This window comes from Bos indicus x Bos taurus, chromosome 12 (assembly GCF_003369695.1).
Source record: "Bos indicus x Bos taurus breed Angus x Brahman F1 hybrid chromosome 12, Bos_hybrid_MaternalHap_v2.0, whole genome shotgun sequence".
NCBI classification, from domain to species: Eukaryota; Metazoa; Chordata; class Mammalia; order Artiodactyla; family Bovidae; genus Bos; species Bos indicus x Bos taurus.
Window position 1 is genome coordinate 32,593,197 of NC_040087.1, and position 144,179 is coordinate 32,737,375.

The window sequence follows — 144,179 nt, forward strand, 5'->3', positions numbered from 1 at the left end:
GCTTTCCAGGTCTCAAAACTGCATAAACCTGCACATCTCTGCCATCCATCTATTACCCTTTCTCTTCTCAATCTTCCATTCTTTATTTTAATTTATTTAAAAGCTTTTTATCTTCGTTGTTGTTGTTGCACCACATGGCATCCTGGATCCTAGTTCCCCCACCAGGAACCAAACCCACATCCGCTGCATTGGGAGCGTGGAGTCTTAACCACTGGACTGCCAGGGAAGTCCTGCAAGCCTCCATTCTTTTTTCTTATTTCCTAAACACATTAAAGAGGGCATGAAATCCCACGGCTGTAAGCCCTGTAGGTCAGGGCCAGACTCTGTATTATTGATGAGAGCAGTGGCTGGCTGGTGCTGTCACTCACTTTCCCTAAAGCGCTCTGCTGAAGCGAGGCTCCTGAAATGTTGGCAGGTGGTTTGAACTGTGTCATACTGAAACAGCTATCTGTATGTTTAAGTGACTGTTCCTTGCCTTTTTCTAAAAACGCGTTGATTCACCGCCTAACAGTTGAGAGGAAGATGCATATCCCTACATTACCACATTTGCTACCTGGTATTACTTCTGCTTTTTATGAGTCCATCACCACCAGACTGTACCTGCCTGTGAGCAGAGACCACGGCTTACTGGATTTGCATGCCCAGCCCTCATCGTGCTTCTCCATGAGGTACAAGCCATTCTTAAAATGCCATAGAACCTTGCTTCTTGGTCCATTGGCCAGCAGCATCCGGATCACTGGGAAGGAGGACTGCCAATGCAGAATCTGGGCTCCGCCCCAGAACCACTGGTTTGCAGTTGAGACCTAGGGTGCAGAGAGAGCTGGGGTGATCTTGCAGAGGCAGGGGTTGATTGACAGGAGAGGGGAGGAGCGGGGAGAAGGGGGAATCCTGGCGGGTGAGCCTGAAGGGCAGGAGTAAGGAATGACAGTGAGTTCAGAGGGCAGATGGGGCGGCTAGAGGAGGATGCATCTGCAGGAAGGAGTTAGTTCTAGGGTCCTATGCCCTGAAGACCACCTTTATTCACACAGAAACTATTCCCCCCACCTCAGGGTAGAGAAAGGTATCTGGGGAAACCTTCACTGCTGATAGGGAAAGATCAGAGTATCATGCCTTTTCCTTCTCCCATTTTGAAAGAGAGACCATCTTTAAACTTAGGATCTCCCAGGTGCTCTGAATTTTGCATCCAGAGGAGACAGGCTCATAAAAGCAGATAGCCATCAGGTTTTCAATCTTAGAAACTATTGAATGTGTTCAAATGAAAAGATAAACTAACATTGCCACTTCGGTGCATCAATGATTTGGGTTTTGGCCAGCATCTGCTTCTGCAGGAAGTCTGTAAATGATTTCCATTGGAAAACACAGCTCGGGGAACACTTAATAAGTGCAATTTGATGATAATGACGATGATTCGCGTAGCAGCACCCTATATCCAGTGAAGCAAATATTCCCAAGGAATAGTGATTTAAGAAAAAAAAAAAGCTAGGTCCAGGACGCACCTAAGGAAGGGGGTCTCTTGGGGATCAGAACTGCAGTGTGGTCAACTGCAATTCCGAAAACAGCTGGCTGGATCAAAGACCCTGCTTCCCTAAACCTGCTCACCCCCGCCCCATCCCACCTGAACATCCTGAGTACCACCCTAGGCAGTTCTTTTGGGCGTGAAGGTAGCAGTTTAGGGAAAGGCTTGGAGAAGCGGGCCCTGGAGACCGGGACGCCCCAGGGGGACCTCGGGAACGAAATGGGTCACGGGGCTCCGGGGCGGCGCTGTCCCGCCCCCGCGCCGTGCGAGCCCCGAGTGGGATGCGGGGCGGCGGCGGCCACCGTGACGCTGCAGTTCCTGGCGTCCGGCTCCTCTCGCTCGCACCGGGCGGTGGGGGGCTCTCCCCGCCCGCGCGCCCAGCGCAGCCCCGACCCGTGGGGCGCGCGCCGGCCTCCAGGGGCTTCGGCGGCGGCGCGCGCGGGGGCGGTGGCGCGCGCGGGCGGGGAGAGCGAGCGGCCGGGCGGGGAGAGCCGGGCGCGCGAGCCGAGCCCGTCGCTCACCTGCCGCCGCTGCTCACCTGGCGCGGAGCGCGCCCCCGCCCTCCCGGCCAGGCCCAGCGAGCGGCCGCCGCCCCTCGCCCCGCGGGTCCGGCGCCGACATGCGACCCGGGTAGCGCTTTGGGAGCAGCGGAGGAGCCCTCCCCCCCGGCCTGGGCGCACCAAGGTGACCCCCGCGATGTACCCGCGCCCTGTGGGTCCCCTCGCGTCCCCTCGCGTCCGCCGCGGTGCCTGGGCATCTGTCTGTCCGTCCGTGTCCACACCTCCATCGCGCGCGCCCTCCTTTCGTGGCTCTGCGGCGACTGCCCCGTGCGCACGGGGCGGCGGGGCGGGGTGAGGGGGAGCGGCCGGGACCCCCTTTGTTCTGGCTGGGGTGTGAATGTGCGCGCGCACCGGGCGCCTGGAGGGTGGGAGTTTTGAACGTTCCAGCGAGGATGGCAGCCCGACCCGGCTGGAGAGCTGTCGCCGCGGCGCGGTCCCCCCCACCCCCCGCGGCAGCCCCGGTGCCAGGCGGCCGCTCGTTGGCGGCACGCGAGACACATTTTCACGTGTGTCCTCAGCACTTGAGCGAACAGACCGCCGCTGTCCCGCGTGTGCCTGCCCCGCTCGCGCACCTGTGTGCAAGTCCCATCCCGGGTGTCCCCCAGCGCCAAAACGGCATTTTTGTTGTGGTGGTGATGGTTTTAAGCCACGGAGACTTTGGCTTTTGTCGTATTTCTTACCAGATTGTGATTTGGGAAGCTTGTGGCATTTGGGGGCAGTGTCTAAGTAGGGCTGGCTCGCTGTTGGTGTGGTTTTTGCATGATGTGGGATTGTCGCCCTGCCCTATCTCAACACTAAACAGCCTGTCTTTTCGTTGAAGAGGACAGGGGTTAAAATGAATGAAGACCCGAAAGTCAATGTAAGCGGGCTGCCTCCGGAGTTTGTAGATGCCGGTGCCTCCGGGAACATCTCGGCGGAGGTCTCCTCCCAGGTCCCTGTCCTGCAGCCGGAGCCGGAGCTGGTGGTTAACCCCTGGGACATTGTCTTATGTACCTCGGGAACCCTCATCTCCTGCGAAAATGCCATCGTGGTCCTTATCATCTTCCATAACCCCAGCCTGCGGGCACCCATGTTTCTGCTGATAGGCAGCCTGGCGCTTGCAGACCTGCTGGCCGGCATCGGACTCATTGTCAATTTCGTGTTTGCCTACCTGCTTCAGTCAGAGGCCACCAAGCTGGTCACCATCGGACTCATCGTGGCCTCTTTCTCTGCCTCCGTCTGCAGCTTGCTGGCCATCACGGTTGACCGCTACCTCTCCCTGTATTACGCCCTGACCTACCACTCAGAGAGGACGGTCACGTTTACCTACGTCATGCTCTTCATGCTCTGGGGGACCTCCATCTGCCTGGGCCTGCTGCCGGTCCTGGGCTGGAACTGCCTGCGGGACGAGTCCACCTGCAGCGTGGTCAGGCCTCTCACCAAGAACAACGCTGCCATCCTGTCTGTCTCCTTCCTCTTCACCTTCGCACTCATGCTGCAGCTCTACATCCAGATCTGTAAGATCGTCATGCGGCACGCCCATCAGATCGCCCTGCAGCACCACTTCCTGGCCACCTCACACTACGTGACCACCCGGAAGGGGATCTCCACCCTGGCCATCATCCTGGGGACCTTCGCTGCTTGCTGGATGCCTTTCACCCTCTACTCCTTGATCGCTGATTACACGTACCCCTCCATCTACACCTACGCCACCCTCCTGCCCGCCACCTACAACTCCATCATCAACCCCGTCATATATGCTTTCAGAAACCAGGAGATCCAGAAGGCCCTCTGCCTCGTGTGCTGTGGCTGCGTCCCACCCAGCCTGTCCCAGAGAGCGCGGTCGCCCAGCGACGTGTAGCGGGCTCTCCACCTAGGAGGAGCCTTCGGGAATTTACCAAGCACTCCCACTGCCTGGCCGGTCCGTTGAGATGCACTCCTTCCATCCTTTCTGCTGGAGTCTCTCTAGAGCCACAGGAGCACTTTGAAGCATTCACTTAGATGAGTTAAGTGATTGAAGTGAAAATAATGTCACCAGTGTTTTCACCTTTTTAAAAGCAATTGAGTTCTTTGCTCAATATTATTTTGTTTTATTTGGGATGGGTTTTTTTTTTTTTTAAGTATTTTATTTGAAGGCGGGGCTTATGCTTTTTTATTGTTTGGAGGATTGATATTGTCAGGGGAAAGGAAGGGGTGTAACATGGCCATGAAATTATAAAAGGTAAACTGGTCCCAGAGTTTTTACCTGGACTTTAAAATAAAACTGAATTATTGAGGAAATTGGAGAAAGTACTTTTTCCAGACCTTCTTTTTTAAAATGTCAAGGTAGATTTTTTTTAATGCTGCATGTATCTAACAGAATACAATCACTCTGAAGCCAATACTCTATGTGATTATGTTATGGATTTTATTAACACGAACTGATTTTATTCACGTGAACTCAGTAGTGAATTACCAACACTGAAACGATAAACTCATTTTTACTCATTCTTTCTTTACTTTCAGCAGTTGCTGTTCACAAGAGTTATTTTGGTATTTCTATGCCTGTTGTTAACTCTTTCTGCATGGTTCCCTATGTCAGCTAGACCACTAGTTTTAAATGTTGCCATGTAAATCCAGAACCAGATGAGTCACTTTTCAATACAGTTTTTCAATATGACCTTCTAAAATGAAATATGAAATGTGTTGTGGTTTACGTACAAAGTAGGATTGATTAGGTATAACATGGTGGTTTCCTAAGCTACAGTCTGTGTTCAGGAAACAAAAGAAAAAAATTAGCATGTTCAAATTAGATTAAATTGATTTTAGTATATTCTGAAAAAATGAATCAATGTGAAGCTATCACAAAATATAAAAAGCATCACTTTTCCTATCTAAGAATGTATTAATAGTTTTTCTCGGTTGAACCAAATAGAATGAAATACTGTAGGCCAAGTATTTCTGATTCATACACTGTCTGTGGTGTCAGTGCATTTGAAACAGGTGGTCTTCTATTTTACCAATTAAGCTTGTGAATAAATAACATACATATCTGATTGTGATGTGTATCAGCTATATTCTGTACGTTTACAAGCAGAATGACCACGTGGCTGTTTATGAAAAGCTGAATTTGAATTCCTTTTCTTTTCACCAAAAAACAACTTAAATTCAATAAAAACTGTATTTCCTGTTTTAAGAGAGTCAGGATTTAGTCCTGGAAATGACACAGAAAGATTCATTTTAAATATATCGTAAAACCATTGTGTTTGACTGTCTTGTGTTAGCTCAGAGGATACTTTGGACACAGAAAACCTTGCCTCCAGTTGCAGTGTGTTTGTAGTTGTGGCTGTACAACCAGTGGGAGAATTTCTGGACAGCCCATCAATGTAGCCCATTCAGATGGTGGAAGACCAGTATTTCAGGGTCCCTGGGGAATCATTTGGAGAAGGCAATGGCACCCCACTCCAGTACTCTTGCCTGGAATATCCTACGGACAGAGGAGCCTGGTAGGCTGCAGTCCATGGGGTCGCTGGGAGTCGGACACAACTGAGCAACTTCACTTTCACTTTTCACTTTCATGCATTGGAGAAGGAAATGGCAACCCACTCCAGTGTTCTTGCCTGGAGAATCCCAGGGACGGGGGAGCCTGGTGGGCTGCAGTCTATGGGGTCGCACAGAGTCAGAAAGGACTGAAGTGACTTAGCAGCAGTAGCAGCAGCAGGGGAATCATTTGTAGTAAATTAACCTCTTTCGTCTGTCCCAAATGTTATGTTCACAGTGGTCTGAGGCCCTTCTAGCAGCCTGCAGGGCTGATACCATCTCTCCAGGGCCCCTTCTAATGCAGCCCAGGTGTGGATCAATCCTGCCTGAGTCCATGTAAAGGAGAGGGGTGGAAACATTGCAGAAATGGGAAAGGATTTTCAATACACATCGCTGGATGACGCATTTTAGCCTTTAAAAATCCATCAACACGTGACAGAGTTGGTAGGTTGAATGTGATGAGTCTGTTTTTCGTCACTTGAAAGTTAATCTCATCTCCATGGGAGAAGTGACTAAGGTAAGTTGGTTTCGACGTGGGCTGGGAAATATCCATAAAGAGATTTGAAAGCAAAAAATGGTGTTTTTGTAGAAATAGTGTTTGCCGTTTTCATATCTCTAAGAGTAATTATAACGATCGTAATAAGTATTGTTTTTCACCACATTAAAATGTGCCGGGCTTCATGCTGGGTGCTTTACCTGCTCTGCTAGCTTCACAAAAACACACATTTACAGTTAAGAAAATAGAGGCTCAGACAGGCGAAGAAATTTGTCTAAGGCCACAGAGCTTCAAGGGTAAAGCTGGGATCTGAATCCAGGTTTTCCAGAGTCCATGCCTGTCTCCCTTCCGCACGGGGCTGCTCTGATGCTGCCCTGAATACGAGGGAAATGATTTACAACATGTGTTATTGTTTAGTTGCTCAGTTGTGTCTAACTCTTTGCAACCCCATGGACTGTAGCCTGCCAGGCTGCTCTCTCCATGGGGATTCTCCAGGCAAGAACACTGGAGTGGGTTGTCATGCCCTTCTTCAGGGGATCTTCCTGACCCAGGGATCGAACCTGGGTCTCCTGCATTGCAGCTGGATTCTTTACCATCTGAGCCACCAAGGGAGCCACCTATGTTACTGTCACTAAAGTTTTAGTTCTATAGTTAAGACATAAAGCTTCCCTTTTAAAATTACATGGGATGGACTATCAATGTGGTCCTACCTAGGTGAAAGAGGCCTGTTTTTCTTTAGGTCTCTTCTTTCCTGAGCTTTTTCCCCATTTAGAGCCAAGCCCCCCACCTCCCCAGCCCCACCCCTTGCCCAGAGGCACACTGCAATGTTTTAATGCAAAGAGATGAGGGTACTCTTATTATACAGAGATTTCCCCTTCATTTACTATTTTAATCCTCCTATTATACCCTTACATCAGTATGTAATGGTCTTCTAAACACTAGTTAAGTGGCTGTTTTTGCCTCCTGTTTTTAAAACACCTGATTTCAGCTGAGATTTTTTTCAATCAACTGTAATATGTTCTTATGATTTATTTTCAGTTGTGAAGATTTCTGGATGTTTATGTGGGGGGCTGTCTTCCCTCCTGGTACCTGGAGGCAGGGGGTTGGGTGATGCGGAGAGCACCTTTTTCAGAAACCTAAATGAAACAGCCGCATTTACGAAGGGAAAATTCCTCTGCTGACTTGGCAGGCAGGATTGATCTTGGAGTCCTGCAAAATTTAAAGCAGGATTTAAATATGTTTAAAAGAGAAAATGTCCCTCATAGCTCAGTTGGTAAAGAATCTGCCTGCAATGCAGGAGACCCTTGTTCAATCCCTGGGTTGGGAAGATCTGCTGGAGAAGGGATAGGCTACCCACTTCAGTATTCTTAGGCTTCCCCTGAGGCTCAGCGGGTAAAGAATCTGCCTGCAATACGGGAGACCTGGTTTCAATCCCTGGGTTGGGAAGATCCCCTGGAGAAGAGAAAGGCTACCCACCCCAGTACTCTAGCCTGCAGAATTCTGCAGAGTTGGGCATGACTTTCACTTTCAGTGCCAATAAAAGTATTTTGGAGCCATAGTAAACTTTTTGTTTTTAGAGAATTGCTGAATTCATTATTAAAATAATGATTGATTTTATTTCTTGATAGCATATAGATCATTTATTAGGACAACTTACGATTTCAAATTTAAAATACATATTAAATAAGTGACTATGATGGTATTGTATTGACCATTTATGTTTCCACTTTGATCAAAGCCCAGTGTAATAAAGGGACAGATGGCCTTCTTGTCCCATTTGAAGAATGGGATGATTATCAGATGGTTTTGCTATCTGATTGGAATCTTAAAATCTGATTAGAACTTTTAGAATCATCAAATTTAGTTTATATACATCAAGAAAGTAAAAACATAGCTTGAATTAGCAGACAGATATACTGTCCTCTGGCAGACAATGCAGAAAAAATCCTGATAATTTTGACTAGGGTGGCGCTAGTGGTAAAGAAGCCACCTGCCAATTCAGGGGACATAAGAGACGTGGGTTCAATCCCTGAGTAAGGGAGATGCCCTGGAGGAGGGCATGGCAACCCACTCCGGTATTCTTGCCTGGAGAATCCCATGGACAGAGGAGCCTGGAGGGCTACGACCCATAGGGTCTTAAAGAGTCAGACACTACTGAAGCGACTTAGCACGCTCGAAATTTTGACTAGGGATCTTCAAATTTTAAATATTTGAAAGATATACAAATTACCTGAGACTTGTTAAAATGCAACTTCTCCTTCAATAGGTCTGGGCCATCACCCAATTTCCAGCAAGTTCCCAGGTGATACTGATGGTGATGCTGATGGTCTGCAGTCAATGCTTTGAGTCACAAGGATAACTGTCCCATCTCTAGCATCCTTTCAAAAAGTCTATAAACTTCTGATAAGAATGAATGCTTTAAAATATACATCAGTTCAGTTCAGTTCAGTCATTCAGTCGTATCCGAATCTTTGCGACCCCATGAACCATGGCATGCCAGGCCTCTCTGTCCATCACCAACTCCTGGAGTCCACCCAAACCCATGTCCATCGCGTCGGTGATGCCATCCAGCCATCTCATTCTCTGTCGTCCCCTTCTCCTCCTGCCCTCAATCTTTCCCAGCATCAGTGTCTTTTCCAAGGAGTCAGCTCTTAGCATCAGGTGGCCAAAGTATTGGAGTTTCAGCCTCAGCATCAGTCCTTCCAATGAACACCCAGGACTGATATCCTTTAGAATGGACTGGTTGGATCTCCTTGCAGTCCAAGGGACTCTCAAGAGTCTTCTCCAACACCACAGTTCAAAAGCATAAAATATACATATTTAAATATAATATATATATATATAATTTATACAAATGTATATAATAAAATATAAATATTAAATATAAATACATAATATATTTTAATATTATCAGAAGTTAATAATTAAGTAGTCTTGTTTAATGCATATGAACTTTGAACTTTTTTCTAGAATTTTCAGTTCCTAGTAAAGAAGATCTATAAGTGTTTTTTCCATTCTAATGTTCTCACTTTTTAAAATTCAGATTATCATTACCTTAAGGTAATTCTTTCACAATCCTTATATAACAATGCAATGTGTGTGTGTACATATATGTGTGTGTGTGTGTATATATATATATATGATTATATACACCACAACCAAGGTTGTCACTGCCATTTATCCAAGGACAGCTTTCCCCATGATGCATGTGATTTGTGTTTGGGGGGCTGTGGGTGCTTGCATGATTTCATTTTGAAATAACTGAGATGAAAACTTTTGTCCTCTGGGTTCTAAAATTCAACCAAACTCATCCTAAGGCATCCCTTTTCCAGCCAAGATAAATCAGAGAAATTGAAAAATATCTCACCGTGATTTTTGACATTTATCTGTAATCTTTTGTATCAAAAATGCTATTAATGTTATTAGTGACGATGGTCCTTACATCCACTGTGCTACATTTCTGCCCAAGGAGGTAAGAACATTTTTTTTTAATCCAACAGAAGTATGTTAAAGTACAAAGTTGAAGTGGAATTTAATGTATAACTTAAATATCTCCATTGTATTACATACTTACAGAATAAACCTAAGAATTTTTTACTCATAAAAGTTCGAATAATAGCATCAAAACACCAGTGAACAAACTTTGCATTGAAAGTAAGTTTGGAGCAGAAATGAAAACCCTAGTGCACAGAGTCCCTGGTAATTGACTGTCTGAACGGACAACTACAAGGAGTATATTTTAAAAGGAAAAAGAACATCTTAACGGCATCCTCTGAAAGGTACCAGAAGTCAAGGTTACTGACTTAGGAAACTGAAAGGAAAAAACCTAAGGGAAAATTGGTTTATTCCAACTACATCCTTACTCCTTCCAGAATCCTTTTGAAATAGGAACACATTTATTCTTGGGTACTATAGAGTCTAACAGCTGGAAGGAAATTTACAGAGTGGAATTTTCTATATGGAGTTTAAACCATCTAAGTCAAGGTAGCTTTGGAAACTGAAGTGCCACACTTTTCGCTCAAAGCTTAGTGTGTTTTAGTATTCCTAATCACAGTCTGCCTTATGATGCTGTAATTCTGTTTACCATGGCCCAGCCCTGGAGACATAGAGAACGCCTTCGTCACAGTCAACATTTATATATTGAAAATATTGATTAAACAGTATTCTCTTCTTCAAATGACGTTATCCCAAAGAATTAAATCATTTTTCCTGGTTGATTTTATTTTATACCCTTTGATCATTTTCCTGATCCTTTCCCCCACATCATCTACCATTTCTCTGCAGCCTCTTGTAGTCATCAAAACTGGGCTCCAGTGTCCCACTAAATTTGGAACTTCCTGGGGCAGAGTGATTAATTACCCTCTGCATCTGCTGGCCCTGTAGCTGTGGGCTTTCAAGCATAGACCCCAGCCAGCAGCCTCAGCGTCTCCTGGGAACCTGTTAAAAACGCAGAGTCTCAGGCCTCACCCCAGACCTACTGACTCAGACACTTAGGGCATGAGACCCTGCAGTCGGACCTTTAACAAGCCCCCGCCCCCGCCCCCGCCCCCACCTGGTGCACGTGACTAGAGTTAACTGAAAACACTAGTTTTGCAGTCCAGGTGCTACTCTAGGCACCCAGGGGCCTCCCTCCCTCTGGATGTCCTCCCCCACCCCACAGGGGCTTCCTCTCTGCCCTACCACCCATCCCTCTCCCCGCAGCCCCCAGCAAACTCAGCCTTGTAAACAGGTACCATGCATGCTTGGCGCGTGCCTGACAAGTCGCTTCAGTCGTGTCCGACTCTGTGACCCCATGGACTGTAGCCCGCCAGGCTCCTCTGTCCATGGGATTCTCCAGGCAAGAAGACTGGAGTGGGTTGCCATTTCCTTCTCCAGGGGGTCTTCCCAACCCAGGGATCAAACCTGCATCTCCTGCTTTGCAGGCAGATTCTTTACCAGTGAAACACCTGGGAAGACCAAAGGAGCTATACTCCTTTGGTTAAGTTAAAAAAAAAAAAGAAAAAAAACTGCCAAACTCCTCATTAGGTAATTGCTTTAGTTCTGGAACAGGTGACAAATGCTGAGGAATCTCACACAGTACAGAAATAAGCTTCAGAAAAGCTTATTTCACTGTACCCAGCCCTTCTGTTTGTGTGAAGATGGTTTCTTCCATCTCTCAGACTAGGTTTCTCCTCTAGTTACCAGCAGGCTCCTACTGATTTCCTCCAGGAAGCTCCCCTGGGTTGCAGAGGTTTGGGAAAGAAAACCTACCACTCAGGGTGCCCGCCTCTACCTGCAGACCTGCCAGAGTGACAGGGCTTGAGTCGGCAACACTGATCATAGATGTCGTTTCTATTGGAGTAAAAATAGGTGTATGATTGTAAGAGGGAAAGATGTCAATCAATGGTTATGTAGTCTTCCTGAATAAAATGATTGGGAACACGGGCTCTGAACACATGCCACCTGGGTTCACATCACTTCCGATTACTGGCTTTGGGGTGTGTTGCTTAACCTCCCTGAACCTCCATCTCCTGGTTTTATGAAATGAGCATGACCCAAGGACCCACCACGCAGCGCTACGGGAGATGGGACACTGGAAGGGTCTAGCATACAGCGCTTTGCACAGACCTACTTGGGTGTTACTTTGCCTTAGTGTTTTTATTAGCACTGCTGCTAATAAAATGAGACTCACTCATTTTTCATCCCTTGAAGGTAGTATTTGAAAACTAGCCTAAAGCGGGGGTGGGGGGCTCTTTGCACCGGCAGATTCAGAGCCAGTCCTACAAGCCTCCTTCTTCCATAGCCCCCGGTGCTCTACTCTGCACGTCTGGGAGTTCAACACACTTCTGAGCTCAAATCGTCTGATGATTTACTGGCTTAATAAGCAACATTGCATTTCAGAAGTCATTGTGTTTTCAACACAGGTTATATGATGTTTGCATGCCCCAGATATGAGCACAAAACAACTGGGCAATGCGGTGCTTTGTCACAACAGGGCCGGCAAGCTCAGAAGAAGGATTTGCAAATTGGAAATTGCAGAAATACAGTTAAATTGAAGAAACCTTCAAAATAAGCTAGCCAATAAAAACAGGATTTTTTTTTTTTTTTTTAAACTGGGACAGCTGCTTTCTTAGTTCTCCTGAGGGAGAAAAGCACAGACTGGCTATTTTCCAGTCTGCAAAGTTTACAGGCTTTCTAAGAAGATGGTCTATATATTGGATAAGAGATTTCACTGAAAATGATGGATTTGGCAGTTCATTTCAGGATAGCAATCAGCTGCCTCACAGAACTTGAGACCCAAGAATAATAATCTTTGCCTCAACCAACATTGGGCTTCCTGGTGGCTCAGGGGTAAATAATCTGCCTGCAATGCAAGAGATGTAGGAAATAGTCACTGGGTTGGGAAGATCCCCTGGAGGAGGAAATGGCAGCCCACTCCAGTATTCTTCCTGGGATAATCCCATGGACAGAGGAGCCTGACGGGCTACAGTCCATAGAGACACAAAGAATCGGACTCAACTGAGCACACCCCAGCAAGCAACATCTAATAGAAGTATATTCAGTGGAGTGTGTGTTTGTGCATTAGGATGGACTGTAACCTATGTATTCTCATTTTAGGTTTTGAAACAGTTTGAAAAACAGTTGAGGATATATAAAACCAAGCTTGATTTTTCTGCATGAAATATGAAATAAAAAGGGATAGGACAAAGCTGAAGCCTTCAACACATACTCAGTTTTTCCAAACATGTTTTTATATACTTTTAAAAGCATACAATTCAGTCATTAGTGAGTTATTCTTAATGTTTAATGTCAGTGGTATGTATTTTGGATTGTATAATTTTGTTTGGTAAATATTTAGTATGAAACTATCAAATCTAAACAGTTACTATTAAAAGCTGTGTCAATGGTTACTTAAGAAAAGTGAAATAAGATAACCACCAGCTCTACTCATGTTTATTTCTATGTGAATCTATTTTGATAGAAAAACTCTGGAGCAGGGCTGTCTGAGGGAAGTTTCTGTGATGATGGGAAAGTTGTGTGTGTGCTATTATTTGATACAGGAACTTGCAGCCTTGTGTGGCAACTGGGATTGGAAATGTGGCTAGTGAGACTGAGGAACTGATTTTTTTTTTTATTTCATTTCAATTGATTTAAATTTTAAAAGCCATTTATTGCTGCTAGCTACTGCACTGCACAGCAAATATATAGGTATGCACTGCTTTTGTCATGGAGACAACTACAATAAAGACTGGCTCCTGTGGGTCTGTGTGATTAAGGACTCAGGGTAGGAGATGCCCTGGATCCCAGGATGGAAGTGGAGAAGAGTCACCTGGAAAGCTTCCTAGAGCAGTTGGTGTCGGGGGCATGGGGTCGGCTTTACTGAGAACCATTTCCTATGGGTCAGTCCCAAGGAGACTGATCGCATCTCACAGAGCCCAGACACACACCCCACACCAGCCCCAGACCACCAAGCCCAGCTTCCTGCCCCATGTGATCCAGTTGCTGTACACAGCAGCATTGCAGACCCTCTGTGTGGGGCCATCCTCCCGCCTCACCCCTTTGCAGGTGTGGATGCTGTGGTCTGGGTCAGAACTGAGCCCCCAGGTTTGCCAGCTGCCACCCCGTCTCAGGCCACAGCCCGGGTCCACCACCCCACCCCATCCTCAGCTTTCTCTTTAGACCGTGGTGGTGGATGTCAGGACCTTGAGCTAGTTGCTGGAAACACCACCCGGGGCCAGGGGTCCTGTACGAAGGTGGTGGGCTGGTGCCTGCAGTTGGGGACGTGTGACCGTGTCCTGGGGCTCCCACCTTGGGTGAGTCACTTCACTTCTCCAAGCCCAAATGTCCTCTGTGAGAAGCTGTCCATTAGATCATGGGTGTAGAGCCATGTCCCTATGGACTCACAAAGGGAGCTGTCTTTATTATTCTGCATGAAAATTCTGCTGAGCATCCGCATAAGCAAGTACCCTCTAACCTAATAAAAGTCAGATATTATTTCCCAAACAGGTAAACCAAGTCTAGCGAGGGGAGGGGAGGGGTCCATGATCACAGGACATGGAGTGGGCTGGTCCAGTCCTGCTCTATTTTCCTCCATTATTCATGAATGCTTGTCTAAGGCCCCGCTCATATTGCTAACGGTGATGGTTGCCAACACTTACAGACCCAGCATGGTGCTAAGAGCTTCGCCTGCATTCTGTCTGACACCATGATTTTTTAATGTGCTGTTTTGTCACTTCATGTATGGCAAACACATTTCCTCAGGCAGGGCCTGGTCTATGACCATGTACATACTCTTTAATGACTATAGGTTTATATCAGATGAAAATACAGTTGTTATTTAAGCAATCCTCTTTATATTGATTATCTGGCCAATTTCCAATTTTGTTACCGGAAACATGCTGCAAGGATTAGCCCTGAATGCACATTTGCCCACACCTACGATTTTTCTCTAAAAATCCTAGAAGATAGGTGTTCCCTCCTGGCCCAGTGGTTAGGCCTTGGTGCTTTCACTACCATGACCCGGGTTCAATCCCTGGCTGGGAAGCTGAGATCCCACAGCCACATGGCACGGCCAGAAATAAATAAATGAATAAAAATAACCACTGCCTGGACTGGGAGAAACACAAGTTGGAATCAAGATTGCCGGGAGAAATATCAATAACCTCAGATATGCAGATGACACCACCCTTATGGCAGAAAGTGAAGAGGAACTCAAAAGCCTCTTGATGAAAGTGAAAGTGGAAAGTGAAAAAATTGGCTTAAAGCTCAACATTCAGAAAACGAAGATCATGGCATCCGGTCCCACCACTTCATGGGAAATAGATGGGGAAACAGTGGAAACAGTGTCAGACTTTATTTTTCTGGGCTCCAAAATCACTGCAGATGGTGACTGCAGCCATGAAATTAAAAGACGCTTACTCCTTGGAAGGAAAGTTATGACCAACCTAGATAGCATATTCAAAAGCAGAGACATTACTTTGCCAACAAAGGTTCGTCTAGTCAAGGCTATGGTTTTTCCTGTGGTCATATATGGATGTGAGAGTTGGACTGTGAAGAAGGCTGAGCGCTGAAGAATTGATACTTTTGAACTGTGGTGTTGGAGAAGACTCTTGAGAGTCCCTTGCACTGCAAGGAGATCCAACCAGTCCATTCTGAAGGAGATCAGCCCTGGGATTTCTTTGGAAGGACTGATGCTAAAGCTGAAACTCCAGTACTTTGGCCACCTCTTGTGAAGAGTTGACTCATTGGAAAAGACTCTGATGCTGGGAGGGATTGGGGCAGGAGGAGAAGGGGACGACAGAGGATGAGATGGCTGGATGGCATCACTGACTCGATGGACGTGAGTCTGGGTGAACTCCGGGAGTTGGTGATGGACAGGGAGGCCTGGCGTGCTGCGATTCATGGGGTCGCAAAGAGTCGGACACGACTGAGCGACTGATCTGATCTGATCTGAACTTAGTATTGTTTTCCTTTCATTTGTATAAAATATGGTATGATGCTATTTGCATCCTTAAATTAAAAATAAAAACTCTAGAAGAGGAATTACCGCATCAAAGTTCCAAACTGCCCTCCAGGTGAAAGTGTTAGCTGTTTAGTGGTGTCCGACTCTTTGCAACCCCATAGATAGTAGCCCGCCAGGCTCCTCTGTCCTTGGGATCCTCCAGGCAAGAATACTGGAGTGGATAGCCATTCTCTTCTCTGGGGGACCTTCCTGACCCAGGGATCGAATCCAGGTCTCCTTGATTGCAGGCAGATTCTTTACTGTCTGAGCCACCAGGGAAGCCCTCAGTAGTGATTCGCAATCCAGCCAGCATCGCATGCAAACATCCTCAGTAGACGTGGTTCTATCCTAGGTGTGTCTGTGCGGACGAGGGAGGGCAGGATGCCTGGATGATTCTGCCCCGTGAGTGACGGCCTTGCAGGTGTGCCCTGATGGCACGATGGGCTCCATCTCAACTCAGAGGCACAGAGAGGAGAGACGTGAGGGAGCAGGCTCCACGCAGCAGGAGGGCTGGGACCACCTCCTCTCCCTTCTGTGCTGGTTGCACTTCTATTAGTCCGTGCGCCCATCCGGGGACATCATCTTTGGAAATGGTTACAGATACAGTGAAATAAATTCAGTTTACAATGTGATTAAAGGGTCAGGAAATGGAGTCAATGAGGAAAGAAGAAAAGAACTGGATTCTCTGTCCTGGAGGAAAGGAGGCCAGTTCATGACCTAATTACTACCTTGAGGTTATAAAGAACTTGAAAGAGAGTGTTTTTTTTTTTTTTTTTTTCAGTATGGGTGGAGTATTGAATAAGGAGAATAGATCACATTGGAGTGGGATATTTTCCAGTTGGATACAACGGAAATGCTTTCCATGCATCATCTCGCTGAATCTGATGATGACCTTTTGCTGAGGGCAAATCTCTACAGGTATCATTGGTGCCTCAAGTCTACATTAAGGTGATTGAAGAAATCACAAAACTTGCTAAAGGCCCACAGGTGCTCTTCCACTCTCCGGTGGATGCCCAAGCCCCTGGCACTATGCCTGGAAAGGGGTTTGTATTTACTGACCGTTGACTTGAGTGCTTGAACGCACTCCTACTGGATTCCTTGTCTGTAACCACTGGGATACAAGGTCCCCGATGCATAGTCAACAGGTGATGCTCTCTAAAGAATCTCTGTAGCGCAGATATCTTGGTCCTGTCATCAGCTCTCTTCTAAGCATTCGCTTTTCCCATCATAAAGAGTGGCATCTCACTGCCAAGTCCCCCTGGGCAGGCCTCTTCTCCAAATCTAAGATCTGTCCTCCCCTGTCCCAACAGAGGGGGCTTCCCCGGCTCCTTCCTCCATAGACGGCCTGCTCTCATCCTCTATCTTGGCAGCTCTCAGCTCTGCCAGTGTGTCTCTGTCACAGGCAGTAGCTGGCACACAGGCCCGGGAGCCCGGTCTGTATCCCAAATCCTGATGAGCTTAAGGAAACTTCCACCCTCCCGCATGCAGGTCTCAGGCAGGGTAAAGTCTCCCAGCGACTGCTGAGACAATGATGTTTACTCCCAGTCATCTCATTTAATCACAGATACTACTTGGTATGAGGCTTCCCAGGCCTAGTGGTAAAGAACCCGCCTGGCAATGCAGGAGACATAATAGACACGGATTCGATCCCTGGGTCAGGAAGATCCCCTGGAGGAGGGCATGGCAACCCACTCCAGCATTCTGGCCTGGAAAATCCCATGGACAGAGGAGCCTGGCAGGCTACAGTCGATGGGGTCACAGAGAGTCTGACATGGCTAACGTGACTTAGCACACACGCATGCACCTGGTATGAAGGTATAAGAACATTTCCTTCCCATGAGCCCACACCAACCTCCTGGCAAAGCTCCTCTGGCCTCCCACAGTTGCGAGGACCCTAGCTCCACACCCCCACCCAGCACAGCTCTAACCACCAGCCCAGCACTGGCCAGTAGGCGCCCTGGACCTCTAGCCTCTGACGATCTGCCAGTTTGTCCAAGAAGCACACGTGGCCTGCCTGGAGCTGGGAGACCCTCCAAGCTCAGGAACCACCTCCTTGGCTAGAAACAGGCCAACGAGCTACAAATAGTTTTGGGAGGAAGCGAAGGACTGGTGGGCAAGCAGCTGTCACATCACAACTTGCCTCTTCATCGGCGAGGACCAGCAGTTCTATGTTCTAAGGCATCTGCTTTGGCTGAAATTCAGGTGCGGGTGCGGGCTAGAACGTGGGCGCACAATAGTGCACGTGGGTGAGTAGTACACAGCATGTCCACCGCCCTCACATCTCCCGGTGGAGATTTCCCTTGGGAGGACACACACTCGGGGAGCTCCCTGCCACCAAATCACACAGGACATGGTTGCACAGGTCCCCAGAGGCCCTCAGCCCACACTTGTTACTGCTTTTCCTTTCTTTAATTTCTCTGGCAAAACCAAGGTTACCTGGGCCGAAGAGTCATGTCTTTTCTATGGTTTCTAAGAAGCGCCATATGAGATATGTCTTGAGATAACAATGGAATAAGGGTGGCTGATACTTGGGGTAGGACATACTCGGGAGCCCTGTCACCCACAGGGAGGCTGCGACTCCTTCCGCGTCCATTTCACTCCAGGAAACACACCAGGATGCGAAGGAGGATGATAGCCACCCTGGAGATAACCTTGACTCTGTTTTAAAAGGGTTTGAAAGAGTAAATAATTCCAGCTGTAGCTCTTTCTTGTCAGTAACACTTGGCTGAGGACACACGGTGGGATGTTATGCTGTGACTAAGGATGTCTGAAAGATTCTCGGCTACTCAGAGGGACAGAATCCACACATCAGTGGGAACGAGACCATTTCAGGATGAAACGTGGGTGGGTGGTAGGCTGAGGCCAGAGGGGTGGGCATCTGCGGGTCAGACCCAGAGGCGGAAAAGCGAGCGGAATTTCGGGAAAGGTGTGGGCTCATCGTGGTGGATGTCGACCCCTGTGCTGTCTCAAGCCCCACGTCCAGGAGGATGGGAGATGACGCTTTGCACTGAGGCGCTGTCGGTGAGAATCTGTGTGTGTGAAGGTAAAACTGCTCGGGATCTGTGACAAGGTTTATCCTCCAGTATCAGTTTTCTCCTTCCCTTAGTATTACACCCAAATTTTGTCTGTGATACAAGCCTGCCCAGAAGAAAAACTATACCTACTTTCCTTGCACCTGGGGTGGCCCCTGGGATAGAAGCAGGATTCGGGTCCACAACTACCTAGAAATGTCCTTAAAAGTAAGAAATACACCTGCCCCACCTTCTCTCTTCTAGCCAGCTGAATGCATATGCGATAGCTGGAGCTACAACAGTTATCTTAGCTGAAATAGGAAATCTTTGTGCTGAGGATCAAGGTGGAAGGATCTGGATCTGCAACATGTGACATCCTATTCCAGTCTGTGCCAACTATACCCATTATACAGATTCCCCAGTTTACTGACAAACCACCCTCTGTTGATGGAGGAGGTGTTCAGGGGCAAGAGGATACACAAAGCCAGATATTTGCAGATGACTTCCAAATAGGAGGTCCTCAATATGGTGCTGCGTTATGTGAATTGGGGGAAAAAAGAACACTGCATAGAATGAGCATTTGGGAAACAGCAAATATCCCTGACTCTTGGACAGATGAAAATAAAAGCTCAGGGCTGTGCAGCCAGACCAACTGTAGCCAAGGTAGGCTGGATGGTCTATTTAGGGGAAAATAAAGCAGAGTCAAAAATAGTCTCCTCCATCAGCAGGTCCCTGGCAGCGCAATCAGCCACCCACCCTTCCTTGACAGCCAGCTCCCCATAGCCCCAGGCGAGTGGTCCCTTGTTCAATCGTAATCGCTCACTGTCCCTTGGAGCTGGGACTGCTTTGAGGTTTGTTTTTGCACAACAGGGAGCAGTCGCTGCCCTGCACATGCCCTCTGGGGAAACACTCTGCAGTGCCTTCACTCTGCCAGCCAGCCTTGCGTGGGGGCCAATAGCCAGTCCCTGGAGCCTTCTGAAGCGCCACGAGGGGCCCTGGCGGGGGCTGTGTGGTCAGCACACAGTCTGGAGGCGCGCAGAGCCCTCAAACAGCTGAAGGGACCAAAGCCAGCCGGTGCCTCCCGGGCAGGCCTTCCCAGTAGCTCAGCCGAGGTGGCTGGCCTGGCCGGGTAAACTGAGGCAGAAGCTGGTGTGGGCAGGATGCATGCAGAGGGACCATGCTCCAGAGCCCCCTTTTGACCACTCAGGAGTGAGGATGCTCCTCCAGCCTTCCAGACTCCCAGGACCCTGTCAGACCGCATCCCTCCAGCCAGCTGGATTTGATACAAAGACTGACCTCTCTAAAGCACTTGGGTCTGGAGTGTAGCCGCAGACCAGCGACCCTCATGGGCAGCACGTCATGGTCTTGGGCTTTAGTAAAGACTGCAAGGCCCATGGCCTGGCTTCAGGACTTGGTCCATTTCACCTGCATTTTCAAATGTGTTGGTGTAATTGCTTATTACCTTTTTGATGATTGGTGGGACTTTTAGAAAAATCCCCTTTGTACATCTTGACGTTGATTTTGTTACTTCCTTTTTCTTTAAACTGGGGTTGTAATTTTTGCCTTCTCAAAGAACCAGCCTTTGGCTTTCTTAGTCCTCTTTTGTATGCTTATTTTTCGAAGTCTTTTCCTTGGCCTTTATCCTTATTATAAATGATACTTTCTTTGGCTTTATTTTCCTGTTCGTTTTCAAACTTGTTGAGATAGACTCTTGGTGCTTTAATTTTTAGCATTTATTCTTGTCTAATAAATTCATTTGGGCTTCGCAGGTATCTCAGTGGTAAAGAATCTGCCTGCCAACTAGGAGATGGGGGTTTGATCCCTGGGTCAGGAAGATCCCCTGGAGGAGGAAGTGGCAATCCACTCCAGTATTCTTGCCTGGAGAATCTCATGGACAGAGGAGCCTGGCCAGCCACAGTCCATGGGGTCGCAAAGAACTGGACACGGGTGAGGGACTAAACTGCAGCAACAGCAACAGAGTCATTGAAGGCCATAAATTTTCCTTCAGCCATGGCTTTAGCTGCATCCCAAATATTTTGATATGTAGTGTTTAAGAATAATTTAATTCAAAAATATTTTCTAATTTTTATTATGATTTCTTCTTTGTCCCATATAGTTCCTTAGAAAAAATACTGCTTAATTACCCATCAAATCCACTTATCTTTTTGTTACTGATTTTTAACCTAGTTGCATTGAAGTGAAAAAATATTCTCATCTTCCTTCTATTTTAGATGTGTCTCTTGTAAACGGCATATCGCTGGGTTGTGTTTATCCCATCTGGCAAACTTTGTATTAATTAGAACATTTATCATGTTTACCATGAATGATGTTGTGTATTATAGATTACTTTTATAATTTCATTCTATTATCTCATTATACAGTTTTTCATATTCTAGTGGTTACCATAGAGATTACAACAACACTCCAGACGTGCCAAAGTCCAGCATGAATTGGTCGTCTGCTTCTTTCTGCTGTGTCCTGCTTTCTGTCCCTTCTTCTGCCTTGGATTGTTGAATGCATTTTTAAAATTAATTTTCATTAGAGTACAGTTGCTTTACAATGTTGAGTCAGTTTCTTCTGTACAGCAAAGTGAATCAGCTATACATGTACATATAATGCCTTTTTCATGGATTTCCTTCCCATTTAGGTCACCACAGAGCACCGAGCAGAGTTCCCTGTGCTCTATGTCAGTTCTCAACAGTTAGCTAATTTATACATAGTATCAATAGAGTATATATGTCCCTCCCAACCTCCCAACCCATCCCACCGCCCTTCCCCTTGGTGTCCATATATTTGTTCTCTACGTCTGCACCGGTGTCCTGGCTGGGCCAGAGCTCAGGCTCAAAACACAGACTCCACTTGTCCAGAAGATGGAGTCTGTGTTTCCTCAAGACTGTATTTGTTTACAATGACACCCGGACGTCTGCAGGCCCATGTGACATGCGTGGTGGGGGTGGCAAGTGGAGGTCAAGGTTCACTGAGCGATATCAAGCCTCCAGAGAGGAAATACACCCCGGGGAGGAGGAGATGGGGCAGAACACAGAGCCCCACTCCAGGTCAGGCCTCTCTAGGGAGCTGACACTTAGACCCCTGTCCTCTGCAAGACACCGGGCCACATGCCTGGCCCCACCTGGGTGGGTGCGCGCTGAAGAGCTGGACTACTGGACTCTCGGATGGGGGTCCCCTCCCCGAGGTGCCACCAGGGTGGTGGGGTCTCTTCTATCTGGATGTCACTGACTGGGGGGAAATTGTAGGACCTGACATGCAGACAGAAGAGAGTCTGACCCACCGGGTGGAACACTGGAGACCCTGCCAGTGCTCCACGGAAGGGGAGCAGCCCCCTGCCTCCTGTGTGCGGTACCAGAATCACCCAGGGCTGCGGCCCGAGGCCTGGAGTCAGCGTTTGTGTGATCGCTTTCCTACTCCCCAGAAGAGACTCCAGATCCCTGGGCAGTCTGTTAAAAAAAAAAAAAAGATCATCATCTAAACTAAAAGAAAAACCCACGTGGGGAGAGCTTGTTCTCTAAGTTTGCAAGATAAGGGCATGGAAACTGCCAAGTCTAAGCTCCTCCACTTGATGCCACAGACATGCGGCAAGGTTCCAGCCAGACCTTCTGGGGAATCTGATCACGACCACGCTGAACACCCTTCGGTCATTTTTCTGAAAGTCTCTGCCTCTTGCTCAGCTGCGACGGCTCTCAATGCGCCTGTGCAGCGGTCGCCCTGGTGAAGCTCGTTTCTGGAGAAGATCCCCCTACGCTGCCCCTAGGTCATCTGCTCCCAGACTCCCCCACAGCTGTCCCTGGAATCTCACTGAGGGACCTGGGGACCCAGGATACGTGTCTGCGGCACCTCAGAGATGCCAGCTCCTCCCAGAGGCCACACCAGCCTGGGGTGAGGGGACAAAGAAGCCTGTGGGTCCGAGCCTAGGTGCTGGGAGGAGAGACCTTCCCCCCGGGGGAGGGGGTGAACGGACCCCAGATGTGGGGCTCGCAGGCTGACCTGGGGCCTCCCCCCAGGCCTCTGTCCAGGGCCGTCTCACCTCTGCTGCCTCTAGGCCTTCAGATCACAGGACCCTCGTCCTGGCCCCCTTCCTGCCCCACTCACCAGCCTCTAGAAGCTCAGGACACTGGTGGGCCTGCCTGCAAAGCCTGCCCACTCTCCCCAGGATGCCGGCTCGTGTGCCTGAAGAACCTTCCCCACTCCCTTGGCCTGTGGGCCCATCGCAGACACCGGAGCTGGGCTTCAGACAAGAAACGTCCAGCAGCTCTTGATTGTTACCTAAATGAAACACAACTGCAACGGGCGCGGAGCTGGGGGGCGCAGGGAGGCCCTCATGGAGTGTGCGTCCCCTGCTCCACGGAGTGAAAGAGTTTGCAGCCAGGCCACCCCGTGCTCTGCAGGGTGTCCATCCTTATCTCTGAGGAGGTCTGACGGGAAGGCCTGCCCTTGGCACTCCCCGGCTCTGCTGGGCACCAGGGGCTCCAGGACGGAGAGAAGACCCCCAGGACCCTCCAAGGAAGCTGCCAGTGTGCAGGCTTCTCCACTGAATCTGACCCCGGCTTTAGGGAACAGCACAGTGGAACTCCAGCTCTGGTCCTGCATGCCTGGCAACTCGGGGCCAGTGGGACCCTAAGGACCTGGAATCCTCCTCCTGCATCTCAGCAGCGATGAGAGCGAGGCTTCCACAGGCTTCTGAACACGACTACGGTAGGAAACGTGACACGCCACCACTCTCCACATGCTAGTTATTCCATTTCTTTTTGCCAGTGCTGTTTATGACCCAGAAAATTGATTTCATGTCTTCGAATTGATTTCCAATGCACATTTTGAAAAGACTAGATTAAGGAACCCATACATCAGGAACCTGTTCATTCTTTCAGTGAATAATTTTGAGTCCCTCCCTGGTGGCATGTGGGCTGGACACCTAATATGTAGTGCTAAGCTAAGGAGATAATGCCTGGCCCGGGGAAGTACACATGTTACAAGACTATGGGTGCTCAGTGCACAAGTACATTTATAACTGTGAATCGTATCAAGGGCTGTAAGAGGAAAGAGCAGGAGGACGGAATGACTTGGATGAAGTGGGCGGTGGGCATGCTCTCCGGGCAGAGGGAGCTCTGTGCACAAAGACCCTAAGAGAGAACTCCAGGAGCTCAAGGCTGAAAACCAAACGCCAGTGGGCCCGAGGGCAGGGAGCCTGGCGGACACTGCAGGTGACCAGTGACCATGGGCAGCAGGGGCACCCCGTCCCCTGAGGGAGCCGCAGTCACGGGTGCCCTCAAGTGCTGGAACGTGTACTGAGATGTGTCCCACGTGGAAAATATACTAGGATTTCTAAGACTTAGGGGGAAATAACCGTGTCAACTAACTCAGCAACTTTTAATTTCATTTTGAAATGATATTATGTTGAATATTCTGTATTAGGTTAACTAAAGTATATTATTCCTGGAGAAGGGAAACGCTACCTACTCCAGTATTCTTGCCTAGAAGATCCCCGTGGACAGAGGAGTTTGGCAGACTTTGGTCTATGGGGTCACAAACAGTCGGACACCACTGAGCAACTAGGCTCGAAATATATTATTAAAATTAATTTCAGTTTTTCAAAATTTGCAGTATGGCTATGAGAAACAGAAAGTTATACCTGTAGTTGACATCTGTGATTTGCATTAGAATCTGCTGGAAGGTGCTGCAAATCACAGAGGTTTAATCAGGACAGTTAGGAAGTTACTTGGTTGCTCTGCGAGAGGCAGATACAGGGCACAGGGTGACAAGGAGAGATGGTGGGAAGGGGTTGTCTCACCTGAGAAAGAAGGAGGGAGAGCATTGACCTGGATAAGGGGGGCGGTCCTGAGGGTGGGCAGAAGGGGATGATGTCACATGTGTTCGCAGGGCCCCCCACCAACCCACATACTCCTGAGCATCGAGAAAGGAGCCTTGGCCCTTTCCTTCATCTTATGTGAAAATAGAGTGAAAGAGTTAGTGCCTCAGGGGTACCCGACTCTTTGTGACCCCATGGACTGAAGCCTGCCAGGCTCCCCTGTCCATGGGATTCTCCAGGCAAGGATACTGGAATGGGTTGCCCTGCCCTCCCCCAGGGGATCTTCCCGACCCAGGGATGGAACCCAGGTCTCCTGCATTGCAGGCGGATTCTTTACCATCCGAGCCACCACGTGTGTTGCACATAAATATTTGCCTACGCCCCTTAGTGGCTTTACTAGCAGCTTCATTGTGTGTGTGTTTAGTTGCTTAGTTACGTCCGATTCTTTGCAAACCCATGAACTCTGACCCCCCAGGCTCCTCTGTCCAGGGGATTCTCCAGGCAAGAATACTGGAGTGGATTACCACTTCCTCCTCCAGGGGATCTGTCTGACCCAGGGATTGAACCTAAATTCAAGCCACCTGTATTGCAGGCGGATTTTTTACCCCACTGAGCCATAGGGGAAGCCCAGCATTATTAGTAGTATTACTTGTGTGTGTGTGATTAAAAGGCTACTTTATTTTCTTTCCCATCACCTCTTTGTGACTTATTTGGTGAACACAAACTTCTCGCCCTTGATAAAAACATTGAAGGCCCATGACTTTTTTGCAAGTACATGGCTGAAATCAAAAGCTGCCACCAATATTACGAGAGGAATACTGTACCAATTTCATTATTTTTTAAAAAAGATTTAAAAATCCAGTAAAGCATTTTAAAGGGGTCCTTAAGGGCTTCCCTGTGGCTCAGCTGGTAAAGAATCTGCCTGTAATGTGGGAGACCTGGGTTCAGTCTCTGGGTTGGGAAGATCCCCTGGAGAAGGGAAAGGCTACCCACTCCAGTATTCTGGCCTGGAAAATTCCATGGGGTCGCCAAGAGTCAGACATGACTGAGCGACTTTCACTAACTGTCCACAAGTTGGTATCATATTAGCAATATGAAGTGGTTTAACACTAGGACATCAAAAGATGTAATTCACCGCACTGATAGAATATGGAGAAAAATGAATGATCAGCCGAACACATGCAGAAAAAGCACTTTTAAGAATTCAGTATTCATTCTTGATAAAACATTTAGGAAACAGGACTACAGGGGATCGTCCTAATCTCACAGGATTTCTTTTGGCCCCCGTGCCAACTAGAGCCAGTGCCTGTAAGATGTGGACAAATCCCTCATTCTAGCATTTTTATCAATAATGGGAACATTTATATTTTGAGCCAGAGGGCCAGGGAATCTAATATCTGATATCTTGATCATTCCTTCCAGAGTTGAGCTCATTGCACATGATCAATATCTAACATAACTTGATCGGTTATTAAAGCTCTGCTTCTTTAAAAGCAACAATTGACCCTCTCCTGCAATGGATTCATGACGCCGGGGCCCTGGGAGCCCTGGGATGCTGGTCATTCTCTGACGATGATGGATTCCCTTCCCCTGCAGGTATATTCTTCTCTCTATGAAATTGCGATTCTTCTCTTTATAAAATGTGATTGGGACAAACACACGGATAATGTTTTGAAAAATGACCAAAGTTCAGCTTTCACAAGAGAATAGATCTCAGTATAGCCAGTCTTTGTAAAGAAGAGACACAGACAGTGGTGTGGCTCAAAAGAACACCAGGGGTTAGGGCCAAGGAGGGGCCAGGCTCCCCGAAGACGAGTCTTGTTCCGCTGACAGTGCTGTTGAGGGGGCCACATTTTCACACGGCCCCAGGAGTCACAACGCTGAGCTTCTCATCCACTTCCCACCCTGTGACACAGGCAGGTGAACTCAGGCCTCAAAACAACGTCCTCTGCCCCGTGCTACAGATGGGAAAACCAAGTCCCCAAGAAGTGGACTCACGCAGAGAACTTAGAAGATGGTTCCATATGCAGAGTCCAGTATAAACGGTAGTTATTCGAAAACTGGCAGCTGTCTAAGGGTGACACTTGAAATTAATTGGGCTGACTTCCGAAACTGTCAGCAACGGTAGCAGGATACAAGGTTAACAGACAAAGTCAACCACCTTCCTATTTACCAGCACAGTCTGGACACTGGGACTTTCAAAATCGCCTCCAGATGGCTCTTACATGCAGCCAGTGTTGGGAAGCCCGGCCCCAGGCCACTGAGGCACCCCCGAGCCACCGACTGAGGCCTGATGAGCAGGCGGCTTTAAATGATCATAGTATCAACTTTGCATGATGCTAAGAACAGTCAGCTCCCTTGCCACGCTGCCATCCTAATCATCATAAAATTGTAGTGCATTGGCATAATTTGGAATCTTAATGAGAACCGCTTTCTTCATCTTAATTGGATTCCAAGTTACATTAATTCTTCATAAAAATCTCTCAATATATTATGCTTACTAAGTCAGAAATATTTTGTTAGCACTGCATTTTAAGCATGAGAGAAAGAGAGGGGGAAAAAAAAAAGAACAGAGCAGATAGCTCATTTTAAAATACTCTAAAAGGCGAAAGCAGTCCTGGCACACACCAGCACTGCAGACGTGAATTCAGCCCCAGCTCGTGTTGTAGAACAGAAACAAGACTTCCACCTGCAGGACACAGCACAGCCACCCAGGAAGCAGCGTGAGTCGGACCACGACCTGCCCCATCAGGAGACACGCTCCTGCCCCGGCCACCTGAGCCCTTTGAGCCTGTGTCCTTGGATTTGAAAGAGAAGAAACCATTCTCACTACCTGTGTGTGGCAAGGAACTGGGTCAGGCGCCTGTGCTTGCAACTTGATGAGATAAATGATGAGACTTTCTTAACTCAGGCAAAACAGAGACCCAAGCACACGCATTGTCCAAAATTATACAACCAGGAGAGGCAGAGACAGGATTCAAAACACTGGGTACCTCTGAGTCCAAAGTCTTCTTTCTTTTTTTTTTTTTAATGTATAGAAACACAATATTTGGGCTTCCCAGGTGGTGCTTAGTAAGCAGTGGTAAAGAACCTGTCTGTCAATGCAGAAGACAGGTTCGATCCCTGGGTTGGGAAGATCCCCTGGAGGAGGGCACAGCAACCCATTTCAGTATTCTTGCCTGGAGAATCCCATGGACAGAGGAGACTGGCGGGTTACAGTCCATGGGGTAGTAAAGAGTCGGACATGACTGAGCGACTGAGCACACACACACAAGCTAATGTAAGCAAAAAAAAAAATTGCATTCTCTAACAATGTAAAACTATCTCGGAATGAAAGAAATGTAGAAACAGACTACATTTGCTTTATTTAATTATCATAAAGATGAGATAAATAACAGTAAAATTTTTAAGTGTATAATACACTATTGACTCTAGGCACAAAGTCTTTCTGTCTACGCCACTCTGGTCTAATAATTCTGACTGAGATAAAAAGCCAGTTTAGACTCGAAGGCATCATGCCAGTTGAAATAGACCTGCCCATAGATTCCACTGATGTGAGGCTCAGGAAGATTATGGTGAATGAAGAGGCTTCTTAGACCTAAATCCATAACACATGAGGGTGGGAACCAATTTCTTATTTTACTCGAACTGCCTTGGGTCACTCAACAGTAGGAGTCTAGGAGAGCCCAGGGGTGCCCTGCTTAGAGTGCCCTCTCTTCCACAGTGTAACCTATCCCCCTGTGCCCCTTCCAGCTCTTCCTCCCACCCTCTCCGGCTCCCAGGAGGGCCTTCAGGGTCTCAGAGCACAAATGCAGTGAAGTGATTTCCATCTCTTGCACCCAGCCTCCAACCCAGCCTGGTCCATGAGCCAAGGCAGCCTGAGCAGGCTGATCCAGCCTCCTCTGGCCTTGGTTTCTCTGTTACAACCGCCTGGCAGCTCCAAACATGGAACTTAGTGTACTTTTTGCAACTTCTTTTTCTGAGTCAGTGGCTCTCCCCCAGCTCCCTGGAGCAGAGAGGGTGCTGAGGAGAAAGCTTCCTGGCCAGAGAGGTGCTCCCCCCAACCCCCGCCCCGGCTGTCTGGTTTGATGTGACAGCCACCTCCACTTACCATGAAGCTAGGTCCAAACCCCACTCCCCACCAGGTCTCCTGAAGGATCCTTCAAGCCTATCAGAGAGCAGACAGGGCCACCTCTTGACTCAGCATCCCGCCTCTGGGGTCCCACCCACGTCCAGGACTGACAGGAGGGGACAACTCAACCCCGGCTTCTTCCAGGAGGAGTGAGGACCTCGGCAGGACGCCCGCACCACCCTCCTCTCCCCGGCTCCATCCAGGGCACTTCCCACGTGGAAGGAAAAACCCCTTTCCAGGCAGAAATAGCCTGGGGAAAGCAAACGTTTTAGGCCGGGTCACCCTGACTACCTGCTCTTAGAAGCTGGGCTGAGGGGCTGGGAAGCCCTGAGCTCTGGGTCCGGGGGTAAGGGGGACCAGCTCTGCAGCAGTGCCCTCCTGGACTGGGCAGCGGATCACCTGAGGGCAAGGGGTGACTAGGCGGGTGGGAGGACTCCCCAGTGCCGAGGGACCCTGCGCCCGGTGACGCCTAATCCTGGTCCCGGAGCCGAGGCAGCACTGCCCTCCTGTGGACATTCCCTGCACTGCAGCCACCTGGCTGCGCAAGGCCCGCGGGGCAGCCGCCTTGGACCCGGCCGCACGGTCGCTGGATTCAGATCCACCGATGCCCCCACTCAGGGCCAGGCACCATTCTCACCACGTTCCGGGCGAGGAATCCAACACTCAGAAGCCACCCGCGACCTAGCCGTGCAGCCCGTGACGGGCCGACAGGGGCCTGGGAGCCCTGTGCCCTGTGGGCTTGCTCCTCCCCGGCCCCACACCGGACTGACCGCTGCAGCTCAAGCAGGATCCTTCAACCTCTGGGCGGCTGTCTCTCGCCTCTCAGACCGCCTCTCGGGCCACTGGCCCATCCACACCCTCCCCCAGACCAGCCCCACCTGTGTCCCAGACTCGGACAGGCCAGGCCCCCAGCCGCTTCCTCCTGGAGCAGTGGTCGCTGTGTAGGCCAGCGCCAGCGCACACTTTGGCAAGGTTTGGTTTTGGTTTTCTTCTGTTTTGGTTTAGTCCGCGGGGGCGGACCTCGGGGAGGGGGTCCCTGTCCTAGACCTGCGCTCCTTCACTGCCCTCTCTCGCCCACCAAGAAGCAGAGGCTGTTTTTTCATACCTCCTCCCTCTTCATTCCCCGGGGTCCTCTGAACCTATGCTAGGAGTAATTATTTTTATCAAAATGCCCTTGTTCAGGGGAAAGTGAAATTGAAGTGGCTCAGTCGTGTCCGACTTTTTGCGACCCCATGTACTGTATGTAGCCTACCATGCTCCTCCGTCCATGGGATTTTCCAGGCAAGAGTACTGGAGTGGGTTGCCATTTCCTTCTCCAGAGGATCTTCCTGATCCAGGGATCGAACCCAGGTCTCCCTCACTGTAGGCAGACGCTTTACTGTCTGAGCCACCAGGGAGGTCACCTGTTCAGGGGAAGGCGGGGTCAATTGAGAAGGCGGGGTCAATTGAGAAGGCGGGGTCAATTGAGAGAGTAGCACTGACGTATATACGCTACCATGTGTGAGAATGCTAGCTTTGGGGAAGCCGCTGTGTAACACGGGGAGCCCCGGCGGGCTCTCTGATGACCTAGAGGGGTGGGGTGTGGGAGGAAGGGAGGGAGGCTCAAGAGGGAGGCCATATATGTATAATTATTTGTTATAATTACTGATTTGTGTTGTTGTGTGCCAGAAACCAATTTAGTAAAATATGTAAACAGAGTACAATGCAACCAATACAGAAAGTTAAAAAAAAAAAAATCGTTAGTCGCTCAGTCATGTCTGACTCTTTGCAACCCCAAGGACTGTAGCCTGCCAGGCTCCTCTGTCCATGGGATTCTGCAGGCAAGAATCCTGGAGTGGGTTGCCATTTCCTCCTCCAGGGGATCTTCTGGAACCAGGGATCAAACCCAGGTCTCCTGCTTTGCAGGCAGATTCTTTGCTGCCTAAGCCACCAAATATCCCTGTTCAAATAACCAGTGTAGTTACTGTTTCCAGTTGAACCCTGATAGCCTGCTGGCAGAGCTCAAGACTCAAGACTGGAGGCAGATCTCTGGCAGAGCCCCCCCCATCCCAGGCCACAAAGGGGAGTGGGAGCAGGGGGGTGCGGTTGGGGGATGCTTGTGAAGATAAGAGTCAATCACTCAACAACTAAACCAAGGGTGAAATAAAGATAATTTCAGATGAAAATAATGAGTTTTTCCATCAGCAAACCCTCACTGAAGAACATTTTTAAGTAATGTACTTCAGGAAAGAATGAAGTGATCCTAAAGGGAAGGTCTGAAATACAGGAAGAAAGGAGGAGCAAAAATAATGATGACTTTTGGGGTAGATCTAAAAAGACATGAAACAATGCTATCTTATGAGGTTGAAAAAAGAATCCATATGTCAGATGGGGATGCTATGGACTGAATTGTGTCCCCAAAATTCACACGGAGAAGCCCTAATCCCACTGTGATGGTGTTCAGATGTGATTAAGTTATAAGAGGAGACCTTCGGGATGGGATGGGTGCTCTTATAAGAAGAGACCCTGGAGAGTTCTCCTCCACCCTGCCCCGTGAGGGCACAGGAGGAAGGCGGCCGTCTGCAAGCCGGGAGGAGGTGCCCCTTGCCCCCCGGCCAGAATCTAGACATACTGGTACCCTGATGTTGGACTTCGAGCCTTTAGAACCGTGAGAAAATACATTTCTGCTGTCTAAACCACCCAGGCTGCGGTACTTCGTTATGGCAGCTGAGCTACACCAGGGAAGTTGTTTTACACTGGAGATGCAGCAAAGCCCTCATCTTGTCCTGAAGGAGTGAGCAGACAGGGCTGGCCGCCAGGCAGCTTGAACTTGCACATCTTCCTGAGTGGACTGGCCACTAGGGTTCTGATTGGCCTGTGTGTGTCATAAAACAAATAAGTTCATTACCTCTGGGAAATTATTGACCATTTTTAGACTTTGATAAATTAAGCTTTCATATTACAATGCTGAGAGTAATGACCCATTAAAAATTTTCCAATTAAAACACAAAAATTGTCAGAAGGAGGGAAAAAAATTCCAAATATTTGCTAACAAGAAGCATATCTAAAACATAAGAATACACAAGATTGAAAGTCAAAGGACAGAAAAAGATACACCAAGAAGATGTTCATTTTAAAAAATGCTACTGGAGCATTATAAATATTAGAACAGATTTAAAGTAAAGACAATCATCAGAAAGAAGCTCGTGTCATAATGACAAAGCTCACTCACTAGAACGATGTATGATCTGGTTAAAAGAACAGATTCCAGGGACAGTCTGTTCAAATCCCAGCATGGCTACTTACGATATGTGGAGTCTACAGCAAATTACTTAGTCTCTGTATTTTTCAGTTTCCATACGTAAGTGGGCTACTAATAGTAACTACCTCATAGGACTGTTGGGCTTCTCTGGTGGCTCAGTGCTATAAAGAATCTGCCTAATAATGTAGGAGACTCAGGTTCTATCCCTGGGTCAGGAAGATCCTTGGAGAAGGAAATGGCACCCCATTCAGTATTCCTGCCTGGGAAATTCCATGTACAGAGGAGCCTGGCAAGCTGCAGTCCATGGGGTCATGGAGTCAGATGCAACTTAGTGGCTAAGCAACACAGAATGGTTGAGAGGATAAACAAGTTAGCATGTATGTAAAGCAATTAGAACAATGCCTGGCATGTATGTATATGGTATGCATTCCATCCATAGGACTTGAAATTACAAACCCTAACAACATGAATCAACATATGTGAAGATAAGTTTACTAGAACTACAAAATGTAAGAGACAACCAGTCCAGATTCTCAGTGGGCTACTCCAGACACATCCTCTCAGTGATTTAAAAAATTCAGTAACAATATGGAAAAGTTGACAGTACAAAAACCTTAAATCAATGAACACATATAAAACACTGCATCCAATAACCTCCTATGAGTTATTTTCCAAAATTTGACATATACTGTGTCATAAAGTAAATGTTAGCAAGTTTCATACAAAGCCTGCATGAAATCATGAAAAACATATTCTAGAACTAGACGCAACAAAGCTAGAAATAAAAAACCAAAAAACCCTAGAAAGTCTTTATGTTTGGAAATTAACATTTCTAAATATTGGATTGGCCAAAAGCTATTTGAGTAACTTGCCCAAGGTCACGGGGCAGAGGCAGGATTGGAATTCCAGAAGCCCAATTCTAGGGCCCCATTCTTTGCTGTTTGCCTTACTTGTAGACAAATAAGGTGAATTTTATGATGAACAGGAGTCTTTCATCTCTATATCACATGTGCAGCATATCGAAAGGACTTTATATATTTAAAAAATAATTGGTCAATGTTTTTAGGCTGGTGAACATTTGTTGTTGTTCAGTTGGCAAGTTGTGTCCAGCTCTTTTGCCACACCATGGACTGTGTAGCCCACCAGCCTCCTCTGTCCATGGGATTTCCCGGGCAAGAATACTGGAGTGGGTTGCCATTTCCTTCTCCAGGGGATCTTCCTGACCCAGGGATCGAATCGTTTCACATTAATGATTTATCTTGAAAATCATATTAATTCATTTAAAACACCCTCATATTTTCTACAGTGGCAGAGTATTCCACTGTGTATACATTAAATTCTACAATTTAATTTGTATTCTGTCGATAGAACAGGAGGCTGTCTCCAATGTTCTGTTATTTCAAACCATGCTGTGGGGAAAGATGTCATTTTGCAGTGTGCAAATAAGCTGGAAACGCCTCTCTGTGCCAGCGACTGGAGTATGTTTCAGTTCCTAAAGGTGTGTAACAAATTACCCCAAATCTGAGTAACCTAAAGGGACATTTATTTTTGCTCACAAATCTGCAATTTCAGCTGGCAGAACTCAGTGGGAATGGATGTCATTGCCCCAGCAATGGTGGGCCATGGGGATCCCAGTCCTCACCAGGGGTCTCTCCCACTCCAGGCCTGGCAGGTGATGCTGGGTGCCAGCTGGGACCAGACCTTAATGTGGCCCCTCTGGTGGGCTTCCTCACAACATGGAGGCTGACCCCAGAGGTGGGTTCTGAGCCAGGCTTCCTTGTCTTTGTGACCTCAGCTGGGAAGTCTGGCCTGCAGAGAAGCAGCCTCCAAAACCCCACCCGGCTCCGAGGGGAGGGAAATAGAATCCACTCCTGACACTGGAAGGGAAGGTGGGCCCAGAAATACTACTTCTGGAAAAGTCCTGCACAGAGATGGACTTGCTGGATCACAGGCATGCGCAGTCTTGATAGATGTTTGCTAATCGCCCTTGGGGGAATATGTCCCAGTTTCCTCCCAACGGTGGTGAGTGAGAAACACACCAGTTTGATGGAGGAATGAGAGATGGAAGCAAAGAAGGGGTGCGGGGAGGGGCCGCAAGAGCGCAGCTGTCCCACCACACAGCCGCTGGGGGGCGGCGCTTCCCCGGAGAAGCACAGGGCGGTGCCCTCCGAAGCCCGGAGGCCCCTGGTGACCGCAACGCGCTCTAAGAGCAGGCCAGACGCTCTCTGCATCCTGTCCACCCTGCGGGCTCACACCGCGTGGGTGCCTCGGTGGACTGAAGAGGAGAGGTGGGTCAGAGCCGTCCGTCTCCCGAGCTCTTTCAGTACAGCGCTGTCTGGTCTCCCTGGAGACCCCATCCAGGGACTCCAGCCCCACCATCCTCCATGGGACTCTGGGGTGATGCAGTTCCATTCAAGGCAGGTTTCCAGACGACCTCAGGGTTAAGTGCCAGCTCCCGGCTCACTCAGTCCCCAGAGGAACAGGAGATGCTGCTGGGGTCAGAGGTTGTGCCGATGCTGAGCCCCAAGCAGTGCTCCTGCCCAGATGACTCCAGGGGTGATTGTCTCTGATTCCACCTTGCTGAACCCTCAGTCACTTCCAGGGACCCCAAGACCACAGCCCTTGGGACTGAGGCTCCTCCATGGCGCTGTGAGGCCCCGGGTATGGCACGGGCGGGGGGTGCTGGTGGCAGCACCCGCTCAGCAGCTCTCTGTGCACGAGGTCTGAGATGCAGGTCCGCCTTGGGGTCATCATTCACACAGACCCACTCCCACCTCCAGCGCCCATGAGTCTGCCCTGAAAATGCCCACCTTCCCATCTTCCTGCCTGGCCTAGAGCACCAAGGGGGCCTGTCCACTGGCTGTGAGCATCTTTCACCAGCTGAAGGCCACCCGTGGGAGGGAGGGGTCAGGCCAGGCACCCTCACCAATCCCCAGGGAGGTCCAGGCCAGCTCCCTGCCTACACACCGCTCCTCAGACATCAGTGGGGCCCAAAGCAGGATGTCTTAACCATGAACCTTTGATGCCAGGATGGTTCCATTGTGCATAAACCTTCCAAACACCAGTGAAATGGGTGCGTGGACCCCCTACTCATCACCCTCCCCTCCACACACCATGTCCCTCTCCACCAGGGCTCTGGGGCTGGTAGAGTCGATTTGCTTGCAGTCCAAGCAGGGGACCAGCAGGTGGACCAGCAGGGCTTCCCAGGTGGCACTAGTAAAAATCTGCCTGTAAATGCAGGAGACGCAAGAGACGCGGGTTCAATCCCTGGGTCAGGAAGATCCCCTGGAGAAGGGCATGGCAACCCACTCCAGCACCATCGCCTGGACAATCCCATGGACAGAGGAGCCTGGTGGGCCACAGTCCACGGGGTCACAAAGAGTTGGACACAACTGAGCGACTAAGCAACAAGGGGACCAGCTGGCCTGCCGCTCACCATGAAGAGGCCGTGTTGTCATTTTGCCTGGGTGGACTCATCTACCTCTGGGGTGCCTTGGGGCCCCGACTTCCACTTTCCACCTTGAAGTCCTGCCTCAGCTTTCTGGCAGAGCAGCGGCAGCAGTGGGGTCTACCAGCTGCCCACCGAGTCCTCTTGCAAATTCCTGCCAGTTCGCCTGGCCAAGAGAGCAGAGTCCCACTGGGACGCCTGGTTTGAACCTCGGTCCTGGGACCCCTGGGGAAAACAGGTGGCCTCACTTTTCTCACCTGTGAAACGGTCACACCCCACTGCAGAGAATTGCCGTGTTCAACCCGACGGCTCACGCAGCTGTCCTAGTGTGGGGCTGGGCACGGGGAAGCTGGGGGTGGGGGGGGCCTGTTCCCATCACCCTGATTCTGTCCTGCTCTTATAGCTCTGGGCCCAGCACCTTCATCCCAGTGGGAGAGGCAGGTGTTCTGGCCACAGTCAGAGCAGAAAGGGGTCAGGCAGAGACTCAGGCCACGCGGACCGGGGGTCACGGGTGTCCCTTTAGCCACCCCCTCCACACGGTTTCTCCATCTGAGGTGGACGGGCCCTCGAGGACACTCGATTGCTTCCCCTGTATCACCCTGCAGCGGGGGAGAGGAGCAGTCTGCTTGCCAGGCCCTGAGTGCCCGCCCCCGAGGGCCCCGCTCCGCTGACTCTCTGCTGGACTACAGGGTATGCTTGACCTCATCCCAACTCCCGTGCCAGTGGCCCCAGGCCATGGTGTGGGGCGGGGGCGTCCTCCTTATCACACCCTAGCAGGCCTCTCACTGCCCTCTGTTAGCATCCACTAAGGAGCCAGAATACAGGAAGCCCCGCCTCCAGTCTCCCTGCTCCAAGGAGGCCTCTATCCAACCTGCTTTTAGGATGGCTTCCTAGCCGTGGCCTTAGGATAGATGGTGTTGCTCCCTCCTTCCGGGCGAGGCTGGAGTGAGTTCCGCGGCAGGGCCCGGCAGGGGTGGGCGGGCTCCAGCTGGCTCAGCCCCAGGCTCCCTGGGCCCCCAGGCTGAACACAGTATTCCTGATGAGCTGAGGGCCCACCAGTATGTAGATGAGTCTCTTTGGCCACTCATCTTAGCAGAGGGCAGATAACCATGTTATCAGGTGTGGGATCCAGCCGAGAATCTTTATTGTTTCCCATCTAAAGTGTTAGTTGCTCACTCGTCTGACTCTTTGCAATCCCATGGACTGTACTCCACCAGGCTCCGCTTGTCTATGAGCTTCTCCAGGCAAGAATACTGGAGCAGGTAACCATTTCCTTCTCCAGGGGAACTTCCCGACCCAAGGATTGAACCTGGGTCTCCTGCACCGCAGGCAGATTCTTTACCATTGCAGCCACCAGGGAAGCTCTTTCCCGTTTAAAGTCAGTTACCAAATGGGAAGGGACACCCTAGGGCACCCCCCACCCTGGGACCAGCTAGGGGACCCACCTGCTTGGGTCAGTCCTGCACCTGCAGACCGACTGGACTTAGGGAGACGAAGCCGCTTACCCCACTTCCCACCCCACATGACAGACCTCCACCAGCCCCCACAGAAGCATCTTTTGTAAAACATGTGACTCTAGAAAACCAAGGCAGTGCTTGGCTTCCATTCCTGTTGCCGTCCCCCCAGGGCTGGGGGTTAGGGCCCCGTGCCTCTCATCATAAACTTGCCTCACATACCAGTTCTAAGGGCCGTGAAAGGGGGTGGGGCAACTTTTTAAAAAAATATATATATTTTTAATACACCTTTATCTTTTGTCTCCACTGTGCAGGGTCTTAGTTCCCTGACCACGATGTGAACCCATGACCCCTGTGGTGGAAGTGTGGCATTCTAACCACTGGACCACCAGGGAAGTCAAAAGGGAACTTTTAAGAGCAGGGTGCTCACACCTCCAGGAGAGAAGTCCTGGGAGCTTGGGGCCAATTCACACCCCTAAGCATATCACACCAGCCCTGTCCCCACCCCAAGGACCCTACAGTGGTAGAATTGGAGCAGAGAATCAGACTCATCTCCCAGTCTAGCCAGGGCAGGACGAAGCTCTGTCCAATGAGTGGTGTCAACGGGGACAGCCCCTGGACAAGAGTCAGGTCCTGGGATTTTGTCCTCCAAGGTATTGAAGCCAAGAGTTCAGAGGGGCTCCTAAATTACCTGCTCTGCCCAGAACCATAAACTCTCCCAGGTGCTGTGTGCAGCCAAGACCCATCAGTACAAACAAACAAGGAGCTTGGGGGTGGGGGAGGCGGTGATCAGCAGGCAGGTTTGGAGATGAGGGGACAGCCATCCTGCAGGAACATGTGAAGTTAGGATGGCCACTCTGCATCCCAGCCCTGGGGGTCCTAGATGAAGTTGCTTGGTGGGGGACTCTGCTTCTCCATGCACACCAGGGCTGCACACTTCCCTCCATCGGGCACTAGTGGCAGACAGCCCCGGACTGTGGAGGGGTCTGAGCCCCACGTTGAATCCACTTGGTGCCTCAGTGGGCTGGCCTGGGTCACTGTCAGAATGTTTGGGTTCTGATCAGTCCTGTAAGGGCAGGTGCTGAGCTCGTGTTTCTTGAACTCTGGTGTCCCCAAGAATCACTCACCTGGTGGGGTGAACTGCGATTCCAGGGTCGCCTGCTCGAGGTTTGCGATGGAGCCCAGAAACCTGCATTTTTAACAAGCGTCCCCAGGTAACTGTGGTGCAGGTGGAGTGGGAACAATGCTGGGAGAAAACTCAGACTCTTGGCTGGTAAGACCCTGAAGGGAACGTGAAGGGCTCCTCCGGCAGCATCCAGGGACATCCTGGCTCAGACACACTGGCTCCTTTATTAACTGCCTTGGGCCTCAGCGCCCCCAGTATTGCCTCAAGACCCGGTGGTGTGGCAGGGTCTGGACACAGAGGGGAGCAGAGCAGGGAGCTGCAAGCCAGCCACTGGAGGTTGGGGCAGTGCTCTGGAGGAATCCAGGGGCTCAGTAGTGACTCATTGCTCAGCTCGGTCTCAACGTAGCTGCCATTGAAAGTCTCTAACTTGCAAGTCAAACGAATGCCTAGGTTCCTGAAATGTTCAAAGACGTTTCAAAGCAACTGAGAGGTAACACCCTAACTTAAATCAAGATCGCAGTCTTGATTCCAAGAGGGTCCATTTCAAGCCACCATCACCTGCGCCCACAAAAGGCAATGTGTGATCCACATAAGTGCTGAGTTACAACTCCCGTCTGCAGGACAGGAAGGCTGCATCCTCTCAAATTGCCTGACTTCGATTTAAACCGGTTTGGAGCCAGAACTGCCAGATCGCAGCCTAGAATGCTAAATGCTTTGAAATGTCACTTCATGGAAAGTACCAGCGCTTGGTAGTTTTAAATTACTCTCAGGGGGCCTATTTTCTTCACAGTGAATCATCCACCAGTTCACCACCTCTAATCACGGTGCTGTGTTTGAAGCTAATTACTCAAATCACAAGCATGCAGATGAATATAGTGGGGACTTAGAAAGATGACATATGCAAATATTCACCACAGAGCTGCTGTGTTTTGCACATACACGTCCAGCAGGTGTCAGCTCTGTGAAGAAAGTGTACTTTGAGAGCAAATCTTTCTCATCTAAGTCCTTGTCAAGACACCACTACAAGTTACTCGCACCTGCAAATACGTTAGTCTGCTCAGGCTTTGACGAATCGGTGTTGGCACTGCCTTTGCTGAATATACAATGAGAGCACAGGGCAAAGCGCAGTAACAGTGTGAAACCTTCTTGGTCTAAAGGTAAGAAACAGAGAGTGATGATGTCACGCAGTGGTTCTCCAGCTTCTGAGTAGTAAAACCAGTGTTTCAAATGAACCCCTAATAACAGAATTTACATTTCTAACAGTGAAAACATTAAAGTGCTTTGGGGAACATAAAAATTTGAGACTGGGGTTAGGGCTGTGCAATTTATTAAAGTAATCTCAATTTCCACATTATTTATGTGCTGTGTTTTGCTTACAGCTTAGAGACTATCCTGATTCATAGACATAAGGAGATGGGAACAGCGAGTGTTTCAGAGCACGTTGTTCCTTAGTCATAGCCACGTCTGACTCTCTGTGACCCCATGGACTGTAGTAGCCCGCCAGGCTTCTCTGTCCATGGGATTCTCCAGGCAAGAACACTGGAGTGGGTTGCCATTTCCATCTCCAGGGGATCTTCCCTACCCAGGGATCAAACTTGCGTCTTCTGCATTGGCAGGTGGATTCTTTACCGCTGAGCCACCAGGGAAGCACAGCATGCATGCAATTCCTCTACACCGTGTACATATAAAGAGACCACAAGCCTCACCACAGGGTCCTTGCAAAAACAAGTTTGCTTGGTAGAAAAATTGAACCACTGATCTTCTGTTATATTTTGGTATTTTAAAATGGTCTGCATTTTTTTAAATTACACTTAAAAATATTTTTTAAATAAACATTGCATCAGATATTTACAGAATGAGGCTCCTGGGAATGGAGGATGAACCCATTGTAAGGCCATTGAGGAAGCATTGGCAGTTTAATTCTAGCCACATAAACTCTCTTTTTAAAAAATTAGCACTTTTCAGAGGGACATAACAGAATCCAGAGTCTCTAAAATGTGTTATTCACCAAGTTTACGATACAATCCAATGCTGAGTAGTTTACGATCCAAAACTACTAGGCATCATGCACTCATCAGTATCAATAGAGACTGATCCTGGGAATAGCCCGATGTTGGGGATTAGCAGGCAAGGGTTTTTTAAGAGGTAGTGTACATACAAAGATATGAAGGAAAATGAGCTTTTAGTACATGAGCAAGTAGGAAATCTCAGGAAAGAAACTATTTTTTAAAAAAGAACAGCAAATTCTAGAATGGAAAAAAATGAATAAAAGATTAGATGAGCTTAAGAGCAAATTATCGGAGAAGGCGATGGCACTCCACTCCAGTACTCTTGCCTGGAAAATCCCATGGACGGAGGAGCCTGGAAGGCTGCAGTCCATGGGGTCACAAAGAGTCGGACATGATTGAGCGACTTCACTTTCACTTTTCACTTTCATGCGTTGAAGAAGGAAATGGCAACCCACTCCAGTGTTCTTGCCTGGAGAATCCCAGGGACGGGGGAGCCTGTTGGGCTGCCGTCTATGGGGTCACACAGAGTCGGACACGACTGAGGTGACTTAGCAGCAGTAGCAGCAGCAGCAAGAGCAAATTATAGATGACCGATAAAGACTCAGTGAAACTGAAGATGGATACATAAAAATTATCCAACCTGCAAAACAGAGAGAAAGAAACTTTTAAAATTGAAACAGTCCCAGGCAACTGTGGGCCAGCACTAAAAGGTCTAACATACGTAGACAGGCAGACCTCAGAGACACTGCAGGTTTGGCCTCACATCCCTTGTAAGATAGTAAGTCATATGAATTTTCCCGGTGTGTTCCCAGTGTTTATGAAAGTCATGTTTACACATGCTGTAGTCTATTAAAGTGTGCAATAGAATTATGTCCACAAAAACAATGTACTTACCTTAATTTAAAAATATTTTATTGCTAAAAAAAGCCAGAACAATTACAACAGTAACAACAAAGATCACTGATCACACATCACTGTAACGCACCATGAAAAAGTCTAAAATATTGAGAGAATTACCCAAGAGTGACACAGAACATGAAGTGACCAAACGCTGCTGGAAAAATGGCACCAGCAGGCGCGCTTGAGGCAGGGGTGCTGCAGAGCCTCAACTTGAAACAAAACGCATCATCTGTAAAGAGTGATAAAGCAAAGCATAAAACAAGGTCTGCCTGTAACAGAGGGGTAAGAAGGTAAGTGTGGAAAGGGGCAGAAAATGTATCTAAAAAATTACGCCCAAATAGTCCCCAAATTTCATGAAAGACATACCTTTACAGATTCAAGATTGGTGAACCCCAAGCAGGATAAATACAAAGAAAATCCCAGCTAAGGATGTGACAGCATTTACCGTCGTCTCTTTAGATGAGACGCTCCCTGAGGGCAGAGACTGCCCTGTTTCTGTCTCTAGCAAGTAAGTGGCCTGCAGATGCCGATGGCTAACAGTCCCCTCTGTCAGCTAGGCGTCCGGCACAGTTCTGTGTTTCACATGGGTTATTGCATTTACCTTCTTCTTAAGCCTTCAAATATGTGTTGATGAAGACTCCCTTTCTGATGAAGCTCTGTAAATAAATTAGTCAATAAATATGTACGGACCCCTATGAAGCACCAGGCGCTGTTGCTTGACAAACAGGCTGTAACAGTAAATATGATGCCCCTGCCTGCCCTGCTGAGGCCCAGCTGCTGGAGGACGCAACGTAAATACAGTGGGAGCCAGGCATCTAGGGACAAGTGCTGGAAATACGGAGTACCTGGCAAAATGCTTCATGTTTAAAAAATTGCACACAGCTAACTTTTGGTAACAAAGTAACTCGGAAATCCACCATCTATCCAATCACTCCACGAGGAGCTGTGGAGGAGTCGGGGCCGAGCTGGGGCTCAGACACACAGATGACCAGAGTCCTCGAAGAACACAGCACGTGGATAGCCAGCTTGGAGCAGCGGCCGCAGGAGCCTGGATGCCAGCCTGCTCCCCCTGAGGTGGCTGCTCTTGCCCCCTGACCTCAGCTGCCACAATCCCCTGCAGTGCTGACCCCATGTGCGGTGCAGGTCCATCAGAAACCTTCCCCGGCCAGCAGCTGAGCTTCACTCTGTTCTCTCCCACAGGAAACAGGGAGAACGCCCCCTTTCAAAGGATCATTTTAAGGAGTAGACGGAAGCATCTCAGAAGCTATCAATGCTCCAGAATATCAGTCACTACAATTGAGACTAGATGTGGTTAAGATGCCAGAGTATCCTGGGCAGGTTGCTTCCTGCTCCGGGAATGGCGCTTTCAAACTATACCAGTCCTTTCCCAAGTCACTCACAGAACCAACCTCAACTCTTATCTACACAAAAATTGTATAGAAATTTAAATGGCATCCGAGCAGTATCTTTTATTATCTAATAATGGAAAGTGAAAGTGAAGTTGCTCAGTTGTGTCCAACTCTTTGCGACCCCATGGACTGTACCAGGCTCCTCCATCCATGGAATTTTCCAGGCACGAGTACTAGAGTGGGTTGCCATTTCCTTCTCCAGGGGATCTTCCGGACCCAGAGATAGAACCTAGGTCTTCCGCATCACAGTCAGACACTTTACCATCTGAGCCACCAGGGAATAATGGAAAGGCTAATTAAAAACCCCACCAAGCCCCAATTTCTATTCCCACCCCAAAAGGTTAACCATACAATACTGCAATAAGCAAAACTGTTTAGGGTTAAAAGTGTAATTTTATTTAGATGTTACTTGTACATAATCTATAGTAAGATATACAAACAGATAAAAATTGTTTACCAGGAGTTTTTTTTTTTTTTAATACCACTTTAAATTCAGTGTACAACAGCATTGGTAATACTGCAAGGTGACAGACTCTTGTTTAGAAAACAAAAATTACTTGCTACTCTGGCTGATACATTCCCATGAGTCTTCAATGGATGAAAATGTATCGTGAATTTCAGCTGCAAATTATTACAAAACTTTCACAATCTAGCCACGTGGTGCTCAGAAAAGATTTCGACATTCTAAAATTTTACTGAAATGAAAATGCTAATTCTCCAACAGTATACTTTTACTGAAGAAAAACATAAGTGACCAAATCTTATGGTTTTAGGGCTAAACAACAGAAAACTGACTACATCATATGCGTGCAGTTAATGGGTGGTTCTGAGTCGTCTTCTCATCCCTCTACCTGATCCATGACATGAGAAAAAGCTTGTAAGAAATTAGACTAAACAAAAAAATAACCTTACAACATAGAGCTTACTTTAAAATGTAAAATCCATAGATAGGAAGTATGCATTTAAATGTTTTTCTCCATTTCTCTCGTAAATATTTCTTGAAAATGAAAATGGACAGTTCAAAATAGTCACTTTTTCCTTTTCGTGTGCTATCGTATTAGAAAAAGTCTGGATTTCATTTTTAGAATAAATCAGTGCTGAGAAAAATACTGCGAAAAATAATCTAAAATGGATTTTAGTCCTTTTCCATTCTCTTAGAGGCTACATAACACATCAGAGCAAAAGCGTTTTCACTGGTCAGAACATCAAGTTGAAAATAACTTGTTGATTAAACTACAGGAGGACAACCAATACTTAACAGGCTCATGAATATGTATAAAGTGCCACTAATTTTACTGTGATAAGATATAAATAGAAGAAATCCTGACACGGATAGTAGCTTTATGCATTCTCTCCATCCTGAGGACAGAAGGGACATTACAAAAAAAGAGACAAAGAAGATTTATCAAACATAGGTTCTAGAAGGACACAGGTGCTTCTGTATCCAAAAGTAACACTAAAGACAAAATACTGTAAAGAAAGACAAAATATGACCACAACTGGTAAAAGTCCCAAGAAAATGCCAACATAGCTGGCCTCTGCACTGGAGAAAAAGAGAAATTAAAAGAGAGGAACTGAGGCGTTCATTATAACTACTCAGAGGCAACACAACGTGGTGAGGAGCACCAACAAGCATGCTGGTTCTAGCTGAAAAGACTCAGACAACCTGGCCTGGGAGCTTGGAAACAAGGGTCATACAGATCTGAGGCTCTTCTCGAGTTCCAGCCCAGGGGACTCAAGGCCCATCAGGCAGCCCTTACAGGATGACCGGGACCTTCCACAGCCCGTGTGTGTCCCTCAGGGACAGAGACGTGATGGTGGAGCAGCAGCTTCCTGGGGAGAACTCAGCAACCACACCCCCCACCCCCAGCAGTCAGGGTCCTGCTGACACCCTACATCCACCCAAACATCTCTGTTTTAGCCACAGATTCCTTGGTCACAACTGAGCATCACTAGGACCCGAGTTGCACACAGCAGAGAAGTCAGAACTGCTCGGGGGTAAAGTGTCTTTGTACATCTGTGAAGTTACACCTGAGATTAAAGCCTGGGTTGTTTTTTTCTTTCAAACAAACAGTTCACCTCCACCCAGCATTACAGAATCTAAGTTCTCATTCACAAGTTTCCTAGCAGTTTATCTGGAACAGGAAGGCCTGCTCGGGGCTCACCTGTCACCACGTGGGAAGGGACAAGGAAGGGTCGACCCTCCCCTGGGGTACTTGGTCAAGGGTGGTGTGCCGACCACCAAGTGGAAGAGGAACCCGTGTGCTTCGAGGGCTGGGTCCCTAACTGGCCACAGCACCAGGGAAGGCGAAAAAGATGCGACAGTCTCCTCTCACCTAAATGAAGCTCTCAGAACTCAAGATCAGTTGGGGCCAGGTGCCACCTGGAGCCTTCTCTGTGGCTCCAAGGCCTCCACGTGGGCCCACCTGGGACGTGGTTCTGGGAGAGAGGTTGTACGGGCTCTGATCCCAGGTCTGTGTGGGCTGGTTCTCCAGCTCCAGAGGCCGCCAAGGGTGCTGAGTGCAACCCCCGTCCCGACGACACCAAAGGAAAAAGGGCCGTTCTCCACTTTCCTTCCTACTGTGCTGCTGAAACCTCCTACAGAAACCACCAGCAAGCACTGACTCCATGAACGCCCGTGAGGGATCCTGCCTGAGAAGGGCCAAGTTCACATTTCACAAGGTCAGCAGAGAAAATGAGGTTCTTCAGCAGAGCCTCCAGAGAGACAGAGGCCACCAGCCATGACAGTGCAAGCTCAGACAGCTGAGTCTCCTACTTGTCAAATCTTTCTCTTGAGAACCAACTTCTTCTGAACACATTAAAAAAAAAAAAAAGTGGAAAACAGTATCGCTTACTGATCGGAAGACACTGGTCTGTCGCACAGTCCTGAATCTCGCAGAGACCTGACAACAGGCAGCTTCACAAACACACAGCAAGTCTGCAGGATTTTCATGATTAAGGAGCGTGAACCCAAACAGCACTAAACGCGTTTGTGGCCGAGAGAAAGAAGCAAGAGGCTGTTTTCAGGACGATGCAATAGTTACAGCATTATTTCCTCGTGTGCAGCACGGTTTGCTAAGTTTAGTGGCACTTAAGTATTACACAGTAAATACTGAAAAAACCCAGAAGTTTTGGATGTGCAAAAGCAATCTCACATTATTGATACAAAAGTGGCTAAGCTACGGGATTATAATACCACTATCTGGGTGCTGGGACCACTGACATTGTCGACACGCTCCCCCCGGCCTGGCCCGGCCTGCTGGGCGCCCGTCTCAGTCGGACCAGTCGTTCTCATCGAACTCCGAGTCGTCGTCCGAGTCGCTGTACTCGACGGCGATGCGCCGGGACAGGATGGTGGCCACGTCGTTGCCCACCGGCTCGCGCTTGGCCTCCTGCTCCCGCTGTTCTTGCACCTTCTTCAGCTGAATCCCTAGAGACACGAGACGCGGCTCAGAATGCAATCCCTCCGCTCACTCCGATTTAAACAGAGATGGCCCAACAAGCCTATTAGACTTTTTTTGGCCTACTGACGCTAGCATAAAACGTTTTAGAAACTGGATGGGAAATGCTTGGGAAATAGATGTTACAGGACCAAGAAAAAAAATAAAATGTATAGGAGTCGTGACATTCCTTAAGTGATGTGTTGAAATGTAAGATAGTCAGTTACGATTCCAGCGCGCATCAGCACCGAGAAAGAACATTCTAGAGCAGCACAGCCCAACCAGGGAGCCACCGGCCACCAGAGGCTGTTTCAAGGTTTCCAGTGGCCCCCTATACTGGGACAATTGTGCCAACACGAGTGTTTCCGTCATGAAGACCATACTCCTGGTCGGCCTGCAGCTCACTGGCACATCAAACTAAAAATACGAAAAGGCTAATACGTATCCTAGATATGAAAAACTAGTCTGAAAAACTAGATCACTGACAGGAGCTCATTTTCTTTAATTTATACTTTTGACCTTAGAATAAGATGCAGTGAAAAAAAGAAGATCCAATTAATTGATGATCATTTTTATAATCTATTCCTAGTCAAGTAAAGCTTTCCTGAATTCTCAGTGCTTTATCACCGTGTTTACTTGGTGCTGAAAAAACACATCAGCTGTTAAAAAAAAAAAAAACCGAGGCTCCTGTCACCCTCTCCTAAACGCCATCTGGTGGAGGTTGGAGCTGCTGGAAACCGAGGAGGCCATGGCTGGTGGGCCGCTGTCCTGGGACGGGCACTCACCCATCCGGATGGCGGCAAGGAGGTCGCTGCGGGCGTCGCTGACGGGCGGCTGCACAGCCTCCTGCCTCTTGGCTTCAGCCCCCGGAGGGGCGTGCATTGGGGAGGAGGAGAGCGAGGAGCCGGCACCTGGAGGGCCGGGCGGGGGCGGTGGGGGGCCTGGGGGCGGCGGGGCTGTGACCACAAGCCCACCGGAGGGAGGGTGGGGAGGGCCAGCGTAGGCGGATCCGGCGGAGGCCGGGAAGGGGGGCTGCAGGGGCATCTGGAGGGGGCAGACGAAAGCAGTTTGTGCGGAGGGGATCACGGGTGGGGGCGGGTGCGGTGGGGGTCCTGAGGGGCTGTAATACTCCGTGATCTGAGCCGGCAGCATCCTGTCAGAGACAGGAAGCAAAGAATCACTAGAGAGCAATGGCTGGTCCCATCCTCAGAGGGTATCCCCCACCTCGGAGACAGCAGCCCCACCCCCCAAGACACTGCCCACGCTGTCATGTGAAACACTGCAGGACGCAAACAACCATGCTTTGGACCACAGGTCATCACAAGTCACTGTGATGGGATTCAAGATGGTCTGCTGACGTGCACCAAATGATAACCACTGGAAAAGGTGACGTCTACAGAGCGCTGGACAGCTGACTGCAGCACAAAGAAGGCAGGACAAGGCATTGTTACACGGGGGCATCTCAGAAAAGGTGCTTGGAAATCTGTCTTATAAGGGTTCTGAGGCCAATCAGATTGGCAAATTCTGTATTTTACATCCCGTCCCCATATAAATTCCCCAAAGCCCACAAAGCCCATCAGAACATCCAAAGCTTCGAAAACCCCTCCAGCCAAGAAACCTGCAGAGTTCTATTTAGCTGAGGGTTTTCCAAACCAACTGGACCACAAACTCTCTCTGCCTGACACTCAGAGCCTCAGAACACTCTGTGGGAACCCTGAGTTACAGATAACCAAATTGCAGGGACCGTCTAAGACCCTGCGGTCGGAGAGAAAACCTCTGGGGGCTGAGGGATGTACGTTTAGAGCGCCACCCTCGCTGCTCCAGAGTGGAGAAAACCCTGTCCGTGGAAACACGTGTTCAATCCCCTGGGTGCCAACTGGGAGGGACTAAACTCTTGAAAGACTGAGCTTAAGCCAAAAAGACTGCTTACCAAAATACAGGCAGTGCTTAACTTAATAAGCCCTTAACATGAGGATCTTTTTTTAGGAGATGTTTGAACCTTTCCCAAAAGACACAGAACAACAGGACCTGGAGGCAGAATGACATTTGGGTGCCCAGAGGCCAGGGCTACGTGCATCCACGTCTAAGAAGTCCTGTGTTGCTTATTATCGTTGTCTCCTTTGAGATTCGGATTCTCTGGAGCATTTGGGACCCGCTCACAAAACTGGCACGTTGTCCTTTGCCAAGGCCCTGGCTTGGTCATTCAAACACAAAGATAATGTGTGTTCACGAACATAGACACAAACCTGAGGCTTATGTGTAATAAAAGGGGAGCGGCGTGACCCTGCCTTTCCTAACAGAGTTTCTCATAACGGATGGTATCTGCACCCGCTCATTCCTGGCTGCATCCTAGCCTCCAGAGTTCGGCTCAGTGTTCAGTGTTAGTCCCTCAGTCATGTCCGACTCTTTGTGACCCCATGGACTGTAGCCCACCAGGCTCCTCTGTCTATAGTCTTCCCCAGGCAAGAATACTGGAGGGGGCTGCCATTTCCTTCTCCAGGTTATTCAGTGACAATTCCTCATCACCCACCCGCAAGACCCCCATGCAATGGTGAGCCCCAGAGTGAGCCCAAGATGGGGTATTTACCCGTAGTCGGCTGGGGCCATGGGTGCGGGGGCCTGGGGGCCCTCCGTGGCCTGCGGTGGGGGTGGTGGGGGCTGCTGGGGCCTGTTCAGGGCCAGGTGCCGGGCCGAGGCTGACGGGGGCCGGAACTCGTGCTCGGGGGCCTGGGCTGCCGGCCCGTGGGACGGGGCGTCACCTGCTCCGTAGGAAGGGGTCCCAGGCTGCGGGTGCAGAGAGTGGTTGGGGGTGGCCGGGTACGAGTAATCCGTGACATCCGATGCATGGGACCTGCGGGCCAGAGCCAGGGGTGGGAGAAAGTGGCGTCAGTTAAGAAGACTTCCCCTACCCCGGCCACCAGGCATCAGCGTACATTTAAATCAGAACACGGCAAGGCACAGAAATCACACGCTTATTCCCTGTACTATCGACAAGGTCGAGGCCCACAAGAGCTTCCAAGCACAATGCAATCATGACTTTAGCGGCAAAGCTCCAGGGTTAGGAGGTTTCAGAGCCACAGCTGTGAAGTGCGTGGTCAGACAGACGGACAAGCGACAGACAGCACAGCCCCCTTCACAGCATCGCAGCGGACACGTTTGTAAGACAGGAGCCTCCAAGACAGGGCGCTGAACTTGAAAACGGCATCCAAGGTGGAAGATTTCAGCGGCGATTAAACTGAGAGCGTATAACTAGACCTTAACAAATGGCAGATGAATCGGGGGAAAAAAAATGAACGGTAAGAACAGAGAAAGAAGTCAAGAATGAGGTGAGTGGTAGTCTTCTTGAACAGGAGAGATGTATTTATGGCCAAAAGAGAGAGAAGGAACACAGTGCCGCAGGCAGAAGCCCTCTTGCTGCCTCCAAGGCTTGCGGGAGAGAGAAACTCTGAAAGGGTGCACGCGTCTCCGTGTTAGTTGGCAGAGTTCAGAAGAATGCTGGGACCCTGGGGGTACCGCTGGGGGTGGGAAGGGCTGGGCAGCGCCGCAGGGCGTTAGTCACCCGGGTTATGGGACGTGTGGTCAATACAGGGCAGAGCATCCTCTCGTGACGCCGAAGCAGGGGGCCGTGGGGGCGGGGACCGGAGCAAGCGGAAGCACAAACCCGGCGGGCGTCCTGTGCTCTGCCGCGCCCCCCGCCTGCTGCAGCTTCCTCGCGTCACTCATGAACTCAATGCCCATCTTCCTTCTCTCCCACTCTTCTCTTCTGGTCCTGACTTTTCTCACACTTATTTGCTGGCTTCTGTTGGGATTCAGCTTGTGTCTCTCTCTCTGAAGGGAAGAGGCAAACACACGTCGGGTCTTTGGAATTCAGACAGCAGCTTCCCCAGGACATCACTGCATAGAAAAGTTCTCTAAATGGCAAAAGACTACTGTTTTGGTTTTTTTTTTCCTTTTTTCTTCCCTAATTTCAATATAAACATAATTTGTAACTCACTTCCTTTTTCCCTCATGTACAGTATGAACTGTACATTATGGTGTGCATATGACTGTCTTTTGAACTATGCCAACTGTTGGCAAGGGAGTTAAAAATATTTTCAGTGGGGGAAGAATCTGACCTGTTCTTAGTTTTAGCGTATTTTAAAAATGTAGATACCTGAAACTCTGGATTCCCTGATGATGGGAGCGTGGCCCCGTGTGGGTAACTGTGTCATAGCCGGGGTACAACTTTCAAATGGAAACAAACTTATCTACAGGCTACAGAGTGCTTCTGATGGGGTGAGGAGCCGGGGCTGGAAATATCATGGCACAATTCAGAGCTCTGTTCTGTAAGGTTCGGGGTGATAGAGGGCCGAATGGAGGCAATGGAGGACAAAACTGGATGGAGGACAGATGCGAGCAGGGCATGCCCAATGTCGGGAATTACAGCAGGAGAGCCTGGGGGGCAGGGCTCTGTGACGGTGGTGGGGTGGAGTGGAGAGGGGGCTGACTGGTCACTCGAGGTGTCACTGCCCCTGTTCAGGGGACACTGGTAGGCTGGACAAGAGATGAGGAGGAGGGTGACTGCTGAGCGAAAAGGACCCCCCAACAGGAAGGCAGAATCAGCCTCAGGAGACATGGCACTCGTGTGAGCCCGGGCGGGTGGTCCTGAAGCTGCAGGGGCACCAGGAGTTATCTGTTAGGGGAAAGAGAATGTGGAAGAGTGAAGAAAAGATGGGACAGGAGGAAGTGTCAGCAGTGGAGACTCAGTGGGAGAAGCAAATGAAGCCCTCGGGGTTCTGCGGGAGGGCAGGGTCGAGTGGCTGCGACCCAGGGTCAGGCAGCTGCAACACCCAGAACAGGGCGAGGAAGGGGGAAGCACAGGGGCCGGGGGGCACCCTGCTTCCCAACTGATGTGGGGAGCCAGGGACAAGCATTTGATCAAGGCCCATCCTAAACGTATGCTTAGAATCAAACCATTCCTGATGATCTACAAAAAGAGTGAAAACTTATCATTAGTTTGTGTGATGAGCTGAAAATGTATTACTTACAAGAATAAATTATATACATACCATCAAACTTAATGCTCAAATTTCCCTCAGTTACCCTGAGTACATCCATTAAAAACCACGTTTCTAAATAACACTTAAAACAGGAACGTGTGAAAGTCGCTCAGTTGCGTTTGACTGTTTGCAATCCCATGGACTGTAGCCCACCAGGCTCCTCTGTCCAAGGGATTCTCCAGCAAGAATACTGGAGTGGGTAGCCATTCCCTTCTCCAGGGGCTCTTCCCAACCCAGGGATTGGCCCAGGTCTCCCACACTGCAGGCGATTCTTTGTTCTCTGAGCTACCAGAGAAGCCCAGGAATATGAGACATTATAAAATCAAAAGGTAAATAACACAGGGCAGACTTCAATTTCATTAAGTAAAAAATATACACATGTACAGAAAAAAGACCAAAAAGAGAAATACACTAAAATACAAAAACAGTGGTTTCTCTGGTAATAAGATTATGAATAATTTTTTCCAAATATAAAAATTTAATCTTATTTTATAATAAGAAAACTGTTATACTTTCATAAAATAAAAAGTATCCAAAATAATTTAAGGGCTATAATCCATCAATTTTATACCCAGCATGGCACGTCTAATCTCAGATTCCAGAATGAATATCGATTAATTCAACTGAAAGATTTTTAAAAACTCATTTTTCCATCTGTACCTATGGAAAGACTTATGTATGGATTATTACAAAGTGTACGTTTTGCACGAATAAACAGTCAGAGCTTAGCCGGAGAAAACCGAGCAGCAGATATGACATCCTGGGAGCTGTGAAGTTCACGTACTTCTCACCCAAAGAACTATGAGCGGAAGTGTATCTTCAGTCTTACTTTCTACAGAGATAAACTGACACAAAGACTAAAACTTGAGGCTACAGCTCAGTTAAAGCTCCAGGAATTGTCAGATCATTACCTGATAACAGCTTCTACAGAAAAATCTAGACCCTGCGTCAGTCAGTGACCGGCAGCCCTTGTGGGGAAGTGTATTTATGGGAACTGTACCCACCGAGCACTAAGCATCTTCTGTACATTAGTCTGAGCTAAACATGGAGGTTAATACGCATTTCTTAAAACACAGATTTATTGCAAGGTCCAGGTTACTGCTGATGTAAGAATTCTCTATTCACGTTTTTAAATGCCGATGGAAGAGCCCACCTTTACAGAAGCAGAAATACGAAATTAACTGTAAATTACAATTACTGGTCAGTTCTTCCTGTCCAGTGAAGCCCTTTTGGGATAGATGCTGCTTAGGGACCATGTCTTTCACATCTGCAAGAAAACAGTTTTACTGAATTGCTAACAATTCTTAAATTCCTAAGAGAATTCTCCTCCTGCAATTAGAATACGTAAGATTAGCAAACTGAAAGGGGCGGGGGGAAACTTTGTTCATCCCTTTTGGAAAGGTTATCAAGAAGAACAATGAAGTTATTCCTTGATCACATCAATCGCTACCAATCATTTCAGATACCAAGTGGCAAAGGAAAAGCAAAATTCTAAGCAAAAGAGGCAGAGAAAGAATGAAACGATTATCAAAATGAAAATGCCAGTTATGGGCAGGTACTAAGCCCAAATTCAGAATCGAGGTTAAAATAGTACATCTTGATTAGTAGAATGATTAAGTGAAGTCACAGATGGAAAATGATGCAAAGTAACCCAACACCAAACAAAACTAAAGTATTATTTCAAACTCAAAACATATGCAACACTCATCTTTAGGGAAAGTTTGGAAACACACTGTGGTCCATATAAACACAAAGCCGTGCTACGCTTCCACTTACAGGGAAGCCAAGCCCCGCTCACCCTCACAACGCATGCATGCACACGCGCGCGCACACACACACACACACACACACACACACACATACACACACCTAGTGTCTGGGGACAAGGATCCTTCAGAAGACGCTCCGTGGTGTGCGCTCTGTGATAACCTGGTGTCAGGTCTAAGCTCTTTGTCATACGCCATCATATTCCATTCTTGGCGCCTGTTTCTGGCTTTTCTAACCTTTTTCACCTCCCGGGTTGTGCCATCTATACGCTTTTGCTCCTGACGTCCAAGGAGGAAGGCAAGCGTGCCGAGACAGAGGGAAGGAAAAGAGCAGGTTAGTGCGGTTGCCACGGCAGCAGTGAGCCTGGGGTGCAGACAGGGCGGGCCCCTTTCCATCACTCCCGGGTCGAGAACCTCCTAACACCCTCGCCCAACTCAGACCCAACCAAGAAAACAGACACTTACTAATTTAACACCAACACGTAAAAGTTACTATGCTGCAGTTTCAAGAGTTGCTTACCATCATTTTTGGTCAAGAATTCTCACCTCACTAAGATTTAGCTTCTTTTCAGTGTACGATACTTCTAGATCTATTTTATACACATGAAATACCTGCCTGCTCCAGAGACATCATTTCCCACCCTTATACTGCTCTGACTTGTTAATGTGTAATTATCTGTCACAAAATAATTTTAAGTGTTCAGTTTCAAAAGGATTATTTCAGAATATTTGAGTGAACCCTGCAACTAGCTTAACACAAACTAAAAACAAGGTTAAGAACTTACCTTCCCTCTCACTCCTGCTCCAGATCTACTTTGCCAGTAAAAATGTCTTCAATAAATAACTTGGGTTCTATGCAGGTGCTTTTTTAAAGGTGAGGACCCTACTTCCATATGTGTTTATATGTCCTTCCTGCTCCCCTCGTGAAATCTGATGATCTTCGGGAAACCGATCTATGAGCCTTTAAGTCCTACGCCCCCCTTACAGCCCCTCCACACGTGGCTCTGCAATGAACAAATCCAGGTAACAAGATGTTCACTATGGCTGGGGCACCTGCCAAGCCCGGAAGGTATGAATGGAAAACAAGAGAGGACAGGTGTCTGCCCTCATGGGGATTGCGATCTCACCCAAGCTGAACTCCCAACTGTCAATGGAAAGGAACCATTAAAAACTACATTTTAAAATTTTAAATAAATGAAGATAATGCCTAATAACAATAGCGATAATCTTCACAACTGGAGGAGTCCTGTTAGGGGCATAAACTGGTCCAGTCCTGAGAGGGTCAAGAGCAAGAGGGTGGCACCTTTCAAAATTTTAAGTCCACACTGCACTGCTGGGAACTGACCCTGAAGAAATACCTGTACCTGAGTACAGGTACCCCTCCAGTGCTGTATCAGGGACAGTTTGGAAGCAACCTAAATACTCATTAATTCATTAACTGGTAAATAGCTCATTAAGTATCCAAACTTTGGAATATAATACAACTATTAAGAAGAACAAAGTACATCTTTATTATATCATGATATGGATATGTCTGTATCTATTGTACACCTGTATTATGAATGCACAGCTGTTACCAGAGGGCAGTTATGCCTGGGAAAGGGAGACACTCACCTCCAAATTTTCTAAACACATGTGTTTACTTCAGGATGGGTTGGGCATTTTACAACTGGTGTGTACTGTCTGAATGCTTTTAAAATCAAGAGAAAGAAAAGGAGGGAGATTTCTCTGGATTCCAACATACCTCCTGCTTGAGAGTCACTGTCTTCGACTAATTAATAGCTATCACCCTTACTTTTAAGAGATGAATGCTGAGTGGGTAGGGACAAGTGTGGTGGTATCTGCCACTCTCTTTACAATGGCTCAGCCTCCAATCTACCCATCAATGCACGGCCGACACACACACACACACACAAGCTGACTATGATGTAACACTGACCCTGACACATCTGCACCTGGCTACGCCGCCTACATGAAGACCCCAAGGCTGTCCCCAGCTCCTTTTTACACCTGGATGATCTCAGCTGCTGCTATTTAGAACGCTGCTCCATCCTGAAGCCCCACCACCTCCACGCACACACTCCGCTCAATCAGCCTCTTCTATCTGCATCTCAGGGACAGACCTCCTCCCCTCTCCACATCCTCCCCCACGGTCACCTCGCCTCCTGCTGCCCACCCCCGACAAAGCCACCCGATCCCTCACTTTCCAGCTCTGCAACTTCAGCCTGACACCAACGTCGTTATTTGCATGACTTAAAAAAATGTTTTTACACCAGCAAACGAAGGAAATTTCATGTTCAGAAACAATGGATGTCTTCTCCCCAAATTTTCTAAATTAATTCTTCCTTCCCATGGGTTTGTCTGTTCCAAATAAGAGTGTGACTCCTGGGGTTTCTAGAATCCTGGGAAATGAAGGCTACCTTGCCTCGTTTTCTGTTCCTATAGAAAGCAGATTTTGTATTAAAAATGTCAAATTTCTTTCCCTCCTTATGAGTTCCAGAGGATGGCATGACTTTTTTTAATGTTTGTTTCCCCCACTCAACTCTCATCTCCATGAGGGTGATAGTCCTTTCTTTTACATCACAGCCTTTAGAAGGCATTCAAAAAAGAACCACTATACAAATGAATGAAGGAGAAATTCTCATCAGAATTTTATGTGTTTGAGGCACACAGGATGAGACAAAACCACCAAGGAAATGACAAATAATTCTGTACTGAGGGTAATCACACACAGTCGACAAGACTGCTTTCCCCTGAAGAACACTGGTGGAAAAGTTAAATATTTTTGCCAAAATGAACACTGCTGTTTCGAGGGAATTCTGGGAGGCCATCTGAAAGGAGGCATGCTTTAAAGGAGAGAACTTGTAAAGTCTTGGGATTCTGCCCTGGTGCCATGAAGAGGTTTGGGGATTCAGAGCCACAGGCCTTCAAATCTCCGTTCTTCTTTGGAGAGATCAGCATCTTCCCATTCTGCACTTCAGTCCTTAGCAGTGTCTTTGCTTGAATATTGCTCCACTTGAACACCCAGCAACCCTTCCAAGATTCCCCATTAAATCGCTCCAACGGGATTCTCCAGGCAAGAATACTGGAGCAGGTTGCCATGCTGTTCTCCAGGGGATCTTCCCGACCCAGGGATCGAACCTGGGTCTCCTGCATTGCAGGCGGATTCTTTACCATCTGGGCCCCCTGGCAAACCCCAAGAAGAGCACACAGATGACAATCTGAGATATTCCCTCCCAGGATTTGAGGTAACGTTTCACACCTGCAGTCGGCGACTGCCGTGCTCCCTTTCTGAAATCCTGTCTTCCAGTCTCCAGTCCTCTTCCATCCTGAACTGTCACTCCTGTGGCGCCAGCACCTCCTACTTGTCTCAAGCCTCCAGAGAGCCGGCCCACAAAATGCTAATGAGCTCTTAACTCACACACTAGATGGTCATTTTTTAAAACATCATTCATATATAAAAGGCTTGGCAACTAATTGCCTTTGGAGAATTAACTGATTTTCAGTCATTTAAGTCTAATTTCTGGGCCCCAAAGAGACAATTTTCAAAATCGAAGTTCCTGAACCCGAGGGTGGGTTTGTCCCTCTAAGAGTGTTTGCAAGGCAGGCACCTCAGTTCTCCTGCCTACGACCACCCCACCAAAGGGAAGCAGCTCATTTTCAGGAAATACTATCCTCTCAGTGTGCTGACCACACATGCTTTTCCATCCGATACGAACCTCTCTCACCAAGGTCTTAATTACAGTTAGGTGGCAGCCCAACAATTAATAATGTTAAAAATGCCAAAAGCAGATAATTCTAACTGATATGGAAGGTTGACTGCTTTATGAAATTTGAAAGTGCAAGAGAAAAGTTATAAAATGCAGTGACAAAACTGAAATTTTTGCCACTACTTTTATGAAAGCAAAGCAAGTTTTAGAGAATAAATCAATAGAATTTATTGCCAGTAGTACTGTATTACTGTGTTAGATTGAATGGTATCTTCATGTGAAGAATGCAACCTCTAGAAAAACTTCAGCACAAAACCCAGCATCTCAACTGTTTAAAAAAATGTACGGATCTTTAAATCTCTAATTTCTAAGCAAGCATCTCAATTACACATTTATATGAACATTTCCCATACTTGAATTCTTTACCTTTTGACGTCTTTTCTCTTTCCTTTTGTCTTCCGTGTCCTGTAGCATTTTTTCTTTCCAGAGGTCAAAGAAATAGGAAGGATCAGTATAGAACTTCAGCCCATCCTTCTTATCATCTCTGTAAATCAATGTATTACAAGTCAGGTGGGAAAAAAAGGTTGTATATTTTCATATCAGAGAAGGCAGTGGCACCCCACTCTAGTACTCTTGCCTGGAAAGTCCCATGGACGGAGGAGCCTGGAAGGCTGCAGTCCATGGGGTCGCTGAGGGTCGGACGAGACTGAGCGACTTTACTTTCACTTTCCACTTTCATGTGTTGGAAAAGGAAATGGCAACCCACTCCAGTGTTCTTGCCTGGAGAATCCCAGGGATTGGGGAGCCTGGTGGGCTGCCGTCTATGGGGTCACACATATGGGGTGATTATTAATGTTCATTTAAACTCACAAGACAACATCTGCATGAGGAATCTGAACTATCCTATACTCTCTGAAGTCTCCCAATTTTTCTTATTTGAAAAAAATGTGTGAACATGCAGTAACAGCAGTTTTTTCTAGAATAATTAAGTAAAAACTACTCCTGCATATTTAGATTTAGAAAACTGCTACCCCAAAATCACAATATGGCTCATAAACAGCAATATTTAATACCACAATTATTTCAAGGTATGTTCTGTTTATTCTAATGGGGGCTACATATAGAGATGGATGGATCTCTTAGCACATATATGTTCACTTCTATTCTGGAGCAACAAGGCTATTTGGATAAAAATTAGCAAGCACTCTGCCTTTTTTAAAAAATCAGGTTTGCCCAACATCTATAATTCAATTAGGAAAGGAGCAGAATATTCACGGTGCATACATGTAACTCGGATAGAAAGTGATGACCTAAATACTTTCCAAATGGAAAGTCTTAGTCACTCAGTCATGTCATGCTGTGACCCCTGGGGCTGTAACCCACCAGGCTCCTCTGTCCATGGAACTCTGCAGGCAAGAATACCGGAGTGGGTTGCCATTCCCTTCTCCAGGGTTCTAAATGGAAGTAACTCACAAAGAAAATTCACTTGCAGCTATTTAGTTTTCAAGAACTGCTATAATTACTATATATTAAAAATATTTCAAGTCTTTATATGCTACTCATTCATCACAAAGTCAATAAAATGCAGCCAACATGGACATGGACCCAAAGTTGTAATATATATCAATAGACAACAAAGCTCAAAATAATCATGTTAAGAAGTGAACACTCTATCTGCTAATGCTTTAAAAACAGTATGTGACCTATATATTACCTTCAAGAGGAAGCAAAACATTTTCACTTAAAGACAGCATTTCAATTAGTCATTTGAGGCATACAGAGAAAGAAAAAAAAAATCAGAGAAATAAGTAAAGAGTTTGTGGCCCAGTAGTCAAACAAAGTGACATGAATTACTCGAGGGAAACTAGTCTTGAAGTCCCTGCTATGCCAGGTTCTCTAAGCTTCTCAGCATCAAATGATAAGCCAAGCTCTCAGGAGGGTGATCTGGCAATTCTCTGCCTGGAAGTCGCTAACAAACCAGCACAATCCACTCTGTACTTCAATTCTTTAGTTATTTAAAATCCTCTCTCTTCCCAATTTCCTAGTGACAAGCAACCTGCATTATTGGGATTTTACTGAAAACATTGTTGTGAAAAATATAAACTATTGCCCTAAGATACTACTAGGTTGTCAATATAGTTGAGGACATAGAAAAACTGAGCAGCAACTTGCTGCAATTTTAAAATGTATAAAATGCATCTTCTTTTTTCAAAAGTGGAGCTAATACTTTGATGAGGAGTTACTACTTAATGGAACAAATATGTATAATAACTTAAGCAAACGTTAACCTTGACACCAGAATACAAGCAGAAATATTCTATGTTTATTGCAACTAAACACTTGACTTTTCAGTCACACTGTACTTATTTAAAACTGTGTTGTCACTGTCATATGTAAATCCAACTGCAAAAGTTTGTGTTTTTTCCTACCAAAATATTTCTGCATTAATAAAAAGTAGATTTGAGTTGGCATGACTATTTTTAAACACACTATTAAAAGATATTTTTCTTTTCTATAAAACTGAATATACACAATATATATGAGCATCAATTTATTTTATGCAATTAAAAATTTTAACCACCACAAACATTTAATCATGATCTTGATTAGTCAAATATGAGTGGTTCATTGAGTTTTCAGGGTTTCTTTTTTCCTTTATAACAAAATATTTAGTGAGGTTTCTTAGGAAAATTTTAATAAGTTCTCTGGCTCTGGAATAAATAAAGCTGAAATTGCCCCCAGAAAAATGTCTGCTGAACAAAAGCAAATTCACAAGTTAAAGCATTAGGCTTCCCATCCCATCTCACCTCTAGCTTGTCACAGAGCCACGGTTTGAGTTCCCGGAGTCACATGACAAATTCCCACTGGCTATCTATTTTACATACAGCAGAGCGGGAGGCAGGACGGAGGTACAAGAGGGAGGGGAAATGTGTACACCTATGACAGATTCATGTTGATGTACGGCAGAAACCAACACAGTATTATAAAGCAATTATCCTTCAATTAAAAATAAATTTTAAAAAGGTAAAAAAAAAATTAGGTTTACAATACTACTATTAATCTTTAAGTTGAGTATCTAAAGACTCCAGAAACATACATTTGTTTCATAGAAAAATGTGGTATCCTGATCCTCTCCCATCACAGCTTCCATGGAATCCCTATTTCATTTCCTGGAGCATCTTTCTGTCCATGCTGAAGAAAGGGATGCAGTCTGAACGACTACTTTCCCAGTAGAGCTGCAATAAAGGATGGATCCAAACATCTCCTTTTGGACCCCGAGAAAGGACAGGAATTCAGACCAAGAGAACCCCTGGGCACTGCCTGAGAAGGGCTACCAGACCCAGGAGAGCAGTAACGGACGTGGAGGACTCAGTGAATTCAGGAAGGTGGGGGCACCACCCAGTGGAGCTAATCCTGGGGGGCTGCGAGGATCACCCCCACCAGTCTAAGCTCATCAGAGGCTGAGGAGCGAGCTCTACAGGGGGTGAGAGATGGGGACGAACAGAGAATTACTGGGTAGGCCAAAAAGTTCGTTCGGGTTTTCCTGTAGCTGTTCCAAAAAACCCAAATGAACCTGTTAGCCAACCCAATACATGGAAACAGGAAAGAACTCAGTGACGCGGCAGCAGGTCGGAGAGGAGTTCTAAACAGCGTTTTTAGTGTCTTCATAATAATTTTTGTATAGTTTATTTTTCATTCTTTTTCTAGGAAGTTTGGTCCTGATAGAGTGTCCTACCAATTCAAATGAAAGGATACCTTCTTGATTCTATATTCACTCTTAGAAAACCCAACACTGCAGAACACACGTTTCTGAATTAAATAACACATGTCTGCGGGGCTGAAATGCTGAGACAGGTACTTGGCTGCATTAGAGATGAATTATGCAACTCCTTTAAACTTGACTTTGAACGTGAGGATCAACACAATCACACACCATTACTATGTAATGTGCTATCTTCTACTCACGATATCTGCATCTGAAAGCTAACATCAGAGCTCACACTTCCCTTGGTAAGCTTATCTGTATTTTGAAATACTCAAACTTTAGAAATTCTGTAAATCACTAATGTCATCGTGGTTGTTTTTGTTGTTGAGCTGCTAAGAGTTGACTCTTTTGTGACCCCAAGGACTGTAGCCTGCCAGGCTCCTCTGTCCATGTAATTCTCCAGGCAAGAACCCACTGGAGTGGGTTGTCTTTTCCTTCTCCAGGGCATCTTCCTGACCCAGGGATCGAACCTGTGTCTCCTGCCTCTCCTGCATTGGGAGGAGGGTTCTTTACCATCTGTGCCACCTGGGAAGCCCAATTTCATCCTGGATAACACTGCAGTAATTATTCTCAAAGTCTGAAAAGATCTTTTCACCACACTGCCCACCTCTCTCAACTTACTTACCTGAGAGGCTCTGGGGACGCACCTGCACACAGAAGACCTACCTGTACGGTGTAAGGATGTTCAGAGGAGGCGGTTTATCGCTCTGGTTGTAAATGTCAGCAACAGGATTAGGAATGCTGTTCTTTGAAACCACCTGCTGGTCTTGGACTGTGGAACTTTTGAAAGCCTTTTTCATGTTGATATCCTGTAGTGACACTGTTTAGAGAAAAGTCCCCCAAGTCGGGTTATGTGGAAATATTTTGAACCGTTTAGAAACAAGTATAATTTGATTCACAATCATAAACATCTCCTAGAATAGCCGAATACATAACATCTATTCTAGCAGAATAATAGTACCTACTATTGTTCATTTAAAATCATGTTTACTAGTATGCACAACCCCTCCCTCTGATAAACAACAGTAATCTCTATAAATCATGTCTTTCCTTCTTTTGTGGCAATATAATGATTTCATTGAGCCTAATTATGAGTGCATCATTCTTTACTTAAATAGCATTTCTCAGAAACCACACAGGGATAAAGTTATGAGTGTAATAGGTATGTAAACACAAAGGTTCGGGGTATCCAGGGGGAGGGGAACCATTCAAACAGTTAATACGTCTGCAAAAAATACACCAATGTAGAAAGTGTATTAAGTTTTTCTGACAGTAATATTAAGGAGAAATGGTAAAGCTTTTCAGCACACCTAGAGTTCTGAAAATTAAGCAGCATGATACAAATCTGCACTAAGGAGTCTGAGAGAAGCAGGCTATTTACACTCATTTCTTGAGTCTGAATGGCATACTGCATCTCAGGTATCAACTCATCTGACCTGGACATGACTTTCTGAGGTGGGTGTACAGGCACATTCACCCATTGGACCAATGAGGCTGACGGTCAGGGGTGTTAAATGACCTTTCCAAGATTGCCCAACGGAGTGGCAGGATCACATAGAGCATAGATTTCCTGACTTGGTCAAGGATTCTTCTATAGGAATATCCACCAAGGAAAGTCTTAAGGGAGAATACTGATTGGGAAGGGAATGTAAGGCTATATAAAATGTGCTGTAGAATCTCACGATGCTAACCTTTTCCAGGGTAAAGTTTATCACAAGCATCACAACTGCAAGAGTCAACAAAAAGCTGAATAAAGACAAATATTTTTAAAATCATTTTTTATACCATTTGAAAAGTATATGATTGATTTAAAATATTAAAACTCCTTGTCTGAATAGACCCAGTAGCTGTTCAAACGTTTCCTTTTAAATAAAAGACACATTTTAAAATTAAATTAAAAAGAGCACATCTCTAACTTCCTACTTTCTGTTGGAAAAGTAAGAATGTTCATAACAAATATTAAAGTCTCAATGTTCTACACTTGTTAAATTTTTAGTTCACTAATCTAATTTTGACCTTTGAAACAGATCTGAAGATAAGAAAACATGTTTTTTTGAGTGATGAGGGATGAGTTTCATAAATAACTACATTAAAAAAAACTTTCAGTTTTTATTAATACTGCTATTGAAGGCCTAGTAGAAAAATAAGATGCTAGGATCATTTTAATGCCAGGAGGGAAACTGTAACTGCCTATATAAAGGGAAAAATAATTTTTAATTTGAGTGTTTTCTTCAAAGTAAATATAAAATGGCACATCTTGATTTGGGGGGATAGTTTTTTTCCCCCCAAAATAGTCTTTTATTTGAAAGAGACAAAAAGCGAAAAATTTTTTAAGGGATTGTTGAATTTTAATTTTTTTTGAAACTATCCCAATTTCAGGGAACGTCATCAAAATGACCATCAGTTAACTTCACAGCACCTGTGGATATTAACTTTGTTTCAGAGGCCTGAAGCCCTTCATTTCTGGGCAATTAAGTCAGCAGGATCAGCTCAATTACTTATAATCGGTCCTAAGAGGGGCAGAGGGTACAGGGCTCTCTTAGCTGGACAGTATCTTTGGAGTGAGTCTGTGATTTTTCCGGTAAGAAAGTATCTTTCCAATAACTACCAGTAACCTCCATTAGGACTTCTAACACTGAATGCATCCAGAGAGTCTTTTAAAACAAATACTGCGTGTGTCGTTTATTTACAAATTGAGTGTGGTTCACAAGGTAGACCAGATGTGACTCTTAATTACTAAGTAACCCTGCGCTGTGGGTTTTCCCCCTTGCTTTTCTTCTAGGAAAAGACGAGATGAAGGATGAGCGCATGACCTCGAGGAAGCAGCAGGGTGACTCCCTGCCCTCCTTCAGCATCACTCTCCAGGGATGACCTACCCTCTTCCACCGTGGAATCCAGCTGGGTGACCTTGACAGCGAGGCGATCAATCCTGTCCTGCAGAGAGTTTGCGCGGATATAGAAGTTGTTGGCCTCGTTGAACAGCTCTCCGAATATGTCCTCAGCATGTTTGCCTGCAGAAGGCACCAACAGAAGGCCGCCTGTCAGAGGCCACACTCTCACCCAAGCCCAGCGCCAACCTCCGCACGTGTGGTTTTGTGCAAATCATCACAAAATGCATCACTATCAAAGGCCTGTAGGATTTTTCAAAATTTATTAGGAATACTCACATGTATCTGAAAGTTTCCCCAAGTTGTAGGATTTTTAAATGACCCAGATAATACAGAATTTTTACTATGAGCTTTCCGACCCCACCAAGTTGCTTCCCACTAAATTAAGCTTCTTTGGGAAAAAATTAGCTCTCATTTTGCATGCTTTACGCATACACAGTTCAGGACCTGAACTTTCCTTTTACTTCCCAAGTAAACAAATTTGATTCAACAAATCATGTTGGCTTCCAAATTCAGGGTTTTAACCTCATTCACAATCAGCAACGTCAGATATCTTATACAGTGCCTCACACTTCCAATGGCATTAAATTCTTCTAATTCATATTTCAAAATCTAGGTATACAATGCTAACTCTGGCCCTCCCTAAAAATCAGTATGTTGAATTCTCAGTTAAACTTTTCTGTACAGATCTCTTCTTTCCCTTGAGTGCGAGACATACCTCCCATCTTCCTTAAAGTGTAATTAATAACATTTCTGAAAATTTCACAAGATCGGAATCAGTATCTGCTTTCACTCAATTTCCAAATCCTAACACCATTCCTTTACTCACTCAACAAACATTTAATAACTGCCTACTAAGCATGCAAGGTGCATTGGAGAAGGAAATGGCAACCCACTCCAGTGTTCTTGCCTGGAGAATCCCAGGGACGGGGGAGCCTGGTGGGCTGCCGTCTCCGGGGTCGCATAGAGTTGGAAACAACTGAAGCGACTTAGCAGCAGCAGCAGCAAGCATGCAAGGAGCATGAGTGCTAGATGCTACGGCATGAGTACGTTTAGTTCTTTAAGAAACGGCTAAACCGTCCTCCAGAGTGGCTGGACCATCCTGCGTTCCCACCAGCAATGAACGAGAGCTCCTGTTGCTCTCCACCCTCGTCCGCGCCTGGTGCTGTCAGTGTTTTATGTTTCGGCCGTTCTGATAGGTGTGTTTTATCTTGTTTTAAGCTGCGTTCCCCTGAAGACTGTGATGTGGAGCATCTTTTCATGGGCTTGTTTGCCATCTGCACATCTTCTCCAGTGAGAGGTCTGTTCGGATCTTTCGCCCATTTTTCAAACAAGTTGTTTATGTTTTTTATTGCTGAGTTTTAAGAGTTCTTTGGATATATTTTGGATAATGGTTCTTTATCAGATTATGTCTTTTGGAAACATCTTCTCCCAGTTGTTGGCCTTCTCCACAATATCTTTTATAGAACATAAGTTTTTAATTTGGATAAAGTCCAGCTTATCAATTATTTCTTTCACTGTCATGCCTTTTTAGTACCGTATCTAAAAAGTCACAGTCATATCCGAGGTCATCTAGATTTTCTCCTTTGCTATCTTTGAAGAATTTCATTGTTTTACATCTAGGTCTACGATCCATTTTGACTTAATTTTTGTGACGGGTATAAGATGCATTGGTTTTATCTGCATATTCTATCAACTTATCACTCAAAAGAGAAGAGAGCCTGAACCTTCCCGGAAGAAGAGTCACCTGCAGTGAGAATAACTGTAACGCTTTCACCGCGCTTTACAGTTTACACGGTGCTCTCACACTCACTCTCCTTAGTCTTTGCTGTGAACCCCGAGACTATCACCTCCATGGGAGTTAAGAACCACCTGTGCCCACTGGGCGTCCCCAGCTGTCCCCACCTGGGACAGAGCCTTCTGGCACCACCTGTATGATGACTGAGAACTCATGAGCCAGACACGGAGCTACTGCTCCCGCCTTCCAGGTGACTAAGCTGAGCACCAGGTGGTCCGTCCAGACACTGTGCCGAGAAAGTGGGAGGAACAGATGAAACGACAACGTGGGTCTCCTATCTTCTGATTCCCTGCCTTAGCACGTACTTCCCTCAGCTTTCTTGGCTAGAGATCAGCAACTTCCCATGAATTATCTCAGGTCATGAGACACTTGGAAATGTCCTGCTTACTTAATAAAATGGACTAAAATATTCTGCTGCTTCAGTGGTTACTCCTAGATACTGGATAAGCATCTCTTAAGAATTGAAAATCTGTATAATTTCATGAATTCTAACAGTGTAACTGTCTTAATAACAGGAATGCTGTCTGAGGAAATAAGATTAAGAAAGGAATCAATGAACACCACTAAAAATGGGAGTGGGGACTTTGACTTCTTATCTCAGTTAAGCAGTAGCTCGTTTCTCCTGAAGCTGAAAACCTGCGATGCAGCTCTCTGGAGTCACCTGAAATACTGCCGACAGTCCCCACTCACGCGATATACAAAATGGTTCCAAAAGGCAAACCAATTTAAAAAAAAAGAGTCTTCAGATGAATTACGCATGCTTTTAAACACTGTAACTAGATGCGGCGTCCAATGGTAATGGCTGTTTGCTGCCTTTATTATGAACTTCCCGAGCAAGCCTTGTGTGTCTAATTACCTAATAGACATCTCCATGCTGGTGTCCTGTAAGAATCGCAATCCCTGGACAAGTTCTCATAGGAGCTCATGTTCCCATTAACTCAAACCCACACCTCTACATGCAAAGGCATGGTCCACCCGAGATGAAGCCCCAGAAAGAACAGAGTCACCGTGACTGCTCCCTCCCTCCACTGGCAGACACCAAACCTCTCTTGCGCCCCACCCGCTGAGCTCCGGCCCTTCCTGTTTCTCTCCTGAATTACATCAACAGCTTTGTTTTCCTGGGTCCAGATTCACCTTCCATCCTTAAATCTGCACATCAGGATGCTGCTATTCCAACCCTTCACTGCTCCCGTCATCTCAAGACCAAACCCAAGGCTCTGAGCAGGCATGGGGACCCCGTGCACTTTCGCTCTGTCCTTTTTCTGGGCTCCAGCAGAACACACTGCCTAAACCCTCCCCACTTGCTCATAGATGCTGTTAGTCCTCTGCGTGTTCAAACCCCTTCATGCTGTCACCTCACTCAGAAGAAGAGATGAAGGCGGGCAGTGACTCAGAAGGTTCTGCCGGGTCCAGTTCAGTGAACTTCCGGGCCCATCCCCTGCTGCCATCTCCCTCGCACGTTCCTGCCAACCAAACGGCCCTGCGGATGCTCAGACACGCCCGCTCCTGCCCAGGCTTTCACATCTCCTGTACCTCCCGCCTGGACCACTTCTGTCACCCAGGTCTAGACCCAAATGTCATCTTCCAAGGGAGATGTTCTCTAGCTAAATGGCAATCACCTCTCTGTATACACACTCACAGATGTAAACAAACCCCCACACACCCCCCGCCCCATCCCCTCCCTGCTATGTTGTTCTCTGAGCACTCACCGCCACATAAGTTATACACTTGTATTTAGTGATCCTGTTTCCGGCCTGCCTCCTTCCACAAGAACACACGATCCAGGACAGGGGGACTCTATGCATTGCTACATCAATCGCCAAGGTCTAGGGCGTGTCTGGCTTATTGTAGGTGCTCAAAAAGAGATTTGAAGAAACGAACAAAAATGCACACACTTAAAACTCATCCTTCGGGAAGCAGACTGGGGTCTGTGAGATCAGAGGCCCCTCCCTGTGTCCTCAATACCCAGAGGACATCTTAGTCACAGGACACATCCTACACCCCTCCTCTTGGCTCTTTTACACAAGTCCTGTAAGGGCGTGGGCCACGCCTGTGGTCTCTGCACTGATTGCGCTAGCCAGTGCTCATCATCTCTTGAATAAAAACACATAACCTGTACCAGTGTTATCTCATCCACAAGGACACAGCCAACAAAGGCTTCCAGCTCAGGTACATTTGGGAAATGCTGGACTAGAAAGATGAAACATGTATACGCCTCAGGCGTCTCAAAATCTTTAACATGCCCGCGTGTGTTGGGGTTCCGCAGGGCAAGCACTGTGGACATCACATTTTCAAACTGACTGGTTTTGAAACACCAGTAACGCCTTTCAGACCATTTTCTGAAGCCCGTGTGGGAAGACGCCTGCCCATTCAGCTGCACGACCTGGAGACAAAGCGCCGTGTTCCAAATGGTTTGGATTCAAGTCTAGCAGCTGTTTTTTTGGAATGTCAGATGTAATCAAAATGGAACCAACTAATTTTTTTCTACTTGACCATTCATGGTTTAAAAAAAAAATTCCAGTGCAACTCCAAGAAAACCCCTTTCCCTTCAGCGCTGCAGAAATCTAATTAATAGCAACAGTGTGTACCACTGACAACTCAGGCATGGACAGCACAGCCTCTTCCTGAAGCGACTTGAATGTTCTCAAAACACACTCTGCAGATGCTAAACAGGCCAAAAAGGATCAACATCACGGACCCTCCACCTTCACTGCTTAATCCTATTTGAAAAAACACAACAGACACTCTACTCCCTTTGGAAGTTCTCGATTTATAAAAACAAACAGAAATTAAAGACTTGCAAACTTAATCTTCTACTAGCTGCTAGAAGCTGACAAGTGACTAAAGAGAAGAAAATAGGAGGAACTATATTTTCTGATGAATGAGAATAAAGCGTTGCAACCACAGCACTCAGTTCTACGAACAGTAACTCGTTCGAAGAGCTTAATTTGACTCACTCTTCCAATGGCAAGTCCGATAATAGCTGAACCGAACTAATTCTGAATTAAAGACCACGAAGAGGTAAGAGCCACTGATTCATTCTTAACTGACAAAGAACCAATTAGGGATTTATCTGTACCACACGAGTTTGAGTCCAAGCTCAAAAAATCTTGTTGGGAAGGAAGGGAGCAAGGAACGGGGCAACGGGCAGAGGGTGATCTCTCAATAAATGAGTATTTGGTAGGAAGGATGCAGACAGGTGTCAGGGGTGTGTGAAGCAGGCAAGAAGCGGGTAAACCCAGTCCTGGAATCACCACCGTAGGCAGATGGGGCAGGACGTGCCAGTGCAGAGGCAAAGCAGAGGGCTGAGATGGCAGAAGGGGGATGTCTGGTTCTCCCGGAATAGCTTTTATTTTCCCAGTGAAATAAGCAAATCATTCGCTCACAATCTGGGATGGGGGGCTGCGGGGAGAAAAGATGTGAAACAGGCAGGAAACTAATTAGTGCAGGAATTACAGCGTGACTGCCGAGCAGCCCTGAACGCCCACCTGAGGAAGGCTGCTGATTTCATGTCCCTCTCCTTTTCTGACACAAGCACTTAAAGATACAAACTTCCCTCTGAGCACCTCTTTACATAAATCCCACAAATACGTTGGTGATTCTGTGTGTTCATTACCGGTGCAGTGAGAGTTTGCAATTTCCTTTTTGGGTTCTTCTTTGACCCAAGGATTAATTTAGAAGCTGCCGTTTGATTTTCCAATATGTGAGAACTATCTAGAAAGATTATTAGAATTATTTTCTCATTAACATCATGCTCTTGGTGGCATAAGTCTCTTCAAATATATTATTTTATGGCCAAGCGCATGCCCCATCTTAGAGAGGGAGCATTAAAAGAACGTATATTCTGCAGGTGGGAGTTTTGTGTTCTACAAACATGGATGAAGTCAGCCTAGCTGGCAGTGTCGTTCAAACCTCCCATATCCTGGTAAGTTGTGATCCTTGGAATCTGTCTTTCCCAGTTCTGGGGCAGTGGTTTGTCCTGTGACCTCAGTTCTCTGATGATCTAAGAGAAGCTGCTGAGATCTTTTCTTGTGCAGGTGGGTGGGAGTTCCACGTCTGGAATGCCAGGCTGGGGTCATCTGTGGTTCCTGCTTCTTTCTGTAACTTCTCTTTTTCTTAATCGAGTGTCACGCTTTTCTCTCTTCCCATGAGTCTCCTATTTTTGGCTGGATCACGTGTGTAAAAGGCTGGTAGAGGATGAAGCAGACAAAGTAGACCTACCCTTATGAAAGGCCCTGGGTCAAGGAGGAACACAGCTGAGACTGCTGATTATCACAGTCATGGACTGATAGAAGAGTGGTGTCATGGTTTGGACAATCTTAGAAAAAAACATTAAAAACCTTGAAAATCTTCCCTCAGTGTTTTTAGGTGATAATAACAGTGCAGATCACAATGATCAGAGAGACACCTGTAAGTCACTTATGATACATTACCATAGGCCTATGAACTCATGAGATGGGAAGAACACAGCTGATAAAGGCAGAGAGGTTTGATGGCTGGCTCTCCACGTGAGCTAGGAAGAATTAGTCTGCATTTAAATCTTGCCACACTGCAGTCGGCCCGGGGCAGGGAGAGGTGAGAAACAACCCTGGTGTCATTACTTCTGTTGAGGAAACACTTCTGATGCTCTAGGTGAGTGATGGGTTAGGGAAAACACTTCAGTTTCCAACAGCCCTGTCTTTGTGAGGAGGGGATTCTTCTACTTGCCTCCAATTCTGTGGCCAACAGAGCCTTACTTTACATATACAGGTACACAGGAACGCTTACCTCCTTCACTGGCTTTCTATTTTTATCCACAAGAAATGCAAACATGTATCTCAGTTTGAGGCAGTAAATTTTAAAAAATTCATGCTGTTTCTTCTAGTCAACTCTGTCTAGTACATAAACACCTCTTCTCTTAAAGCACCCTTAACCTAGCCTGAACCTGCCTGGTGATGAACTTGTGATCTATCTCTTGAATATATTATGTTTAATCTTCCCTTTTTCCCCTCAAATATTCCATTTGGCTAAAGACATCCAAGAAATCTATTCAGTGCATGCCTTCAAAACACTTAAAATCTCTCTTCTGACTAGAACTGCACTTGGTATAATCAATTAACACAACCCTGAACTTCAGATCCAATTACATAAAGCAAATGTGTTATGCTGCAAGCCATCAAGGGAGTATTTTCATTCAATTTAGCATTTGCTTTGATATGAGACATAATACATAAAGAGTATTAATAAAAATACTAATCACTAATTTAAAAACTGAGAAGAAAACAGACTTCCCTTCTCATTTATACAAGTACTCAATGTAGAAATTAAATGGAAAATAGGTTTTGTAATAGTTTTTTTTTAAGAGACTCATGTTTAAAACTGATACAGTCTCAAAATTTTTATACCATTGGTAAGGATGATCTTATCTCTGTGGGAGGAAGCTTGATGACATATAATATGAAAGAAATCTTTTTAAAAAAAGAGAGAGATGCCAAAAAAGATTTGAGATGTCAGTACTAGTTTTATACAAGAATTATGACAGTGTCTCCCCAAACAAACATATGTATGCCCAACAGCAAGATAATGGTTATTCATGGTATATCAATATAATACAGTAATCTCTAGCTATTAAAAATGTATCTTAGATGCTGAATATATACTGAGTATAGGCTACAAAACCAGATGTATGAGAAATCACTTTTAGAATGATATATATGAACCATTATCAATGACTTCCTGTGATTAATAAAAAAAATTATAATTTTTTCCTTTCATGTTATCCTGTGCTAAGTTCTCTATACTATCTTATTAGTACCATCAAATATAACCAAAAACTCTGGGCAGGGGGTACCTAAGGTCTAATTCCTTTCCTTGTGCCATCTTGGAGGCCTTCGTAAGAAAGGAAAAGAAAGCTATTACTGCAAGAACGTAGAGAGAGAAGTGGAAACTGGCTTGGGAGGCACAGAAATGGATTTGACACAAATGCTCTGTCTCCTTTTTAAAGCAAATTCTATTAGAATTACATTATAATGTCAGAAGGAATTTGATTGCAAGACACTAATTTTAATTGAGCAACTAGGTGATAAGAACAAGAGCACTCAGATCATTAATCAAGGAAAATGATGAAAAAGCACTCTCGATTCAATGTTAATTGCTACACTAAACTGCCATTATTTGAAGGAAAAAAAATCAATACTCCATTGCTGGAAAACCAAGTAACACACTAATTTTTTTCCCCCCTCACTGAAGTAAAGTTGATTTACATATTATTTTCATTTCAGTTATATTACACAGTGATTCAATATTTTTACAGGCTATATACTGCATTAAAAGCTGTTACAAGATAATGGCTATAATTCCCTGTGCTGTATTAGAAGATCCTTGTTGCTTATCTGCTTTATACACAGTAGTTTGTATCTCTTAATGCCACGCCTCTATCTTGCCCCTCCCTCTGCCCACTGGTAACCACTAGCTTGTTTTCTGTGTCTGTGAGTCTGTTTCTGGTTTGCAATATACATTCATTTATTTTCTAGATTCCACATATAAGGGATGCACAGTATGTCCTTCTCTGACACTTATTTCACCAAGTATAATACTCTCTCGGTCCATCCACATCGCTGCAAATGGCAGACTTCCATTCTTTTTATGGCAGAGCAATATTCTACTGTGTGTATGTGTGCGTCTGTAGCCCATTGTCTCTATCCATCGGTCGTCAATGGACAGTCAGGCTGCTTCCATGCTCAGTGCTTGTAAACAGTGCTGCTGTGAACACTGGGGTTGTTGAAAAACGTTTTCAAGTTAGTATTTACATTTTCTTCGGATATAAATCCAGGAGTGGAATCGCTGGGTCACACGGTAGTTCTGTTTGCATTCTGAGGGACTATTTGGTATCTATTATCCCCTCATGACACTGAACTGTCCCCCCACAGATGTGAAGAGAACCAGAGAGACACCAGAGGTGCACCAGACCCGAAAAGACCAAAGAGACGCCTTCTGGCCCTGGCTCTGTTCTTTCTCCCCTAGACCCACGAGACCAGTGCTTCCTAGCCTTTTTGACACCAGGGGACAGATTTTGTGGCAGGCAGTTTTTCCACGGATCAGGGGCAGGGGGCTGGTTTCCGGATGATCCGACACACTACAGTTTCTCTGCTCTTTATCTCTAATTTAACATCACCACTGACCTGACGGGAGGTAGTGGTCTGCGGCCCAGGGGTTGGGGACCGTTGCACTAGAGAACTAGTGACTCCAGATTAGAGGACACCCTGGTTTCACCCTGGTTTTCACTGGGCCCACCTGGACAGCCCAGGGTAACCTGCTTCTTGTGAGGTGAGTTGACAAGCAGCCTCAACCCTCTGCCTGCCGAGTGACACAGCACACCCGTGGGTCCCAAGGGTGAAGATTCGGATACCCTCGGAGGGGCTGCCCTCAGTCTGCCCAAAGGGGACTCCACGGAACAGACAAGACCGTGTGGGCAGCTCCGCTTACAAACAGGCCCCACAGACGCGACTGACACAACACTGTACACGGAACACGGCACGATGATTAAAAACCGTAATGGTTTATGTTGGTTTTCCTCACTTAGACCCCATGCCCACAGATGTTTCAGGCATACAAACAAGAGACTGAAAAGCATTCTTACAGAAACACACGAAGGCACACAGAAACACGTTCACCCTTCAATAATCTACGTGGTATCCTCCTGTAACATGAATCTACACATTTTATCAACTGCTGCTAAGTCGCTTCAGTTGTGTCCGACTCTGTGCGACCCCATAGACGGCAGCCCACCAGGCTCTGCCGTCCCTGGGATTCTCCAGGCAAGAACACTGGAGTGGGTTGTCATTTCCTTCTCCAATGCATGAAAGTGAAAAGTAAAAGTGAAGTCGCTCAGTCGTGTCTGACTCTTCGAGACCCCATGGACTGCAGTCTACCAGGCTCCTCCGACCATGGGATTTTCCAGGCAAGAGTACTGGAGTGGGGTGCCATTGCCTTTTCCAATTTTATCAACAACCCCTACCAAAAATCAATTATAATTAGTTCAAACTCCAGAAGAAATCTATTTTGAAACACATTTTAAGTAATTTCCAGGTTACTCTGGCCTCAGCCAATGATTATAGGCATCATATATCAAAAATATATCCATAACAACACAGTACAATTCTTTTAAAGAAAAAGAAAAATACTCATCTGTTGTGTTTCTTCTTCAAAACAAATAAAAGCACTTGAGTTGTTGTTTTTTTTTTTTTTAAACCACTCTCCTGTGCTTGAGGCGACCAGGATGTGAAATTTCATGGAGGATTTTCTCATTATTAACAGAGGTTCTGAAAATTTAACTGTGAAAACCTGTCACCCAAAATGCAGTGTGAACCATCTAAACCGAAAAGGAGTGGGATGAAGTGAGAAAATAAGATCACGACGTGAATGTAAAAGTTAGGCAGAAAGACTGCAACTTCAAAAAGCTTTGGAGGAAAAGCATTTTCATGCACATATGAGTCGTAAGAAATGGAGTACTTCTTGTGTATCTCATACTAATGTTCAAAATTGGAAAAAAAGGGAGCCCACTCCTTATGCTTGTGTTTGCTTACATGTCTGTAACCCATGCATGTGACGAGTACATGGCACTGAATATGTGTCACCAGCAGCTCACTGCTGACCTCCATTCGGAATCAGTACCTGCACTTTAACCTTTAGAAGGTTAAAATCAGCAAGTCTCACTGGATCCTCAGGCTGGATCCTCTGATTCATTTGAAATCTTATTCAATCAACAAACACGTATCGAGCCTCCACTCTATGACAGTCACAGCACAGTTCTCAATTCACTACATTAAAAAAAAAACGATTAGTCCTGTGCAAGTGTAATAAATAACTCACTTTAAAAAAACAACTACCAATTATTTTATCCTTATGTATAACAAGCTTTTAAAAATAAACACTACTTTAAACTACACATTTGGTCTTATTTGCTGCTACTGCTAAGCTGCTTCAGTTGTGGCCGACTCTGTGCGACCCCATGGACTGCAGCCTACTGGGTTTCTCCATCCATGGGATTCTCCAGCAAGAGTACTGGAGTGGGTTGCCATTGTCTTCTTGGTCTTATCTGCTGCTGCTGCTAAGTCGCTTCAGTTGTGTCCGACTCTGTGCGACCCCAGAGACGGCCGCCCATGAGGCTCCCTGGGATTCTCCAGTCAAGGACACTGGAGTAGGTTGCCATTTCCTTCTCCAATGAGTGAAAGTGAAAAATGAAAGTGAAGTCACTCAGTCATGTCCGACCCTTAGCGACCCCATGGACTACAGCCTACTAGGCTCCTCCATCCATGGGATTTTCCAGGCAAGAGTACTGGAGTGGGGTGCCATTGCCTTCTCCGTTGGTCTTATCTAATCATCTGTAAATCAGTCAATTCCAACTTGATCACACCAAGCCAGTGTCAGCAGACCAGAGAGGGCAGATAGCTCATTTCATGCTGGGAAATTTTCAGGAGGGAGGAAGGCTCTTTCCTCCAAAGCCTCTTCTTTGGACAATCCCAGAACTACTGAACCGAAATCACTTGGCTAAAGTCATTAAAATTAATACGTCACTGGTAATCAGAAAGGAGGGAGCCCGAGGCGAGGGGACTCACTCAGACTGCTCAGCTGGCGGATGATGGCAGCCAGGGTGCTGTTGGTCACACACTCGAGCTCGCTGGTGATGCCCTCCGGCAGGGCCCCCCGGCACAGGTGCCGGGGCTCGATGTTCCTCTTCACTAAGGGCATGGCTCACGATCTGAAAATGAAAAAGATGGTTTCAGAAGCTCACAGTCCCAGTGTAACACGCCTGGAACTTCGACTCCCTGGAAAGTCGACTCTTGCCCAGGAATCCGCCTTATCCTATTGCTTCTGTGTGAGCAAACCGGCTAAACATGCAACAGATGTCGAACTACTTACATAAACGTTACAGATTTCAAAGATGTACGGACAGCACATCCTACTTTTATAGAAAAATGATGTATGCACAATTTCTAGTTAAGCATGACAAAAATAAAATCCTTAAAATTATTTCCCATCTAATTTTGCTTACTGTACAATTAATCTAAACCCAAATTTTTCCTGTGATTTTACTCATTATGCAAGAAGATGCCTGCACATTGGCATTTAACTCCAGTAGTACTCTTCATTACAATTCAAGTCAAATGATTAAAGAATTTCAGAATCATATCAATATGCTTTCTACTTTCAGGCAACTTTCCTATCTTCCAATAACTCATCTAATCTCTTTTTAAAATTCCATACAAAAAATAAAATAAAATTCCATACAATGAAGCTCTTCAGTTATCCTATAGCATGATTAACTGGAATACCTTTTTTCTTAAAAAAAAAAAAAAAGAGAAAGAAATTATGGAAGCAACTCCACAGATGTTTAAAACAGTATGAAGTTCTCAGAACATCTCTTTCTGTGACCATCCCTGTCCATGTGAACCATCTGGAAGATGTCTTTTGGGTGAGCAGCCAACTAAGTGAGACAAACACAATTAGTCAGTTTTTCCAGATATCTTACTGCTGGTGGTTTTCTGTTGAATTTTGTTGTGATCAGAGGGCATGCTTTGTCTGATTTTAATTCTTTTAAATCTGTTTTGTTTTATAGCCCAGAAAACGGTGTGTCTTGGTGAATGCCTCACACATGCTTCAAAAGATTGTGTATCAGCTGCAATGACTGACGTGGCTGCTGAGATGTTCTGTATCCTTAGCTGATTTTTAATACACTCGTTTCATGAATTACTGAGAGGGGTGTTGAAGTTGTCAGTGATCACTGTGGATCTGTCAATTTCTCTCTTGAGCTCCATCAGTTTGTGTTTATGTATTTTGAAGGTCTGCTATTGAACATATACACAACATTTAAGATTCCTGTGTCTTCTTTTTTAATTTATTACCTTTGGTTGCCCTGGGTCTACACTGCCGCTTGTGGGCTTTCTCTAGTTGTGGCAAATGGGGGCTCCTCTATAGCTGTGGTGTGTGGGCTTCTCATTGCAGCAGCTTTTCTTGTTGCAGAGCATGGGCTCCAGGTGCACGGGCTTCAGCAGTTGCAGCTCTCAGGCTCAGGAGTTGCAGTGCCTGGGCTCAGTGGCTCTGCGGCATGTGGGGTCTTAGTTCCTCAACCAGGGATTGGACCTGCGTCCCCTGCACTGGCAAGAGATTCTTACCCCCTGGACCATCAGGGAAGTCCCCACTGTATATTCTCAGTGAAATGACCTCATTATCTTTCGGTGATACTCCACTTTTTCTGGGAGATCGCAGTGCTGACTTCCCGTGTTTGGATCTGTGATCACGTTGACAGGTATGTAGGAATTCTGTCCTCAGAATAAACATGATCCCAGCAGAAGTGGCCACACAGAGCCCGTGCTCTGATTCTGCCATACTGTTCACTGTGAAGGGCAAGGTTGTGGCTGGTCCCCGGTTTTACAGCACTCCACTTGCCAGCTGATGTCCCCAGGAGGTCACATGTCCGCAGTCAGAGGGGAAACCTGGGCTTCCCCAAGGCCCAGCCCGTTCCATGACCTTCTACAGTGACACCGCCTGGCCTCTTCCTAGTTAAGTTTCAGATGAAAGTCATGATGAAGTGAGGGGCGAAGCAGGGGAAGGACCGTGGATGGTTCATCAGTCATGGTTCATTGGGATCAACGTCCAGGCTTTGCTACTAGAACATGGTCCGTCCACTTCTGCAGGATGAGAGACAGAAAGGCACCAGGGTCCTGCCACTAATACCACATAGTCTTAACCGAGATGGGCCTCAGGTTCCTCTTCTGATTGACAGAGCTACTGTTCTTGCAGGGTCCCAAGCTCTCATAGGCTTTCCTTCCTCCCAGTGAGATACACTTAGCTGGCCTCCAGAAATATCCACATTGGATTCGCCTGCATGCCAAACATCTGCGTTTTGATTATACTTCAGCCAGTGGAAATGCAGAGAATAAACATCAAAAAATAAGACAAAAATCCCTTTCCTCAAGGAATTAAAAGGTTCAGTGAGAGAGACAGGCATATAAATGAAGTTACAATCCAGGGTGACAAGCGCTAGTTTAAGGTATTTCTCATTTCCTGGGAAGTGAGAACACTGGAAAGACTTCACTGGTTGGGGAAGAAGGGGTAGGGGCAGGGTTACACTGCATCGCCAACCCCATGCGTGGCACACAGAGGCCACTCAGTAAACATCACGGGGGTGGAGGAGTGCAGTTCACAGCCATGGCTTAGAAGCAGATCAGAGGTATAGTGGTGAGCAGAGCTGCCTTCAAGACTTAGAAGCAGCATCACATTATTTATAAAAAATCATCCAGTCTTTCCTCAAAACCCTCTACAACTAAATAATAAGTATCTCTGGGTGGGGAAAGCAGAGTTCTGTCTATGGACTAACACAGTGATACATATGAAATGGTTGTTCACCTTTCCTTGACACGTGGACCCTTCAGGTGGATGCTAACACCCAGTTCTAACTGAAAAGGCAGAGAACGGAGGTCAAGGATGACATCTCTGCCCCTACGCGTTCACCACTGGCTCCTGTCTCATTGCTTGTCTGCTGTAAGAAGAAGCCCCAGAGCCATTAGTCATTAATCATGAAGGAGACGCAAGCTGGAACCACTAGGAGGTGGCGGGCACACCTGTTAGAATGGACGAAGGCAAAACCACTGGCCACACCGAAGGTTTGGTAAGGATGTAGGCAGAGCACAGTTCTCTGCTGAAGGGAATGGAAAACGACCCAGTCACTATGGCAGTCTGGCAGGTTCTTAAAAGATTAAACACACACTTCTCAGGATGACCCTAGGATCTACTCCATGCCTGGGAACTCATGCAAAAGTAAAAGCACACGCCCCAAAAAAGACCTGTACACGAACGATCATACACCTTCATCTGTAAAAGCCAAAAACAACCCCAGAATAGAAACAAGCCCAAATTCATCAACAGGCGAGCAGATAAACAAACAGCACTTCTCAGCAACAGCAAGGAATGAATCACTGATCCGGGAAACAACGTGAACGAGTCTGGGATGATCATGCTGAACCAAAGTCAGACCAAAAACAGCACAGCCAGAAGGACTCCATCTATGTAACTATGATACTGTGATTTACAGTAACAAATATATATATTTGGTCTTCCTCTCCATCGATGGCACAGAGCTCCAAAAACTCTCAGAATTCCTAAGTGACAAGAACTATAAAGGTGTCTTTTGCCACAAACAAGCCAACCCTGCTGAACTACACCTGTGGATGTTAGTGAAGTGACTCCGGACCCTCCCTAAGGATGGGGGGCTGGTTACCAGGGGAACCAACCCAGTGAGTAGGAGGCTGGAAGCTTCAGTCCCACCCCCGAATCCCCAAAGAGAGGACAGGGGCTGGAGGCTGAATTCCATCACCCATGGCTGATGTCCTAATGCACCATGTTTGTCATGAAGCCTCCATACTCCCAAAAGGATGGGGTTCAAGGGCTCCCAGCTTCATGCACCAGATGCATTTACATGCCAGGAGGGTGGTGTGCCCCACGCTCACAGGGACAGAAGCTCCAGGGGCTCAGGACCCGCAAGACTTCGCCCTTTGTTCTCATCATCAAACTGCTCATCATATCCTTGAAGGTCCTCCTAACAACCCTGCCATGAGTCTGGTGGGAAAACTGGCTTCCTGGGCTCTGGGCACCATGAAGCTCAGATGGGGCTGTGGGAACCTTAAAGTTACAGCTAGTCGGCCAGAGCGCAGGTGACAAAGGAAGCTGGTGGGGCGTGGGCAGGGGGTCGTGGAGGGTGGACCCTTCACCTGTGGGGTGACTGCCCTCCACCAGACACATGTCGGAACTGAGGTCAACTGCATGCCCGGAGGCTGGTGTCACCTCCATTGGAAACTGCCTGCCATTGGAAAGCCCACATGTCTGGTGTCAGACGAGGAAGCGCAGACACACACGAGAGTGCTTCCCTGTACAGTCACGTTCTGGAAAACAAACCCATCTAAAGAGACGGAGGGAAGATCGGAGGCTGCCTGGGGAGGGTTGACCGAGGCCAGAGGAGCCGTCCGTGGTGACGGTGTGCGAGCTCACGTCTGGTCTGTGCTGGTGGTTTTGTGGCCATGTGTACGGGTCAGAGTTCGTCAGACGGGACATCTCAAACACGCATCCCTTACTGTTGGTCAGTTACGCCCAATAAAACTGCTTAAAACTGGATCCATGGGGGTGGATGAGAGATGCAGAGCAGAATACAAATTGGGAGATGCCTGGAAATGTATTCCCTATTTAGATTCTGACATGATGGTCAGGTAGAAAGAATTACTGTCAGCCACAGACAAGAGACAAAAGACTACAACAGACCAAAAAAAACCACACACACAGAAAAAAGATAAATTTAGCAACTCATTGGGCATGGCTCCAGAAAAGTAACACAAACGGCCACGGTTAATGGCTCGGTGAATCCGGCAGACAGAAACGCTAGCTCGGTTCCGAGGAAAAGTTTCCTCCTGCGGAGCTCCCTCCTCCTCAGGGGATGCGTTCCCCTCTCACCGGGCCCCAAGTCAGTACTGCAAAGAGGGTGAGCACCGAGCAGAGGCAGCTGCTCTGCCGGGCCCCACCTCCCTCCCGCACTGCAGCCGGACAAGCCGGACCACTGAGCCGAATCCGAGTTCTTCCACTAAACCCCAGTCCTCACCTACAACACAGAAGCAACAACCCCTGCTGCTCACCTGCAAGGGCTGTGATGAGACTGCACACCAGCAAGGCCAGGAATGCCGAAAAGTGGACCCCAAACCCCCAGACACTACTCCTGTGAAGGAATCGAGGCTTACTTGACACACTAAAGAACTAGCCCCATCCCTCCCTCTCCTATTTAATTGGACAGGAATGGGGGGACGGTTTATCAGCACCACGACCGGGCTGTGACTGTGATGAGCAGGCCAGGCTCACGAGCTGCCTTCTGCCGTATTATTACTGCAGTATTCATTAGGATCCACAGTAAGCGTCTGTTACGTGAATGCTCTTTTAAATAAAACTAAAATAGTAAATTTCTGATTCGAAGTACAATAAACATGTGACCTACAGACACTTGACAAACACAAGATTAAGCTGAGTGGCCACTGCATTATTTTCCTAGGAACACATGAAGAAGCTGAAACCATCGAGAAACCTCACACTTTAAGACGTGTGAGGGAGACAGGGCTTTCTGAAAAACATGAATCTCCAAGAATTCCCAGGGACTCAGACTCTACTATATGACCTATGACCTCAAGGTTTAATTCTCAAAAGGCTCTAGTTTTTGTTTCTGTTCACTCACTTGACCATAAATTGAGAGTCTTCCTGGAGATAAGTCAGCATCTCCTCTTCTTGTTAAGAAAGATGCAGCTCTCCTTTTTCTCCACCCTACTCCTTTACAGCAACCATCTGAGAATGACATTCACCAAAGAAATTAACAAAAGTCCAAAACGCATTAAAAATAAATTTAAGGTCCTGGAGGAAATGAACTATAAGATACAAAAGCAGATCATTTGCCAATCGTGTAAAGAAAACACTATCGGCATAGCCTGAAATATCAACTTGTACCATATAAAATTACCATTTTTGTTGGTCAAAAATAGCCAAATGTTGGTGATTCATATGAATGACATAAAATAAGGTCAAAATAGCAGTAAATCTGTAGAACCTATCAACTGTTCCCCAGCACACATGCTACGAATCTGTAGAGTCTCTGTATTTTTAGAAACCAAAAGCATCCTGATGGCAGTATTTTTGGCAACTAGAAGCTGTGCTCGTGAAAGAAAGTTAAGATAAACTGAATGGCTATTTTAGTTAACTACACTCAGTTGTTTGCACTATGAAAGCAGGAAGAGATGTACTAGTGAAATATCTAAAATTTGCAACACTCGGTCTCAAATAGCACACCTGGCATCTTGTTGGTTCCAACACAGTACGAAAGGTGGATTATGATCATCTCCAAAAGGATCATTCGGGTTTCCAGGTGATGCAGAGTCCTGCCCCAAGGCCACAGAAGCTGAGGCCAGTACTAAGGTCATCTCCAGAACTGACTGGGCCCCTTGTAACCGTTGCCAAATAGCCCCCCTGATCCTTACCAGACAGTTTTCCTGACTCCAAATTAGGCAAAAATGCCCATCCCAGTACTCTCCCTATAGCACCCTAACCAATCACCTAATGCCACCCTTTCAGCAGGAATTTTCTTTGTCTTTAAGCTATACAAATTGGCTCAGTTCAGTCGCTCAGTCGTGTCCGACTCTTTGCAATCCCATGGAATGTAGCACGCCAGACTTCTCTGTCCACCACCAACTCCCAGAGCCTACTCAAACTCATGTCCATTGCATCGGTGATGCCACCCAACCATCTCATCCTCTGTCATCCCCTTCTCCTCCCGCCTTCAATCTTTCCCAGCATCAGGGTCTTTTCCCAATGAGTCATTTTTTTGCATCAGGTGGCTAAAGTATTGGAGTTTCAGCTTCAACATCAGTCCTTATCCTTTAGGATGGACTGGTTGGATCTCCTTGCAGTCCAAGGGACTCTTAAGAGTTCTCCAACACCACAGTTCAGAAGCATTCCATTAACACCCAAAAAGCACTGATTTTCCCTGGTCGGTCAGGAGGTCAGCCCACTGCACTCGTGGTGCCCACATGATCTCTGCTCTTTGTTCTCAATAAACTCACTCCTTTCTGAAATGATCTGTGCCTGGAACTTCTTTTCCAACCCGAGTTCGGACAGGTCATTTTACAAAAAATCAACCAAAGAAACAAAATCATAAAACTGATGATGGTAAACTGGTTACACATGATAAATGGGAACATGTTATCAATACATATATAAGCATTTTATATGTCATTGACACCCACTACAACTTTATAGGCTGGCAGATAAAGATAAACTTAACAGATTAAGAACTCAGGGCTCAAAAAAGTAACTTATCCAGAGTGACATGACTAGTAAGTGCAAGAACTTCAACTCCAAACCAGCTGTGGCAGGTGCCAAAGTCTTAGTATGTTTCTGCAACTAACTTCCTCTGTCAGCATCACCAAGTGAGGGTCCATGGTCTCTGAGGTGCTCTGAGGAAGGTTTTCCAATGTTTTCAGCAGCTTATCAAGATGGTGTGTGTGTGCTAAATTGCTTCAGTTGTGTCCCACTCTTTGCAACCCCATGGATTGTAGCCTGCCAGGCTCCTCTGTCCATGGGATTCTCCAGGCAAGAATACTGGAGTGGGTTGCTGTGCCCTCCTCCAGTGTATCCTATATTATTACACAGAACATGTCGGTATATTCTAACAGGACAGCAAGCATACAAAACAACTGTTAACTCCACCAAAGCTAAGTGACAGTTATAACAGAGTTAACAAATAACACTGTTATAGTCTCACAGAATTTGAGAGGACATCTAAACATTGTTTCAGATAGCCTTTTTCTTTAAAAAGCAAAGGCTATTTAATGAAATTGAAACCAATGCGTAACTTTTAAGTACTATACGCAGCTTTCCAGTTACATTGACAGAAAGAAGAAAAATGCCGAAATAAGACCTCCCAATAGATGATGCTGACTTTTAACTTTAAACTTAAAAGAAAATAGTAATTTAAACCCACAAGTGATATAAATGTGTTGCCTTGCTTTTGTGAGTTTTAGATCACAACCACAGAAACCAAAATGTAGTAGATAGTACGGGCTGGTATTCAACAGCGACTCCCAGCCCCTACCCTCCCTGCTGTATCAGAGGCTAGCAGGCAAACCCACATTTCTGAGGCCCCTGGCGAGGGGAACCCTGAATTTGCTTTCGACTCTTTCCCTATCCATATACCTTATATTTATTTTTCTTGCTTTGTTTCACTGACTAGGACAATTCTGAAATAAATGCGCAAAATATACAGGGGAGAAAATGAGACTCAGTTTAATGAGTCAGCAACTGCATGGCCACATTTATGGTTCACATAAAAATTAACAGGAAATGAATATATCAAATTTCAGTTTTCCTCTTTCAAATTCTTACTGTTGACTAGGAACAAAAGCTTGATATATTGCCTGGCTGTTAATATTTATATATTAAACTATATTAATATTTAATATTTAGAAACATTAACATACTTTATCCTATTCTATTTCAAATTAACATTTTGAACTACAATGTTATAGAAATTAAATGGCTTTAATGATGAAATGCACACACTCTTACCGTGTAGCTGTTGACTTATGGGTTGCAGAAATGTCCCCTAGGTAGCATCACCACTGGCTCAGGTATCAGTAGTAACAGCAATCAAAATTAAAGCTAAAAAGGAAAAAATAAAATTAAATACCGGCAAGCAAAATGCATTCGAGTCTTCAAGAAAGTTTAAAATTCAAATTTCACATTTTGATTATTTCATCAAGGGAGCTCTAGTCCCAGAACTAGTTCTTTTTTAATTAGCAGGGAGCTAATAAGGAATGTGCATTCTGGTATGACTCCCACTCCTTTTCTTGGAATAAGCTCTGCAAGTAACTTCAAGGACTTGAGTAAATAACAGCCAAAGGGAAGAAACACAAAAGCCCAGTAAATCACAGGTCTGTTCAGTGGAACTGCTCACACACACTGCAGGCTTGTGACCGCCCTCAATTAATGGAATACCAACCCTTTGCACAAGAACTCTTATTTCAAGTCCATAAAAATCTTGGTGATTACTTCAAAAATATTTCAATAGTACATATGGGGATAAAACAGTGACAAAGACTCCATGTGGGCCGAACTAACCCTAGTGTTTCCAGGATGACTGAGAGTAACAGCAAGTCTGCAAAGTCACCTGAAATTAAACACTGTTCACCAAATGCAGTACCAAAAACAGTATAGCTTCCCACCAGAGTTACGGTTCACTGTGGAGAATACAGTTAAGAAAGGTATAGTGAACAAGCATTAATTCATCCAACAAAACTTTTCCAAGTACCTGGCGTAAGTTGGCCCCCCTCCCTTTTCAACACTGCGGACACAAAAATCACTGAGAAGACACCTGCTCAACCCTGTGAGGGCGGCCGATGCTGGCAGATACAACACAGCACAGTAGATGCAGGAAAGGGCAGAGCGGCCCGGAAGTGGTTGGAGTGGAGCAAAAGCTTCCCGGGAGATCAGGGGCGGGTGGGGAGGGGTGAAGCTAGGAAAGGAGGCCCAGGAAAGGACAGGATGCAATGTCCTTAGGGAAGGCGAGCAGCCCGAAGTCTAGAAAGGGCTGTGTTGTGAGCTGTATGTGGGCCGGCAGATAATGCACACCCAGAGTTAGGATCATCACCACCCTTTTGAGAGTGTGAAAAAAAAAAAAAAGATCGTTTAATGACACTCTGATCCACACATGTCCTCCTAGTTTGCTCACTTAAAATTAACAGCAGCACATGACTTTCTTCCCCTTTCTCAGGAGCAGCTGTACAGCGGATGCTTGATTATGCAAAATTAAAAATGACTTTTCCCTAAGTCATTTGCATAAGTGATCATCCTATTTTCAAAGACAGAGAAGTATCTGTGGGTTTTAGATGATCCGGGCCAAACTTCCCCTGAACCAGATCACCTCCCAGCATGTATGTTTCACTTTGGATAAGGTTATTTCATGTATCTGCTAGCCGTGCATAAGGGCTACACACACGTGTGTCTTGGGTGACGCTTTGTATTTACAGCCCTCAGTTACCTTTTCCTTTGGGAAACACAAGTGTGGATTTCCCCATTCGTGTGAAAGGCTATGCAACTAATATTCTGTTATTAGTTATCTAGTGGTAAATGTCTCACTGAAGACTAAGCAGAATGCTAACATGTCACTCACATTTAACTCAACCTTCGCAAGGCAGGACAGAATCATGCTCCGTGCCGTTTCAATAAACAAAGAACGCTACCCATCATCCAACCAGCAGCCACGGCAGCTGCCCTGACAAGTCAGCCCTGAGGGGATTCAGAATGGAGAAAAACAGGATACCGGCCCTAAGCAGTTAAGACAGAGGATGAAGGACTACGTTCCATGAGCCCATATCCCTGCATCTTCCCACACACAAAAAAGCACTAAAATCATTATCTTGAGACGTCTGTCTTTTATGATTGCTAGTGACCTTCTGATGTTCAACTACATGTTTGTTCATTTGGAGCAGTTCCTCAGAGAAACTTCGAGGCTATCTCGAAGGCTCTAGTCCTCAGTAGGGCACACCCCCCCACTAAATGAAACATAACTCCCAACTTTCAGGCTACGTGGTTTTCTTTGGTTGACACAGGTAAACACCCTCATTAAAAAAAAGAGGAAACTGGGGATAGGAAGGTGTCTTGTCCAGACGACACGGCTTTGGAGAGGGAGAGTCCGGACAGGCGGTCTGGCCACCACCATCGCTCTTAGTTACCACATCACACAACGTGCATCACAGGACCTCCTCAGGACGTGCACACATGCATTCTTCTTTCCTACTGAGTGGCCAACACTTCTAAGCTAAGTTAGGAGCTGTGAAGGGCTTGAAGAATTAACTCGGCTCTGTGAATGTGCTGCCTCACTTTACAGGGGAATGTGAATCTTTAACTCCTTGGAAGTTACAGGTGAAGACTGTGAAGTGTGAAATGTAGCGCCTCTACAGAGAGATGTCACACTAGCTCAGGGAAACACAGTTATATGCTGCACCATCAACGCGGTAGCTCAAAGGTCTATGTCCCTCGGTGAAGCCCTGGCCATGGTGCTGAACACGCCGCTCTGCAGCTACTCCTGGGAGCACAGTGCCCTTCACCTCCTGCCAACAGGCGTGGGTCTGTGATGGTCCCCACCATGAATGCCTCTTTTCTTCTGGTTTCCGTGCATCCAAATTTGCTCCAGCCTTCACAGTGCAACCTAGAGTGGCCTCCTTCACCCACCCATTCCTCCCTCTGTCTGCTCAATGAACATTTACCTGCTGGGGTGATGTGTCAGGCTTCATGTGTGTGTCCCCACCCTGTCAAGTCAAAGCCCATACTGCACCCACAAGAACCTCTTGGTACCCCAGAAGAAAAGTCCTATTGATGAGGAATCAGCATTCAATGTGACAACGGTATGTGTGTGACATAGAGAGCACGAGGGGGGAGTGACAGCCATGGGGAATGTGGGAGGAATTCACAACCTTGGTAACACCACAGCCTTAATTCAGATGACAGATAACCAAGACCTACAATGAGACAGGGGAGAAGTTTTTAATGGGAGTGAACTTGAGAGGGGTGGGTGCTGGGTGCTGGAGCAGATGGGCACTGGGGTGTCCCAGGGGTAGGGGTGGGCCTGGGGCAGAGGCAGCACTGCCTGGCTCAGCTCCTCCATACACACCCCCGCCCCACAGCAATGGACGCGCTCCACAGATGGACACTGGTCCATGCACAGCCTGAGCCACAGACAGCACTTGAGTGATTGCTTGACCTTGACAAGTGTTACAGAGGAGCTGAGTTTTCCATTTTATTTCTTAATTAACATTAAACAGCAATACATGGGGCTTTCCAGGAGGTGCTAGTGATAAAGAATCCGCCTGCCAATGCAGGAGACACAAGAGATGAGGGTTCAATCCCTGGGTCAGGAAGATCCCCTGCAGGAGGGCATGGCAACCCACTCCAGTATTCTTGCCTGGAGAATCCCATGGACAGAGGGGCTATAGTCCATGGGGTCACAAAGAGTCAGACACAACTGAAGTGACTTAGCACGCACACACTCAAGTGCACAGCAATGCGTGGCTAGTGGCCAAGAGATGGAACAGTGCAGCTCTTAACGCTGCAGGCTTGTGATTCTGAGCTGAGGGGTGGTCACCAGATCTGGGAAAGGGAACACCAAGAGAAAGGCACGCAGACATGCAATTTTTTGTTGAATAGATGGATGAAGAAGTCAAAGGACAGAGGAACAAACTGAGTGAGCTTAAGGACTCCTCCCTGTAAAATCCCACCAAGCTGTGGCTGTCCTTGACCGGTCAGGCCTCCAGCAAAGTTCCTCAACATGGGGGCATCAGAGTGCACTCATGTTGGCACCAGATCACAGCCTAATCCTTAAAACACTGCTATTAACTTAAAATCCCTTATCCTGTGAAGTACAAAAAAAGAAAAGGAGGGGGGAGAAAAAATAAAGAATAAGGAAAAACTATTATTTTGAAACTACAGCAAGTCATAATGTAGATCAAGGATAATCAACGGAGCCAGGGTAAATATCTGTCTAGAAAGATATGTCTTTTTCTAAAAAAAGGAGGCAGAGAAGAGAGAGGAGAGTGGCTTGATCCTCAGTTCAGGCCATTTCAGATACATTACAGGCCACTCAGCTTCTAAGCGGTTCAGCTGAACTTGGTCTACACTCTTCTGTGAAAGACATGATTGAATCTACTTACAAAATAACACATTTTGTTCTAAACAGCACTTTAAAAGGTCAATGATAATAAAGCTGTCCCTGGGATTTTGCCCTTTCCTCTTAGTTCCTACAACATCCAAAGTCAACACAAAAAAAGGAACTCTGTGATGTGAAAACATCTAACCTGAGAACAGGTTGTATCTAAATAACTCACTGGTAATCTGCCAATAATTAACCTAATCTGATTGTATCAGGATTTGTTTACTATTTCGGTCCCTGCCATCCCGCCTAAGCTTCTGAATTCCAGTTTTCTGGAAATGGGGAGCTGAGTACATATGACACGCACACGTGGTCCAGGATGGTGGTTTCTGCACTGCATTCCGGGGCCACCTTCCTCTTCAGACTCAGAGTCTAAGTTCCTCTCCATCTAGGAGATCACAGCATCAACCATCTTCACTCTGCACACAGCAAGCTCTACTTACAAGATGGTGAGCACCCTGGAACATGCAGACTCTATCATCTTCAGAGAAACATCTCATCAGCATGTCTAACAGGAATGGTTTTAGCTAGAAGTGTGTGTCTAACAATATGATAAAACAGCAACCTCTGTGTTGCTCCGCCTGGCCTCTCAGGTTGGTTATCTGAGCTTCAGCTCCCGTGGCTGGAGTCATTTCACATCTCTCAGGTCAGGGCCGCTAGGGACACACTTAGCTGGCCCCACAGCCCAGCTCAACACGTAGGGAGCTCCTGTGTAGAAGTGCCGAGGGGTACACATGGTCCTGGTGCCCTGTGTGTGTGTGACACAGTCCTCATGCCCTGAGAGCTTCCCCTGAGGAGGAACAGGGTGTGTGAGAGAGAGAGAGAGAGAGAGAGACACGGTCCTGGTGCCCTGAGAGCTTCCCCTGGGGAGGAACAGGGGTGGGTGGGTGGGGGTGTGTGTGTGTGTGTGTGAGAGAGAGAGAGAGAGAGAGAGAGAGAGAGAGAGAGAGAGAGAGAGAGAGAGACGGTCCTGGTGCCCTGAGAGCTTCCCCTGGGGAGAAACAGGGGTGTGTGTGTGTGTGTGTGTGTGAGAGAGAGAGAGAGAGAAAGAGAGAGATACAGTCCTGGTGCCCTGAGAGCTTCCCCTGGGGAGGAACAGGGTATGTGTGTGTGTGTGAGAAAAAGAGAGAGACACAGTCCTGGTGCCCTGAGAGCTTCCCCTGGGAAGGAACAGGGTGTGTGTGTGTGTGTGTGTGTGAGAGAGAGAGAGAGAGAGAGAGAGAGACACGGTCCTGGTGCCCTGAGAGCTTCCCCTGGGGAGGAACAGGGTATGTGTGTGTGTGTGAGAAAAAGAGAGAGACACAGTCCTGGTGCCCTGAGAGCTTCCCCTGGGAAGGAACAGGGTGTGTGTGTGTGTGTGTGTGTGAGAGAGAGAGAGAGAGAGAGAGAGAGACACGGTCCTGGTGCCCTGAGAGCTTCCCCTGGGGAGAAACAGGGTGTGTGTGTGTGTGTGTGTGTGTGTGAGAGAGAGAGAGAAAGAGAGAGACACAGTCCTGGTGCCCTGAGAGCTTCCCCGGGGGAGAAACAGGGGTGTGTGTGTGTGTGTGTGTGTGTGTGTACATGTAAGACATGGTCCTGGTGCCCTGAGAGCTTCCCCTGGGGAGGAACAGGGTATGTGTGTGTGTGTGAGAAAAAGAGAGAGACACAGTCCTGGTGCCCTGAGAGCTTCCCCTGGGAAGGAACAGGGTGTGTGTGTGTGTGTGTGTGTGAGAGAGAGAGAGAGAGAGAGAGAGAGACACGGTCCTGGTGCCCTGAGAGCTTCCCCTGGGGAGAAACAGGGTGTGTGTGTGTGTGTGTGTGTGTGTGAGAGAGAGAGAGAAAGAGAGAGACACAGTCCTGGTGCCCTGAGAGCTTCCCCGGGGGAGAAACAGGGGTGTGTGTGTGTGTGTGTGTGTGTGTGTACATGTAAGACATGGTCCTGGTGCTCTGAGAGCTTCCCCTCGGGAGGAATGGGGGGTGTGTGTGTGTGTACACATAAAACAAGCAGCAGGAGAGGCACTGCTGTATAAAACACAAAAATAATATCGGCTGACATTCAGAGCCCACTCCCAAATAGGCACACTCATTTAACAATTAACAAAACCACATTAATTATATTATGAGGATGCAGATGAAGAAAAATTGTCCCAGTTTTAAGTATTTGTTCATTTAAAAAGTATGTATCACAGATTTATATGCTAGGATCATAAAAACAATAGTTTCTCCCCCTTCATTTCATGATCAATGCTGCTGGTGCTACTGCTAAGTCACTTCAGTCATGTCCGACTCTGTGCGACCCCAGAGACGGCAGCCCACCAGGCTCCCCTGCCCCTGGGATTCTCCAGGCAAGAACACTGGAGTGGGTTGCCATTTCCTTCTCCAATGCATGAAAGTGAAAAGTGAAAGTGAAGTCGCTCAGTCGTGTCCGACTCCTAGCGACCCCATGGACTGCAGCCTACCAGGCTCCTCTGTCCATGGGATTTGCCAGGCAAGAGTACATAATCAATAACTACCCATTATAACAGGAAGACAAAATGATCAATTCTTGATACAACGCGGCTGGCTGTGCAGAGAGCCACGGCTGGCCCATACCTCTGGGCTAACAATCCCCAGCCAGAGACTCAAATAACCCAGATGGAGATCTGGGCCACATCAACGCCTCACAATCCATTCGATCACTGAGCGTCTTCCTACGGCATATAAGAAACACAGTCACGAATCAGGTGGAAACGAGGCCTGAAAGCGCTATGTGGCCAGAGCGACCCGCACAGTGTCCTGGGAGGATAGGACCAGCTGCCGCAAACAAGACAAGACTTAGATGTGTGTGCGGAATAAAGTGACAACACAAGACTGATTCCTGTCCTCAGAGGTACAGGGACGATGCCAGGTCAATATAGACAAGTGCTCTGCCACCACCTAAATATGAAGGCATCATGAGAGGGTCAGAAAGTTCCCAGGTCCAGAGCCTGCTCATAAAACAAAGCATCTGTCCTCTCTGCCGAGGTCTGGGCAGCTACTGGAAATGCAGTGGCTGGAGCAGGAAGGGCCAGAGAGCCACTCACTGCTCAGTGCAGGCTCCCCTCTGGGTCGCCCCACCCCTGGGTGCTTCTCCTGAACACTGCCCAGGCAGGGGACACTAACCTCTCGTTGTGAACACCTGTATTCAGTTCAAGCCTGCATCTTTATCACTTTAAACCCGTGCTCTCTGTCTGCCCTTGGAAACCAAAGAATCCACCTCAGCCACCCCTCACCTCTGCAAGCTTCCAAGGATCTGAAGGCAGGGGAGGGCTCCCAGCCCCTCTGGCCTTCCCCAGGTGCTCCAGTTTGCCCTTCACAGATGCACGTGCGTCACAGGCACTGGGGGCCGCAGTGCACCCTCCCATTAACGCGGCCAGCCTGCCTGCTCCGTTGGCTTTTCCTTGGGGTCCCCGCACGATGAGCACCACACCACACCACCCCACCCCACAGGGTGGCACAGCCAATTCCTGGGCAGGCTCCACAGGTTTCCCCACCTGCCCCTCCTCCCCACCTGCATCTCCCACACCTGCCCTCCCACCTGTACACCCTCGGCCCCCCTCTGACCAGAGTGATCACTTACATTGCTAGCTGCAGGTGGAGCCTGCCCCCTCCTCTGTGCCCACCAAACCAGCTGGGCAATGCAAGATGGCATGGTGTGGTGGGCTCTGGAGCCAGAATCCAGCTCAGACTGGGCTCCCACTTACACCCTCTAGGGCAGGTTATTTAAGCTTAAATTCCCTGGAATACAAAAATGAGACCAAGAATCAAAGGAATGATCCCTGGGACAAGCTAGCCTCCCACAAGGTAACATCGCCCCGAGAGCCTCCATCGCTGACCCGGTGCTGGCCCTGCCTGGTCCCTGGGCACTGTGACTACCCCCCGGGCTGCGGGAGGGTCACCTCATCCTTATACCCCCAGGGTTTTACACAGAAAGGAGCTCAGAGACCTCCTGAACCATCCTGGGTCCAGAACAAAACAAACAGTGAACCAGTAAATGAGCACACAAGAGTCTAAAACCATGACGATCGAAGAAGCCCGGATTTAGGTCTGGTCTTACGTCTGCCTGGTTATTCATTACCACAGCACAAGATACCCGAGCTGCTACTGCGAGACCAAAGAACTCAGGCTGAAAAAGTTTGGAAATTCACAGTAAACAATGAGTTTTCAAAGGAAAAGTGGATTTTCTAATTATTTGTTGCTTCTGCCAACTATGACTGTTAAGCATTTATAAATATATATATAATGTTTTTAGGGCTTCCCAGGTGGCACTAGTGGTAAAGAATCTGCCTGCCAATGCAGGAGCCGTAAAAGACACGGGTCTGATCCCTGGGTCGGGCAGATCCCCTGGAGGAGGGCACGGCAACCCACTCGAGTATTGGAGAATCCAATGGACAGAGGAGCCTGGCAGGCTACAGTCCATAGGGTTGCACAGAGTCAGACACGACTGAAGCGACTTAGCACATACATATATAACCTTTTTAACACTCACGGCAGAGAGGTCTGGCGGTGGGCAGCCACCTAAGTCCTAAAACCACTCTTCACTCCCAAAGATCTTTTAATTCCTGGTACCTGGCTCAATGCTTGGCACACAAGCAATGATCAAAAGGCATTTGTCAAATAAGTGAACTTTCCCAAATGCCTTGGTTAAAAAAAAAAAATCATACTGCATCTTCATGACCTACTTCAGCCAGGTGCCTCGTGCCCTGGTGTCAGTCCCGTGGTCACCACCCCAAGGGCTGGGCTCCGCCCAGGGGAGTGGCAGGAGAATCTGGGTCAACAGAACCCCCGATTCAATGCAGCCCAACAGTTAATGAGCTTTTGCAGAAGGGGCATAAAAGACAAAGTAATAATAACTTGCACAGGATAAAATAAGGCTCCCAGCTCGAGCAGAGATTGCTGACTGGGAGCAAGTTTTCAGAGAGCTGTTTAGCAACGTTATGGAACAATCCACAACCATTAGATACAAATGTGGACCGGGACCAACTGGCAGCTGTGCGCCCTGTGCTTTCACAATATTCACAGGCAGCCGGAGAACGGAAAAAACAACCAAGCCGCAGGACCGAGGCAGGAGACAGAAGGACAGGCCTGACCATCGCGGAGGGCCCGAGGACAGGCAAACAGGGGGACGCCCGGGACCCCTGAGCGCTTCTTCCAGAGCCCTGCAGATGACACAGTTACCACAAGCTTACCCATTAAAGACATCCCAAGCATTTTTTTTAAACGTCCCTTCTTAAAAAGGGGACACTGTGTCCTTGGCTGAGGTCCTGGCTCTCTCTTCTTGTTTGTGACCCCCTCGGGGATGACAGACCGACAGTACTGGGCAGACCCTGAGGATAGCAGTCTGAACCCTGAGACAGAGTCAACTCAAGTAAAAAGATTTTCTTGCCTACACAATGTTATATTTTTCTCTGCTTTAATTACTGAATCCTGTAACTGGGATTCATCACTGATTCAAACAGATGCTAAAAATAGTCTGTTCTAGAATGTGGAATGAGAAGCATCGTGTGATTTTGCTACTAAATGGACTCTGTTTTTTTCACAGCTCAGTAACTTACTCTTCAGATATATTTCCTCTTTTTATTAACCAAAAATGTAAAACCCTCCAGATTCACATTAAACATTAATTTTCGGTACTAATTATGTATTTGTAAGTTTGTAAGATCTCAGACATACACTAACCTTACTAAAAAGCAGTCTCTGACTCCTTCCCTCAATGTCTAATCATGACCTTCATCAAACACCTCTGATTGCAAGAATACAACCTCATTTACATATGATGAATGAATTAAAACAGAGCTGTGATCCAACAGGCTCCTGCTGCAAATGGCAAATTATTAATAACACCTTACATCTGAATCCATGGTGCCATTTACAAAGGGCTCTCACATAAATCGTCCCATTTAATCTCTACAACGAGCATGATGCCAACAAGCAAGGCAGAAATTAACAAGCTTACCCATGAGGAAATGGGCTACAGGGGTGCACAGCATGGAAAGGTGGGAGGGGGAAGGGCCCTCCCGACATCCTCCTCACTGAAGTCCCACCTAGTATAACATTTCCTAAGCACCCCCAGGCCAGCCCGCTCACCCCCTCCTCCGGCTTCAACAGAACTCAGGACAAGCACCCAGGTAAACACCCAACGCCTCTTCTTCCCACTGAGGTTTCCCTCTGGACGCAGAGGCTCTGTCTTCTCACCTCAATGAGAAGCTCTGGAGGGTAAAAACAGAAGCTTACATTTCATGCTGTCTAGAGTAACACCATGCACACCACAGAGGACACTGGACCAGTGTTACGACATCTCCTATAAAGAAACCGTCGTGGAGACCAAGGTCCGAGTTCACATCCCAACCCTGGTGTGACTCTTGGCTTTGGCCTCGCCTTCCTCGCTGCAGCTATGTTAGAAAGTCCATCCCAGGCCATCATTAGTAAATATAAAGGAGGTTTCCTTAGCAATGATTCAAGTTGCTTTCACCCTTATAAATGGTCCCTGGCTTTTGACTGTGTGTTGGTTCTTGAGAACCTGGAAACCTGACCATGGGGTCTATGTCCTTACTATGACCCACCTGGACTCCCATATGCCCCTGGCTTCTGTCCATTCCTTTAACTTCCAGCCCCACCTGTTCTCTCAACCCTGACCCTCACATGGACCACAGTCGGCCCCTACAGGGACCCACAGAGTTTCTACAATTGCCGGAAAGCGTGGGTACTTCTTCACTTATACCTTGAGTCCTGCAGGTCCAAGCTCCTTCAGGAGAAGGACAGATGTAACTCAGATATGAGGGCAGTCACTCTGGCCTCCTCACAACAATATCCTTCCTCTTCAAACTCGGACTGAACAATATTACAGCCTCCCAAATTACCACACAGTCAGCAATCAGCATACTGCCAGACACCAAACAGGCCATAACCAAATTAGGACTACTGTTTAGTTTCATTCAATATGCCGAATCTTAAATTTGGATCAAAAATATCACATAAATGCACAAAAATACTTAAGAAATCTGCACCTTATCAGATGGAAATAGTGGATATAAATGCACAGCAGAGGGCTGGGTTTTTCCCATCACCATGACAATTTTTATGTATTCCAGAATGAAAATCTATTTCAAAGCTTTCTGTCTACCACTAAACCTGACATAAAGATTTCACGAGCAGTTCAACAAGTAACGTCAGTTCTTTTTCTCCCTGGGGACAGAGTATAGTCACAGCCGCTATAAAAAAGGGGTCCATAAACGCCACCCCCCTCTCCCAAAGGGGACCTGTTCATGCAAACAAGACAGATACACGCAGCTATCACAGTTTACGATGCGTCCGCATGCAAGTCTCCCGAGCCCCCGGTCACACCCTGCAGTAGCCACATCTGAAACACTGAGGAGGAAAAACACAGCCCATGGGAGGAGACAGAAATAGGGGGGAATGATAACCACCCAGAAAGACAGGTGAAATTTCAGTCACCTGGAAAGTAGCTCATCACTAAAGAGGAAATGGGAAAGAACTGAGAGTGGCTCCCACACCCCCAACCTTCACTTGTCTCCACAGGGAACAGGGCAGGAGGAGCAGGTCGTGATGGAAAGGGAACACTTACCAGCCTGGAGGAGGAGACCCCCAGAGCCCCAGTGAACAGAGCTGAGCCCAGAGTAAGAATGTCAGGGTCTGAAAGCACAGCCGTAACTGGGTGGGCGGAACAGAGACCTTGCAGGTGGGAGGCCAAGGGGATGAACTTGGATGAGAAGAGACAGCCTCTGAGAGCAAGCGCCAGCAGAAAGGTGCTCCCCCAAAATGCCACTGGGGGTAGAAACTGTTATACTTCTGTTGTCAGTATATGTTAAGAGCCTTAAATTATTTAAATGATTTCAACTAGCAATTCTTTATATATATGGAAGTGAAAGTGAAAGTCGCTCAGCCGTGTCCGACTCTTTGTGACCCCATGGACTGTACAGCCCACCAGGCTCCTCTGTCCATGAGATTCTCCAGGGAAGAATACTGGAGTGGGTTGCCATGCCCTCCTCCAGGGGATCTTCCCGACTCAGGGAACGAAACCAGGTCTCCTGCAGTGGAGGCGGATTCTTTCCCATCTGAGTTACAACGTGTCACTATATATATGCTGCTGCTGCTGCTAAGTCACTTCAGTCATGTCCGACTCTGTGTGACCCCATGGACGGCAGCCCACCAGGCTCCCCCGTCCCTGGGATTCTCCAGGCAAGAACACTGGAGTGGGTTGCCATTTCCTTCTCCAATGCATGAAAGTGAAAAGGGAAAGTGAAGTCGCTCAGTCGTATCCAACTCCTAGCAACGCCATGAACTGCAGCCCACCAGGCTTCTCTGTCCGTGGATTTTCCAGGCAAGAGGACTGGAGTGGGTGCCATCGCCTTCTCTGCACTATATATATAAATATATTCTAAAGGAGTAAACACAAACGTGGGCAAATATTCGTGTGGGCAAAGATTCGTATACTAAGATGTTCCCCTTAGTGTTATTTAAAATAATAAAACACAGAAGAAATAGGACAAACAATTTAAAGCAAATTATGTAAGATTTGTAAAGTAAATTATTAGGCAACCACCTATGTTGCATTTTAGAAGACTTCCAAATTACATGGTCAAAGTTTTATGACACGAGATTACATGGAAAACATACAAAATAGTATCTACAGTATTAACTTATGAAAAAATTATTTGTTGGGTATCTACTATGTACCAGTGCCTAGGTCCTAGGGACCTAGTAAAAAATGCAGTAAAAGATATAATTCCTTGTTTTTGTGGAGCATGGATTCTACTGGTAAGCATCCCAGAAAGGGTAAATAAATAAATCTGCAAGAGAATCTCATGTGAAATTAATGCTAACGAGGCAAACGTTAAACAGATGATATAAGAGTATCAGCTATAAAAAAAAAATCTGAAGTTGACTTAAAATGTAAAGCAAAAGCCAAAATGTAAAATAAAAACCAAGAGCGAATTTCAGGTGACTTAATTTCAGGTCTAGAAAAATAAAGGTGGCATTAAGACAACTGAAAAGGCCTCTGGGTCCTTTATGGTTTACCCTTCAGTATCCCCAGCAGGCGAACTTACAGGCTCTGACCTCTCTCAGCCTCAAACATAAATCTCAGGAAGTGCAGGAAGGCAACCTGCCCACGGAGGCCTGGGCTTTGCCTGTGGCTCCCAACAGCCTGCTCTCCACTCAGAAGGTAGAGCAATTCTGTCAGCAGGGGAGCTGGATCTTGGTCTTTCCTGATCGGAAGCTCTCTAAGGGCTGGTCACCTCACCCAGGTAAAAGCCACAAGCCTTACGATGACCTGGGAGAGGCGCCTGGCCCGTGTCCTCTCCCCCCTCCACCACGCTGTCCTCGTCTCTCCCGTCTGACTCTGGCCACCTCCCTGTCCTTCAGGGACTCCTCTTCCCTCAGACCCCCTGCCCCCTTCCAGTGTGCACCTGTGTGTAACTGACTAAGTTTCCTCCTCCACTGCCCGCTTCTCCCATTAGTGTCAGCTCAGCAGGGGTGGGGCAAAGATTGTTTTCACTGTCTAGTTCACTGATGAATCCCCAGTGCCCAGACAGCACACAACACATAACACGGGAGTCAATGGCCAGCCTGCTTTAAGTCCGTGTGGCGTTTCATCCCTACTTTTTATACAGAAGAAACTAGAGAATTATGAGACTATCAGATTTTAGATGTATTTATTTGGAACTTTTCCTCAGTGATCTCATCTAGATCTGCCTTGTACTTAGGTCTCAGCCAGATTACTTTCTACAAGTAGATTTTCAGGGGATATTTATGGTTTAAGATCTACATTTAAAGATGAGATCTGTAGGAAGAAAGACATTTTATAAGAATCATCAACTTATGCCTTTTAGTTTCCCCCTCAAATAAGAAAGGTCAAAATTTTTCTAAAAAATGACTGAAGTGAAAGTAAATGTTATGTTACATCTTTTTACAGAGAGTGAGAGATGGCAATCTTACAATTAAAAACAGTAGTCAGAAGACGCACCCTTTTTTTTTCTGAGTCTGATTAAATGGGGAAGAGAGATCTCAGCAGAGGATCACAGATAAGAAAAGAGCAGGGTAGAAACCCAAGCGTTCCAGCCTCCAGCCAAGAACATCCGGACGGTGTCTTGCTGGCGAGGACGGACAAAGCATATTAATGAGAAATCCTGTTGTTAACGCTATTCAGATGTGGGCTCAGCACCAGTTTCCCCAAACGGAATGGGTTTCATTCACAGGGGAGGGAAAGTTACACACACGAGAACAAAGGCGTGTTTACATTCCCCATTCACTGCTGTAACCTGAGCTTATGAGGCCACTTTCACCCGCACTGGCAGAAATCCAGGAAGAGGTGGTGGTGGTCAGTCAAGGAACCAACTTGGGGACAGGACGCTGCCCTGCTCCAGTTCAGTGTGAGAGGCATGACAAGGGTGTTCACCAAGGCTAAAGTCTAAAGAATCATCTAGCCAAGCAGTGCGAGTCTAACCGCGTCCAAGATCACACAGAGCACGAGGTCTAACACTGAGAGGAAGACGGTGCACTCCACCCCAACCTTCCCCAACGAGACTGTTTTTAATATAACTGCAAGAGAAATGCATATACACGTCTGCCCAGCTCCGTGGTGCTTTGGAGAAATAACCAAAGGGGAGATTTAAATACCAGATATATGCAAAATCATTCCCAAAGGATTTTTACTCTCGGCATTCAACCAATGTTGAATCAGCAAGACGCCTCCTACACAGGCATCTATGGACACCACCACACCAGGTCAACCTCTCTAACTTTCATGGAATTTTGTCACTTGCGACACAGGTAACTGGCCAGACCATACAGTCCCTGCTGCCTGCTGCGTGGTCATGGCTATAGTCCTACTGATCACAATTGACCTGTCGGTCCCGGGGGTTCCCACCAGGCGCGCTCACTTCCTTCTGTGCTCTGCTGGCACCTGCCCGCTCCCTCTGCCCAAGCTGGTCCCGAGATGAACCACTCCTAGTGCTGTATCTGATGCCTGACAGAACAAGCTGAAACTCTTCCCAAACGAATCCTCTCACAAAACAGAAGACTCCCTGCAGCCCAGGGATTCGTCCGAACAAAAACAGGGAACTAAGGGAACTAAGTCACGCTCCATCCAGTGATTAACAGAAGAGCAGGTGTGAAGAGGACTTGCCTGTGGCTCAGACAATAAAGAATCTGCCTGCAATGCAGGAGATCCGGGTTCAATCCCTGGGTCAGGAAGACCCTCTGGAGAAGGGAATGGCAATCCACTCCAGTATTCTTGCCTGGAGAATTCCACGGACAGAGGAACTATGTCCATGGGGCTACAGTCCATAGGGTTGCAAAGAGTCAGACAAGACGAGCAACGAACACTAGGCATGAAGAAGTGCCTAACCTCACGTGACATCCATAACTGCAGAGAAGAGTCGCCGTGCCATACGCTATTTTCACTTCTTATATTAGCAAAGGTTAAGACACAAAAATCTACATGCTGGCCAGGGTGAGGGAACAGACACCCTGACACTTTACTGGCACACATATAAGCTATAAAGGAAGCTTTTTCAGATGGCAAAGGGTGCCCAAGATCAAATTAGAATCTAAGGAAAAAATATGTATTTCCCGGGTTTCCCTGGTGGTTCGGTGATTAAGAATCAGCTTTGCAATGCAGGGAACCTGTTCGACCCCTTGTCCAGGGAGATCCCACATGCCCTGGGGCCACTAAGCCCATGTACCACAACTCCTGAGCCAGGGCCACAACTAAGGCAGCCCACAACTGCTGAAACTCCCACACCTAGAACCCGTGCTCCAAACCAAGAGAAGCCTCCGCAAGGAAAGCCGGCGCACCCCAACAAGAGTAGCGCCACTCACTGCAACTAGAGAAAGCCTTCATACAACAATGAAGACTGAGCACAGCCAAATATGAATAAACAAACAATTATTTAAAAATTATTTCCCAAAAGGCAATCTGTGATTGACAAAAGACACAGAAGTCAGTTTGGATAGAAACACGCAGAGTTAATTTGACACCCCTCACACACACACACACACACACACACACACACACACGCGCTCCCCGGCCGCAGTGTGACCAGGACGGACATGACCCACAGTGGGCTGGTTGGCTTCCCTCCCAGGACCTGGGATCTGAGACTCTGATTCTGGCTGACCCCCGTCATGTGTGCTCCAATGAAGGAAACACATCAAGGGCTTTACCGACTGAAGTCCCACGTTCCTGGCATTTCCTCTTCCTACTTAGCACACAAACAGCATCTGGATCCAGTCAACTGACTCCCAGTTTGAATTTTCCAAATGTAGGATTGTTGCTGCTGTTTTTCAGTTGCCCTGTCTTGCCTGACTCTTTGCAACCTCATGGACTGTAGCCTGCCAGGCTCCTCTGTCCATGGGATTCTCCAGGCAAGAATCCTGGAGTGGGTTGCCATTTCTTTCTCCAGGGCATTTTCCTGACCCAGGGACTGAACCCTCAGTCTCTGCAATGGCAGGCGGATTCTTTATCACTGAGGCCCCAGGGAAGCCATATTAAGATTATTTTCTTATGTTCTTGTTTTTGGTAAACTCCCTTCTTTAACCTTTCTAATTTCATGGTGGTGATTTAACAAGTTTATCTGATGACTATATTGACCCCTATGATTCCTGTTTCTTAAAGAGACTGTGTCTGCTGTAACTAGATTCAACTCATCCCAAACCTCATCCTCCACTTCAGAATACCATTCTGATAGAATTATAGGCTTTTTTGTGGCTCTTTTTTTTAGGTTTTTTTCTTTAAGTCCCATAACAATTTTAAAATCAATGAAGCCCGAAAGTAATTTTCCAAAGGGGGCAAAAAAAAGAAATTGTCGTCTCCTCACTTTTAAAACTCACTTTAATGGTAACTGCTATTCACCGATAGATGAAGGCCAATCTTCTCCCATCATTTGTTCCATTATTTTCCAATCTGTTACAGAATCCTACTGAGTATAGATGTGATGTGCCCTTCAAAATGTAAACTCTGGCTCATCTGAGAATTAACACAGCCTTGATTGTCTCCTCCCATAATCATTCCATCCAAGGCTTTCTCCGGCCCTAACAACGAACGCTCAGAAAGGGAAGAACACATATACATACTTATTTCAATCATAATAGTCAACTATGACAACATAAAGAATGCAAGCTTTCAAAGCACTTAATTCTGCTGAAGATGCAACTGCGTTACATGCTTCGAAAATAACGCACTCCCCCATCCTGTTTTTAGAGAACTTTGAAAATCTAGACAATATGCTTCCTTTCAAAACACCAACTGCTTACAGAGGAAAAGAAAGAAACAGACAAATGATCTTGCCAAGAACCACTTCTGCAGTTTCTTTTGCTGGAGTAGCCCTTTCAGCGACGACAATGATGTAAATTCAATCCTTGATGGGGTTGATGATATACTACCTCTCGTTTATCTAGAACTGAATTTTAGAACAAAAAAGAGCTTACAGGACTCTAATTCAGTTGTTTCCAACTTTTGCAAGGACGAGCACCCCACTTTGATGCTAAAAAATGTTAAGGGTTCTTACAATAGTTGTGTCTAGTGATTGAGAAAGTTAAAAAAAAAAAAGTGAGTACACAGCCAATTCTTTAAAAGCACCTGCAAACAGTTGTAAAATAGTAAAACGTGAATCCGAGTTTTTTTAGTTACAAAGCCACTTAATGTCAGAACTAGATTTAAAATCAAGTCTCTAGGCTAACAACACAGATGGGGCCCTAAGAATCCAGAGTGTCACTCATCACTGAGGAAGGTTTTCGGTAAGCATGCCCAACAATCCTCTTAGGAACAAGACAAGCCGATTTTAAAGTTCTTACGGGAATACAAGCAGAGATGTGAAATTCTGAAAAAGAAGACTAAAGAGCTGATAGCATCCCCATCAGACACAAAGACACTAAAGCTACAGTAATTAATCGTGTGGTGCTGACTTCTGAGTAAACACACCTATGACAGAGCAGATTAGAAAACGCAGAAAATGACAAATACATACACATCTAGGAACTCAGTCTAAAATGGGTGAGGCATTTCAAACCACTGGAGTAAAGATTATTATTAAATGCTACTGTAACAACCCATTAGGGGGTTAAAAATCCACTGAGTCTGAACCCATCCTTTATAGCAAAAGAAATTTCAAATAAAGCCAACAAAGGACTGAAAGAAACAGAAGATTTTTTTTAATATGTATCTTGCAGTGGAGAAGGTCTTTCAAAAAAATGATTGAACAAGAAGCCAAATGTTAAATTACTTGAAAAAATCAAATATTACATCATTACTGAAAATCCTATGCATGCACTGTCAGTCATGTCCAACTCTTTGCTACCCCATGGACTGCAGCCCACCAGGTTCCTCTATCCGCGGGATTCTCCAGGGAAGAATACTGGAGAGGGCTGCTGTTTCCTTCTCCAGGGGATCTTCCTGACCCAGGGTCAAACCCCAGGTCTCCTGCATCTCCTTCGCTGGCAGGCAGATTTTTTACCACTGAGCCACAATCATTTGAAACATGATTGAACAACAGAAGTCAAATGTTAAACTACTTGGAGAAATCAAATATTACTTCATTATTAAAAATTCTATAAACAAAGTCAGAATTATGCACTAGACGAGGCCTCCTTCAGAACACGATTCCAACCAGCGAACACACCCAGGTTCTCTGCCACTGGTGCACAGCACTCCTGTCTGCTATACAAGCCCAGATCACTCAGAAGATAGACAGGCTTAAAACAATTAAAAAAAAAAAAAAAAAACCTAAATCTCACACAATCCATGGGAACAACATCAAAACCTTCTCTCTTGCCTGGGCCTGGGAAGTGAGGTTTCTAGAGCACCGTCCCCAGCTACAACCTCCACTCGCACTGGAAACCATCAGCCACACGTAAATCTTTCATTTGGCATCTGGGGCCACAGTTGGACTTAACAAAACATACACATGGCAAAGCAACAAGCATTGTTGTTTCTTTTTTTTTTCAGAATAAGCCTGCTCTGGGGTGTACAGTCTGACGGTCCACATGCAGACTCAGCAGTGAACACTTCCTGATTTATGATGTCCACAGACGCGACTCGGTACCTGCTGTAAGTTGTGACACCAAACTCTAAGATGGAGAAGAACCAGTCCTCTGCCTTTGAGAAGCTTACCGTCTAACTTATTAGCCAAACAAACCATACGCATCAACAGGAGCAACATGTGTCATGTTTCAATCTTCTCACTTCCCCATATGACCAAATAAAGCAAAACAACTGTTATCTAATGTATTAGTTATAAGCAAATCACTTCTAACCATGTGTTTCTTTTAAACCAGTTCATGGCTTACCTAAGTGCCTCGGCCCCAAACTAGAAGGCACCACAGAATAGCCTCTTAGCTGAGTGGGGGCTCCACTGGCATGGTAAACAGCTGGGGTGTGTGTGTGTGTGTGTGTGTGTGTGTGTGTGTGTGTGTGTGTGTGTGTGTGTGTGTGTGTGTGTGTGTGTGTGTGTGTGTGTGTGTGTGTGTGTGTGTGTGTGTGTGTGTGTGTGTGTGTGTGTGTGTGTGTGTGTGTCTCAGTTGTGTCTGACTCTTTGTGACATTGGCAGGGTAATGTAAACAGCTGTTTTTTGTGTGTGTGTATGTGTCAGTCACTCAGTCGTGTCCGACTCTTTGTGACCCCATGGACTGTGACCCACCAGGCTCCTCTGTCCACTTGTGACCCCATGGACTGTGACCCACCAGGCTCCTCTGTCCACTGGACTGTGACCCACCAGGCTCCTCTGTCCACTTGTGACCCCATGGACTGTGACCCACCAGGCTCCTCTGTCCACTGGATTCTCCAGGCAAGAATACTGCAGTGGGTTACCATTCCCTTCTCTAGGGGATCTTCCCAACTCAGATTGAACCCAGGTCTCCTGCATTGCAGCTGCTATTAGTATTTAAACTCAACCGTTATTCAGTATCACATAGGTCCTGAAACCATGGAATTTTTACTTCTTGTGAATTCTTTCCCCTTTATCCATATCCTGTTTTCCTCCAAGTTTTCATCCATTCATTCTCTTTGACATGAAAATAGCATTTGCTACAATTACGTATTTGCTCGCTTCTGTCGATTTTTGCCAAGTTTTTTTCCTTTTGTGCTTCCCATGCTATCACTTTGGAGGATATTAATGTATTTCATGATGGAAGCTCTGATTCAGAGGGAATTTGCTTCCCCCCACCCCACCATCACTCCCCAGAGAATGGGAGACATTTCTCCTTCGAGACATTTCTCCTTCGTGTCCTTGGCCAAACGCACCAGGCACCAGCGGTTGGAACTATCAAAGGAGAAACTCTTTTCATCTTTTTCGTTTACAAAGTCTTTGAAACAGTTCTGACTTTCTGTAAGGTCATCTGCAGGGCAATTCTGACTTTGCAAGAGATTCCCAAACCTCTTCTCCTATGTGTCCCTTCAGCAATCAGAGTCTAAAAAGATTCCTGAATGACTATTTCATGTGCTTCTTCGCTGCCCATGAACACTCCCCATAAAGCTGAAAAAGATTTTATAAGTTCCTTATTTTAATTTGAGGAAATGACTGAACTCAAGACAAAGCATCCTTTAATCTGGTAGTTATGAAGAGATGAATGAAATTATAAGTCAATTCCATTAAGCCGTCCTTAATAATTTCTGCAATAAATAATTCTTTGGTTAACAACCAGGACTCTCAATATACTGCAGTGAATATATTAAATGTAGATTAGGTTAACAGAGGCCATATAGTCTTAATTTCAGACCCCATGACTAGTTTCATAAAAATTATGTTCACTTCCTAGTACTGGAAATTAAAGTCACACTTCCACTCCAAAAATAAGTGCTCCAGAGAAGCACTCTTAGCAAATATTTCTTGTGAATTATAAGACAACTTCATTTGCCACAGTCAGGGATTTTCATAGTAAATATCTTTAAAATCCTGAGTGTTTCATTTGTATTCCAGCAGAAACCATCCAGCCCTCAAGAAAAAGGACTAAGAGAAGGCTTCCCATGGCAAATAGATGGGGAAACAGTGGAAACAGTGGCTGACTTTATTTTTCTGGGCTCCAAAATCACTGCAGATGGTGATTGCAGCAATGAAATTAAAAGACACTTACTCCTTGGAAGGAAAGTTATGACCAACCTAGACAGCATATTCAAAAGCAGAGACATTACTTTGCCAACAAAGGTCCGTCTAGTCAAGGCTATGGTTTTTCCAGTGGTCATGTATGGATGTGAGAGTTGGACTGTGAAGAAGGCTGAGTGCCAAAGAATTGATGCTTTTGAACTGTGGTGTTGGAGAAGACTCTTGAGAGTTCCTTGGACTGCAAGGAGGTCCAACCAGTCCATCCTAAAGGAGATCAGTCCTGGGTGTTCATTGAAAGGACTGATGTTGAAGCTGAAACTCCAATACTTTGGCCACCTGATGCGAAGAGCTGACTCATTTGAAAAGACCCTGATGCTGGGAAAGATTGAGGGCAAGAGGAGAAGGGGACGACAGAGGATAAGATGGTTGGATGGCATCACTGACTCAATGGACATGGGTTTGGGTGGACTCCGGGAGTTGGTGATGGACAGGGAGGCCTGGCGTGCTGCGGTTCATGAGGTCGCAGAGAGTCGGACACGACTGAGTGACTGAACTGAACTGAACTCCCAGTCTGTTAATGTATGGGTCCCCTGTCATTCAGCCATGATAAAGTGCCTTTGTTATCATGCTCACTGGACCTCCATAATCCTGCAAAACCAAGGGTGTCTTTGCTTTGCTTTTCTGGAAGGGAGGGGAATGATAGGAGAGCACCAGAGGTATCATTTAAAAGTCAGAGATGTAAGGAAACAGGAGGCAAAAATGCATTATCTTACAGGAGGTCAGGGGCTTCCCTGGTGGTTCATCAGTAAAGAATCTGCCTGCCAGTGCAGGAGACAAGGTTCAATCCCTGTGTGGGGAAGATCCCCTGGGGAAGGGAATGGCAACCCACTCCAGTATTCTTGCCTGGAGAATCCCATGAACAGAGAAGCCTGGTGGGCTACAGTCCACGGGATTGCAAAGAGTCAGACATGACTGAGCACATGGACCAGGAGGTCAGAGATTCACTGTGCTGAGCCCAAAATGAACTGCACTGAACTGAGTTCTCAGGACCTTTCTGAGATCTCTTTCTGGTGAGCCGTGGCTTCTGCACACCCAACCTTTCCCAGCCACTGAGGGGACAGCCATCCTCCTGATGCCTGTTACTACCTGCGGAAACTGAAATGGTCCTGACGCAGCCGCCCAACCACAAAGGCAAACTTGAAGAAAGCAAGAGAGACTCCGATAGACGGTCATGGCTCTAAGAAGGGACATCCTACTGATGTGATACAGACGAGGAATGGAGAGGCGGCCCAAAGCCACAGGACAGTGTGTTCTGGGCCATTTCCCCGAAAAACTGCTCAAAGAAACAACAAAAGCAGGAAATAACAAATTCACAATTTAAAAAGCAAATACAAATACTTTTTAATAGAATGGGCTTCCCTGGTGGCTCAGACTATAAAGAATCTGCCTGCAATGCAAGAGATACGGGTTGTATCCTTGGGTCAAGAAGATCCCCTAAGGAAGGGCATGGCAACCCACTCCAGAATTCTTGCCTGGAGAATCCCATGGACAGAGGAGCTTCACATGCTGCTGTCCATGGGGTCGCAGTGTCGGACACAACTTAGCAGCTGAACAACACAACAACAACAGCGAGAGGGTTAAAACAGCCTTGGTGGTGGTGGTGGTTTAGTTGCTAAGTCGTGTCCGACTCTTGCAACCCCATGGACTGCAGCCCGCCAGGTTCCTCTGTCCATGGGATTTTCCAGGCAAGAATACTGGAGTGGATTGCCATTTCCTTCTCCAGGGGATCTTCCCGACCCAGGAATCGAACCCAGGTCTCCTGCATTGCAGGCAGATTCTTTACCGACTGGGCTACAAACTAGCCTTAGGATGTAGCATTTACTGTTTCTGCATGGGGGAGAAGGAAGGACATTAGATCAAAAAGTTTTGGTCAACTCAAACCTCTCTGGGTTTACATGTATTCAACTTTCCTAAAATGTGGCTTAACTCACTACTGTTCATATCCCCAGCACTTCAGAACTTCTGGAAACTTAAATTTAAATGAAACTTGCTGAATCTTATATATTTTAGTACTTGAGATAAATCAAATTTCACTCAATTCAGGAAAATAAATCATATTCCATCCATCTAGATAAGGAAGGGTTTCTCATTTCACCAACAAAGCAATGCTTGTAAAACAAACAGAATCTTTAAAAAAAAAAAAATCTGAAATTACCAGAAATAATTTGAGGCTGACACTAGAATTACGGGGCAGAAAAAAGACGACAAGGTGCCGAAATCCAACACTTCAGAAATAATATTTCAAAGCTAACTAAACCTACAAAAGCATATGAATCTAATGCTTGGCTGCTTTTATACAAAGCCCATTGAAAGGGATTCCATTCACTGAGGTTCTTTGAGATGTTCCTGATAGAAACAGAAACTGCACATATTTTTAAAATACATTATGCTATAGCACTTCTGAGGGGGGGAAAAAAACATGAAAGCCAACTTTTGGACACATTCATATTAACAAGAACCTATCCTAATAACTGCTCTAAAAGGATAAACTGAAGAGGTTATTTTCAAGTGCCTTTCATACTGGAAACCCAAAAATACAGATAAGAAGTGACTGGAAATACATGCATCTCTAATTTTCAACAGCTAAGCTTCCGAAAGGCAGTCAATCCAGAAATCATGTGTTTTTCAGGCAAGTTTCAGTTTCATTTTTCTCTGGGCTCATTCATTTGCTTCTGATGACCATGCATAATCAGTGGGCATGCTAACTGTTAGGAACGGCGTCTCCTGCTGGAAAGGGTCATCACAAGAATATGTGCTCAGTTGCGTCCAACTCTGTACGACCCCATGGACTGCAGCCGGCCAGGCTCCTCTGTCCATGGGATTTTCCAGGCAAGAATACTGGAGTGGGTTGCTATGCCCTCCTCCAGGGGATTTTCCCCACCCAGGGACTGAACCCAAGTCTCCTGCATTGCAGGCAGATTCTTTACCACTGAGCCACTGGCGAAGCCCCTCACAAGGGTACATACCATCTCTAAAGATCATAGTGAGGGATGGATGCAGGGTGATGAGGATGCAGAGAGAGTCACCTTTTTCTTTTTTTTTTTTCATCCCCCCCCCCCAAAAGTTCAGAGACAAAAGAAAAATGGTAAAATAGGCAAGGTGATAATATATATGAGATTTTGTTATATCTGGAAAACAAACCAAAATACAAATGTTCCCTCATAAAGAACTATTATTTTCAACCTATTTCCTATCTTTTGTACTTCGATTTAATGTTTGTCTGGAATCCATGAAACATTAAAATACTTGAATTTTATTTGATTATATCAAAAATTATTCAATAAAAAGGAAGCAAAAAATTATAGTTAAATAATTTGCTTACAATGGATCATCACCATCTTCCCCCTTCTCTAGCTTGGGTATTTTATTTACTTTTGTGTTTTAATCTAGTTTCTCTCTTCTTGCTATACAACAGTTTCACAGTAAAAAGACAGTTCCAGACAACTGTCATTCTAAAATTCTATAGTCTAAAACACATTTATAGATCATTTTTCAACAGTAAGTTAAGTTCTACCTAGCTGGTAGAAGATTAACAAAACTGACACACCTTAGACTGACCATGAAACAAGGAGAGGAATCACAAATCGGTAGAGTCAGGAATGAAAGAACAGACATTGATCACTACTAAGGATTACAAGGGAATACTCTGAAAAAGGTTACACCGCTAGACAATTTAAGATGAAAAGGGAAATTCCTAGAAACATATAAATTAACAAAACTGACTTAGAGAAAACCTGAATAAATGGACAGCAAGTTAAGAGACTGAATTAGTAATTAAAAATCTTCCCACAGAGAAAAGCTCAGGTCCAAATGACTTCACAGGTGAATATCTAAAAAGAAATATCAATCTTTCACAAATTCTGCTACAAGAGGAAACACTTCCTAACTCATTCTATGAACCAGTTTTACTTGAAAACTGATACCAAAGCCTGACAAAATACCACAAGGAAACTATACATCAATATCCCTTGTGATTAGATGCAAAAACCCTCAACAAAATATTAACAAATCAAATTAGAAACATACAGAGTTACATATCATGAACAAATTGGATTTATCCCAGGAATGTAAAGTTAGCTTAACCCCACAAAATCAATTAACACAGCATGTCATATTAATAAAGGACAAAACTACATGACTGTCTCAAAAGACACAGAAAAAGTCTTTCACAAAATCTAATACCTATTTGTGATTAAAAGCTTCCAAACTAAGAACTGAAAAAATGTCTTCAACCTGATAAAGGGGATCTATGAAAACAACTAACATCTTACTGAATGACAATGCTTTCCCCTTAAAATCAGGAAAAAGGCAAAAATGCCCACTCTTACCACTTCTATTCAATATTGGAATGCAAGTTCCACCAGGTACAGAAAGGCAAAAAGAAAAAAGAGGAGATCATCCAGATGGGAAGAAGAAAACTGTCAGTCAATTTCATGACTAGAGCATGTCATGATCCCATATGTAGAAAGTCCTAGGGAATCCAAAGTGACATGCTAAAACTGAAAGACAGGTTCTCCAAGGTCACAGGACACAAACCAGCACAAAGCAACTGTGGTGCCATGAAACCAGAAGACGACTGCTTCCTGGCAGGAAAGCAATGACAAACCTAGACAGCGTGTTGAAAAGCAGAGACATTACTCTGCCAACAAAGGTCCATATATTCAAGGCTGTGGTCTTCCCAGTGGTTGTGAGAGTTGGACCGTATAGAAGGCAGAACGCCAAAGAACTGATGCCTTTGAACTGTGGTGCTGGAGAAGATTCCTGAAAGTCCCTGGGACTGCAAGATCAAACCTGTTAATCTTAAGGGAGATCAACCCTGAATATTCACTGAAAGGACTAACGCTGAAGCTGAAGTTTCAGTATTTTGGTCATCTGAGGCGAACAGACGACTCATTGGAAAAGTCCCTGATGCTGGGAAAGATTGAGGGCAGAAGGAGAAGAGGGTGTCAGAGGATGAGATGGCTGGAAGGCATCACCCATGCAATGAACATGAACTTGGGCAAACTTCAGGAGATGGTGACGGACAGGGAGGCCTGGTGTGCTGCAGTCCATGGGGTTGCAAAGAGTCGGACACAACTGAGTGACTGAACAACAACAACAGGTGAAAACAAAGGTTTTTCTTTGTAATTACATTAAAAACATTTAAAACAGACTCAAATGGCCTCTTCCTTTTCTTTTTCTACTTAAATGTTTAAAACTTTTTTTCTTGGAAATATTTCACATCTACAAAAAGGTTCACAGCCCCCTAACAACTTTTAGAGAATTACCATGAAGTGGACAAACCCAGGTAATTCACAGAGATCATGAAGCAGGGCACTGCCAGCACCCTCAGATGTGCCCCCCATATCCGCTCAGGTGTTCATCCTTTCTCATTCCCAAAGGAAATCACTTCCCTCACTAACACCTCTTTTTAATTTTATTTAAGGGAAATTTTGCAGTTATGAATTCTGTTGTTTAGCATCTTCTGCCCAACATTAAATGTATGAGATTATCATTGTTATTGCATGGAACATAAAGTTTTCCATTTCTATCTCTGAATAATACATGAATTCACCACAATTTACTCAGTCACTCTACTGCTGATGAACATCTAGGCTGTTTCCAAAGGGCTATTACAGCAATGCTGTTGCGACCACCACCATACCTGCATCCTGGTAGGGTCGTGCATTTCTGCTGGATCTATGTACACATAGAACAGAGACTCTGGCTCACGTGGTACGTGGATAGTCAGCTTTAGTAAATAACGCCTGACAATTCTCCATGTTTGTGACAGTTTGCACACCCATGGGTCAGGGATACGAGTGCCCACTGCCCCACTGCTCTGCACGCTAAATGCCTCTGTCTGGCCTTTTCCACTTTAGCCAATCTGATGACTCTACAGTGGCTTCTCAGGATTACTTCTATCTGTGCTTCCTGATTCCTAGTGAATTTAAGCTTCTTTTCATGTGTTCACTGGCCATCTGTATGGCAATACCTGTACATTTGTAAAATACTTATTCAAATCTCTTATCCATTTTTCTTTTGGATCACACATCAATTCTCAAAAAGACCACACTTTCCAAACTTTCTGTATGTAATACAATCAAATGTCTACACATTTTTGCTTCTGTTTCAGGGCTTTCTATACAGTTTCATTAATTTGTTTGCCTACACTTGTGCCAATATTGCACTGTCTAGAACATATGACTTTATAAACTCTTGATATCTGATAAGTCCTGCCATCTGTTCTTCTTCAAGGGTGTCTTGAAATTCTTTGCTCTCTACATTCATATAAATCCTAGAAACACATAAACATAGCCAATTTCCACACCCCCAAATTTTTTCAGGCTATGGACTAGAGTTGAAAGGAATCTATATCAATTTAGGGAGAATGGACATCTCTGTAATATTAGTCTTTCATTCCATGAACATGGTATATTCCTTCTTTACTTACCTGTTCCTTGAATTTTCTAAATAATTTATAGTTTTCTATGTAAAGTTATTGCAAATTACTTGCAAGTTCTACTCCTGTATATTCAGATACTTACTGTTGTTATAAATAGGACCTTTATTAACTTCATTTTCTAATTGTTTATGGCTACAGAGAATCTAGCAAGCGGGCTAAACACACATCTTAAGTCTAATAACTTACACGTAATTTTTTGGATGTTTATACATACAAAATAGTTTTGTCTGCATGTACTAAATTTTCTCCTCTTTCAACTCTTGTATCTTTTATTTCTTTTTCTTATCTTACTTCACTGGCAAGAACCCACAACATAATGCTGAATAAATGTGATAATAACAAGCATCCATATCTCATTTCCAATTTCAGAAGGTCACTTTTTATTATTTCGCCACCAATATGACATCTGCTGCACATTTTCTTACAGATACTCTTCCTAGTTTGCTTGAAAGTTTTTCATCACAAATAGATATTAAATTTAGTGTTTCCTGCATCTAATGGTGATTGTCTAGCTTTTCTTCCTTCATTAACATGGTGATATACACTGGATTTTGAATGCTAAACCAACACTGCATTCTAGAATAAACATAAATAGCACATAATATATTATACTTTTATATTAACAGATCTATTAATTTTTAGGATTTAGCAAGCATGTTCATGAATGAGACTGCCCTTTTATTTTTTTCCTTGTAATATCCTTGACAATATTAGATATTAAAATTATGCTGGCCTGGCAGGACTTCCAGGCTCAGAGGATTTTTGTCTACCTAATTCCAAATCTCCCCATTCTCCCTCCAAACCATCCACAAGAAAAGTGAAAAATCCACCTATGACCATGCCTTCCAGCATTAATAGAGAAGGCAGAACACAACGGCCTTCAAATTACTTGTTAAGTAGAGGAATAAACTGAATTCCAACAGCGCTTCCAACACACAGCACCTCAAGCCAAGGTGCTTCTCGTGTTGTCACTGACACCTTGCATTATTCAAATAAGTCCCTCGCATCTAAAACAACGACCTGGGAGGCTCAAGTGCCGCTGACAGTACAGGTATTGTTGTTTTAATTCCCAGTCCTCATGGAGTTTTGATTCTCATTATTTATGACAGCTTTATTATTATGAGTATCTCCTATAAGTTAATTCAAGCCCTTATGTAATGGGGGAACAAGAGAGATAAGCCCCCACTGTTTCTGTCCAATAAAATCATCAAGTATCCCAATAAATATTTGGAGAGAGTACATATTCCATTTAAACAAAACTGTACTTGGAACTTTCACTTATACACAGTGGATCTAAGTTATTTTGGTGTCCAAAAAAGAAGAAAAAAAATGCTGAGTAAATATTAAAATACAGGGCAATATCATTTGTTTCAAATGAAATTTGACAATCATTAGCAACCAAATAGCTGAAGAAATAAAGCCACAAACTTCCAAACTGTGTAGCAGGAAATAGTAGCCACAGATGTGGCTTAAAAGAAATTATCTTCTAAACCCTTTAATGCCTAATCGCTAATACAATTCTTTCAAATGATGCCCTAAGGTTTTGTCATGTCCATAATTTTTTTTTTTTTTGGAGAAGTAGAATGTCCAGGATGTTCCTGGACATCCTGGAGATGGAAGAAGTTTTTAACTAACCTATGTGATTGCAATGGACAAACAGTGCAGAAGATATGCATTTTTAATTAGGCTCAGGTAGGGACTTCACTAAGGTTGACAAGCCTGTAACCATTCAAAATTACAATGCCAATTTGTATAAAGAAGTAATGTTTTAATAATCTTCCTCCCTGGGATATCTCAAAGAACAATTTCCACTTCAGTCAAGGCTTTGGAAACAAAACTGTTTGCCGTGTGTAACTGAAATCCGAAGACAGGTGACTGGGGAGTTTGGGGGATTCTGTGTATTGCCGTTTTTTAAATCAATAATCAAGGTCGTTAACTCTAAAGGGTGTACAAAAATGAGAGACAAATCCTATGGAAAACCAAGAACGAAGCTATGTTCTAAATCTACAGGGTCGGTTATAAAATAAATTAGTTTTCTACTGTTGAAATAGATGAATGTCTTGTATTAGAAAATTACAATCATGGTACCAAAATTAAGAATATATTTGAATCAGTTCTAATGAGGTGGATGAAACTAGAGCCTATTATACAGAGTGAAGTAAGCCAGAAAGAAAAACACCAATACAGTATACTAACGCATATATATGGAATTTAGAAAGATGGTAACAATAACCCTGTGTACGAGACAGCAAAAGAGACACTGATGTATAGAACAGTCTTATGGACTCTGTGGGAGAGGGAGAGGGTGGGAAGATTTGGGAGAATGGCATTGAAACATGTAAAATATCATGTATGAAACAAGTTGCCAGTCCAGGTTCGATGCACGATACTGGATGCTTGGGGCTAGTGCACTGGACGACCCAGAGGGATGGTATGGGTAGGGAGGAGGGTTCAGGATGGGGAACACATGTATACCTGTGGCGGATTCATTTTGATATTTGACAAAACTAATACAATTATGTAAAGTTTAAAAATAAAATAAAATTTAAAATTAAAAAAAAAAGATATTACTTTGCAGAAATGGAAGGTGACTCTGTGGCTCCCTTTTCCAGGCTACGGACAGCCACTCACAGGATGAGACCAATAGGAGCACACGCTGCTTTGTCTCTCTCCCTGCAACTTTCTGGTTAATGCCACCCCACTTTGGACTGGACGCTTGGCTGTTTAGGTACTATTCCTTCCAGGCACCACAAGGAGTAATTTAAATCCCTGAGCCTCTCCAGAAGCATTCATTCTAGCCTGAGGAAAGAGTTACAATGTCAGGCCAAAGTGGAAATCTGCCCAGGTAATTCCCTAACCCAGCACTACATAAAGGAACAGGTGAAAACCAAAAAACAAGGTGTCATATACTATTTTGAGACGCTGAAAGAAAATAAGTGTGATGCTAGCAGGACAAAATGACTCCAATCAAGTTTTTAAAATTACACAGTAGGGGTAGTGTTCTGCTTAAGTCATGAATCAAAACTGATGACATTCAGTCAATGAAAATATATTTTTTGAGGCTCTTCTATGTGCAAGGCATACACTATTTCATTCATTTAGTGGATAAAATATGGCCACATGGGCTCTGGTTCACAGTCAATCACATCCATACCTTTACACTGCCAACAGAATTTCACTGAACTGTTGACAAGCACAAAACGGGGACCGGCACTCAGGGAGAGGATGGTAGGAGATGAACTAAAATGGAACTGTTGCCGTAGATAATAAAGTCTTTGGATTGGGACTCCCGTGGTGGTCCAGTGGCAAGGACTCCGTGCTCCCAATGCAGCGGGCCGAGGTTCAAGCCCTGGTCAGGGAACTAGGTCCCACATGCCACAACTAAAGACTCCACCTGCCGAAACAAATATCAAAGACCCTACATGCTGCAACGAAGACCCGGGACAGCCAAAATAATACAAATAAATATTAAAAAAAATAAAAAACTTTGGATTGTACTGGAACACAACTTTTAAGGTCCAACACTGTCAGAAGTACTCAGAGATCAAAGGTCAAGTTGGCTGGTGGAAGACAATGAGTGTTACCCCTTTGAGCTAAGGCTATGCGCTATCGTGGTCTTTACCTGAGGTCATCTGACAAAGCCAGACACATCTACCAAGACAGGCACCACCTGTCCGGTTCCTGCCCATCAGGAGTTTATAGATGATGAATGAGACAATTAACCCTCTGCCTCACCTCTCTGGCTTTAGAGGACAGGAGTTTGGCTGTATCAATCCTGTCACCACCAGTAACTATCATGATACATGGTAGGCATCCAAACACGAGGGGACCTTCTGAATAGAACCAGAAAGCAAAAACTAAAAGAAAGAAATTAAAATAAATAAAACATTGAAAAAGTTCAAGAATATGTAAATACAACTGAAAACATCTCTACATCAATTTCAAGACCGTTGTTCCGAAAGGTCGAAGGGCACCCCAACAACAGGCATAAGAGGGAAAAAAATCTCATTTGTAAAGTCTTGAGAAATGATCCCAGATGCTGAGCTCAGAGTCAAGGCTCAGAGGCTCTGCTGCTACTGCTGCTGCTGCTGCTAAGTCACTTCAGTCGTGTCCGACTCTGTGCGACCCCAGAGACGGCAGCCCACCAGGCTCCCCTGTCCCTGGGATTCTCCAGGCAAGAACACTGGAGTGGGTTCCATTTCCTTCTCCAATGCATGAAAGTGAAAGTGATGTCGCTCAGTCGTGTCCGATTCCTAGCGACCCCATGGATTGCAGCCTATCAGGCTCCTCCGTCCATGGGATTTTCCAGGCAAGAGTACTGGAGTGGGGTGCCATTGCCTTCTCCATCAGAGACTCTAGCAGACTTGAAAAAGTGAGAAAATACCCTGGGGTGTTTGGGATATTTAAAATTTTTTTAAAAATAAAAAGTCAACAGAGGTGAAGAGCTAACCTCAGAGACAGGAGGCATGGTCCAGGGGAAAAACAGATCAGGGTGATTCCAAAGATCCAGAGTGAAATCTGAGTATGGAGAATATTCTAATTGAAGGACATCTATTAAGTTAAGGGGGAGGGGCTCTGATCGGAAAAAAACAAGACTGGCCTTGAGGTCAGTGGCCAAGAAAGCACCGCCAGGTAGGGGCAGCCAGAGAGTGGACGTCACAGATAATGTGACCCTCCAAGGACACCAGGACCCAGGAAAATGACAAGGCTGTGCACACAAATACCCACCCTTAGAAGAACCACCTGCTGCAGGAAAAGCGTGCCTTAAGAGGAAAACAGCATCTTAAGAAGACTGCTTTTAGCAAGAGAAACTTCTGACAGTATTGGACCTTAAAAGTTGTGCTCCAGTGCAATTCAAAGTTGTTTTTTTTTTATGTTTATTTTTATTTATTTATTTTGGCTGCGTCGGGTCTTAGTTGCAGCATGTAGGGTCTTTGATCTCTGTTGTGGCAGGCGGAGTCTTTAATTGCGGCATGTGAGTTCTAGTTCCTTGACCAGGGATTGAACCTGAGGCCCTGCACTGGGAGCACGGAGTCTTAGCCACTGGACCAGCACGGGAGTCCCAATCCAAAGATTTGACTACCTACTGCAACAGCTCCATTTTAGTTCATCTCATAACAATCCTCTCACTGAGTGCCGGTCCCCGTTTTGTGCTTATCACAAAACACAAAACTCATTCTGGACTAAGGTTCCTCTCTAAGCGAAGGCCCTTCTCTCATCTTCAAAATCTAGCCTTCCCTGACTGGCTTCACCCCCTTAGCTCCATCACCCCTCAATCCACAGCAGTAAGGCCCCCTTGAGATGCCTCCTGCCAAAATCAGTAATTACATCCTAGGGCTAAATCCAACAGAAACCTCGAAACCATCTTCCAACGGCATGTCTGTCTAGCACCCTCTGCCCCTTGGTCCTTTAATATGCTCAAACCCCTCCAGTAAAAAAGAAGAAAATGCCCCGCTTCGCCTACCCTCCTCCATCACCCTTCAGCACCACATTTCTGGCCCCCGCTTACAAGGAAGCCCCTCACAAACCGGCTGCCTCGCTCCTATTCCCGTCACTGTGTCACCACTGCCATCACCTCTGTGATAATGACCTGGCTGCTATCATCCCCCTTGAACGATGTTTCACTGGATCATGGTTTCCCAGACACCACCCATGTCCCCAACTCCCATTCTTTCAGTCTCGACGTGGCAGCCTGCCTTTTAAATACGAGGACCCCGCAGAGTCCATTCTCCTCACTTCTCTTCTCACTCTACACATGCTTCCTGAATAACCCAATCTACTCCACAGCCTCCGCTGTTAACAAAGGCAGAGGTTCCAGAACTTTCTCTGCTCACTGCACCCTCTTGACTGCAACCAGAAAATACCCAGCGAATAATGAAACCCTTAGCTACATGCAAGTAACAAGTATCTACTAGCACTTCCATTTGAAAACAGTGCACTTCTATTGAGAGAAAACGGGTATTTTACTTCACTGTTAAATAAACCATGAACAGCCCACATGCCTGTGTGGAACAGCTCACAATTTCTCACACCTGCAGTCGGATTGGATACCTCTCCCCCAACCCCTTTCCTAGCAAGCAGGGAAGTCCCAGCTTTGCAAAGACAACATCATCAGAAGGAATTTGGTAGAAACTCTGGTGGAAGCAGTCCTTGGGTGCTAAGGGCGGACAGATGTTTGCACCGCTGAGGGTCCTTCAACAATTTAATCCCCACAGTCTCCCTGCGAGTTCACTGTGGCAAGTAGTTTGGGAGCCAGTGCTGAGAACTCTCAAGTGCGTGTCTCCTAGTCCAGACACCTCTCAATATCAGGATCCCAGTGCAGCCACTGACCGATGCGCCCTGCAGGCACCTTGAACTTGACAAGGTCAGCATCTTCCCCAAGGGAATGGTTGCTACTTCCTGATCTGGTATCTAGGGACAGCAGAGCCATCCACCAACCAACACCCTGCATGGCCCTGTCCCCTCCCTCTCCTGACACACACACAACCCTGTCCTACTCCTCAACCTCCCCTCCCTCCAGCCTTGCCCCACTGCCCGTTCTCCAAGGACACACCTGACCATGGAGAAACAGGACAGGACTAGGGCGCCAGTAAGAGGAGGAGAGGAGACTGCAGGCTTTCTACTCCACTGATCTCTAGAGTGATGTTAAATTTATTATACAATATGCATTATTTATGCAGTGCTGGTCTAGGATATTCCAGTATTACCTACCTAAAATGAGTTGGGGATAAAGAACCAGCCCTGAAGAGGAATGCAAAGGTCCAAATGCCAAGAGCATTTGGAAAAACCATGTGCTGAGAAACAAGGATGGAAAAGAGAAGTTGAGCATTTGCAGTCTGTCCAGCCATGTAGAGGCGCTCCCAAGAAAATATAAGGAATGACAGTCACCTATGCCTGGAAAACACAATCTCGAATAGCTATCCTTCAGAGAAAGTTCTGGGCACTCTGAAGGACCATCAGCAATGGCCCAGGAGCTCAGATAACTCTGAACACTTGAAACAGGCAACTGTTTCAATCAAAATGTTCCAATAACCAAAACGTTTCTTGCCACATGCAGATCTCCACAGGAAGAAGGGTAAAGCCCACCTACAAGGACACACTGGGAAGAGGAGGGATGCGCTAATGCTGGCAGGACTGCTCAGCAAAGTGTGTTTTTCCACCTTTATTTTCAGAATTTCGGAGAAGGCAACAGCAACCCACTCCATTACTCTTGCCTGGAAAATCCCATGGACAGAGGAGCCTGGTAGGCTGCAGTCCATGGGATCACTAAGAGTGAGACACGACTGAGCGACTTCACTTTCACTTTTCACTTTCATGCATTGGAGAAGGAAATGGCAACCCACTCCAGTGTTCTTGCCTGGAGAATCCCAGAGACAGCAGAGCCTGGTGGGCTGCCGTCTCTGGGGTTGCACAGAGTCGGACACGACTGAAGCGACTTAGCAGCAGCAGCATCGTTCAGAATTTGTAAAAATGGTGTAGAACATCAATGACTATTCGGTCAATAAATCTGAGACAGACAGAGAAAACGATGCTATAATGCAACTTCAGGTCAGCAACCAGAAGGGCAGGAACAATTTTTTATAAGTAGATAGTTCTAGAACAAGCTTTTCACTGTGGTAAGAAAACAGAGACTACAGGTCAGATGGTAACTACATAAAGCCAACCAAACTTTCCAACCTAGTGAGCTCGAAACGTCTGAAAAGACACAACTCTCATGAATATAAATTAAGAAGGTCTTTAAAAATGAAGAAAAATGAGTCTGACTGCGGCTGTTCTTAGAAAGGAGCCCAGACACACAATGAGAACTGCCTATGGGAAAGACCAGGCCAGCTTCCTTTTGTTTAACCTCTCAAGCAGATAAAAAGAACTAGCTTTCAAGAATCTCCGCATTGTTTCACGGCTAGAAAAGGAAAGTTGGGTGAAGCAGATAAAAAAAAACCAACCAACCTTCAACGGAATTTGCCCTAGAGGCAAAAGAAATGTAAGTCAATTATAACACTTTGAACCTAATTTTGATAGAGAAGCAGACATTTTAAACTTTTGGCAAACCTCATTTTTTTAAAGATGCAAAACATTTCTAATGGCTGGCTCCTCCCCTTAAAAAAATGTGGATTCCAGTTCTTAAGTATCTCCTGCCCCACGAGACACTTGATTTGAAGCGCTTCAAAAGCTAAAGCAGACCTTTTAAAGTGTCAGCTTTTAAAAACTTAGTAATTATTGCTAGTAGTGACTGAGTATTTAAAATTCACCCCCAAATGAGAAAGAATTCCTATTCCGCCCAATAGCAGCTAAGAAATGAGATGTTCCATTCATCCCTTAAGCCCACGGCTGAGTTTCTTAATAATTAAGAACTCTGCTCTCCACCAGGGAACTCTCCCTTGCAGAGACTGAACCAAGAAGAAATCGCCATTGCCCGTGAGCCGGCACACCGAGAGAGGCAAAGGCTTTCCCCCCGTGCCGAAGCCCCGGGCCCCGCCGGCCCCGCGGGGAGAGTCTCCCCGGAGGACGCATCCCTGCCCAGCGACCCCGCAGCCCCGCGGCCCCGCAGCGCGCCACTCCCGGGCTGCCGACCCCTTCCCGGAGCCCAGCCCGAAGGCCAAGGCCAGGACCGTGACCTCGGGTTCCCGCAGCACCGGGGGAGGGCCGAGCCGAGCGGAGAGGGCCGGACCCCGGGCGGCGGGCACGCGGAGACCGGGCCAAGGTGCGGTGAGGGCGCGCGCAGCCCGGAGGGACGCGAGGTTACCGGGCGCCGGGCAGCCCCGCGCTCGTGTGTGCGGCGCGGGCCGAGGCCCGGGCGCCAGCCCTGCGGCCGGGAGGCGCGTACGGGGGCCAAGGGCCGCGGAGCGACCGCGGGAAGCCGGCGGGGAGGATGCGCCGGGCCGCACTGGGCCCCGCCGACCGCCCAGGCGCCCGGGCGATGCAGCAAGTTCACTTGGCCGCGGGGCTGCGGGGGCCCGCCTCCGCCCGGCCCGGAGCCGGCAGGGATCGAGGCCGGGGACAGAGAGCTGGCCGGCCGCAGCGCGCACTCACCGGTCCGCGCCCCCAGCTCCATGGTCCCGCCGCTGCCGCCCCGCACCTCCCGCACCGCCCCGCACCGCCCCGCGCGCAGAGGCGCCGGCGACGCCGCCTCCGGCCCGGCCACGGCCGCGGCCACGCCCCCTCCCGGTGGGGGGCCCGGCGGAGCGGGGTGGGGCCCAGCGCCGGCTTCACCAACCAGGGCCCGCTCGTCGGCCGCGGCTCTTGGATTGGCGGGCGCCTCGGCCAATGGGAGCGCGGCAGGAGCGCGGCGTGTCTGCGCCGAGGGGCGGGGCATTGCGGAGGAGGCGGCTCTCAGCCTTGGTCCTCCGACCCGAGCTTGGGGATGAGGCTCTGACCAGAGTCCCTCCCCCGGGGGGATGGACAGGTGAGGACGCTTTGGGCAGAGTTTAGTGTGGGGGCCGCGCATCCTTTCCACTTATGATGGGCGCACTGCAGTCCCTTCGGGTGTCCTCCCCTAACCGAACCTTGTCGGGCTTGGAGGGATCTTGCAGACAGAGATGCATTTACCTGCGTGCTGCAGAGTTGAGGGCTGGCCGCCCTGAGAGGATTAGAGCCGTGCCCGCGGTTGGTCTTATGCCCTTCTCAAATCCTTTACCGGCCTCCCTGCAGAGCCTTCTCATCTTCCTTTGCAAATGTTTTCCCTTATTCCCCCAACTCCAGTCTCCCTCTTTCCAAATGTGAGAGAATCCACAGTATCTATTAAACGCAGGGTACGCCTGAAACTACTCAGCCAAGCCCCGTGGCAGTGGGACTTGATGACTTAGGGATAAACTTAAGCAAAGAAAAGAAGGGGGGAGGAGAAGGGAGGAAAGGAAGACAAAAAAAGAGACAGAGAGAAAGCCAATTATGTTCTCCCAGGTCTTGAAGGATGTGTGGATCATAACAAACAGTGGAAAACTCTTAAAGAGATGGGAATATCAGACCATCTTACCTGCCTTCTGAGAAACCTGTATGCCGGTCAAGAAGCAATAGTTAAAACCTTGTATGGAACAACTGACTGATTCAGGACTCAGAAAGGAGTATGATAGACTGTTTATTGTCACCCTGTTTTTTTTTAACTTGTGCAGAGCACATCATGAGAAATGTAGGGCTGGATGAGTTAAAAGATGGAATCAAGCTTGCAAGGAGAGACAACAACAATTTCAGATATGCGGATGATACCACTCTAATGGCAGAAAACGAAAGGAACTAAAGAACCTCTTGATGAGGGTGAAGGAGACTGAAAAAGCAGGCTTAAAACTAAATATTAAAAAAACTAAGATCATGGCATTTGGCCCCATCATTTCATGGCAAATAAAAGGGGGAAAGGTGGAAGCAGTGACATATTTCCTCTGCTTGGGCTCTAAAATCACTGCGGATGGTGACTGCAGCCATGAAATTAGAAGACAATTGCTGCTTGGCAGGAAAGCTATGACAAACCTAGACAGTGTGTTAAAAAGCAAAGACATCACTTTGCCGACAAAGGTCCCTGTAGTCAAGGCTATGGTCTTTCCAGTAGTCACATACAGTTGTGAGAGCTGGACTGTAAAGAAGGCAGAGCGCCAAAAAATTGATGCTTTTGAACTGTGGTGCTGGAGAAGACTCTTGAGAATCCCTGGACAGCAAAGAGATCAAACCAGTCAATTTTAAAAGAAATCAACCCTGAATACTCATTGTTAAGGGGAACTTCAGCTGAAGCTGAAGCTCCAATACTTTGGCCACCTGATGCAAAGAGCTGACTCGTTGGAAAAGACCCTGATGCTGGGAAAGATTGAAGGCAGGAGGAGAACAGGGTGACAGAGGATGAGATGGTTGGATGGCAGCACCAATGCAATGGACATGAACTTGGGCAAAATCCAGGAGATGGTAGGGGACAGGGAAGTCTGGGAGAAGGAAATGGAAACTCACTCCAGTATTCTTGCCTGGAGAATCCTGTGGATGGAAGAGCCTGGTGGGCTGCTGTCCATGAAGTCTCACAGAATCAGATACAACTGAAGCAACTTGGCATGCATGCATTGGAGAAGGAAATGGCAACCCACTCCAGTATTCTTGCCTGGAGAATACCAGGGACAGAGGAGCCTGGTGGGCTGCCGTCTATGGGGTCACACAGAGTCAGACACAACTTAGCAGCGACTTAGCAGCAGCAGCAGCAGGGAAGCCTGGGGTGCTACAGCCCATGGGGTTTCGAAGAGCCAGACATTACCTGGCGACTGAACAACAACAGCTTTATTCTTTTGATTTACCAGTAAGATCACTAAATCCCAAGCTCAAATCCTAATAAAGAGTTCTGGAAAAACTAACTCAGGTTGTCTTTACAGACATGTGATAACTACCCACATCTCATCTTGCTGGTAACAGCAACTACATGCTAGGAAAAATACATAGTAGTTGATAACAATTTTAGCAATGTTTGCAGCACTGGAAATGCAGAAGAAAAAGCATGCACCCCTCTTTATGTGTAATCTATTAACCTACATTACTTCCAAAGGAAGGGTTTTTGAAGCTCAATTTAAGGTGACATATATTTAGTTTCCATATCATGGCAACATGAAATATTCTGGTCATTCATAAAGTAAACAGGATATTAGTGAATTATCATAGTGCTCTGTATTTGAAGTATTAATACCCAAGTGATAAATTTCTGCTCAATTCAAAGCTGAATTGGCATTCAAGTGAAAATGTTTTTTCTTCATTCTGTCTTCTCTTACCCAGGGGAGTAACTTCCATGTCTATATTTAGGTCATTGATTTAGAATTCAAAAACATGAAGGCATAGATTACCCAGAGTGTATTTTCAGGGCTGCTAATCATATTTGCCTTGCTCCTCCTGGCTTCAGTGACCACCCCCCACCACCGTATATAAAGTGCTGCTACACTTAATTTACACCTTCTATTAGCTCTTAATTGTACTATCCTTATGTGTGCAGAGTTGTCTCCTAGAAGTTGGTCTGATATCAAATTAGATGGTAAATCCCATGAGGGTAAGGCACTTACTTTCTACTCCTGTTTCCTCACTGCATAATGTCTAGAGCAGTGCTGGAACATCCAGTAAATATAAGCCTACCCTAGTGCTGTGTCCATAATGTAGAAAATTTTCTTCAAATATAGTACTTCTGTGATCCAGTCCTTCAGATAAAATTGCTCAGAGCATTTTCATTAAGGGGCTAATGCCTTACACTTAACAGAGCTTGAAAAATGTTGCCAAATCAGGAGTCAATTGGTTGCCTGTAACAGAAACTTGAGTCAAGTGTATAAGAGTGAGGAGGGGTGAGAGGGGGTGTTTCTTAACCATATAGTAGCAAGTCTGGAGTTAGCCTGGGGCTTCTGCCTCAGCTCCAGGGTGTCAGTGGGTGTCAGCCTCCTTCTCCCCATAGTCTCTGCTGTCCTTGACACGTGACTCTGTCTTCGTCTCACATGTGCCTGCTCCCCTCTGGACATTGTCTCGTACTCTGGAAAACGGTAGGGGGATGGGTAAAGGATGCAAGAGCAAAGAGATGACTACCAACTGAATCTTCCCCTTAACAATCTTTCTGGGAGGTCCCAACCACCACCTTCTGCCTGCTTCTGATTGGCCAGACATGTGTCACACTGACCACCCCTAGATGCCAAAGAACCTAAAATGCTAAGTAATGCAAGCCCCGGACCTTGTCGGCACCAGTGTTAGGGCTCTAATAGTGAGGGAAAAGGCGAACGTAGTTTCTGCCATGGTTACCCAGTCTCTTCCCTCACTCTTCTTTATTTATTCATGAGATGACCCACTTTTTAAAAAAAGTCATTCAAGTCTCAGTAAGAACACAAACAGCCCAGTGTAAAACTGAGCAAAAGGTCTGAAGAGACTCCTCATCAAAACAGAGAGGGCAATATTCATGACATGTGAGAGACCTGTAAGTTAAACAATGAAATACTACAGCATACCTTCTAGAATGGCTAAAATCCAAAAAACTAATAATAGCAAACCTGGAAAGGATGCAGAGCACCTGGAGCGCTCATCCCCTGCTGGTGGGAATGCAGAATGGTCCAGCCATCTTGGAAGGCAGCATGGTAATTTTCCACAAAGCTAAGCAGAGTCTGACCACGTGATCCAGCATGTGAGCCCCTTGGTATTTACCTAAACGAGTTGAAACAAAGGTCCCCATGAGAACCTGCATCCATGTGTTTGTTTACATTCGCCAAACACTGGAAGCAACCAAGATGTCCTTCTGTAGGTTAATGGCTAAACAAACTGGTACATCCAGACAATGGGATGTTATTCAATGATAAAAAAGAAATGAGCTATCAAGCCATGAAAAGATGGAGACAAATCTGAAACATATACAGTATTGCTAAATGAGAGAAGCCAGGCTATATACTGTATAATTCCAACTATATGACATTCTAGAAAAGGCAAAACTATGGAGACAGTAAAAAGGTCAGTCATTGCCAGGGATTAGGAGGAGGATGGGGTGTATAGGCAGAACATGGAATTTTTAGGGTAGTGAGACTGCTCTGTATACTATAGTGGTAGACACATCATTATATATATATGTCAAAAGTCCATAGAATGTAGAACCCAATGTATAACACAAAAGTGAAATATCCTGTAAACCACAGACTTTAATTAATAAAAATGTATCAGTATTGGTTCATTCATTGTAACCATACTAAAAGATATTATTAGTAGTAGAAATCATGTGAGGGGGTCGGTTGGGGAGGGGTGCGGGTGATGGATGTCTGGCCATCTATCTACAGCCCTCTATGAACTGTCTGCCCAATTATCATGTGAGTCTAAAACTGTGCTAAACAATAAAGTCTATTAATCATTAAAAAAAATAGGAACCATAGTTAACATAATGATGTCAACATAATGAAGCTATCATAATAAAAAGAAAAAATTTGCTTTGAAGGAGTCACCTTTGTTTTATTTATGGACTTTGAATGCATTCACAGACAAATTCTATTACCCTTCTGCTGCTGCTGCTGCTGCTGCTAAGTCCCTTCAGTCGTGTCTGACTCTGTGCGACCCCAGAGACGGCAGCCCACTAGGCTCCTCCATCCCTGGGATTCTCCAGGCAAGAGTACTGGAGTGGGATGCCATTGCCTTCTCCTACTGCTAAATCTTAAAAAATTCTTCACATATACTTTTTTGTTATTTTAGATTTAGTTCTGGGTAAAAGATTCACCAATTGTTTGCCCACTGCCACTTTTTTTTCCAATCTTTATCAGTCTCTCTCTCCCTCGCTGAATCCCCTCCTATTTTATCTATCTCTGTCTATCTCGTCTCTCTGTCAGCATGCATGACTTTTTTTCCATTCAACCACTGAAAGTGAATTGCAGACACCCAGACACTCTACCCTTAATACTTCAGCACGTGTCTCCAGGAACAAAAACATCTTGCTTGTTCTACAAGATGGGCTCATGGAGACTAGGCACCACTAACTACTCAAGACTTCATCATTTCCTTTTTTTCCCCTATAAATATTTGTCCAACCTGATATACAGTGCCCTTATCCCCAGGAACTGAAATCCTGCTGAAGCAGTAAAGTTAAGTTTGGGAGCACTGGAGGTGATGATAAAGCATCGTGCTGAAGAGAATCCTGGTGATGCAAGGCGATCAGTCATTCGTGTACCATGAAATGATGTGTGTGGAGCACGTGGTGCAGCCAGGGCTGTGCCCACCAGTGAGCTGAATGCACACTGCCCCGGTGTTATTATCAGGACAGCTGAACAAGCTCTCAAGTATATTCCTAATGAGATCCTCACAGCTATATTCTTCAAAGTTTTTGAAATGTGCCATCTTTGTTCCTCTTTACCCTTGCTGGTCAAATTCTTGGATAAATTCCCAAAATTAAAGTGTAGGCAGTTTTAGTGTCCTCTTTACTTTGAATCAGATGAATCTGAGAGTGATAACACCCTGATTTTGTGAGACTCTTTATAAATGAGATACTTGCTTGGTGATGTGCTTAAGTTCTCTTTATCATTATTAAGTCCTTAGTGAAAAAACAATTGTCATTCTTTTTACTTAATAGCATGTCATCTTACATAAAAATTATAAACTGTTTTGCATTAGGAAGTGAGTTCAGTCCCACTTTGTGCAAAGCCAAGGAATGAGAGTGGTTACTAATTAAAAGAACATGATTAGAATATGTAAGAAATCAAATTAGAAGAGCACAATAATTGTCAACACTTTTGACATGTTCATCTGTCCTTGTTCTCAGGATGAAGTGTAATAATGACTATAAATACCTCAGTTCTCAAGAGTTAACGTAGCTCCATACATAAATCTTTATAAACATGCTTCACTTACGCTAGCTTTCTGTTGAAGGATAGTATCTATTTTTGTCTTGACACTACAGTGAGATAAATACACACATCTACGTGCCCACATCTCACAAGGATAAAATCTACCCCAGAAAAATGAAGCGCTTTATCTTACAGTGGAATATTAGCTCAATTATCTTGTGAGAGCAGGGTGGTATATAATATCAACCTTATTTTCAAGTGAGGGGAATTACATATGGTGATAATAACTAACATGTATTGACAATTCATTATTTGCAGTGAGATGTGCTTGTTATCCTTAACATTTATAACATCTTGTTCAGTACATGGAATTATGCCCATTTTACAGCTGGACATGGAGAAATGATGTTATTTACCTGGGGTGATATTTTAGTGCTAAAGCTGTTTTTCCAGTGAACCAGGAGAATGGTGAAAATTGCCACGTGCACACACTCTTCCGAGACCACATCCAGTGCTTCTGCCATCTGTCCCCTGCCCTTCTTTCCAAGTGCCACTATGCAAGCTGAGGTCACTGCCACCACCTTCTGTACTGTGACAGAAATATTTCTAATACTGGTCCCCTGGCTCCAGTCCCTTTCTGTCTTCACACAATTTTGTGGGTGGTTTTTAAAATTCCTATGAATCTGATTGTATCTCTTCACTGCTCACAAACCTTCCAAGGTGCCTATCGTCTACAAGATTAAGTCAAATCATTTTCTGGCTCCAACCGGTTTTCCTAAAGCATCCCGCACTCGCCCGCATGCCTGGGCTGTCTGATACCTGTGGTGTCCCCTTCTGCCCCTGGGAAGCTCGCCTTTCGCAGGCAGCTCGATGTCACCCTCTCTGGAGCCTTCTGGCGCTTATTCACCTCTGCCTCTGTGCTCACCTGTGTACCCCTCCACCTTCCTTTCCTCCCGCAGCTACTTCACTGGCCCCCACCAGACAGGGAATCCTTAGAGGGCAGCAGCTCATTCTTATCTGTCTTGAATCCCAGGCCCCTCCACATGCTAGGCATTGAACTAATGCATGTTGAATGGATTTCATGACAGCAGAGGAGTAACTCACATCCGAGAGATCCACAGAGCACTGAAGGACAGAGGGCTCCGAGGCACAGGGCTTAGATATTTTCATGGTGAGTGGGTGGAAAGTAGGCTTCCATCCCCCATGAAGGCCATGAAGCTGACGGCAGTGGGAGCAGGAAGGGTGAAGGTGTCAGGATGGTGGGCAGCCTGGCCACGCGTGGCCTGGGGCTCCCACCTGCTCCAGCGCTGCCCCAGCCCCACGGCCCTGGTCACCTTCTCCTGACCCTCATCTGCTAGCCTCGCAGTCTGACCTTGCTGCAGGGAAAGCACGTGGATCTGAAGTCACCTGGCTGCCAAATCTGTTCCTGAAAGAGAAGCACGGGCCATAACTAAACGCCATTTGTTGTCTGCTCACTCTGGGCCCTGAAGCCTGCAAGGGCAGCAGGGATGGGCTGTGAAGGATGTGAGTTCTGGAATTAAACACTTGGGACCTGCACTCCTGAACCCCATTCACTCAGGGCAGTAACCATGTTTCTGAGGCCCAGTTGCCTCATATAAAATGTGCATAAAAGTGGTTGTACTGGCTTCCCTGGTGGTCCAGTGGTTAAGAATCTGCCTTGCAAGGCAAGGGACTCTGGTTTGATCCCTGGTCCAGGAAGATCCCACAAGCCAAGGGGCAACTGAGCCTATGCACCATGATTACTGAGCCTGTGCTGTACTCTGGATCCCGGGAGCCCCAACTGGTGAAGCCCACGCACATTAGAGCCCATGCTCTGCACCGAGAGAAGCCCGTGCAATGAGAAGCCGGCACACCTCAACTAAAAAGTAACCCAAGATCTCTGCAACTAGAGAAAGCCTACACTCAGCGCAACCAAAAATAAATAACTTAAAAAATATATATACCCTAAAATGTACCCTAAGTATGCATATGTCCCCTCCCTCTTGAACCTGCCTCCCCTATGTATACTCACAGCTGACTCAAGAAAACTTAAAACATAAAATAAAAGTAAATTTTTTAAAAGTGGTTGAACCCTTGCCAGTGTTCAGGAAATGTTAATTATTCCTCTTCTCCACCCTCTCTATGTCCAGAGGACACTCGATTTATCAGCCCTATTCCCTTTGCCACCTGAAGGAATCCGGTCTTAAGTCAGTATTTTATAAACAATACAGAAGAGTTACTTGGAAATGCCTGAACCAAACCTATGACATGGACTCAAGTTAATGGTAAGTATTTAAACAAGCAGTAAATAGGGTACAGGATGGACCTGGGTGTTGCAATGAGGAGGTTTTTTTTTTTTTTTTTCTTTTATCAACCCTGTAGTTGATATTGCTGAGGGTACAGGCTGGTCCAATTAGATTCATAGGGAGTGTGTTAATCCCTATCTGGGATGGGTGCTTCTTTTATTAATAGATCCACATGCACCGTATTTTCGTATCATCACAAAAACTGAAGAGTGCTTGTTTCTTTCTTTCTTTTTTTTTAAATTTTATTTTATTTTTAAACTTCACAATATTGATTGGTTCTGCCATATATAGAAATGAATCTGCCACAGGCATACACGGGTTCCCCATCCTGAATCCTCCTCCCTCCTCCCTCCCCATACCATCCCTCTGGGTCGTCCCAGTGCATTCAGTTATTAAACGACAGTCTTCATTTTACTGCTCGGGTTATTACTGTGACTAATTTGCTCCTGAAACATGTTTACAGATCTCTCGTGCACTGCAGACTGCACAGTGACCGGCTAGAGCTGCTGGGGCCATTTTCAAATCTGTGAGGTTGAGTTAAATAAGACATTGGGTCCTTAACAGGAAGTAACTGGCTCCCAGGTGGATGCTACCTGAGGGACGTGCCTTCATTTCCAGATGCTCCCTCTGACCATCAGAGCTGGGAGTTTTCCCAGTTAACCATTGCAAACCCATTTATATGTGGGTTATGATACAATGGCTTTTCCTATAAAATTTAAGGGCTTCCCTGGTGGCTCAGACAGTAAAGAATCTGCCTGCCATGCAGGAGACCCAAAAGATCTTAACAGATTTGGGAGTTTAAAAAAAAATTATTTTTCCTTAGAAAAGCCCTTGAAAGTAAGATATTTGACAGATGAGGCATGGGAGGCTCAAGGAAGTTAAATATCTTGCCTGGGGTTACAGAGGACTTTTATTTTAATAAACCTCAGAAGATGTCCTATTTGCCTTAGCTGCCAGTCTGAGTCATCCTAGGTGGAAAGGCTGTTTTTCCCCTCTCTTTGTGATTCCCACATCACGTTCACTAGCCCTCACTACTCATAAACAATCATCAAGTCTTCCGAGTTACTGCAAAGCACTAATGATATTCAACAACTTTTCTAAAAGGAGACGTAAGTTGCAAGGTGTTCTGAAGGATGCCAAGCCAAGAGCGGTGTTCCTTCCTGCCCACGAGTGGCATCTCGGGAGGGAAACCCAGGCGTGTTATCAAATTCAAACCTTGTAAGTCAAGGAAGAAAGGTAGTTAGTTCTAGGGGAGAAGTCAGTTATAAATTAAATTCCATTGGAACATCGTAGAGGGGGATATAGATTCATTCGAGCAGAAGCATGGAAGAGATAACCTTTAAGTTGAACCTTCAAGGGTAGATGTCATTTTGGAAACAGCAGAGTTGGGAAGAAATGGGAAGAAGTGGTGGAGAAGCCAGAGGAAGAGATTAGGACTTATCTCCATTGGGTCATTAAGGTCTTGCTAAGAAATTCAGACATCACTGCATAGATGGCGAGGACCCAGTAGAGGCGGTTGATCCATCCAGCCACATGTGCGAGCGAGCAAACTGGCCAGTGACCCGGGGAAGGGTTGAAAGGACTTGCACTTGTGCTTCGGGTGGACTTCTGCCTTGTGGAGTGGAGGTGGGTTGAAGAGGAGGGGTCGGAGGTGAGTTACTGAGTTCTCACAGCTGTGACAGGTAACAAGGATTCAGAGGTTACACAGCAGAGGGAACAGAGAGGAATGGCGGGTGTGGGGCGTGGACAGTGGTCTGGCCCTCGGTGTTTAGCCCTGGTCTGGAAGGAGGAAGAGAGGAGGTTAAGATGTCAGGGACTGAGTCAAGGTTTCAAGTTTCTGGCTAAGCCAGGAGGATGTTATTATAAACAGAGGAGGCTGGAGAAAGGGCAGGCTGGAAGACATATCTGGAGTTTCACGGTGAACACTAAGGAAATTCACTGGGTCCTGTATAGATGGAAAAGATAGACATCTACAATCAAAAATACACTGGTGTAAGGACTCCCTGGAGGCCCCCTGCAGGGGCCGCAGGTTGGGTCCCTGGTTGGGGAATAAGGAAACTGCATGCCTTGCGGTGAGACCAAAAAAATAAATAACAAATAAAATCTATCTATACTATTTACTCAGTAGTTCCTTTCTGCAAGAGGAAAAACAGAAATAAAGGCAATTTTTAAAAAATACATTGGTGCATAGATGAACAATGAAGTCCTACTATATAGCACAGGGAACTTGTATATGTGTAACTGAATGACTTTGCTGTACACCAGAAACTAACACAGCACTGTAAATCAACTGTACTTCAGTTAAACATATATATATGTATGTATGTATTTTATACAGGCACAGAGGTTGACTTTTTAGACTCTGAAAACCTGAACCATCTCTCTGCAAAGCTGAATATGAGGTCAGTGTGTGTTAAACCAAGTGATCTATTATGACAGCTATTAATAGAGTGAAACCTTACTCTCCAGGGAAAATCAAGCAATTTTAGATAGCGTCATTGATTGACACTGACGGAAGACTGAATGACTACACCAAGCCTACACAGACTATCTTAATTCACCCAAACAAAGGCCCGTTCTCTGAGGTGTCCTTGCTGGTTTCTATTTTGTCACTTGTTCCAATGTGGACAAGAGTCAGGAGCGTTTTACTTGCACTTAATGAAAATGTTCAAAAATTAAAAGTCTCAGCTGCTGAGGAATTTGCAGTTTAGTCGAGAATATCAGGAGAAGCAAGCGGACTATGGCAGTCAGTGTGCACACACTTCCAGAAGTTTCTATGAGAAGCATCTTAAGCAGAGAAGCTGAAAAAGGGAAAATGATGCCAGAAGCCTTCTTGAGGAGGAGACTCAGGATGAGCAGGAATCAGTAAGCTCGAGCAAAGAGCCACCTGTAGGCAAAGTTGAACCAAAAGCAAAGGTAGCAGGGTGCATGGTGAATTCAGGTAAATATCACTGTTACCTCCGGACAGACCCAGAAAGCTAATGTACATAAAGTGTGTGTATGTGTGCACACCCATGTCAGTGTAGGCATAGGAGAGAGGTGTGGAAAGGTTATACAGAAATGAGGCAGGAGGCAAACTGAGGCAGGTCCTATTCATGTAGCCAAATTATTTACTTACACATTATATGATTACAAAGAAGGTTTAAAGGATGTCATAACATATATTCCACAAAACAAGGTAAAAAGACTAATGAGGAGGGCTTCCCTGGTGGTTCAGCGGTTAAGAATCTGCTTTGCAATGCAAGGGACACTGCTTTGTTCCTTGATCCGAGATTCCTCATGCCTTGGATCAACTAAGCCCTTGGAGCAACTAAGCCTGTGCCCTAGAACCCAGTAGCTGCAACTACCGAGACCATGTGCCACAGCTACTGAAACCCGAGTGCCTGGAGCCCATTCTCCGCACCAAGAGAAGCCACCACAACGAGAAGCCCGCACACCGCAACGAAGAGTAGTCCCTGCTAGCCGCAGCCAGAGAAAAAACACGTGCAGCAACAAAGAGCCGGTGCAACCAGAAACAAATAAATAAATAAATCTTAAAAAAAAAAAAAAAAAACTAACGAGGAAATTGAAGAAGAAACATATGAGGTCTGGACATGGTGAGATGAGGGTGAAATCACAAGGAGTAGTTAAAGGTGGACCGTTTATTTGGTTCTTAGTTTCCTAGCTGCCAACCTAAAGAAGAATGACTCACAAAGCTGATTACATAAAAAGAATTCAGTGGCTCAGAAGAAACAGTGGTGCCTGGAATGTAGAAAGGGTTCCTGAAGGTTCGCAGGGTAGATGTTTTGCTGATAGGAACATGGAGCTAGGTAAGTAAAGATCTGAGGACAACCATCTTTGTAAGGCACCAAGCGGGATGAGAGGCTGAGGGGGCGGCTGCGTCAGGAGCCAGGCCTCCCGCCCCCTCTTTGCCATTCGGGCTCCTCTCCTGCCATCTGGGATTAAATCAGCATGGGAGCCAGACACCCACATACACCCAGCAGAGGTGTTCTGGCTGGCCAGCATTGTGTTTTCATTATCGTTGCCTTTTGTTTTAACTCTTCTCCCACTATTACCAAACCATTTGTAAAATTTTAAGATATAGAAATATATTTTCTATATAAAATACAGGAAAAAAAAAACTACAATCCTGATCAGAAATGAGCACTATTCATACCTGCTTTTTATCCTGGATACTAGCTCCAGTGACAAATACACCAGCCCCCTCGTGTCTCATCCTCTTCTTACAAAGACATGGGTCATCTTGGATTAGGGTCCCACCCCAATGGGCTCATTCAGCTTAACCCTCTCTTTAGTGACTGCATCTTCCAATACAGACACATTTTGAAGTACTGGGGTTTGGGACTTCAGTACATGAAACTGGGGGGGACACAGTTTAGCACATGACAGCATCATTCATAAAGTCTAACCAGAAAACATTGGCTTCGGCTTATACTGTATTCAGCAGTTCCTAATCTCATATCTGCCCAAGTATATACGAAAGATCTAAGATCTACCGCAGGCCTGCTTGTAACACCCTCCAATGGCAGAGTCTTTTAAGAAGGATATGATGGGGGTGGGGGGTTTACATCCAGCCCCAGGAAACAAAGTAGAATTGGAGGGTGAGGGCAGTGCCAATCCCCAGCCCCAGATCTAGAATGCTTGTTTTTTAAGGATTTGTTGCAGAACTAGCCTTTATGTCAATAACAATTGCTGGGATCTTAGAGATTGATTCTGGCAGGCTTAAATATAGCTACAGTTAATGACTTATAGATTATTGCAGTATAACTGCCCTGTAAAAGCCGTTTCCCACTCAATTGTCAGTGGCAACCAGGAGAAGAGGTCAGGCTCAGCCAGGCTGGGCAAACCAACAGTACCACAGTCTTTCTGTAATTCCAGGTGTTTTGAAAGAGAGAGAATTGTCAGGCAGGGGCCATTAAACATGGTTCTGATATCAGGACAGAGGACTTGAGGCCCCGAGGCTCTGGGACCGGGGGGCTCTCTTTGTTTAGTGCTTCCCCATCATTCCACCTGGGGTCCACACACCGCCTCTCCTCCTTGTCCTAGAATTGGGTGTTTAGATCTGACATTTACAACTGCATGAATCTATTACTCCCCCCACGTCAGCCCCCATGCAACAGTGGTAGTTTTTTGTTGCTGTTCAGTCACTCAGTTGTGTCCAGCTCTTTGCGACGCCATGAACTGCAGCAAGCCAGGTTTCCCGGTCCTTCACCATCTCCTGGAGCTTGCTCAAACTCATGTCCATTGAGTCAATGATGCCATCCAACCATCTCATCCTCTGTCATCCCCTTCTCCTCCTGCCTTCCATCTTTCCCAGCATCAGGGTCTTTTCTAAGGAGTCAGCTCTTTGCATCAGGTGGCCAAAGTATTGGAACTTCAGCTTCAGCATCAGTCCTTCCAATGAATATTCAGGACTGATTTCCTTTAGGATTGATTGGTTGGATCTCCTTGCAGTCCAAGGGACCCTCAAGAGTCTTCTCCAACACCACAGTTCAAAAGCATCAATTTTTTGGTGCTCAGTTTTCTTTATGGACCAACTCTGTACCAGATTCAAAATGAAGTCATTGTCTCTGAATGATCTCTATTGTACTTTTTCAATTCTAACTGGAAGCTAAAGGTCTTCTGAATCAGTAAATAATCCACCTTCATTTCCAACAACTTTTCCCATTTGACCCACATAGTTTTCCAGATTTGCTTTCAAACTAAGCAAACACCCATCCATCCATCCACTCATCCATGCTTTACTTCCTCCCATATGCACAGAAGGGTCCCAAGAGCCCAGGTGAAATGCTTCCAGAAAAACAAAGACCCAGGTCAAAGTCAGGGCAGATCCCTTCCCACCACCTCTGTATCACCCCAGCATGCCACTGCCTGGACGTGACTCAGAGAAGTGGGGCTCAGGCCTCAACACAGCGACCCATGAGCCATGACGCCCCAAAGCCCTGTGCTACTCCCCTTCATGTCTTCATTTTCTTTGCCTACTTTACAGACTCCAACATTTTAGCCCAATTCAGAAATTCTTCATCCTGTTAAATCTGTAGGCTCCTCATGCTGTACTCTACTTGTTGCCTTCCCAAAAAGTGACACTAAATAAATGTCACAGGCCACCAATCTATAAGCATTTGCTGAGCACCTGGTCTACGCCCAGGGCAACAACAGCCCTTGCTGTTGGGTTTTAGCTTTCAATGGGCTTTGGGCAGGAGGAGGTGGGGAGGGCTGGTTACCCCAGATGAAACACACTCGATATGTGGCCTTGAACCCTCCTCCTCACATCAGTGTGTGAGGTTGACACAGCTTCAGGCAAAGAGGTGCCCACCTCGACAACTACTTCTCACTGGCAGGTTTTGTTTTTGTTTTGTTTTTTATTTTATTGAAGTATAGTTGATGTATAGTAATGTGTTAGCTTCTACTGTACAGCAAAGTGAGAAGTCGTTCATGTATATAGCTTCTTGTTCTGTCCTTTTCCATTACAGTGCATCACTATATTCAGGACACTGAATAGAGGTCCCTGTGCTCTACAGCAGGACCTCGTTGTTTACTTGTCCTACATGTAACAGCTTGTATCTGCTAATCCCAAACTCCCCATCCACCCCTCCCCTTGGCAACCACAAGTCTCTATACCTATCTGTTTCTGTTTCGTAGATCGGTGCATTTGTTCCACATTGTAGATTTCACCTGTAAGTGATATCACACGGTCTTTCTCTTTCTGACCTCACTTAGTATGATAATCCCGAGATCCACCCGTGTTGCTGCGAATGGCATTACTGCATTCTTTTCTATGGTTGAGTAGTATTCCACTGTAATGGCAACCCACTCCAGTGTTCTTGCCTGGAGAATCCCAGCGACCGGGGAGCCTGGTGGGCTGCCGTCTCTGGGGTCGCACAGAGTCGGACACGACTGAAGCGACTTAGCAGCAGCAGCAGCAGTATTCCACTGTATATGTGTTCCACATTTTCTTCATTCGTCTGTCAATGGACATTTAGGCTGCTACCATGTCTTGGTTACTGTGGATACTGCTGCTGTGGACATAGGGGTGCATGTATCTTTTCAAATCATAGTTTTGTATGGATATATGCCCAGAAGTGGGATTGCTGGATCATACAATAGTTCTATTTTTAGCTTGTTGAGGGTCCTCCCTACTGTTCTCCATAGTGGTTGCACCAATTTGCATTCCCACCAGCTTGCTGGCAGGTTTCCATGCCGTCCTCCAGTTAAGATTCTGTGGCTCCCCAGCAAACAGAAGACAAAAACATTTGAGAAGCAAGTATGGTCTAGATGGAGATGATTTACAGTTTATTTGCCAAGATGTGTAGAGGTAAATCTAAAACAAAACCCTAACAAGTTTAGCATTTTCCTTCTCCAAATATAATGTGGCTGACTCCAGGCCAACAATATAGCCTCACGCTGATCAGCACACTTCCTCGTGTTCAAATGTGCCCAGAACGGCAACCATCACTGCTCAGCATTGAGACGTCATCCCAGTCGTTTGTGAGTTTGTGGCCAGATACTGGCTTCTTCAGACAACCTGCAATCTTACTTACAACTGACCTTGCAGAGAACAAAGTTAATGGTGGAACTTGTCGAAACGGTGAACCTTTACACATAACCAAAGGTCATATTTTTTTCCCCCAAAGATCATGTTTTGAATGTGCAATTAATCTTCCTCATAGGTGTGAAGCAACAAGTGAAGGACAGTTGCCATGAAGCAGTGAAGGTGAGCATCTCACAGGTGCCCAGCCGGGAGATTCCAGGTAGCATTTTTGTAGGGCAAACTGATTGTCTTCAAAACGTGCGATGCAACTCAGATAATTCATGGAAGGCACGGCATAGTTTCGTGGCATATGGTTCCCAAAAGGAGCAAAACAAGTGCCCAATTAACTGACAGAAGGGAGGCACATTCAGGGAACCTGGTTCAGAGCGACAGACGGATGCAGGGGAGAGTGGAGCCACTGCAGGTCAGAGGCTCAGAAAAGGAGATCTTGAGTAAAGTATGTGAGGTTTGAGATGGAGTTGAAAGGCTAGATGGAGGACTTTCCGGGCAGTCCTGTATGGTTAGGGCACGGGTTCAATCCCTGGTCAGGGAACTAAGATCCTGCATGCAGGGCAGCTTGGCAAAAAAAAAAAAATAAAATGAACTAAATTTCTTTTTTAAAAAAGAAAGAAAGGCTAGGCAGAACTTTGGAGATATAAAAAGGAGGAACCCAAATGGTGTTGGAGTGCCAGGTGAGACACACACCCCCATCCAATCCTGTCCGCCTTCTCCCCATAGGATTTAACATTGATCGCATACTTACTACATATCAGACACCATGCAAAGTACTTGTCACATAAATAATTCATTTAATCCTCAAAATACTCCTCAGATTATCCATAAAATAATCTGATCCCATTTTTTCCATCAGACAAACAAGGCAGAGAGAGGTTAAGCAGTTGGCCCAGGATTGCACAGCTGTCAGATGACGGGCTGGATGAAAACCAGGCTAGCTGTTAACAGTCACAGTCTTAAGAACCCCTTCCCCTGCCCTAGGGAGCTTGGGCCCCACACTTGGCGACTTGGCTTGACTCTGCTTGGGGCCAGGGCTCATAGCTGGCCTCACCCTTGCAGCAGAGAATCGGGACTCTTGGAAATACATTTTTAATTTATAAAAATACTGTCTTTTTGTTGTTTTTCTTACTAAAAACACAATACTTATCAGATGATAGAAAGAAGAAAAGTAAAAGACTTCCAGAATATCACCACCTCCCACCCCAAGACAGTTACTCATAACATATGGCTGAGTTTCCTGAAAGACTCTCTCCGTACATACATACCACACCCCTGGGGTTATTGCACAGATACAAACTCCCTTGCAATCTGCTTTTTATCACTTAGCACCGACACAAACATCTGTCTGGATCAATAAATATTTATCTATAGCCTGATTTATCATCTCCTAATAGGGAGTTGGGTGCAAAGCACATGGGTGGGGGAAGGGGTTGTTTGGGGTCTGAAGCAGGGAAGAAGGTCCTGGAACGGATGGAATGCAGGATGAAGAGGCAGCAGAGGTGGTCAGGGGCTCAGGACTATCAACCTCGTCCAGAGTGGGCAGAGGACATGGTAAATTCAGCCTGATTCAGAGCTGCCCTGGGAGCAGGTGCGGCTGGCAGACTTCTGAGTGCTGATTATGAAACACCGGGATGGAGCAGGACTGGGGCCAGGACCGACGTTCCACCTTATTCTCGGCACCCATCTGGGCTTGACAGGTAGTCCTGCCATGGCTGGAAGTCACAGATCCATGGTTGGGAGCCCCCTCTGGTCTGCAGACTTCCTGTCTGTTGCAACTTGAACATTTCCACACACCCTTTCACGGGACCCCCAAAAGCCTGCTCTGGGCGTCAGTGTTTTCGCTCACAAAGCCTCAGACACCATGCTCTGCCTGCCGGGCGGCTGTCCTTCCCACTCCTGTACCTTACCTGGACCCATCCATCCCTCCCAGGGCCTTTGCACAGCTGGAGTCAGCCAGGCTGACCCACCACATCCAAGGACATTGCAGGAGAATGCCAGAGTGCAGGTGGGCTAGGCAAGGGTGCCCCACCGTGTCTTGAACAGTGGGACAAGGAACCTGTTCACCTCAGAAGTAAAAGGAGAGCCACAGAAGGTTCCAGAGCATAGGCCCTGAAAGGTTCATCTGGAAGTCTCATGGAGGATGGATGATGGGGGAGATGACCAAGCAGTGCTTAATTCTGACTTCTCTAGCATCACCTGGGCAGTTACTGGGCTGCCCATCTTCAGAGACTCTAATGTAAGTGGTCCCAGGGAGGTATTTGTTAAATACCATGAGTGGTTTAACCGGGAATGGGGAGTCTTAAAGAAAGGACGTGATCCCCAAAACACTATTGAGTGGCCTACTCATTTTTTCCCAAAAGCAGCCAGCAGAAAGATATTTTCGGGAACGAGTTCCTCCCTGGGTCCCTGGCTCCTGGTCTCACTTTTGCATTATTTCCTGAATCTGGTAGCCACTCTCAGGCCCTGCCACTCTCACCTCTGCTAACCAGTCCACACTCACCTGACGCTCGGTCAGCCACCCTGACACTCAGTAACTAGGCCCGGCTATGCCTCCAGATTCTGCATTTGCCTCCACAGTTGATATAATCAGCCGTTATTTTCCCAGCAAGCCCACACGCCCAGACCATGTAGAGCAGATAGGAGTGTGTGTGTGTGTGTAGGGGGGTGGTGTATGTGAGAGGCATTACAAAAGGAAACACTCAGGGCTCCGCAGCTGATTGAAGCTGACAGGCTACAATTGAAGAGAGAAGAGCAAGATTTCATTGAACAGCCATGAATTCCTGCAGCTGATTAACATTTGCTGAGAACACAGAGTTTAAAGTCTGTAGGAGGAAAAATATCTCCTATGTCACACGTCTTGGGCTGTGGGAGGGTGTGCGTTTCCGGCAGCAACACAGGCGTGGTGGTTGACAACAGGAGGTGGGTGAATTGACAGGTGTGGAGAGCTGAGCTGGAGCCCATCGGGAGGAAAGATGATAGAAGGAGATTAGTAAAGCCGCAGTGCGGGGATTAGAAGCAGGCGGGAGCTCCCACTCCTGAGATGACAGAGCGAGGCTGAAGCTCTGCGTGGAGGAGGGTTTCAGGCTTTGACCTGAGCCATGATTTGAGCAGAAGGAGTCTATTGTAAGGATTTTCCCTCCCGGTATAAAATGAAATGATTAAGAGGGTGCATGCTTAATTTTTAGATGTCCTCCGTGAGTGTGGTGATCCAGAAGGACTCAGTTTGGAACTGGCTCATAAGACAAGGAAATTTTGGCCTGATTGGAACAGACCGGTGTATTCACTGGGGGAGAACTTGAAGTCAGCTCTGAGACATTCTGGCGGGGGTGGGGGGACTCCACGGGCCCACACAATCCCCACCCAGGGACCTCAGCCCTGAAACTCAGCAGTTTGATATTCATTTCCTCTTGTGCCTTCCCATTTAGTCCTCTTGTTAAAATTCAGACACTCGCTTTTAGAGGTAACACATTAAGTACATTTGCACCAAGGTGTTAATGATTTCTCAGATCTCCTTTCCTGATGACAGAGTGTAGAGTAAAGGGTAAAATCATCAGAAACTTGGATTACAAATCAGAAAGAAGGAGAGGGAGACAGAGGGAGGGAGAAGAGAAAAAAGAGAGTTATTTGTATACCAATGTCCAGAGCAGCATTATTCACTGCAACCAAAAAGTGGAAGCAACCCAAGTTTCCTGTAGGGAGTGAATGGATAAAGGAAAAGTGGTCCATCCATACAGTGGAATACCACTCGGCTTTTAAAAGGAAGGAAATCCTGACGCACCACACATAGATAAACCTGGAGGACATTGTGCTCAGTGAAATAAGCCAGTCACAGAAAGACAAACACTGCACGATTCCCCTTGCGTGAGGTACCGAGTGTGGTCAAGCTCTAGGGACAGAGAGTAGGATGGTTACCAGGGGCTGGGGGCAGGGGGTGGAGCATCGGTGTTTAATTGATACGGAGTTGCCGTTTTGCGAGATGGAAAAGTACTGGAGATTGGTTCTATCACGGTGTGAAAGCACTTACTGCTACTGAGCTACACACTTTAAAATGGTTGCTGCTGCTGCTGCTGTGTCGCTTCAGTCGTGTCCGACTCTGTTAGGAAGGGAAATTTTATGCTATGGGTTTTCTTTTAAATAAGGGTAGTGAAAGACAAAAAGAAATGTCTGTTTTGAAATTTTGCACAGAGCAGGCTCTGAATGGAAATTTTTGGGTTTTATTTTTGGTTTTGTTTTGTTTTTTTAAGAGACAGAAGGGAGAGATGTGCTGTAGTTGTTGCTTTTCTGTCTGGAGTGCCCACCTCTGAATTCCTATTGGTGGGTTAAGTCAGGGTCTCTTTCACCATCGATGTCAAGTTCAGTTCCCACAGACTGAGCACCTCCCACAAGGTCCGTGCTCCTGCGAGTCCTCATTTGTAGGGACCACTCTCCCTATTGTACAGAGGGAGAAACTGAGAAACCGCAACTCCTCCAGGATCCAAGAGCTGGCCTTCGGTGAGCTCCCGCTTTGGAGAGGTTTCTGTGTTTGTTTCTTGGCCCTAGTCAGTATTTGTATTTCCCACATGGTCTTTATTCTCCTGGATTACAGAAAACTTGGAAGTGGAAAAGAAGAGGCTTCATAGATCTCTTTGAGAACAAGTGCGGGACACAGTGTGAGCGGAGGAGGCCAGTCAAAGACAGGCCACTGTGTGCCTCCGCCGGCCGGCATCCTGCCGCTTCACCTCCACTGTGTGCACCCAGTTCAAGCCCAGCACAGGCAAACGCCCCTCCACGTGAAGACGCACACGGGCAGAGCTAGCAAACAGCCACGAGCTCTGGCGCCAGGGAGCGAGGACTTCTGAGCTGGTCGCCTTCCTTCTTGCAATCTCATGAGGGCCCCACAGCAAATAACCGTGCTTCCTTGTGTTTACGGGCTTCCCTGGTGACTCAGTGGTAAGAATACACCTGCCGACGTAGGACATGTGGGTTTGATCCCGGGGTCAGGTAGATCCCCCGGGCAGAGGACATGGCAACCCACTCCAGTATTCTTGCCTGGAGAATCGCATGGACAGCGGAGCTTGGCGGGCTACAGTCCATAGGGTCACAAGAGTCAGACAGAACTTAGTGACTAAAACACCACCACCACTTGTGTTTACACGTTAACACTTGCCAGTAGAGATGGATCCTCCCCTCCCCCTGCCCCCTACCTTCACTCCTACCCAGGCAGACCTCCCACTGGTTCTCTCTGGACTTAGGTCAGAGCCCAGACACTGCCCTACAAGGCTCTACTGAGGTGGTTTTGCCCCCTTCTAGCCTTCTTCCTCTTGGTAGACACACAAGTGGCCAGATCCATGTGTATATCAGTGCGGGAGACTGGGTTTGAGCCCCAGGTTGGGAAGACTGAAGGCCTCACATGTGTTATCTCCTCTGATTTGTAGAACAATCCTCCAAGGTTGGTACTATTGATCCCATTTTACAGATGAAGAAACAGGCTCAGAAATGCTTCAGAGTTTGCCCATGATCACAGAGTTGGCATGCAGTGGTCAGAAAATGAAACAGGCCTGCCTGACTCCAAAGCCAGGACTCTCAAACTTGATCTGTCCACTTGGCCAAGTGTGCATCCCCAAATGCTGCAAACCCTTCTTTGCTTATTTTTTGGTCAGACTGCACATCATGTCAGATCTTAGCTCCCCAACAAGGTATCGAACCTGAGTCCCCTGCATTGGAAATAGCAAGTCTTAACCACTGGACCACCAGGAAGTTCCCACAGATGCTTCGTAAAACCCTCCTTGACCTTACCTCCCACTCCCCACCCCCGCAGGCATATCCTTTGACTTCTCCTTCCTGCCTACTTCGTTAAAACCTGTGTCCTCAGCGCCCACAGTGGGGCAGGCCTGTGAGGGGAACAAGCCCTCCGTCTGATAAGTTGGAACTGTCGCTCCCTCAAGGGCAGGGCCTGGGTTGTGTTTTTGTTACTGGCCCTCCTACTTCACAGGTGACTAGATCGACCTGATTCTCAGCCTGGAGGCCAATGGTTAGGAGAAGGTTTATTTATCCTGGGGCCCTCTCCCCTTTTTATAAGGTTTACTGGAGGGGAGGTTCTTCTTTCTAAATCCTTCATGCCGCCCCCACAGAACAGGGCTGTCCAGGATCAAGCTCAGGGCTGCAGGTGTAGACCCATCCTCCTCCCACCAAGATCAATGTGATCCCCAGCTGGTCATTTCTGTGAACAAATCCTTTGATTTAAAATTGTGTTAGTCCAAGACCAATCTGGCCGCCAAATGACGTCTAAGAAGTATCTTGCTCAAACTTGCTGTGCACTGACTGCCTGAGCATCGGCAACAGAGAGAAAGCCTAGAGTGCTCCCTTCCAGCAGCCCTCGGCATTAGGAATGTGCAGGACACGTGGTGACTGGCTTGTCCAAGAGTCCTGCCAGGGGTGCTCAAGGTGCCCTTGTAAGAGAGGGGACAAGAGGGTAGCATTGACATAGATACACTACCGTGTGTAAAACAGACAGACAGCGATGGGAAGCTGCTGTAGAGCACAGGGAGCTCAGCTTGGTGCTCTGTGATGACCTAGAGAGGTGACATGCGGGGTGGGGTAGGAGAGAGGTCCAAGAGGGAGGGCATATATGTATACATATAGCTGATTCACTTCATCACACAGCAGAAACTAACACAACATTGTAAAGCAATTTGTTGTTGTTGTTCAGTCATTAAGTTGTGTTCAACTTTGTGCGACCCCACAGACTGCAGCACTCCAGGCTTCCCTGTCCTTCACCATCTCCCAGAGTTTGCTCCAACTCATGTCCATTGAGTCAGTGAAGCCATCCAACCATCTCATCCTTTGTTGTTCCCTTCTCCTCCCGCCTTCAATCTTTCCTAGCATCAGGGTCTTTTCCAGTGAGTCAGCTCTTTGCATCAGGTGGCCAAAGTATTGGAACTTCAGCTTCAGCATCAGTCCTTCCAATGAATATTCAGGACTGATTTCGTTTAGGATGGACTGGTTGGATCTCCTTGCAGTCCAAGGGACTCTCAAGAGTCTTCTCCAACACCACAGTTCAAAAGCATCAATTCTTCTGTGCTCAGCCTTCTTTATGGTCCAATTCTCACATGAGTACTGGAAAAACCATAGCTTTGACTATACAGACCTTTGTTGGCAAAGTGATGTCTCTGCTTTTTAAATCGCTAAGTTTGTCATAGCTTTTCTTCCAAGGAGCAAGCATCTTTTAATTTCATGGCAATTATCCTCCAATTAAAAAAAAAAAAAGATGCAGTTTCAAAAAAGGGGGGAGGGGGGACAAATGGCCAAGAGTTTTCCCACAACATTTGCCTTTTACTCACCCCACACGCATGAAGAAGTCCAGCCCCTATCCTGACCCTCTGGAGACCTGCTCAGTCACCCAAGCTGAGTCCTGGGTCTTATCGATCTGGTCAAAAGAACAAAATGCCGGGTGCCAATGATTCTTCCCCTGGGCAGGAACCACAGGGAAGCTGTGTGAACTCTTTGGGCCCTGAAAGTACCATTTACCAGATTATAGAACATTCAGAGCACCTGAGTGAGTCATGGAATTAGGTCCTGACAATCTGGTTCCATGGAAATGCATGAGGAAGGATTTAAGCAGCACATGGAGGCCTCGCTCTCTATTCTGTGCCCGAGGAATCATGTCTGCTTTGTGAAGTGCTGCAACCCAGGGGATTTAATCCTATTTTATAAAAATCTTCCAACACCATTCTCCTGATAAACTGTTAACAGGTCACCTGCAGTGAGTACCAGCTGTTTGGCTCTTGCCCACCTCAAGCCATTGGTGTGGAAGACTAACCAGCCCTTAGGGACGAGAGCTTAGACCTTGGCCGATACTTCCTTTGTAGACATAAGCTCAGGGCTGAGATGTTTCTGTCTGTCTGTAGGGAAACACCATGGAGCCACATCAATTAGTAATTTAGGTCCAAAGCTTTCATTCCATTTTCCTTCCACTGAGACATGTTGAATTTATGAGGCTGGGCTTACAGAATAAATGTTTCCAACATCTCAAGGGAAGCTCTTTCTTTCTTTCTTTCTTTTTTTTTTTTTTGCTGTGGACTATTTTTAAATTCTTTATTGAATTTGTTATAATATTGCTTCTGTTTTCTGTTATGGTTTTTTGGCCAAGAGACATGTTGGGTATAGTTCCCTGACCAGGGATTGAACCTGCCTCCCTGCATTGGCAGGTAAAGCAGTCTTAACCACTTGACCACCAGGGAAGTCCCCTGGAAGTTCTTCTTCTTTTCATTGGCCATTTTGTATTGCCTAAATTCTAGACACTTCAGATGTTTCTTTTACGTTTCTTTATTTTTAAGGCAATATTAAAACTTGTATTCTCATTGAGTTTCAGTCAATAATTCTTCCTCCGGAAAAAATGTTCCTCAGTATGCATGAACAAATGGTGGTTATTCCTGGAGAATGGAAGAGGGAACCAGGTTTGAGGGTGATGGAAAATGGCATTTTAGTCTTTCTCTGTTGAATATATTCTACTAACATACTTACAAATTAAAATTTTTTGTGTTGTTCAGTTGCTCAGTTGTGTCTGACTCTTTGCGACCCCATGGACTGTAGCACGCCAGGCTTCCCTGCCCTTCTCTGCCTCCCAGAGTTTGCTCAAATTCATGCCCATTGAGTCAATGTTGCTATCTAACCATTTCATCCTCTGCCATCCCTTTCTCCTTTTGTCTTCAACCTTTCCCAGCTTCAGGGTCTGTAAGTAAACATAAACAATGTGAAAAAAGTAACTGATTTGGAGGCTG

General features: G+C 46.2%; 2 protein-coding genes across 6 annotated transcripts; one reads left to right on the forward strand and one right to left on the reverse strand.

Annotated features, from left to right (window-relative positions):
• Positions 1-1,985: 1,985 nt before the first annotated feature.
• GPR12 (G protein-coupled receptor 12) lies at positions 1,986-5,293 on the forward strand. 2 transcript variants are annotated; one of them, XM_027557538.1, is made up of 2 exons: positions 1,986-2,200; positions 2,897-5,293. In XM_027557538.1, the coding sequence occupies exon 2, from the start codon at positions 2,912-2,914 to the stop codon at positions 3,914-3,916; it is 1,005 nt and encodes a 334-aa protein (XP_027413339.1). In that variant the 5' UTR covers positions 1,986-2,200; positions 2,897-2,911; the 3' UTR covers positions 3,917-5,293. The 2 variants fall into 2 exon arrangements, with proteins under 2 accessions (XP_027413339.1, XP_027413340.1); XM_027557539.1 differs by having other exon boundaries at positions 2,031-2,200; positions 2,904-5,293.
• A 37,182-nt stretch (positions 5,294-42,475) lies between these two features.
• Positions 42,476-119,424, reverse strand: WASF3 (WAS protein family member 3). Of its 4 annotated transcripts, none has more exons than XM_027557543.1 (10): positions 119,363-119,424; positions 82,636-82,728; positions 74,106-74,248; positions 62,700-62,834; positions 60,490-60,643; positions 56,484-56,601; positions 49,204-49,370; positions 48,130-48,393; positions 46,328-46,695; positions 42,476-45,532 (listed from the first exon to the last, which is right to left on the reverse strand). In XM_027557543.1, the coding sequence occupies exons 3-10, from the start codon at positions 74,236-74,238 to the stop codon at positions 45,375-45,377; spliced, it is 1,497 nt and encodes a 498-aa protein (XP_027413344.1). In that variant the 5' UTR covers positions 74,239-74,248; positions 82,636-82,728; positions 119,363-119,424; the 3' UTR covers positions 42,476-45,374. The 4 variants fall into 4 exon arrangements, with proteins under 4 accessions (XP_027413344.1, XP_027413341.1, XP_027413342.1 ...); XM_027557540.1 differs by lacking the exon at positions 49,204-49,370 and adding an exon at positions 52,451-52,626; XM_027557541.1 differs by lacking the exons at positions 49,204-49,370; positions 119,363-119,424 and adding exons at positions 52,451-52,626; positions 90,351-90,511.
• Positions 119,425-144,179: the final 24,755 nt, after the last annotated feature.

Bases quoted from the DNA above. Each gene is read 5' to 3' on its own strand.
- GPR12 (XM_027557538.1), top strand. From the start codon at position 2,912: ATGAATGAAGACCCGAAAGTCAATGTAAGCGGGCTGCCTCCGGAGTTT.
- WASF3 (XM_027557540.1), bottom strand. From the start codon at position 74,238: ATGCCCTTAGTGAAGAGGAACATCGAGCCCCGGCACCTGTGCCGGGGG. The intron at 62,835-74,105 runs GTGAGTCCCCTC...TGCCTTCTGCAG, and splicing joins CCGCCAGCTGAGCAGTCTGA to GCAAACATGCTGAGGACATA. The intron at 56,602-60,489 runs GTAGGTCTTCTG...ATTGATTTACAG, and splicing joins AACATCCTTACACCGTACAG to AGATGATAAGAAGGATGGGC.